General features: G+C 44.8%; 3 protein-coding genes, 3 long non-coding RNA genes and 1 pseudogene across 36 annotated transcripts in view; 3 read left to right on the plus strand and 4 right to left on the minus strand.

The window, feature by feature from the left end:
• The first annotated feature begins 24,888 nt into the window (after positions 1–24,888).
• LOC149914758 (uncharacterized) lies at positions 24,889–42,913 on the plus strand. 27 transcript variants are annotated; one of them, XR_016460145.1, is made up of 6 exons: positions 25,312–28,952; positions 31,900–33,186; positions 33,722–33,881; positions 34,276–34,335; positions 34,527–34,650; positions 41,343–42,425. It is a non-coding gene; the product is annotated as an uncharacterized LOC149914758 (long non-coding RNA). The 27 variants fall into 27 exon arrangements; XR_016460146.1 differs by adding an exon at positions 24,889–25,061 and having other exon boundaries at positions 25,552–28,952; positions 33,722–34,650; XR_016460142.1 differs by adding an exon at positions 24,889–25,032 and having other exon boundaries at positions 25,552–28,952; positions 33,722–34,650.
• On the minus strand, positions 34,645–36,888 carry LOC149914759 (olfactory receptor 4N2-like; annotated as a pseudogene).
• Positions 42,914–50,557: 7,644 nt separating the features above from the next.
• On the plus strand, positions 50,558–57,532 carry LOC149914760 (uncharacterized). Of its 3 annotated transcripts, none has more exons than XR_016460159.1 (3): positions 50,558–52,473; positions 52,768–52,925; positions 55,906–57,532. It is a non-coding gene; the product is annotated as an uncharacterized LOC149914760 (long non-coding RNA). The 3 variants fall into 3 exon arrangements; XR_016460158.1 differs by lacking the exon at positions 55,906–57,532 and adding an exon at positions 53,236–55,755; XR_016460160.1 differs by lacking the exon at positions 55,906–57,532 and adding an exon at positions 55,086–55,755.
• A 4,294-nt stretch (positions 57,533–61,826) lies between these two features.
• LOC149914761 (E3 SUMO-protein ligase RanBP2-like) lies at positions 61,827–84,374 on the minus strand. The gene is given in 20 exon segments (XM_090125527.1): positions 61,827–64,798; positions 66,870–67,021; positions 67,541–67,575; positions 68,877–69,386; positions 70,775–70,889; positions 72,316–72,493; positions 73,350–73,544; positions 74,013–74,435; positions 75,772–77,001; positions 77,509–77,606; positions 77,780–77,918; positions 78,409–78,492; positions 78,579–78,758; positions 79,639–79,831; positions 80,122–80,267; positions 80,647–80,877; positions 81,530–81,682; positions 82,449–82,560; positions 83,044–83,111; positions 84,181–84,374. Coding segments are annotated over 12 exon segments (2,523 nt in total). The 5' UTR covers positions 84,256–84,374; the 3' UTR covers positions 61,827–64,798; positions 66,870–67,021; positions 67,541–67,575; positions 68,877–69,386; positions 70,775–70,889; positions 72,316–72,493; positions 73,350–73,544; positions 74,013–74,435; positions 75,772–75,957.
• A 102-nt stretch (positions 84,375–84,476) lies between these two features.
• Positions 84,477–91,831, minus strand: LOC149914762 (uncharacterized). Of its 3 annotated transcripts, none has more exons than XM_090125567.1 (2): positions 91,710–91,831; positions 84,477–91,117 (listed from the first exon to the last, which is right to left on the minus strand). In XM_090125567.1, exon 2 carries the CDS (start codon positions 89,929–89,931, stop codon positions 89,086–89,088), a length of 846 nt encoding a protein of 281 aa, XP_089981693.1. In that variant the 5' UTR covers positions 89,932–91,117; positions 91,710–91,831; the 3' UTR covers positions 84,477–89,085. The 3 variants fall into 3 exon arrangements, with proteins under 3 accessions (XP_089981693.1, XP_089981692.1, XP_089981694.1); XM_090125566.1 differs by having other exon boundaries at positions 91,705–91,831; XM_090125568.1 differs by lacking the exon at positions 91,710–91,831 and having other exon boundaries at positions 84,477–89,852; positions 90,523–91,381.
• A 20,440-nt stretch (positions 91,832–112,271) lies between these two features.
• On the plus strand, positions 112,272–129,040 carry LOC149914763 (E3 SUMO-protein ligase RanBP2-like). Its single transcript, XM_090125528.1, is given in 16 exon segments — positions 112,272–112,465; positions 113,535–113,602; positions 114,086–114,197; positions 114,964–115,116; positions 115,765–115,995; positions 116,375–116,520; positions 116,811–117,003; positions 117,884–118,063; positions 118,150–118,233; positions 118,724–118,862; positions 119,036–119,133; positions 119,646–120,875; positions 122,212–123,235; positions 124,150–124,327; positions 125,754–125,868; positions 127,256–129,040. Coding segments are annotated over 12 exon segments (2,523 nt in total). The 5' UTR covers positions 112,272–112,390; the 3' UTR covers positions 120,690–120,875; positions 122,212–123,235; positions 124,150–124,327; positions 125,754–125,868; positions 127,256–129,040.
• Positions 129,041–139,109: 10,069 nt separating this feature from the next.
• LOC149914764 (uncharacterized) overlaps positions 139,110–140,482 on the minus strand; it is a 6,975-nt gene continuing 5,602 nt past the window's right edge. The window contains exon 3 of the long non-coding RNA XR_016460161.1: positions 139,110–140,482. This exon is cut by the window's right edge and continues 254 nt beyond it. This is a non-coding gene — a long non-coding RNA (uncharacterized LOC149914764).

The raw sequence follows: 140,482 nt of genomic DNA on the forward strand, positions 1-140,482 counted from the left end.
CTTTGCTTTTTTTTCTCTTGTATTTTTACTAAAACATTTTAACATTTCTTTTATGTTGATTTGGATGTTGTTGGTTTTCTTTGCTTTCTTTTCCCGTTATTTTTCCTTACTGCGTTTTTCTCTTTGCTTTCCACTGTTTTCTTCATTTTGTCATTTTTTTTTCTTTGCATTTCTTTCTTCCCATTATTGTTCTTTTTCTATGAGAATTCCTTTTCATCTTCCTTCTTTTCAACAGATTTTTCTGTGCTATCTTTCACTTTGATAGCTTTTTTCTTTCTGTTCCTTTTTTTTGTTTTTCCATTCCCTTGGTTTCCTCTTTTGTTTTTGATTCCAAATTTGCTCATTGTTTTTTAGTTTTCTTTCTTTGCTTTGCTTTCATTGGCTTTCTTGTTTGCTCCTTCTCTTTTTTTTTCCTTTGCTCTGATTTTTTTTTTTTATATATATATATTTTTAACCTTGATTAAATTTTTTAGATTTCTTCCTTTCCTTCTTTCTCCCCTTCCTTGTCCCCATGCCTGCCTGCTTCCTCTTACATTGCCTTTACTTACCTGACATTAGTCCTCTGGATTCTTCATTTTTATCTTTCTTTCTTCTGTTGGTTGGTGTGGGTTCTTTTTGTTTCTGTTCCTTGTCTCTTTTTCCGCTGGGTCGCATTGGTTTGCTCTCGTTTGTTCACTTGATTTCGTTTTCTTTACTGCTTCTTTGCTTAGGTTTCCAAAGTTTTTTTCATTTTTATTTTTATTGGTTTGCTTTCCATTTTGTTGTTCTTTCTTTTCCTTGGCTTTTTGGTTTTCTTGTTTTGCTTTGCTTTTCCTACTTTCTACTTTGCTTCTTCCCTTTTATTCTCTTTGCTCCCCTTTTTAATGTATTTGGCTTTTTTTTTTTTTTTTTTTTTTTTTTGCGTTCTCATTTAGCTGTTGTTTGCTGGCATTTTTTTTCCCCCGTCTTTGTCTGTATAAATCCTTTCATTCGCCATTGTATATTGTTGTCTTTGCTTTTTTTTTGTTTTTCCCTTTTTGGGTTTGCTTTGAATATTTTTGTTTCTTTTTTAGTTGTTGGATTTTTCTTTTTTATTATTGTTTTTCCTTTTTATCTTTTTTTCTCTTTACTGTGTCATTTTTGCCCATTTCTTTTTGCTTTTCTTTTTTTTATGCTTAGTTCTTTTTTTTCCTGTTTGTTTTTTCTTTTTTCTTTTTTTTTTTTTTTCTTCATTTTGTGTGTGTGTTCTATGGTAATTTTTGTATTGTGTGTTTTATTGTAACTTTTGTATTTGTGGTGTGCATTGTTGGTATTTGTATTCTGTTTTTTTTTTTGTTTGTTTTTGGTTTTTGATTTGTGATTTGTGCTCATTCTGGTTTCTTATTTTCTGTATTTGTGGTTTTTGTTTCGTTCCTTTTTGCTTTTTTGTTTCTATTTTATGCTTGTTTATTTTTTGCTTTTTTCTTTTTTTGTTTTTACATCTTTTTGGTTTTTTGTGCTTGTGTGTTTTTTGTGCTTTTGTTTTTTGCTTTTCTGTTTTTTATGATTATTTTTTGCTTTTCTTTTTAACTTTTTTCTGTTTATTTGCGGTTTTTGTTTTATGCTTGTGTGTTTTTGTTGCAATTTTTGTATGTTTGGTGTTTAGTTTGGGGGTTTTTTAATTTATGTTGGTTTTGCTTTTTATTTTCTTGGGTTTTTTTGTTTTTGTGTGTGTTTTTCTTTTTGTGCTTTTTTGTTGTTGTTGGGTTTTTTTTAATATATCATTGTGTGTGTGTGTGTTTTCATTTTTTGTCCTTTTGTTCTTTTACATGTTTTGCCTGTTTTGTCTCTTTTTGTATTCTGGGTTTTTTTTTTGAACCGTTGTTTGTTCTTTTTTTTTTAGGTTTTCTGTTTTCTTCCCTTTTTCTTTTTTCTTTGCCTTTTTATTTAGTTTTTACTTTTCTGTTTTGGTTTGCTTTCTTTTGTTGTTGCTTAGTTTTCTTACCTGTTGTTTTTTTTCCTTTGCTTTCCACTGTTCTCTTCACTTGGGTTGGATTTTCATGGCAGTTTCTTTCTTTCCATTTCTTTTCTCTTTTTCCTGAATATTCCTTTTCATTTTATTCCTTTTTCCATTGCTTTGCTCTCCTTTGCTCTTGGTTTTCCTTCCACCCTTTCCTTTGCATGGCCTTTCATTCTGCTTGCTTTACTTAGTTCTCTTTTATTCCCTTTCTTTTTCTTTTCTGTTTCTTTTTCCGTTTACTTCCTCTTGCATTAGTTTGCTTATTTTTTTTTGTTTGAATCCTTTGCTTTGCCATGATACAGCATTGTATGTCTTTGCCTTTTCTTTCCATTCCCTTTCGTAGTTTTGCTTTGATTTTTCTTAGTCTTTTTTTTCTCCTGCCTGTTTTTCTTTCGTTTTGTTAGTTATTATTTATTTTCTGCTGGGTATTTTGTTCCCTTGGATGTCATAGGCTTTGTTTGCTTTTTTTTCCACTTAGTTTTCCTACTGCTTTCTACTTTGCTGCTTCTCTTTTATTCCTGTTTGTTTTCTTTTTTCTTTTTCCTTTTTTTTTCCATGTACTCTCCTTAAATTTGTTAGCTTTTTTATTGTCTCAGGTGTTTCCTTGAATTCTTTGCTTTGCCATATTCTTGCAGTCTATGCCTTAGCTTTTTGTTTGTCCTTTTTTCCCTTGGTTTACTTTGCTACTTTTCTTTTCCTTTTCACATTTGTTTACTGCTCCTTTGGCTTTGCTTTCTGCTGTTTCTTTTCCTTTGTTGTTGGTTCTTTTTCTTTCCAGACCATGCCTTTGCATTATTTTTTTCTGTTCTAGAAGTATTGCTTTTCTTTTCTCCTTTTCAATGTAGTTTTTTTTGCATTCCATGAGCTCCTCTTTTTTTTTTTTTTTTTTTTTCTCATTACATTCTTCCTCCTTCCTTGTCCCCATGCCTGCCTGCTTCCTCTTACATTGCCTTTACTTACCTGACATTAGTCCTCTGGATTCTTCATTTTTATCTTTCCTTTGCTGACTTGTTTAACTCAAGCCAGCTCCCTCTGCTTTCCTCCTCTGCTTGGTGCTTCCTCAATGGCTCAGCTGGCTTCCCGCCTCCTGGGTGTCCTTGCCTCATGCCTCGACATGGACTGGAGGCTTTCATCAGATGGCCGGCACATCCGTGCCCGGTAGCTACCCTTACCTCCTCCTCAGCATGACCACGAGTGCTTTCCCTTCCTCCAGAGAGATGGTTTGTCCTCATTAGCAGCCGCGGACTCCTGCACGGGCGCTAGCTGAGAAAGTGCATCTCTGGTGGAGGTCGCAGCATGCCCAGTAGCTACCCTTTCCTCCTCCCAGGCACGGATGGTTTGCTTCTGGCTGCACCACAGTCTCTTGTCATCTTTGCTGAGCCATCCAATTGAGGAGCAGATTTCTTTGCTCTTCTGTTGGTTGGTGTGGGTTCTTTTTGTTTCCGTTTCTTGTCTCTTTTTCCGCTGGGTCGCATTGGTTTGCTCTCGTTTGTTCACTTGATTTCGTTTTCTTTACTGCTTCTTTGCTTAGGTTTCCAAAGTTTATTTCATTTTTATTTTTATTTTTATTTTTATTTTTATTTTTATTTTTATTTTTATTTTTATTTTTTTATTTTTATTTTTATTTTTATTTTTATTTTTTATTTTTATTTTTATTTTTATTTTTATTTTTATTTTTTCCTTTGGTTTGCTTTCCGTTTTCTTGATCTTTCTTTTCCTTGGCTTTTTGGTTTTCTTGTTTTGCTTTGCTTTTCCTACTTTCTACTTTGCTTCTTCCCTTTTGTTCTCTTTGCTCCCCTTTTTAATGTATTTGGCTTTTTTTTTTTTTTTTTTTTTGCGTTCTCATTTAGCTGTTGTTTGCTGGCATTTTTTTTCCCCCGTCTTTGTCTGTATAAATCCTTTCATTCGCCATTGTATATTGTTGTCTTTGCTTTTTTTTTGTTTTTCCCTTTTTGGGTTTGCTTTGAATATTTTTGTTTCTTTTTTAGTTGTTGGATTTTTCTTTTTTATTATTGTTTTTCCTTTTTATCTTTTTTTCTCTTTACTGTGTCATTTTTGCCCATTTCTTTTTGCTTTTCTTTTTTTTATGCTTAGTTCTTTTTTTTCCTGTTTGTTTTTTCTTTTTTTTTTTTTTTTTTCTTCATTTTGTGTGTGTGTTCTATGGTAATTTTTGTATTGTGTGTTTTATTGTAACTTTTGTATTTGTGGTGTGCATTGTTGGTATTTGTATTCTGGTTTTTTTTGTTTGTTTTTGGTTTTTGATTTGTGATTTGTGCTCATTCTGGTTTCTTATTTTATGTATTTGTGGTTTTTGTTTCGTTCCTTTTTGCTTTTTTTGTTTCTATTTTATGCTTGTTTATTTTTTGCTTTTTTCTTTTTTTGTTTTTACATCTTTTTGGTTTTTTGTGCTTGTGTGTTTTTTGTGCTTTTGTTTTTTGCTTTTCTGTTTTTTATGATTAATTTTTGCTTTTCTTTTTAACTTTTTTCTGTTTATTTGCGGTTTTTGTTTTATGCTTGTGTGTTTTTGTTGCAATTTTTGTATGTTTGGTGTTTAGTTTGGGGGTTTTTTAATTTATGTTGGTTTTGCTTTTTATTTTCTTGGGTTTTTTTGTTTTTGTGTGTGTTTTTCTTTTTGTGCTTTTTTGTTGTTGTTGGGTTTTTTTTAATATATCATTGTGTGTGTGTGTGTTTTCATTTTTTGTCCTTTTGTTCTTTTACATGTTTTGCCTGTTTTGTCTCTTTTTGTATTCTGGGTTTTTTTTTTGAACCGTTGTTTGTTCTTTTTTTTTTAGGTTTTCTGTTTTCTTCCCTTTTTCTTTTTTCTTTGCCTTTTTATTTAGTTTTTACTTTTCTGTTTTGGTTTGCTTTCTTTTGTTGTTGCTTAGTTTTCTTACCTGTTGTTTTTTTTCCTTTGCTTTCCACTGTTCTCTTCACTTGGGTTGGATTTTCATGGCAGTTTCTTTCTTTCCATTTCTTTTCTCTTTTTCCTGAATATTCCTTTTCATTTTATTCCTTTTTCCATTGCTTTGCTCTCCTTTGCTCTTGGTTTTCCTTCCACCCTTTCCTTTGCATGGCCTTTCATTCTGCTTGCTTTACTTAGTTCTCTTTTATTCCCTTTCTTTTTCTTTTCTGTTTCTTTTTCCGTTTACTTCCTCTTGCATTAGTTTGCTTATTTTTTTTTGTTTGAATCCTTTGCTTTGCCATGATACAGCATTGTATGTCTTTGCCTTTTCTTTCCATTCCCTTTCGTAGTTTTGCTTTGATTTTTCTTAGTCTTTTTTTTCTCCTGCCTGTTTTTCTTTCGTTTTGTTAGTTATTATTTATTTTCTGCTGGGTATTTTGTTCCCTTGGATGTCATAGGCTTTGTTTGCTTTTTTTTCCACTTAGTTTTCCTACTGCTTTCTACTTTGCTGCTTCTCTTTTATTCCTGTTTGTTTTCTTTTTTCTTTTTCCTTTTTTTTTCCATGTACTCTCCTTAAATTTGTTAGCTTTTTTATTGTCTCAGGTGTTTCCTTGAATTCTTTGCTTTGCCATATTCTTGCAGTCTATGCCTTAGCTTTTTGTTTGTCCTTTTTTCCCTTGGTTTACTTTGCTACTTTTCTTTTCCTTTTCACATTTGTTTACTGCTCCTTTGGCTTTGCTTTCTGCTGTTTCTTTTCCTTTGTTGTTGGTTCTTTTTCTTTCCAGACCATGCCTTTGCATTATTTTTTTCTGTTCTAGAAGTATTGCTTTTCTTTTCTCCTTTTCAATGTAGTTTTTTTTGCATTCCATGAGCTCCTCTTTTTTTTTTTTTTTTTCTCATTACATTCTTCCTCCTTCCTTGTCCCCATGCCTGCCTGCTTCCTCTTACATTGCCTTTACTTACCTGACATTAGTCCTCTGGATTCTTCATTTTTATCTTTCCTTTGCTGACTTGTTTAACTCAAGCCAGCTCCCTCTGCTTTCCTCCTCTGCTTGGTGCTTCCTCAATGGCTCAGCTGCCTTCCCGCCTCCTGGGTGTCCTTGCCTCATGCCTCGACATGGACTGGAGGCTTTCATCAGATGGCCGGCACATCCGTGCCCGGTAGCTACCCTTACCTCCTCCTCGGCATGACCACGAGCGCTTTCCCTTCCTCCAGAGAGATGGTTTGTCCTCATTAGCAGCCGCGGACTCCTGCACGGGCGCTAGCTGAGAAAGTGCATCTCTGGTGGAGGTCGCAGCATGCCCAGTAGCTACCCTTTCCTCCTCCCAGGCACGGATGGTTTGCTTCTGGCTGCACCACAGTCTCTTGCCATCTTTGCTGAGCCATCCAATTGAGGAGCAGATTTCTTTGCTCTTCTGTTGGTTGGTGTGGGTTCTTTTTGTTTCCGTTCCTTGTCTCTTTTTCCGCTGGGTCGCATTGGTTTGCTCTCGTTTGTTCACTTGATTTCGTTTTCTTTACTGCTTCTTTGCTTAGGTTTCCAAAGTTTTTTTCATTTTTATTTTTATTTTTATTTTTATTTTTTTATTTTTATTTTTATTTTTATTTTTATTTTTATTTTTATTTTTATTTTTATTTTTATTTTTATTTTTTCCTTTGGTTTGCTTTCCGTTTTGTTCTTTCTTTTCCTTGGCTTTTTGGTTTTCTTGTTTTGCTTTGCTTTTCCTACTTTCTACTTTGCTTCTTCCCTTTTGTTCTCTTTGCTCCCCTTTTTAATGTATTTGGCTTTTTTTTTTTTTTTTTTTTTTTTTGCGTTCTCATTTAGCTGTTGTTTGCTGGCATTTTTTTTCCCCCGTCTTTGTCTGTATAAATCCTTTCATTCGCCATTGTATATTGTTGTCTTTGCTTTTTTTTTGTTTTTCCCTTTTTGGGTTTGCTTTGAATATTTTTGTTTCTTTTTTAGTTGTTGGATTTTTCTTTTTTATTATTGTTTTTCCTTTTTATCTTTTTTTCTCTTTACTGTGTCATTTTTGCCCATTTCTTTTTGCTTTTCTTTTTTTTATGCTTAGTTCTTTTTTTTCCTGTTTGTTTTTTCTTTTTTTTTTTTTTTTTTTCTTCATTTTGTGTGTGTGTTCTGTGGTAATTTTTGTATTGTGTGTTTTATTGTAACTTTTGTATTTGTGGTGTGCATTGTTGGTATTTGTATTCTGTTTTTTTTTGTTTGTTTTTGGTTTTTGATTTGTGATTTGTGCTCATTCTGGTTTCTTATTTTATGTATTTGTGGTTTTTGTTTCGTTCCTTTTTGCTTTTTTGTTTCTATTTTATGCTTGTTTATTTTTTGCTTTTTTCTTTTTTTGTTTTTACATCTTTTTGGTTTTTTGTGCTTGTGTGTTTTTTGTGCTTTTGTTTTTTGCTTTTCTGTTTTTTATGATTAATTTTTGCTTTTCTTTTTAACTTTTTTCTGTTTATTTGCGGTTTTTGTTTTATGCTTGTGTGTTTTTGTTGCAATTTTTGTATGTTTGGTGTTTAGTTTGGGGGTTTTTTAATTTATGTTGGTTTTGCTTTTTATTTTCTTGGGTTTTTTTGTTTTTGTGTGTGTTTTTCTTTTTGTGCTTTTTTTTTTGTTTTTTTTTTTTGTTTTTGTTTTTTTTTTTTAATATTTCATTGTTTGTGTGTGTGTGTTTTCATTTTTTGTCCTTTTGTTCTTTTACATGTTTTGCCTGTTTTGTCTCTTTTTGTATTCTGGGTTTTTTTTTTGAACCGTTGTTTGTTCTTTTTTTTTTAGGTTTTCTGTTTTCTTCCCTTTTTCTTTTTTCTTTGCCTTTTTATTTAGTTTTTACTTTTCTGTTTTGGTTTGCTTTCTTTTGTTGTTGCTTAGTTTTCTTACCTGTTGTTTTTTTTCCTTTGCTTTCCACTGTTCTCTTCACTTGGGTTGGATTTTCATGGCAGTTTCTTTCTTTCCATTTCTTTTCTCTTTTTCCTGAATATTCCTTTTCATTTTATTCTTTTTTCCATTGCTTTGCTCTCCTTTGCTCTTGGTTTTTCTTCCACCCTTTCCTTTGCATGGCCTTTCATTCTGCTTGCTTTACTTAGTTCTCTTTTATTCCCTTTCTTTTTCTTTTCTGTTTCTTTTTCCGTTTACTTCCTCTTGCATTAGTTAGCTTATTTTTTTTTGTTTGAATCCTTTGCTTTGCCATGATACAGCATTGTATGTCTTTGCCTTTTCTTTCCATTCCCTTTCGTAGTTTTGCTTTGATTTTTCTTAGTCTTTTTTTTCTCCTGCCTGTTTTTCTTTCGTTTTGTTAGTTATTATTTATTTTCTGTTGGGTATTTTGTTCCCTTGGATGTCATAGGCTTTGTTTGCTTTTTTTTCCACTTAGTTTTCCTACTGCTTTCTACTTTGCTGCTTCTCTTTTATTCCTGTTTGTTTTCTTTTTTCTTTTTCCTTTTTTTTTCCATGTACTCTCCTTAAATTTGTTAGCTTTTTTATTGTCTCAGGTGTTTCCTTGAATTCTTTGCTTTGCCATATTCTTGCAGTCTATGCCTTAGCTTTTTGTTTGTCCTTTTTTCCCTTGGTTTACTTTGCTACTTTTCTTTTCCTTTTCACATTTGTTTACTGCTCCTTTGGCTTTGCTTTCTGCTGTTTCTTTTCCTTTGTTGTTGGTTCTTTTTCTTTCCAGACCATGCCTTTGCATTATTTTTTTCTGTTCTAGAAGTATTGCTTTTCTTTTCTCCTTTTCAATGTAGTTTTTTTTGCATTCCATGAGCTCCTCTTTTTTTTTTTTTTTTTTTTCTCATTACATTCTTCCTCCTTCCTTGTCCCCATGCCTGCCTGCTTCCTCTTACATTGCCTTTACTTACCTGACATTAGTCCTCTGGATTCTTCATTTTTATCTTTCCTTTGCTGACTTGTTTAACTCAAGCCAGCTCCCTCTGCTTTCCTCCTCTGCTTGGTGCTTCCTCAATGGCTCAGCTGGCTTCCCGCCTCCTGGGTGTCCTTGCCTCATGCCTCGACATGGACTGGAGGCTTTCATCAGATGGCCGGCACATCCGTGCCCAGTAGCTACCCTTACCTCCTCCTCGGCATGACCACGAGCGCTTTCCCTTCCTCCAGAGAGATGGTTTGTCCTCATTAGCAGCCACGGACTCCTGCACGGGCGCTAGCTGAGAAAGTGCATCTCTGGTGGAGGTCGCAGCATGCCCAGTAGCTACCCTTTCCTCCTCCCAGGCACGGATGGTTTGCTTCTGGCTGCACCACAGTCTCTTGTCATCTTTGCTGAGCCATCCAATTGAGGAGCAGATTTCTTTGCTCTTCTGTTGGTTGGTGTGGGTTCTTTTTGTTTCCGTTTCTTGTCTCTTTTTCCGCTGGGTCGCATTGGTTTGCTCTCGTTTGTTCACTTGATTTCGTTTTCTTTACTGCTTCTTTGCTTAGGTTTCCAAAGTTTATTTCATTTTTATTTTTATTTTTATTTTTATTTTTTTATTTTTATTTTTATTTTTATTTTTATTTTTATTTTTATTTTTATTTTTATTTTTATTTTTATTTTTATTTTTTCCTTTGGTTTGCTTTCCGTTTTGTTCTTTCTTTTCCTTGGCTTTTTGGTTTTCTTGTTTTGCTTTGCTTTTCCTACTTTCTACTTTGCTTCTTCCCTTTTGTTCTCTTTGCTCCCCTTTTTAATGTATTTGGCTTTTTTTTTTTTTTTTTTTTTTTTTTGCGTTCTCATTTAGCTGTTGTTTGCTGGCATTTTTTTTCCCCCGTCTTTGTCTGTATAAATCCTTTCATTCGCCATTGTATATTGTTGTCTTTGCTTTTTTTTTGTTTTTCCCTTTTTGGGTTTGCTTTGAATATTTTTGTTTCTGTTTTAGTTGTTGGATTTTTCTTTTTTATTATTGTTTTTCCTTTTTATCTTTTTTTCTCTTTACTGTGTCATTTTTGCCCATTTCTTTTTGCTTTTCTTTTTTTTATGCTTAGTTCTTTTTTTTCCTGTTTGTTTTTTCTTTTTTTTTTTTTTTTTTTTTTCATTTTGTGTGTGTGTTCTATGGTAATTTTTGTATTGTGTGTTTTATTGTAACTTTTGTATTTGTGGTGTGCATTGTTGGTATTTGTATTCTGTTTTTTTTTTTTTTGTTTTTGGTTTTTGATTTGTGATTTGTGCTCATTCTGGTTTCTTATTTTATGTATTTGTGGTTTTTGTTTCGTTCCTTTTTGCTTTTTTGTTTCTATTTTATGCTTGTTTATTTTTTGCTTTTTTCTTTTTTTGTTTTTACATCTTTTTGGTTTTTTGTGCTTGTGTGTTTTTTGTGCTTTTGTTTTTTGCTTTTCTGTTTTTTATGATTAATTTTTGCTTTTCTTTTTAACTTTTTTTCTGTTTATTTGCGGTTTTTGTTTTATGCTTGTGTGTTTTTGTTGCAATTTTTGTATGTTTGGTGTTTAGTTTGGGGGTTTTTTAATTTATGTTGGTTTTGCTTTTTATTTTCTTGGGTTTTTTTGTTTTTGTGTGTGTTTTTCTTTTTGTGCTTTTTTTTTGTTTTTTTTTTTTTTTTTTTTTTTTAATATTTCATTGTTTGTGTGTGTGTGTTTTCATTTTTTGTCCTTTTGTTCTTTTACATGTTTTGCCTGTTTTGTCTCTTTTTGTATTCTGGGTTTTTTTTTTGAACCGTTGTTTGTTCTTTTTTTTTTAGGTTTTCTGTTTTCTTCCCTTTTTCTTTTTTCTTTGCCTTTTTATTTAGTTTTTACTTTTCTGTTTTGGTTTGCTTTCTTTTGTTGTTGCTTAGTTTTCTTACCTGTTGTTTTTTTTCCTTTGCTTTCCACTGTTCTCTTCACTTGGGTTGGATTTTCATGGCAGTTTCTTTCTTTCCATTTCTTTTCTCTTTTTCCTGAATATTCCTTTTCATTTTATTCCTTTTTCCATTGCTTTGCTCTCCTTTGCTCTTGGTTTTCCTTCCACCCTTTCCTTTGCATGGCCTTTCATTCTGCTTGCTTTACTTAGTTCTCTTTTATTCCCTTTCTTTTTCTTTTCTGTTTCTTTTTCCGTTTACTTCCTCTTGCATTAGTTTGCTTATTTTTTTTTGTTTGAATCCTTTGCTTTGCCATGATACAGCATTGTATGTCTTTGCCTTTTCTTTCCATTCCCTTTCGTAGTTTTGCTTTGATTTTTCTTAGTCTTTTTTTTCTCCTGCCTGTTTTTCTTTCGTTTTGTTAGTTATTATTTATTTTCTGTTGGGTATTTTGTTCCCTTGGATGTCATAGGCTTTGTTTGCTTTTTTTTCCACTTAGTTTTCCTACTGCTTTCTACTTTGCTGCTTCTCTTTTATTCCTGTTTGTTTTCTTTTTTCTTTTTCCTTTTTTTTTCCATGTACTCTCCTTAAATTTGTTAGCTTTTTTATTGTCTCAGGTGTTTCCTTGAATTCTTTGCTTTGCCATATTCTTGCAGTCTATGCCTTAGCTTTTTGTTTGTCCTTTTTTCCCTTGGTTTACTTTGCTACTTTTCTTTTCCTTTTCACATTTGTTTACTGCTCCTTTGGCTTTGCTTTCTGCTGTTTCTTTTCCTTTGTTGTTGGTTCTTTTTCTTTCCAGACCATGCCTTTGCATTATTTTTTTCTGTTCTAGAAGTATTGCTTTTCTTTTCTCCTTTTCAATGTAGTTTTTTTTGCATTCCATGAGCTCCTCTTTTTTTTTTTTTTTTTTTTTTCTCATTACATTCTTCCTCCTTCCTTGTCCCCATGCCTGCCTGCTTCCTCTTACATTGCCTTTACTTACCTGACATTAGTCCTCTGGATTCTTCATTTTTATCTTTCCTTTGCTGACTTGTTTAACTCAAGCCAGCTCCCTCTGCTTTCCTCCTCTGCTTGGTGCTTCCTCAATGGCTCAGCTGGCTTCCCGCCTCCTGGGTGTCCTTGCCTCATGCCTCGACATGGACTGGAGGCTTTCATCAGATGGCCGGCACATCCGTGCCCGGTAGCTACCCTTACCTCCTCCTCGGCATGACCACGAGCGCTTTCCCTTCCTCCAGAGAGATGGTTTGTCCTCATTAGCAGCCGCGGACTCCTGCACGGGCGCTAGCTGAGAAAGTGCATCTCTGGTGGAGGTCGCAGCATGCCCAGTAGCTACCCTTTCCTCCTCCCAGGCACGGATGGTTTGCTTCTGGCTGCACCACAGTCTCTTGTCATCTTTGCTGAGCCATCCAATTGAGGAGCAGATTTCTTTGCTCTTCTGTTGGTTGGTGTGGGTTCTTTTTGTTTCCGTTTCTTGTCTCTTTTTCCGCTGGGTCGCATTGGTTTGCTCTCGTTTGTTCACTTGATTTCGTTTTCTTTACTGCTTCTTTGCTTAGGTTTCCAAAGTTTATTTCATTTTTATTTTTATTTTTATTTTTATTTTTTTTTTATTTTTATTTTTATTTTTATTTTTTTATTTTTATTTTTATTTTTATTTTTATTTTTATTTTTTCCTTTGGTTTGCTTTCCGTTTTGTTCTTTCTTTTCCTTGGCTTTTTGGTTTTCTTGTTTTGCTTTGCTTTTCCTACTTTCTACTTTGATTCTTCCCTTTTATTCTCTTTGCTCCCCTTTTTAATGTATTTGGCTTTTTTTTTTTTTTTTTTTTTTTGCGTTCTCATTTAGCTGTTGTTTGCTGGCATTTTTTTTCCCCCGTCTTTGTCTGTATAAATCCTTTCATTCGCCATTGTATATTGTTGTCTTTGCTTTTTTTTTGTTTTTCCCTTTTTGGGTTTGCTTTGAATATTTTTGTTTCTGTTTTAGTTGTTGGATTTTTCTTTTTTATTATTGTTTTTTCTTTTTATCTTTTTTTCTCTTTACTGTGTCATTTTTGCCCATTTCTTTTTGCTTTTCTTTTTTTTATGCTTAGTTCTTTTTTTTCCTGTTTGTTTTTTCTTTTTTCTTTTTTTTTTTTTTTCTTCATTTTGTGTGTGTGTTCTATGGTAATTTTTGTATTGTGTGTTTTATTGTAACTTTTGTATTTGTGGTGTGCATTGTTGGTATTTGTATTCTGTTTTTTTTTGTTTGTTTTTGGTTTTTGATTTGTGATTTGTGCTCATTCTGGTTTCTTATTTTATGTATTTGTGGTTTTTGTTTCGTTCCTTTTTGCTTTTTTGTTTCTATTTTATGCTTGTTTATTTTTTGCTTTTTTCTTTTTTTGTTTTTACATCTTTTTGGTTTTTTGTGCTTGTGTGTTTTTTGTGCTTTTGTTTTTTGCTTTTCTGTTTTTTATGATTAATTTTTGCTTTTCTTTTTAACTTTTTTTCTGTTTATTTGCGGTTTTTGTTTTATGCTTGTGTGTTTTTGTTGCAATTTTTGTATGTTTGGTGTTTAGTTTGGGGGTTTTTTAATTTATGTTGGTTTTGCTTTTTATTTTCTTGGGTTTTTTTGTTTTTGTGTGTGTTTTTCTTTTTGTGCTTTTTTTTTGTTTTTTTTTTTTTTTTTTTTTAATATTTCATTGTTTGTGTGTGTGTGTTTTCATTTTTTGTCCTTTTGTTCTTTTACATGTTTTGCCTGTTTTGTCTCTTTTTGTATTCTGGGTTTTTTTTTTGAACCGTTGTTTGTTCTTTTTTTTTTAGGTTTTCTGTTTTCTTCCCTTTTTCTTTTTTCTTTGCCTTTTTATTTAGTTTTTACTTTTCTGTTTTGGTTTGCTTTCTTTTGTTGTTGCTTAGTTTTCTTACCTGTTGTTTTTTTTCCTTTGCTTTCCACTGTTCTCTTCACTTGGGTTGGATTTTCATGGCAGTTTCTTTCTTTCCATTTCTTTTCTCTTTTTCCTGAATATTCCTTTTCATTTTATTCCTTTTTCCATTGCTTTGCTCTCCTTTGCTCTTGGTTTTCCTTCCACCCTTTCCTTTGCATGGCCTTTCATTCTGCTTGCTTTACTTAGTTCTCTTTTATTCCCTTTCTTTTTCTTTTCTGTTTCTTTTTCCGTTTACTTCCTCTTGCATTAGTTTGCTTATTTTTTTTTGTTTGAATCCTTTGCTTTGCCATGATACAGCATTGTATGTCTTTGCCTTTTCTTTCCATTCCCTTTCGTAGTTTTGCTTTGATTTTTCTTAGTCTTTTTTTTCTCCTGCCTGTTTTTCTTTCGTTTTGTTAGTTATTATTTATTTTCTGTTGGGTATTTTGTTCCCTTGGATGTCATAGGCTTTGTTTGCTTTTTTTTCCACTTAGTTTTCCTACTGCTTTCTACTTTGCTGCTTCTCTTTTATTCCTGTTTGTTTTCTTTTTTCTTTTTCCTTTTTTTTTCCATGTACTCTCCTTAAATTTGTTAGCTTTTTTATTGTCTCAGGTGTTTCCTTGAATTCTTTGCTTTGCCATATTCTTGCAGTCTATGCCTTAGCTTTTTGTTTGTCCTTTTTTCCCTTGGTTTACTTTGCTACTTTTCTTTTCCTTTTCACATTTGTTTACTGCTCCTTTGGCTTTGCTTTCTGCTGTTTCTTTTCCTTTGTTGTTGGTTCTTTTTCTTTCCAGACCATGCCTTTGCATTATTTTTTTCTGTTCTAGAAGTATTGCTTTTCTTTTCTCCTTTTCAATGTAGTTTTTTTTGCATTCCATGAGCTCCTCTTTTTTTTTTTTTTTTTTTTTTCTCATTACATTCTTCCTCCTTCCTTGTCCCCATGCCTGCCTGCTTCCTCTTACATTGCCTTTACTTACCTGACATTAGTCCTCTGGATTCTTCATTTTTATCTTTCCTTTGCTGACTTGTTTAACTCAAGCCAGCTCCCTCTGCTTTCCTCCTCTGCTTGGTGCTTCCTCAATGGCTCAGCTGGCTTCCCGCCTCCTGGGTGTCCTTGCCTCATGCCTCGACATGGACTGGAGGCTTTCATCAGATGGCCGGCACATCCGTGCCCGGTAGCTACCCTTACCTCCTCCTCGGCATGACCACGAGCGCTTTCCCTTCCTCCAGAGAGATGGTTTGTCCTCATTAGCAGCCGCGGACTCCTGCACGGGCGCTAGCTGAGAAAGTGCATCTCTGGTGGAGGTCGCAGCATGCCCAGTAGCTACCCTTTCCTCCTCCCAGGCACGGATGGTTTGCTTCTGGCTGCACCACAGTCTCTTGTCATCTTTGCTGAGCCATCCAATTGAGGAGCAGATTTCTTTGCTCTTCTGTTGGTTGGTGTGGGTTCTTTTTGTTTCCGTTTCTTGTCTCTTTTTCCGCTGGGTCGCATTGGTTTGCTCTCGTTTGTTCACTTGATTTCGTTTTCTTTACTGCTTCTTTGCTTAGGTTTCCAAAGTTTATTTCATTTTTATTTTTATTTTTATTTTTATTTTTTTTTTATTTTTATTTTTATTTTTATTTTTTTATTTTTATTTTTATTTTTATTTTTATTTTTATTTTTTCCTTTGGTTTGCTTTCCGTTTTGTTCTTTCTTTTCCTTGGCTTTTTGGTTTTCTTGTTTTGCTTTGCTTTTCCTACTTTCTACTTTGATTCTTCCCTTTTATTCTCTTTGCTCCCCTTTTTAATGTATTTGGCTTTTTTTTTTTTTTTTTTTTTTTTTGCGTTCTCATTTAGCTGTTGTTTGCTGGCATTTTTTTTCCCCCGTCTTTGTCTGTATAAATCCTTTCATTCGCCATTGTATATTGTTGTCTTTGCTTTTTTTTTGTTTTTCCCTTTTTGGGTTTGCTTTGAATATTTTTGTTTCTGTTTTAGTTGTTGGATTTTTCTTTTTTATTATTGTTTTTTCTTTTTATCTTTTTTTCTCTTTACTGTGTCATTTTTGCCCATTTCTTTTTGCTTTTCTTTTTTTTATGCTTAGTTCTTTTTTTTCCTGTTTGTTTTTTCTTTTTTCTTTTTTTTTTTTTTCTTCATTTTGTGTGTGTGTTCTATGGTAATTTTTGTATTGTGTGTTTTATTGTAACTTTTGTATTTGTGGTGTGCATTGTTGGTATTTGTATTCTGTTTTTTTTTGTTTGTTTTTGGTTTTTGATTTGTGATTTGTGCTCATTCTGGTTTCTTATTTTATGTATTTGTGGTTTTTGTTTCGTTCCTTTTTGCTTTTTTGTTTCTATTTTATGCTTGTTTATTTTTTGCTTTTTTCTTTTTTTGTTTTTACATCTTTTTGGTTTTTTGTGCTTGTGTGTTTTTTGTGCTTTTGTTTTTTGCTTTTCTGTTTTTTATGATTAATTTTTGCTTTTCTTTTTAACTTTTTTCTGTTTATTTGCGGTTTTTGTTTTATGCTTGTGTGTTTTTGTTGCAATTTTTGTATGTTTGGTGTTTAGTTTGGGGGTTTTTTAATTTATGTTGGTTTTGCTTTTTATTTTCTTGGGTTTTTTTGTTTTTGTGTGTGTTTTTCTTTTTGTGCTTTTTTTTTTTTTTGTTTTGTTTTTTTTTTAATATTTCATTGTTTGTGTGTGTGTGTTTTCATTTTTTGTCCTTTTGTTCTTTTACATGTTTTGCCTGTTTTGTCTCTTTTTGTATTCTGGGTTTTTTTTTTGAACCATTGTTTGTTCTTTTTTTTTTAGGTTTTCTGTTTTCTTCCCTTTTTCTTTTTTCTTTGCCTTTTTATTTAGTTTTTACTTTTCTGTTTTGGTTTGCTTTCTTTTGTTGTTGCTTAGTTTTCTTACCTGTTGTTTTTTTTCCTTTGCTTTCCACTGTTCTCTTCACTTGGGTTGGATTTTCATGGCAGTTTCTTTCTTTCCATTTCTTTTCTCTTTTTCCTGAATATTCCTTTTCATTTTATTCCTTTTTCCATTGCTTTGCTCTCCTTTGCTCTTGGTTTTCCTTCCACCCTTTCCTTTGCATGGCCTTTCATTCTGCTTGCTTTACTTAGTTCTCTTTTATTCCCTTTCTTTTTCTTTTCTGTTTCTTTTTCCGTTTACTTCCTCTTGCATTAGTTAGCTTATTTTTTTTTGTTTGAATCCTTTGCTTTGCCATGATACAGCATTGTATGTCTTTGCCTTTTCTTTCCATTCCCTTTCGTAGTTTTGCTTTGATTTTTCTTAGTCTTTTTTTTCTCCTGCCTGTTTTTCTTTCGTTTTGTTAGTTATTATTTATTTTCTGTTGGGTATTTTGTTCCCTTGGATGTCATAGGCTTTGTTTGCTTTTTTTTCCACTTAGTTTTCCTACTGCTTTCTACTTTGCTGCTTCTCTTTTATTCCTGTTTGTTTTCTTTTTTCTTTTTCCTTTTTTTTTCCATGTACTCTCCTTAAATTTGTTAGCTTTTTTATTGTCTCAGGTGTTTCCTTGAATTCTTTGCTTTGCCATATTCTTGCAGTCTATGCCTTAGCTTTTTGTTTGTCCTTTTTTCCCTTGGTTTACTTTGCTACTTTTCTTTTCCTTTTCACATTTGTTTACTGCTCCTTTGGCTTTGCTTTCTGCTGTTTCTTTTCCTTTGTTGTTGGTTCTTTTTCTTTCCAGACCATGCCTTTGCATTATTTTTTTCTGTTCTAGAAGTATTGCTTTTCTTTTCTCCTTTTCAATGTAGTTTTTTTTGCATTCCATGAGCTCCTCTTTTTTTTTTTTTTTTTTTTTTCTCATTACATTCTTCCTCCTTCCTTGTCCCCATGCCTGCCTGCTTCCTCTTACATTGCCTTTACTTACCTGACATTAGTCCTCTGGATTCTTCATTTTTATCTTTCCTTTGCTGACTTGTTTAACTCAAGCCAGCTCCCTCTGCTTTCCTCCTCTGCTTGGTGCTTCCTCAGTGGCTCAGCTGGCTTCCCGCCTCCTGGGTGTCCTTGCCTCATGCCTCGACATGGACTGGAGGCTTTCATCAGATGGCCGGCACATCCGTGCCCGGTAGCTACCCTTACCTCCTCCTCGGCATGACCACGAGCGCTTTCCCTTCCTCCAGAGAGATGGTTTGTCCTCATTAGCAGCCACGGACTCCTGCACGGGCGCTAGCTGAGAAAGTGCATCTCTGGTGGAGGTCGCAGCATGCCCAGTAGCTACCCTTTCCTCCTCCCAGGCACGGATGGTTTGCTTCTGGCTGCACCACAGTCTCTTGTCATCTTTGCTGAGCCATCCAATTGAGGAGCAGATTTCTTTGCTCTTCTGTTGGTTGGTGTGGGTTCTTTTTGTTTCCGTTTCTTGTCTCTTTTTCCGCTGGGTCGCATTGGTTTGCTCTCGTTTGTTCACTTGATTTCGTTTTCTTTACTGCTTCTTTGCTTAGGTTTCCAAAGTTTATTTCATTTTTATTTTTATTTTTATTTTTATTTTTTTATTTTTATTTTTATTTTTATTTTTATTTTTATTTTTATTTTTATTTTTATTTTTATTTTTTCCTTTGGTTTGCTTTCCGTTTTGTTGTTCTTTCTTTTCCTTGGCTTTTTGGTTTTCTTGTTTTGCTTTGCTTTTCCTACTTTCTACTTTGCTTCTTCCCTTTTGTTCTCTTTGCTCCCCTTTTTAATGTATTTGGCTTTTTTTTTTTTTTTTTTTTTTTTTGCGTTCTCATTTAGCTGTTGTTTGCTGGCATTTTTTTTCCCCCGTCTTTGTCTGTATAAATCCTTTCATTCGCCATTGTATATTGTTGTCTTTGCTTTTTTTTTGTTTTTCCCTTTTTGGGTTTGCTTTGAATATTTTTGTTTCTGTTTTAGTTGTTGGATTTTTCTTTTTTATTATTGTTTTTCCTTTTTATCTTTTTTTCTCTTTACTGTGTCATTTTTGCCCATTTCTTTTTGCTTTTCTTTTTTTTATGCTTAGTTCTTTTTTTTCCTGTTTGTTTTTTCTTTTTTTTTTTTTTTTTTTTTTTTCATTTTGTGTGTGTGTTCTATGGTAATTTTTGTATTGTGTGTTTTATTGTAACTTTTGTATTTGTGGTGTGCATTGTTGTTATTTGTATTCTGTTTTTTTTTTTTTGTTTTTGGTTTTTGATTTGTGATTTGTGCTCATTCTGGTTTCTTATTTTATGTATTTGTGGTTTTTGTTTCGTTCCTTTTTGCTTTTTTGTTTCTATTTTATGCTTGTTTATTTTTTGCTTTTTTCTTTTTTTGTTTTTACATCTTTTTGGTTTTTTGTGCTTGTGTGTTTTTTGTGCTTTTGTTTTTTGCTTTTCTGTTTTTTATGATTAATTTTTGCTTTTCTTTTTAACTTTTTTCTGTTTATTTGCGGTTTTTGTTTTATGCTTGTGTGTTTTTGTTGCAATTTTTGTATGTTTGGTGTTTAGTTTGGGGGTTTTTTAATTTATGTTGGTTTTGCTTTTTATTTTCTTGGGTTTTTTTGTTTTTGTGTGTGTTTTTCTTTTTGTGCTTTTTTTTGTTTTTTTTTTTTTGTTTTTTGTTTTTTTTAATATTTCATTGTTTGTGTGTGTGTGTTTTCATTTTTTGTCCTTTTGTTCTTTTACATGTTTTGCCTGTTTTGTCTCTTTTTGTATTCTGGGTTTTTTTTTTGAACCGTTGTTTGTTCTTTTTTTTTTAGGTTTTCTGTTTTCTTCCCTTTTTCTTTTTTCTTTGCCTTCTTATTTAGTTTTTACTTTTCTGTTTTGGTTTGCTTTCTTTTGTTGTTGCTTAGTTTTCTTACCTGTTGTTTTTTTTCCTTTGCTTTCCACTGTTCTCTTCACTTGGGTTGGATTTTCATGGCAGTTTCTTTCTTTCCATTTCTTTTCTCTTTTTCCTGAATATTCCTTTTCATTTTATTCCTTTTTCCATTGCTTTGCTCTCCTTTGCTCTTGGTTTTCCTTCCACCCTTTCCTTTGCATGGCCTTTCATTCTGCTTGCTTTACTTAGTTCTCTTTTATTCCCTTTCTTTTTCTTTTCTGTTTCTTTTTCCGTTTACTTCCTCTTGCATTAGTTTGCTTATTTTTTTTTTTGTTTGAATCCTTTGCTTTGCCATGATACAGCATTGTATGTCTTTGCCTTTTCTTTCCATTCCCTTTCTTAGTTTTGCTTTGATTTTTCTTAGTCTTTTTTTTCTCCTGCCTGTTTTTCTTTCGTTTTGTTAGTTATTATTTATTTTCTGTTGGGTATTTTGTTCCCTTGGATGTCATAGGTTTTGTTTGCTTTTTTTTCCCTCAGTTTTTCCTACTGCTTTCCAATGTTTTCTCTACTTTTGTTGATTTATTCCTTGCAGTTTCTTTCTTTCCATCGGTTTTTTTCCTATGAATATTCCTACGAATTTCTGTGGATCTGGTAACTCTTATACATGCCAGAAATGTGTCACCCTTAACACTTATCACTAACACAAAATGGCAAGCACTAGCCATATCCAAAAAAGGTAGATCTTGCGCCTAATGCAAAAGGGTATCCCTGAATCCTAAACCCCAATCCAAACCTCGAAGGGCAACCATTAAACCAAACCAAAAATGGGTACCCATCACTCTTACCGCTTCTCCAACACGGTAACCCTTTACCCTTCCGTAACGGCACAACCCCTAACCCAAACTGATAACAAGCCTAACCCCAGAGAGAAACCGGTAACACAAACCCCAAATCGTTTGCCTTAACGCTTCGCCCTCAGCCAAAAGGGTGACCTTTAAACCTGACCCAAATGCAGAACGCTTGACACGTAACCCTGAAGCAGAACCCCATCTGGGAAGCCCTAAGCCGAAAGCCGAACCCAAGAGGGTAACTCAGCACTCACCAATCACACAAACGGTAACACTTCGCCACAACCCAGAGCGGGATGAGGCTGAGCTTCTCTGCTGCCGGGGCTGCTCTGAGGCACAGGGCACGGCGAGCGGCTGCGGGCAGCGCAGCTCACAGAGGAGGTGCCTGCACCCAGCTGCCTTGGGCAGGGCCCTCCGTCGTCATGGAAACGCACTGTGACAGCATAAAGGCTCCAGGGGCCCGGCTGATGTCATCTGTGCTGTGACGTGCTCTGTGCTGGTGCTCTGCCTGGCCTGGAGCCAACGCCTCCAGCTTGTAGTTTCATGGTGTCTTAGTGTTTTTTGTGTTATTTTCTGTTTGCTTTTTGTTTTTTCTTTTTCTTTTTTTTTTTTGTCAGTTGTCATCTCTACTCTGCCATGACATTAAATCCTGTTTCTTTGCTGTTCTGTTGGTTGTGTTTCTTTATATTTTGGGATATGGATATGGGATCAATTTGGGATAGGATACGGGGGTATGGACTTGGGATTAGATGTGCACATGGAATGAATATGGTCTGGGATATGGATAGAGGATGAGATACGGGATGGGAAAAGGGGAGATGGTTATGGGATGGGCTGTAGATATGGGATGGATTTGGGATATGGGTATGGGATGGAGATGAGGGTCTGTATATGTGTTATACATATGTATATGTATAAAACATATATATATGTATATTGCCCCCACCCCATGGGAACAGTGTGGTCTGTGGTGGGGGACACACAGAAGGGGCCTCCCAGCTTTGGAATGTGACACCATGGGGGGATGTGGGGGCGCCCCCAGCTGTGGGACTGTCCCCAACTTTGGGGTGTGACACTGTCAAGGTGACATAAAAGTGTCCCCAACTTTGGGGTTCAACACTGTGGCAGTGTCCCCAGTGCTGGGGTATGACACCATTGGAGTGACAGAGAGGTGTCCCCAACTACATGGTGTGACACTGTGGGGGTGTCCTCAACTTTGGGGTGTGACACCATTGGGGTGACACAGATTTGTTCGCAGCTTTGGGGTGTGACACTGTGGGGATGACATAGGGGAGTCCCCAACTTCAGGGCGTCACACTCTGGAGGCATCCCCAACTTTGGGGATGTGACACCATGATGCGGTGTCCCCACTTCCCCTGGAAAGTCTTCAAGCTGCTCACGGTGTCCCCAACTTCAACAGAATGTCCCCAGGGGGGTCCTTTTGTCCCCTCTTCATGAGGATGACACCCAATGACAATGACACCCCGTCAGAGCTGTTCCACACTGATGTCACCCCTGGTCCCCTCTGGTGGTGGCACAGAGTTCACCACTGTGTGCATCCCTGTCCTCATGACAGACGATGGTGACAGCACCAGAGGGCGCCGGTGTCACTGGGTCCGGCTGTAGGCAGGCCTGGAGGGGTGACAAAGGACAGTGTGAGGCTCAGTGACAGCACGGTGACTGTGTGGGGCCGCCTGTGCCTGCCCCCATGTGGTGGTCAGAGCACAGGGAATGCTGTCACCCGAGAGATGGTGACACACAAGTGATGGTGATACAAAAGTGATGGTGACAAAAGTGACAGCCAGTGATGGGGACACTGTGCCACAGCTGTTCCACACTGAGGTCACATGCAGTCAACTTTTTAACAGTGTCACCAGAGTGATGGTAACACCCAATGACAGAGACAACAGTGACACCCAATGATGGTGACACCCCAAGGACAGTGACACTCAGTGGTACCCAGCGATGGTGACAACAGAGACACCCAAAAGCAGTGACACCCAATGACAGCGACACCTGAAGACAGTCACAATGGTGACACCCAGTGATGGTGACAGCTGTTGACGGTGAGACCCAATGACACCTGGAGGCACCCAATGACGGTGACATTCAAAGATGGTGATAACGGTGACACCCAAGTGATGCCCACACCCAATGACACCCAATGACGGTGACAGCAGTCACCCTGTGCCCCTCTGGGTCATCTCCAGACCCCTCCAGTTGACAACAGGTCCCTTGGAACCCACCTAAGGACCCCCCAGACCCTACAAGTCCTCTCAGGGACATCCTCAGACCCTTCTGAATCCCTCTGAGGATGTCCTGGACACACCTGGGACTCCCTGGACCCCACAGGATCCTTCTGGGACATCTCCAGACCCTTCTGGATGAATCCACAGACCCCATGGATCAACATGAGGACCCCCCAGACCCGCCAAGTCCTCTCTGGAACATCCCCAAACCATTCTGGATGACTCCAGGACCATTCAGACCCTCATGAGGACTCCCTGCACCGTACCAGACTCTACTGGGACATCTTCAGATCAGACCAGTGTCTCACTCCGATTTATAGGAGGGAGAGGAGGTTCTTTTAATATCTGTATACCCGGCGTGAAATTAAGAAACAACGGTTCAAATGTTGGTCCGACCAGTTTATTACAGATCTTAATTAGGGAGATGGGGAAGGGGAGGACGGATGCTATTATGAATTAGGGTAATGGGGAAGGAAAGGAGGGCGATAGAAAAGGTAGGAAAGAAGAAGCAAGGAGTCTTTATCGGAAGAAAGAGGGACATAGTCACCACCATGGATCCAGCGTGGTTCATAGTTCAGCCTTTGATCTTCAGTAGTGGTGGGTGATAGGGCATTGTTGTTGATGGCGACGACGACAACGGTGACCATGGTGATGATGGCCCTTTTTCAATGCTTTCAAAGTGGTCGAGTCAGCTGTCTTTGGAGTGACAGCTCAAATCCAAAGTGGTTGAGTGCCACTCCTTGGAGTGGCAGTTTCTGGCTCTGGGATCTTAGCAGAAATTCCTTTGTTCCCACCTTCCGGGCCTTGACAGCAGATAAGAGGGAGCAGGGATGCCCATCTGCATCCTGTTTTTCACAGGACACGATGGTATCGTTCCCCAATTTTCCCATACAAGGCTGGAGCTATTTAGTCACAGGCCAGATCTTCCGCCAGTAAGCACTTCTGAGCACTCTCTTCCAGAGGTAAGCAACTCTGGAGGAAGGGGCTTTCAAATGTTCCCAGAGGGATGTCAATTGTCACACGGTAGCACCCATCTCTTGCCTCCTCAACAAATCAATCAGAGTCTTATCACAAGAAATACCTCAGGAAGCAAGCTTTGAGCCAAAAAACAAAGAAAGATTCTCACAACCAGAGACTTCTCAGTGCTCCTGGACTCCTAGTGGGAGCTTACAGATCTTTCCAGGGGCCCATGGGATCAACCTGGGGACTCTCTGGATGCCCCAGTACCACTCTGGGATAACTCCAGACTCTTCTGGATGAGTCTGGAACCCCCTGGATGCCCCCAGACCTCTCTAGGACTTCTCCTGCAGATCCTTTTGCATGATTCCAACGGGGGATAAGGGGGGTTCGGCAGGGGGTGGGAGGGGGAGAAATGAGCTAGTGAGGATTCTGTGGGGTGGAAAGGGGGTCTGGGGATGGAGGGAGGGGTGGAGGGGGGAAACTGGAGAGTTGTGTGGAGCTTCTGTGGGGTGTAAAGGGGGTCTGGGAGGAGAGAGTGCTAGTTGGGGGGGGAGGGGTAAAGAGGAGAGGCAGACCACGTGAGTGGAAAGGGGGTCTGGGGGTGGAGGGAGGGGTGGGAGGGGAGAACTGGAGATCGTGGGGGGGTTCTATGGGACGTAAAGGGGGTCCAGTTGGGGGAAATTGGGGGTCAACATAGGGGAACGGACTCCAGAGGGCAGGGAGGAGGGTATGGGGGTACAGGGGACTGTAGGGGACAGAAAATGGGGTCAGAAGCAGGGGGAGGAAGGGAAGACAAGGGACCCTGGGGGTGCAAATAGAGGGGACTGGGGAATGGTAGGAGATTCTATGATGTGAATGGGGGAATTGGAGCGGGGGAACTTGAGGGGACAGAGAATTCTGGGGGTCAGATAGAAGGGACGGGGGAGGGGGATGAATCTAGGGGAGAAAATGGGAAGACTTGGGGGGGTCGGGGGAGAGAATGGGGACACAACGGATCAGTGAGAGACAGACGCGGAAGCCTGGGGGTCAGAATGGGGAACAGGGGCAGACAGTGACGGAGGAACTGAGGGGACGGGTGGAAGAGGACTCCAGCGATGAGAATGGGGGAAGTGGAGGCGGGGAACGGGGGGGGAGAGCGTAAGCCCAGCGGTCAGACTGAGGGACTCGGGAGGTTGTGGGTGACCCGCGGCGGGGGGGATGGGTGTGGGGGGAAGGCAGTGAAACACTGTGGGTGGGGGGGAAGGGCGGGGGGCACAGGGCACCTCCCGCCGCCGAGCAGAGGCCCTGAGCAGCAGAGGACCCACGCGGCCAAGACAGGACGGCCCCAGCCCCGATGCCCCCGGTGCCCCCGCCGCCCCCGAACACCCACTCGTAGAAGCTGAGGCGGCGCTCGGAGTCCCGGGGCTGCGCCGCGGCGCTGGAGCAGCGCGGGGCCCCGCTCCGCTTCCGCATGGCCGCGTCCTCGGGTCGCCGCGTGATGACGTCACTCCGCGGGGAGCGGGGACGGCACGTCGCTCGAGCAACGGACGCGCCGGGGCGTTGTCGCTATGGAGACGCCGCCGCGCATGCGCTGTCGCCGCGGGGACGGCTTCCCGAGCCGCAAGGACGGCTTCCCGCGCCGCAAGGAGGGAGGGCGCGCTGTCGCCGTGGCAGCGCGGCCTGCACGCACGGCCTGAAGCCCGAGTGGGGTTCGAGGGGCAGCGGGGGGCGAAGAAGGGTGGGGGGGAACGGAGAGCCCTCAGGGATCTCCTGGGGAGGTGGGGGAGCGACTGGGGGAGGGCAGAGCTCCGGGGATGGCGGCTGTGAGTGGGGCTGTGGGGTGGGACATCCGCAGGGAGATGCAGCCAAACAGGGGGATGTGGGCAGAGCATGGAGGTGTGGGAAAAGGAAGACGGGCATCTGGACAACAGTGTGAGAGCCAGGCTGATAGGGAGGGAGGGAGGAATGGGAAGGGAGGGAGGAAGGGAGGAAGGGAGGGAGGGAGAGGGGGGAGGGAAATGGAAAAAGGGGAAAAAAGGGGACAAGGGAAAAGAAGGAAAGGAAAGGAAGAAGGAGAGAGGGGAAGAGGGGCAGAAAGGAAGAAGAAAAGGGAAAAAGTCCAGAGCTTGGCCTGGGTGGTGTTGCAATGTAGAAGGGCTTCAGGTATCTTGTTAGGTGCACAAGAAGGAGTTCATGCAGCAATAAATGATATTGTTGTGTTCATGTAGGTCAGAGTGGTAGAATTGAAGCAGATGGAGATAAGATATGGCACCAAAGTGAAATACTGCACAACATAAGACGATGTGAGCTGAAACCAGCGTGACTTCCTGGCTTCCCAAATTGCACTGGTTAAAGAAGTTATTTGTGGGGATGGTGTGTGTAATCGCTGTATGTATGCATCCTTCCTTGTAGTGTGATTGGACTGTGGAGATGTATCTAAGTATGAAAGGTCAAAGGTGGTGAGGATTAGGATGTGAACATCGTAATCCTCAAAGGAAAAGGGGGGATTGATGTGGGTTGCTCTGTTCAGCAGTAGGGATTAGCACATCAGTTTAAGAACCAGCGCATGAGTTTAGCAAAAGGAATCCATGAGTGATCGTTCTGAAACTTTCAGCTTTAGTGGGAGAACAGCCTCGTTCCTCCTCAATAACTTTGCATGGGGACACAAATGAATACTTCTACCTTCTGCCTCCATGACTGTGCCTCATGAGAAGCACCAGAGTCCCAGTAGAATACTTGTATCTTTTGCCTCAACACGCGCGAGGACATTTTCCTCAGGTCCCACATACACTGCTAGGAAAAAGTGGCTCACTATGGCCTTATCAGCCGCTCCGCTCGGCAGCCAGTAACGTCTGAGTGCGAAAACACAATGCGCTGATGGAACTGCATGTTATGCTCTGCAAATTGCCACAGCGCTGCGTTCCTGCCAGGGCTGCTGTCTGTGTGCAGGGATAGGATTAGGAAAGCCAAGGCACAGGTGGAGCTGAACTTGGTGTGGGATGTGAAAAATAACAAGAAGGGGTTCTACAGGTACGCAGGCAGAAGACAGGCCAAGGAGAGCGTTCCCCCTCTGATAAATGAGGACAGAGAACTGGCTTCCTCAGACATGGAAAAAGCTGAGCTGAGGTGCTCAATAAGTGTCTTGCCTCGGTCTTCATTGGTGGTCAGGCTCCTCCCCATGCCTGCCAGGACCTGAAGAGAGGAAAGTGGGACTAAAGAAGGCTTCTCTGAGAGCTGCCGCTGCACGTGCAGAGGTGAGTCCTTGGTGAACACAGACATGGCTCTTGTTCTTCTCAGCGCCTCCGTCTGTCAGAAGTGAAAGAGATTGCAGAGTCCCAAGGGAAATGGTGTCCTGTTACTACACTCACTTTGTTTCTTTCCAGTCCTCACACCTTCTACTGTCCTCTTCTGCAGTTCCTTCTTCACTGTCCTCTCTCCTCTTTCTTCATGTGCTCTCCTTTTACTGTTCTCTTCATAGCACGATCTGCTCTTCTTTACTGCTCTTTTCGTTTTCTGCTCTTCTGTACTCACTTCTCTTCTGCTCTTCTCATTTGCCACTTTCCTCTCTTACCGTCTCTTGTACTTCTGCCAGACTTCCTTTCTCGCTTTTCCTCTTCAGCTTCTCTCCACTTCTGCTTTTGTCTTCTCTGTATACGCTCTGTATACGCTAATACCTCTTTTGCTTTTCTCCTTGTCTGCTTGTTTTTCTTACCTACATCCTTTTTCTTCTTCTCTGCTCTTCTTTCTTTCTTGTCTGTTCTCCTTCTGCTCTTATCCTTCTCAGCGTCTCTTACCTTTATTCTCTCCGCTACTGCTCATCTCTTTTGCTGTCTTGCCTGTATCCTATTGTGCTTTTCATCTTCTGCGCTTCTTCCTTACCGGTATCCTTAATTTTATCCTCTCTTCTGTTCTTTTTCTCTTCTTCTCCGTGTCCAATGTCTGCATCACAACTCTGTCAGAATTAGTTTTGGGGTGGAAAAAGGTACCCAGGTACATAGGTTTGTACAGTAGAACCTCCTACACTTTGCCTGAAAGGTGATCCAAAGGAGCCCTCAGGAACCAAGACCACAAAGGAGCTGCTTTTGAATGGAGAATTTTCCAGAGTTCCTTCCAGTCGTTGCTCAGAGGAACTGAGGTTTTTATCCTTGTATCTCTGCAGAAAAGCAGGGTGGAGGGAACACATATGGTGAGGTGCTCAGGTGAAATTGCCCTCCTTGCACAAACAGCCTGTTTGTGTCCATGTGATGCACGGTGAAGAGAAGCCTGCTGTTCTGTGAGTAAGCCTGCCAAAAGGGAGTTCTGGCCTTTTTGGCAAGTCTCTGAGGTGAGGTCTTTAGACAGGCTGGTTGTTTTGCAGGGGAAATGCCATTTCAGCTGTTTGTTGCCACGCTTGGTTGGTGCTTGTATGAAAAACATTCATCATCTAGACAAGCAGTGCTCTAGCACCAGGGAAGGGAAAAACCTCATGTACATCCAGTCTTCTCCATGAGCCTTATGTTGCCTTTCCACAGAGTCTCTAAATGCCTGTGGAAATCACGGGGGGGTGGGGGGGGCAAGGGGATGGGGAAGAGATGAGGGGCAATTTGTGCGCATCCTGTGCCCACGGAGCAGGTATTACCTACAAAGAGCTAGGAACCCTTCACGGCATCCTGGACTTGTTTACTTTCCTTGTTTGAGCGTGATGGTTTTGTAGGTACTTTGTGCATTTTAAGTAACTGTCAACTCTGCTGAGACAACAGGCGTCCTAGAGAGAGCCTTGCTGTACCCTTTTTGTTCGGGCTGTTTTATTCCCTCCTGAGATTAAAAGGGACTGTGGTCTTGCTTAGCAAAGGGAAGCGTGTGCATGCTTCCAAAGCAAAGGCAGGTAGGTGCGTGCTTGCTTAGCAAAGGCAGGTAGAGGCATGTGATGCGAAGGCAGATAGTTGCTTGTGAAGCCATGTCAGGTGGTGTGTGCGCTTCAGTGCTGGTGGGTCAGAGTTGAAGATGCACGAGCTGTGTGACAGCTCTGAGAGTGGGATGGCCAAGGAAGAAGCCTATGGTCCTAGCCCCCTGGGGAGAGAGTGAGATCACTAAAGGGAGGGAGGATTCTTAGACTCTGAGGGGTCTAGAAAGGGAGCTGAAAGGTTTGGGGCTCCCTTGCTGTGCTCTGCGCAGGCTGTGGCAGTGCTGGGGTTTATTTTGGAGTCAGTCTGAAAACAAAATGAGACAAGGGGGTTTTCTGTGCAGTTTGAAGCCTGTTTGAAACCTGCTTTGAACTCTGCTGCCAGGGCTGCAGCCCAGGGTAGGCACCTTGTCCCCACAACTGCTGACCACGTTCTTTCCTTCTCTGCAGTGACCACGTCCAGCCCTACGAAGACACTTTACATCATGTCGGACACCAAAGTGTCTGCGCTGACCACGTCTGTGATGGGTGAGGCTACCTCAGTCCCTCTCAAACTGCCAGGCATCCAACCTTCCTCCTCCGCCAGCTCTCCTCCTAGCCCTGTCACCTTTGCCACCTCCCCATGTTGTGTCGTGTCATGGAGATCTGTGGTGCTGGGGCAGGCCTGAACTCCCCTCCCTGACAGCAGACGCGTTTCTGAAATCTCTGCTCATTTCCTCATCCTGCTGGCTCATTCTGTATTTACAGGTTTGTGTCCTTTACTTTTCTTGGGTAATTTAGGACTGGTTTAAAGCAGCTGTATTTGCTATTGCCTTTGTCTGCAGTTACCCTTGTGGGTGATGGTGATGGGATATACCCTTTTGGGTTAGGTTTTTATGGAAGGGGAAATGGTGGAATCACCATCCCCAGAGGTGTTCAAGGAGTGTTTAGGTATTGTACCGAGGGATGTGATTTAGTGGGAAATGTTGGACTAGATGATCTTAGATGTTGTTTCCAACCGTGGTGATCCTATGATCCTAAGGTTTACACTTGTGGATTGTGATGAAGTGTTAGTGTTTAGTGCTAGAGCTAAGTGCTGAGGGTAACCCTTTGGGGTTAGGGTTTCATGTTACTGTTTTCTGTTAGGTTTAAAGGTTAAGGCTTAACACTTGATGTTAGTGATGGTGGGGGTGTGCCCACCTGGTTGGGGGTTTATGGCTTGTCCTTTTTGTTAGGGACTACAGCAGCACTTTTGAGATGGGAATGAGGGTTAAGCGTTAGCATTTTGGATTAGGGCTGAGGAGTATCTTTTGGGGTGAGTGTTAAGGATTAGCCTTTTAGGTTAAGGTAAAGGGTTAAGGGTTGTCCTGTGGAGTTAATGCTAAGGGATGCTGTAGTGTAAATGCTGAGACATGGCTTGAAACCTGATTTTTCACCTGGTAGAAAGGCAGGGCCAACCCAGAGCATTCCATGTTCCAGAATGACAGAAGGGGTGGAGCCAGGATCCACCCCTTCCCAGCCCTCATTGAAGGGTTGGCAGTGTAGGCAAAGGAGATCCCTGCCTACCTGAATCCTTCTGAAGATAAGCAGCTTCTTGCCTGTGCCCACGGCTGTTGCCTTTGAGCAAATTCTCCCTTGCTGCAGCCTTGGACCTTGCTCCTCTGCTGTCATGGCATGAGGCCTGGCCTCATGGGGTGCAACCCTGCTGACTGATAGATGTGTTGGTTTGGTTGGGGGTGGATGCCGTAGCTAATGGCAGAACCATTTCCTTAGTGCAACTAAGGAGGTAAGTGAGAAAACAAGAGAGTCTTGAGAGGAAAGAGTGACTGATGGCAGCGCTGTACTGGAAGCAATAGAGAGGCTGACAGTGGCTGTCGGTGGCAGTAGAGCGATCCGAGTCTGTGTCTAAATGGTTCTTAGAGCTGTGTCTGTTCCTTGGAGAGGCCAAACAGTGTGGAGGTACTTGTACTCACAGTTGTTTGACTTAGGAATGAAGTGTTTCTCAGCTCATGCACCTGACAGCGTTGTGTTTGCTTGTGCAGCTTTGCTTTGTGCATTGTAGAGCTGTCAGACAGATGTGGATTCATTTGCCACTCACTCAGCAGGAATGAGACTAGTAATACTTTCTGTAAATGCATTTCAGTTGAAAAAATGAGTTTGTTTTGGCTGTAGAAATGGTGTATTGGAGGGATTTTGGTGGATGTGGGCTAATAGGACAAGGATTCTATTGGCAACTGCTTTCTGTGACATGGAAAGGCTGTACTTTATTTTAGGGATGGAGCATGGGATTCTATTGACTCTTATTGAGAAAGGGGGAAATGGAAAGCCTCTGTGGGTAAGAATGTTTTGTGAGCTGTAGTTTGGGTACTTTCATCTAAATAGGACTTTGTGAAAGGGTGTGTGTGATGGAGGAGAGAGAAAAGTGCCTCGTGTTGACTGTAAGGAAGGCATAATGTTAGAGCAGTGGAAAGGCAAATTTAAGAAACTGTGCTTGAAAACTTGAAGTTAGTGGCTGGCTGTGCTAAAATCTTCTTCCAAAGAGTTGCTCTTCAAGTATTTCCTGCTTTCTCTCTGCGAGAAACTGACGCCAGTGGCCTTCCACTGCAGCATGGCCGTGCGGAAAGGCTGGGGAAGAAGACAGAGCTGGAGAAAGCACCAAAGAGAGGTACAGATACATAACAGGCATCTGGACTTGATGCACTGTCTTTCTGCCCAGGCTTTCTGTTTGTTCATTGCTGGGACAGTTCTCTGCAGTTTGCATCCCAGCTTTCTCCCAAGTCCTGGCTGCACAAAAATGCAAGCATTCAGAGGAAAAGGAAAAAGCAGAGGAGTGGGCTTCTGAGAAAAGAGTTGAGGGGGAGCGTGAGGAGCTTGAGGCAGAGTTTCAGAAAAGTGGTGATTTCACTTAGGATTGCTCTGAGATTTCCTTGCCCTGGGTTATGATTGAGTGTAGCTATTGGTTTCTTGGTTCCTGTGTATGCATTGTTGGTAGACAGATTAGTGTGTGGAAAACACAGCTGAGAATCCGGGACATGGTAATGTACCAAATGGACTGAACTACTGGAAGGATTGTGGGAATGAGAAGAGAACCTGGATTTCTCTTGCACAACAAGCCTGTATCAGTTGTGTCTCCTTTCACTGAGCTGAACGCACGGTGTGTGTGAAGCCTTCTGATGGGAAACCCACGGTCCCACAAAGTGGGCGTGGAAACGAAATGTAGCTGAGGTGCATCTGTGTGCTGAGTCATACTGCTGAGGACAGAGAGGAGCCCCAGCTGAAAAAGCAGCTTTGGTAAGAATAGTGGTGAAAGTAGGAGTGGGTATGGAAGGTTTAGACTGCTCTTGGAGGAAAGGTGAAAGTTTCAAATGTTCTGCAGATTCAGTATGCCTTGGTGTGCCACATCTGCCTGCCCTGTCAGCACTATGTCAGGCTTTTTTTCCTTTCCTTTTTAAGGTAGGAAAAACAGTTTCTGGCTAGGAGAAGAAGAAATGCAAGTCTTCCCTGCATTGCTCCTTGGGCAGTGGGTGCTGATGAGCAGTCCTTGTATGAGAATAACGTATTGTCATTTGATCTCTTTCCATTCCTTCAGCAACTGGGGTGTTGATGCAGCTGCACGTATCTCCTGTTTTGTCCTTCTGCTTTGTGTAAAAGAATAGTATAGTATGCAATCTCTGTGTGAAATTTTCTTAAAGTATTTTACTTTATTTGCCCCTAGGAAGCAATGGCTTGGAAATGATGGCAGTGTCACCCAGCAGCCCACACAGTGACCTGATGTCTCATTGCTTGCGTCTGTTAAAAACCACCACGATGAGAAAAGAACGTTTGCATGGATTCTGTGCTGACTGTGTCAGTACAGCCCTTAGGAGTGGTGTGGACATGGCATGGCAGGGAGAAGGGAATTCCCTTCTGATGGGAAAGTGCCCGAGGAGTGTTGACATCCCGTGTGTTGGTGCCCCATGCCCACCCCATGCCCCACACACTTCTGAATGAGCAGCACAGCTTTTGTGTCATTCAGCCACCTGTGGCAGAGCAGATCAGGCTTTCTGCAGGCGTCAGCAATCATCCCATCGCTTTCTGCCTTATAAGGAGTTGAAAACCTTTTCATTTTGGAATCCTACTTCCAAGCTTAACCACCTCCAGTGAAGCAGATGTCATTTTTCTTGTATCCTTCAATTCTGAGTCCATATTCTCCCAAAAGCAAAAGAGTTTGGAGGTAACCACCAATAGTTAAGTGAGCAATTTCAGTATGTATTTCTGATCGTGACAATTACTTCAGTTTAGAGGTCACAGTTAATGTACTGTGCCTGTTTTAATTCTGACCAAGGTTGTAGTTGTAGCTGACTTCCCAAGGCTGCAATACGTGGTGGTGACACAGCCGTGGGCTTCTGCATTTGCATTAATCCCACATTTCCTTGCAGGTCAACTTGTGCTGGAAGTGGACAGTATCAGAGTGTGAGTGAAGGTCAGTGCAGGAGCAGCTGTTGATGGGAGTCCAGGCTAATGAACTCTGGAGCATCTCCCAGTATGGTACCGGAGGAGGCAGGAATGATGTTAAGGAGCTCCTCAGCAGGAAGGTGGCTCATCCAAATGCTTGCTGACAGTTTGAAAGCCCAGACCCTTCCAGCCTCCACCTCAGAGGCAACATCTCCTTTGTCCGATCATGCAGCACCTGAGCAAGAGGGTGACCTGAGCTGGCTACACAAGAGTCATCTTAACTTCTTTGTTATTTTACTTCAGATAACTCCATTGGGTGACCCTGCTGTTGGTTTCTTAAAATTTGGATTACGTCTGATGGAGGCCCAGAAGTGATGTGGGCACTCACAGAGGTCACAACTGTTGCTGGGGTGGGAGCGTTTGTCCCACAGCTGGTGAGCAGAGCTGGTGCTGCACGCAGAGACTGGGTTCTGGGCCTTCCTTGAGAGAGATCGCCCTGTGAGAACCCGTCAGAAGCACTGCTGCAGCACGTGCATGAGCTGGGCACAGCTCAGGCTGAGCAGGCCGAGTGGGTGAACTGGGTTTGGTGCTGAGTGTGTCTCAGAAGAAAAGCTGGGCTGGGGTGGGCCCGCTATGTCAGCCCTTGTCCCAGCTGGTGGTGAGAGCAGGGTGGAGGCTGATGGGTGCTGCCCACTGTCACTGCTGCTCTTACCATGTGGCACAGCAGTGCTCTGGTGTGTGAGCTGGGAGGGAGGAGGACAGCCACTGTGCCTGGCTAAGGCAGAGCTGAGGTCTGTTGAACACGTGGATCGTACCAGTGCAGCTATTGCGGCTGCAGTAGGGGTGGAAGACAAAGGGAGTTTTCTTCATGACAGCAACACCAGCCACTTGCTTCAAGGTGTATAAATGTTGAGGAGATGGAGAACACTTGCTGTCAGAAATCATGGCAGCTGTACAGAATCTAGTTGTATTTTGGGGATGGTTCTTGTAACCAGTTGATTTTAAGACACTGTCCTACTCAAGAGTACTTTAGAGTGCATGATAGAAGAAAGCTGGGAAAATGCTTCTCCTTACTATTTTTCACTTGCAGATTCTTTCTTTAGGGATTCTTTCCAAAAGGAGATTTTGGGGATTGAGGCAGTTGAAGAAAGAGTGAAGCCAGGGGGCAGTCCCTGTGGAGAGGACCCCAGGAACTGAGCTTCCCCACCACTGTCTCAATGAGAAGACAGACGCAGTTCCCATTCCTGCTCTGCATATGGAAAAGTATGGCTGGATTTATTTGTTTGGGTTTTCTTCCTTTCTCTCATTTTGAAGGGGAAAAGCTGGAGCAGGGGGAGCACTACTGGTCCTTTGTTACCTCCATAACCGGTTGGATTCTGCATGTGCTGCAACAGGACAGCATTGCCAGGCTCCTTAACCTGCTGGGGCAGGGTGGGAGCAAAGAGCGTGAACTGCCCTCCTGCCAGCTGCACCTAGTTATGGTTTGCCAGGTCCCTGCTGCCCTGAATTTCACCTGAAAGGTTTGTTCTAGCTGCTTGCAGTAGTAAAATTTAGGGAAGAAATGGAAGTCAAGAGCTAAGGCTCTGCACAATAACTTTGCGTGGATTGAACTGTGGCACCTGAAGACTGTTTCCTGAATAATGCTGGCATTTTGCAGGTGTGTTGGTTTAACCCACTGAACTGATGTCTGTGAGCGCCAGTCTTCTCCACCTGAACAGTAAGAAAGCTGGGGTATGCCCAGAAATTGCAGCAGTTGCTGTGAATACTCTCCCAAATGTTTGTTTCCTTTAGTGGTAGCTAATGACTCAGCACTGTGATATCCTGTCTCTGGCACGATCTGGAACGCTGCATCTCTTTGCAGATGTTGGGTGCCCATTTCCATGGACCCTCCTTTCTTTCTCTCCTCAGAAGCAGCACAGTGCGGTTCCCTGCGTTAGGGAGCAGCAGCCAGCAGGCTGCCAGAATGCCAGCTGGGCCTTGCAGCGCGCAAAGGGACGTGTTGGGGATGGACCATCCTTAGCACTACGCAAAAGTGAGTCTCTTCAGTCCTCTGTCATGAAGTATGGAAGAATGCATTTTAAGTATTACTTCTGAGCGGGTGCAGGACTGTAGGGATGTCAGGTAACCATGGTGGAAGCACTGGGGAGGCCGACAGCGGCAGCTGATGGCAGCAGTGTGACAGAAGGCCGTGTATAAGTGGTGGTGCTCAGAGCTGAGTGCATTCCTGAGAAAGGCACTCTTGACTTTATGGCGTTTTCTTTCACCTAGTGATATGTAGAAAGTTAGTGAAGAAAGGAACAACAAGAACAAAAATACCCTACTGCAAGGGCAACTGCATTTGGATATTTACAGCATGCTAGAGCGTTATGTGAGAACCAAGAACTCCATGACCTGTAGGATGCAATGTCTTCTGAGAGATTATTGGAGGACTTTGTGGACGGAGACGTGTTTAGCTCACTCTGCATCATCTACACTGCCTAAGGAAGTTACACTGCAGTAAGAAAACCATGCTCTCTGAAAGCACAGTTTCCCATTGAGAAGAATTATTTGGCTGACCACCTTGAGGTCAAACTATAAAGCGGATTACAGGGCAAGTACAAGGGGCGAGACAAAAACGCCTAAGGCATGGTTTATTACTTCTCAAAGTAGAAATTAAGAAAGGGTTAGCTGAACTTCTCCCTAGAAATGCCTGTTAGTTTTGCTGGAATCCTTAGTGACTAATTCAGACAGACATCTGTGCTGCAAATGTCTGTAACTGTATGGATAAAGTTTATGATCTGCACGTCCTGTAAAGCTATAGCTACATTGTCTTTGATTTTTACTTAACAGATTGCAGTGTCTTGCCTATGCTATATGAATTGCAAAGCTTGCCTGCAAGCTGGATCATCCAGCAGCTTTCACACTCTCCCTTTGTGGAAATGTAATCAACTCATTCAATGGTGGGATCATGAATGAGTCCAACGAGAAGGCAGCATCAACAGTGAAAGTTTGACTATAAACTGAAATAATGAATTACCATGGTTGAAGCTGAACCAGTAGTCCAGTAATAGTTCTATGAAGTCTCAACACCTACCAGATACTTTCTAATGAATTTAAAAGATTCTTAATGATAACTTCATAGTGCATGAGTTGGTTCCTTTACACAGGTTGGTTCTTCCTTAACTTATTCCATACAGGTTTTAGTATCACTCTAGGGATTTTTTTGATAGAAAAGGACTTCTTGAAGGTTATCACTTGTACATTATGCTTTTACATAACGTACAGTGTGGATTTGTTCCTAAGAAAATTGCATGAACAAAACGAGGAACAAATAAACTTTCATTTATTTCTTTCAAATTTTTTTTTAATATGTATTTGCTGACCAACTTCCACACGGAGCTTTTGATCTCCTTGTTACAGCATGTAGATCATGGGATTAGTCAAGGGAAGACAACCGTATGGAAAAGAAAGGTTTCCCAATGGAAACCTTTTCCACTGGGACAGCCTCAGAGGGTAGGACATATATGTAGACAGCTGGGCCAAGCATGACAAAAACAACGATGATGTGGGAAACGCAGGTGGAGGTTATTTTGTTCTTTGTTTTGGTGTGTCTGGAGCTTCAGCAAGAGGATTATGTAGGAGATGAGGAGAAGTGCAAAGCACATGACAATGACAACTCCATTGTTGAGGAACATCAGAAGTTCCGCCGTGTAAGGTCAGCACAGGCCAAGTTCGCCAACTGACGCACATCACAGACAAAGTCGTCCAGGACGTTGGGGCCACAGAAGGGGAGCTTGATGGTGAGAGCAAATAGAATGATGCCATGAATGAAGCCACCGCCCCACGAAGCTCCAGCCAGGGCACAGCATACAGTCCTGTTCACAAGCATGGTGTAGTGGAGAGGCTTGCAAATAGCAACGTAACAGTCACAGGCTATGGCCAACAGCAGGAAAGCTGCTGCTGCTCCCAGGAAGTGAAGAAACAAAGGCTGGGTCAATCAGGCCTTGTAGGAGTTGATCTTAGGATTTGAGAAAAAGTCAGCCAGCATTTTGGGTGGGGTCACAGAACAGTAGCAGATATCCAAGAATGCCAGATTAGCCAGGAAAAAATGCATGGGTGATCCCAGCTGGGAATCCCCCTGAATTGTGAGAATGATAAGGATGTTGCTTGGGAGAATTATGATGTAGAACAGGAGGAAGAAGAAGAAGGGAATTGTCTGGACTTTGTGGGATTGAGACAATCCTAGCAGAATAAACTCTCTAACTACAGTTTTCATGCTCCATTTTGACTCTTGCAAGCCCTGAAAAAGACAGCAATAAACACACAATGCCAATATGTTGCAATATTTAGCAACTTAGGCTACGCTTAGGCTACTGAAAATGCACATCCTGTGACCGTTACCTGGTTTTATGGAGGACCACATCCCTGTATGTAAAGGAATATCAGATTTATTGGGCCATACCATACGGCAGGCCACCATTAACCATTCTATTATTGAATGGTTTTCATCATTATATTGATTACCTGCATATAATCTCTGTCTAAGAGCAGGATGGACGGTCATTGTGGCCAATTTGGCTATTTCCAGGCCATTCACCAGAACACTTTCTGCCCCAGAATCCCATAGTCTTAATAACCAAGCCGGCACACTTTCTCTAGGTTTCTGCCTGAATCGTTGGACTAAGTCCATCAGTTCTGTTGCCGTGTACGGTTGGGCTGTTACGTGCAAGTGGGTTTGAGTGGGGGGCCACTGATCAGGCGGCACCCCTGCTGGTCTGTCCTGTACCTTTTTTGTTTTTTGAGATATAACAGGACGGACTTCTAGTGCGTCCGTCAAAATTGGGGATTCAAGATTCGATTTAGATGGTTTATTTTCCTGATCAACACAGTCCGTTGATTCAGGAGCCTGGTCATTGTTTATTGAAATACTACGAACTTGACCTATTGGAAGACATAGAATTGGTTTTTTTTTTCCTGTTAATAGGCCAAGTTCCTGCTCTAACTTTTCAATACGATCTTTTAAAAGTTCATTTTCATTCACTGAAGTATTATTCCTTATTTCGGCATTGTTTAAAGCATTTAATAGTGGCCATGCCACTGTAGAAGCAGCTAATTGTCTTTCTCTAGTGACTAATATATCTTTGCCTAGTCCCTGAAAGTAATCCGCTAGGCGATATGGGGAAACGTTTCCCACAACACGTAGGGGACCCATTTTTCAATGATAGTTGCCAATTCATAATAAGGGGATCCCGCAAATCCTGGGATCTGCCCTGGAATTGTTTTATCTAGGGGGGTAGTGTTCTCCCCCTTGAACCATTTACAGAAATTCCAAAGAAAGGACATAGTGTAAGTTTCAGTATATTCAGCTTGCCTGCCTGGCTCACCAAGTGTATAATTAATGAAAATTATATAAAGGAATATTATATAGTTTAATAATATTAAGATGTTATAGTAATGAAATAAGCAAGAGAGTTAGGCACAGCGAGACAAAGAGAATAAATAGAAGGCTCACCCGTGTCGTGGGCTCGCTCAGGAAAGACCAGTGGAGTGGATCTTCCGAAGAGAGAGAGAGAGATCCTTCCCCCCTGGTAGTCAGCTCTTAAATGGGTCTAGGAGAGGTGCAGCCAGGCTCCACCCCTTCCTGCAGCACAGGTGAATTGCTTTCACCTGTGCTCCCAGGGCTGCCTCATTGCTCGCCTCAGGTGACTAATCAGAGGTTCAGGCCGTGACTCAGCAGTTCCCATACACTGAAGTAATCTACCTGGACTTGTGCAAGGCTTTGATATGGTCTCACTCCATATCCTTATCTCTAATTTGGAGATACGTGGATTTGAAAAGTGGATTAGTAGCTGGCTGTATGATTGCAGCCTGAGGGTTGTGGTCAGCAGCTCTGTGTCCAGGTGGAGGCTAACAATAAGTGGTTATATTAAGGAATCCCTCAGGGTTCCATCTTGGGACTGCTGTTTTTAATATCTTTGTTGGTGATCAAATAAATTCTTCACTGTGGGGGCTGTCAGGCACAGGAAGAGGTCCCCCAGAAAGGTTTTGGATTGCCCCATCCTATGAGGCATTCAGGGCCAGGGTGGATGTGGCTCTGGGCAACCTGATCTACTGCATGACAACCCTTCCCATGGCAGAGGGGTTGGAACTGTATGATCTTTAATATCGCTCCAATCTAAACCAGTCTATGATTCTCTGAATCTAACTCGGTTCAGTTGGTCAATCTGGGACCCAAATAAATATCTGTATAAACATGCCAAGGCACCCTAACAGCCTAACACAAGTGCACGTGGCTGGCACAGGATGGATCCCCTTCCACCCCAGTGCAAGGAGAAAGGATGAGGAAAAGCAGACAGGTTCTCAACGCCTTTTTTACATCTGTCTTTAATAGTCAGGCCCGTTATTCTCAGGGTACTCAGCCCCCTGAACTGGAAGACAGGGTGGGGAGCAGAATAAACCCTCCACAATTCAGAATAAAACAGCACGTGACCTGCTGCTCCACCCGGGCTGTCACACATCCATGGGATTGGACTGGATCCACCTGAGGGTACTGAGGCAGTTGGTGGACGTGGCATCCTAGCAGCCCTAATCAATCAGGGAGTTCCCAGGTGACTGAATACTTGCTAATGTGGTGCCCATCTACGAGAAGGATCATCCTGATGTCCTCCTATGACTACATACCCACCTGGTGGATGAGATGCTGTGGGTGGAAGCTACCTGGACTGGAGCAAAGCCTCTGACACCGCCTCCTGTAGCATTCTCCTGGAGAAGCTGGCAGTCCATGGCTGGGATGGGTACACTCTTTGCTGAGTAAAAAACTGCTAGGAGGGCCAGGCCCAGAGAGATCCAGATGGAGTCCAGTTCTGAGAGGCGTTCCTCAGGGGTCGGCGCTGCAGCCTGTCCTGTTCAGTGTATTCACTGACGAGTCGGATGAGGGAATTGGGTGCACCCTCAGTAAGTTTGCAGATGACACCAAGTTAGGAGGAAGCGTCCCACAGACGGACTGAGATAGGCTGAATCACTGGGCTGACTGCAACTGCATGAGTTTTAAGAACGTCAAGAGCTGAGTGCTGCTTTTCGGCTACAGAAACCCCAGGCACCGTCACTACGGGCTTGGGGCAGAGCAGCTGTAAGGCTGCACGGACGAAAAGGGTCTGGGGTGCTGGTGACAGCCGGCAGTGCCCTCCAGTGGCCAAGGAGCCCAATGGCAGCCTGAAATGGGGCAGTCAGGAGCGGGGATGCGATCGTCGCTGTGATTTGCCAGTGGCCCCAGGGGATCTAAATTGCTAGCGGTTGTCCTTGTCCCATCAACTGCAGCCCAGCCCAGCCCAGCCGCTCCCTACAAGAAGACATGGCGGCCCTGGAGTGTATCCACAGAGGGGCACCAAAGCTGGGAGGGGTCTGGAGCGCAAGACTTAACGGGGAGTGGGAGAGGGAGCTGGGATGGTTCCGTGTGGAGAAGAGGAGGCTCAGGGCAGACCTTATCGCTCCGTCCAGCTACCTGGAGGGAGGTTACAGTGAGATGGGACCTCTTCTCCCAGGTAAATAGCAATAGGACTACGGGGAATGGCCTCACATTGCACCATGGGAGGTTCAGATTGGATATTAAGAAAAGTTTCTCCCAGAAGGGGTGGCGAGGCATTGGCACAGGCTGCCCAGGGAAGCGGTGGAGTCTCTGGAGGTGCATAAGGAAAGGGTAGCTGTGGTACTTCAGGACAGGGTTTGTTGGGCAGTGTTGGTGGCAGGTGGATGGTTAGACTGGATGAGCTTTCCAACCTTAATGATTCTGTGATTCTCCTCTCAGTACCTTACGTTCGCAGAAGTAGCACTAAATATACCGTGGATCTTTCTAAAGTGCAGAAGGTTACAGTGAGCTGTGTCTGTTCCATAATGTTCTTCCATTGGCTCTGGAGCATCGTTCTCCAATTGATGTGGATCCAGGGTGGATCCAGGGTGTCCCTTAAGGAGACCTGCATAGGCAGGAAGAGCAGTTGCTTAATCTGACACTGCATGGACAACGTGACTGCCCATCTCCCCAGCCCTGTCTGCTTAATGCCACCTGGCACTTGCCTTGCTTTTCCTTACATCAGACTTCTCTTCTAAAGTCTGCACTGAATGTTTCAGATCCTTTGTAGCAGCTGCCACCTGCTCTCCTCAGAGGACACGGGTGCAGAAGGGTTTCTCTTACCTTTAAACAAAGAACAGTAAGCGTAACAAAGCGTAACACAGGTTACCAAGAAATAGAACGTACTCCTCAGCTGTATGCCTCCACTGAAGTTCTCCTTCCCAAAAGATAACTGTACAAGAAATATGTCACGTACATAGATAGGAAATGATAAATATTAATATGAAAGGCATATTAATTAAACAGTTAGCTGGCTAAGGACACAGTGAGACAAACTGCTAAGGAGGGACAAACATTAGCTCCCTGAAACTCAAAGAACTGCACTCATTAAAAGGGCTATAAATGATCAGAGATTAAGGGGAGAGGAAATTGGGATAACAATAGAAACTGCAAAGGTTGAGACAGGCAGCTGGAAAGGTGGCTTCCAACGTGGTCAGCCTAATCAGGGCAGGTGGAAATACCTGTAAAATGAGGGCAGTTACATGCACAGAATGAGAGAGTTGTCAGTGCAAGAACAGCGGAAGATTGGTATTTCTTTCCATACAGTGAATATCCATCCTGAAAGGTCACGTTTTCTCATGATAGAAATTCCACTTATTGTGTGCGTGTTTCACTGACAGGATTGAACCAGGGCAGCTCATGAGGAGGTGCTGAGTGTTTGAAAAACACTGAAGATGACTTCAGGTTTTCAAGCAGAGCTCCACCGTGTGACCACAAGCAGCCGGTGCCATCTCGAGAGGCCCTGGTGTTCCTGAGGTACCTGCCTGGGACTAACAGTTGTCAGAGAGAACCTGCAGGAGACCAGAACCCTTTGGGACTACAGATGGAGCCTGGAAGGAGAGCCCCAAGGGATCTGATTGCTAGCAGTTGTCTTTGTCCCTGTACTGCAGCCCAGCCCGGCACACTAAATTCTCCCCCCCACAATAAGACAGTGGATCGTTGGGGATGATCCACAGTTGAAGTGGCCACTGGAATCCAAGAAACTCTTCCTGATTCTTAGTAGATATCCAGATATCCACGAAACGTCCTGGATTATCTGTGGCAAACTCAGACTGAAAGAGTCGAGTGCAGGTCACGCCAAGTAACTGTGGTAGAATCCATTATTTGGGGAGAACATCTCCTTCCAGCTAGGGAAGTTAAGTGGAACAGTGTGAAAAGATCCATCCGGCCAGTCCTCTGAGTAAGGGAAAATCAAATGTATTGTGCTATAGTGGCAGAAGGCAAACATTATTGGGCTGTGCCTCAATTTACTAAAAGCTGTCTAATCCACTTAACCTATGAGCAAAAACAAATGGTCTAAGCGGAGTGAAGGACACTGATTTGTGACGTAACATGAGGAAGACAGTAGATTGCTGATGTAAGAACTGTCATGCTTGTGCCCTGACCAGTGCTGATTATGCTGGAGTAAAAGCCTCAGGCCAGCACCAGTGTACCGAAGGCCCAGGGGAATGACTGCAGATTGACTTTGCAGGACTCCAGCCCACGACAGCTCAGAGCAACAAATGCATCTTGGTATTAGTAGTTCCTTTTTGCAACGGGGCAGTAGCAATTTATCCCTTGACAAATGCCAGTGCTGAGAAACCAAAGGCTCTACAATATCGTTCGTATAACTCTATGTGTAGAGAAAATGGCTTTGATCCAAAAAGCTAATAGTATAGACAGATAACAGAGAAGGCAGAATACCAGAAGGCATGCCACAACAGCAAAACAACACATCAGTGACAATGAGCTTGTCTTTCTCTGTTTATTTCAAATGTGTTTTTTTCTCTCTTCTGCATTGATTGCCATATTGTAGAAAGGATTGAAGGGAATAAAAAGCTAAATATATTAGAATATATAGAATATATAGATAGATAGATAATATATAGATATAGATAGATAATATAGATTATATAGATAATATAGATAGATAATATAGATAATATATAGAATATATATATTAGTCGGGAAGAAAATGAATGTAAGCAACCTCAAAAACACTTCTTTATTTTTCGCATAAGCTTGACTTAGTAAAAGGTGCTCCTTTTCTGTAGGTATGAAACAACGGATACACCAGGAAATTTTGGCTGACCTCCCCAGATCACAGCCTTTAAAGGGATCATTAATTGCAATGGAGAAAGATTTTGGTGGGCTACATCAAGGGGAAAATGAAAAAGCTTTGTTAGGATTATAAAGCACCAGGACTACAGCACCCTCTTATGGCTTCAATTCAAATGGACTGGGTGCCCTGCCACTAGCTGGGAGGGCGGGTAGAAGGCAAGGCCAAGTGAGGAGGAATTGAAGGAAGAATGGAGGGAGGGATGGAGGGAAGAAGAGATGGAGGGAGAGGGAAGCAGAGGGCAGGGGCTGCAGCTGCCCCACAGGGAGAGTGCAGGAGGGACAGAATGCATCCAAACGGCACAAAAAGGAGTCAGAAATTGTGCTGAGGGCTCCAGAGGACACTGGGTGCTACCTCTGGTGGGCTGTCCCCCCCAGCGTCACTCAGTGCCATCTCCTCGACTTCAGTAATGTGTTCAACCCACTGGATATCACAGAATCGTGGAATAATGGAGTTACTGCAGGGATAATGGGTACACATGGACAAAAGGACAAAGGGACTGATGGATGCAAGAATAGAGGCACACACAGACGCAGGACCTTTGCTGGGGGTGTTTATTGGTGTTTCTTTATGGGAAAACGGACTGTGTTCTTTCAAAGATCTGGTGGCGATATGCAGGGATGATCAAGTCCTTATGGAACATGGTGGGGACAGCACCAGTGTTTCATCCTGAAAGTCAAAGTGCAGGCGGTGACCTTATGGTCACTTTATTTGGTCTGTATGGCACCAGAACCCTTTGTGTTCTTTGGGTGACCTTATGGGGTCCTTATGGTACCACGACGATCACCTGCACCTTACAGGGATGGCACTGTTCTTCTTGGATCCTTTTTGATCTCCTCCACACCTCCCAGTCCAGAGGGATTTGGGGTCCCCCCACAGCCCAGGACCCTGCAGGATACAGGGGTCCCCCAGTGTCACTCACCTTGATAGGAAGATTCACAACCACGGGATCTGGGAGCGCCAGCAGAGGGGGAAGGGAATGGGAGTTCCGCTTTCCTCGTAGCAACTTAAGCTGCAGTGGGAGAAATGAGGAGATCCCAGTGGGCACCAGAACCTCCTCAAAAACCACTGAGGACCTGGGGCTCCCCAAATGGGAGGCACCTCCTGAGGGCACCGTAGTACTCACTCCTAAATCAAAAGCTCCGCTTGCTCCCACCTCGAAGTCATCCAGGAGCTGAGGAAGGAGGATGAGGGACAGTTTGGGTTGGAGTTAATAGCAAAGCATATGGCAGCGGGTGATGCCTTCGCAACAACCCCATATGGCCTCCCCTTGGTCTTAAAGCGAAAATCCCTACTGGTTCCCACAGACCCAATTGCTTCCACATGTCATCTGGAGTCCCTGGAATGTGGGGATCGGCTGGGGGTGGAGACCAGAAGGTGGAGATCCAAAGAAGGAAACAAGGGGACCCAAGAAGGGGGGCCGAGAGGATCCAAGGAGAGGGGACAGAGGGGACCTAAAGAGGAAACCCAAAGAGAAGAAACCAAGAAGACCCAAAGAAAGGGAATCAATAGGACTCACAAAGAGGAAACCAAGTGAACCCAGGGACCCAAAGAGAAGGAACCAAAGGAACCCAAAGCGAGGAAACCAAGGGGACAGAGGGGACCCAAAGAGCAGGAAGCAAGGGAACCCAAGGAGAAAGTGGTTGCGAGCCAGCCCGTTACCAAGAACCCGTCTGCACACCCTAGCCTGTGCCTGGAGGCACATGGAGGCGAGGAGCAGGAGCACGATGACAGCAACTGCTTTCATCTTCCACTGTACGCTGGGAGCTGGGTGAGGCTGCAAGAAGCCAGGACTGCATTTATTCTCTTGGGACCCCCCTCACGTTCCCAAATGCCCCTGGGCTTGGCAGAGTCCCCTGGCACAGGCTGAGCCTGGCATGCAGCCAGCCCCTACCTTGGCTCCAGGGCATGGGAAGGAGCCAGGGATCAGGGGAAGGGCACTAAGTGCTGGGAACCCAATGGCACCGAGCCCCAAAGGGGGGAATCCTAATATCATGCCCGAATCCCAGAGTCCTATTGTCCTAGAATCCCAGAAGAACTGAAGTTGGAGAAGACCTCTAAGAACATCAAGCCCAACCAAGGATGTGCCATGCCATTGTCCCTGCACCTACTCCCCAGCACCACAAGCCCGGGGCCCAGCAGGGTGACATGATGCAGATATGGTGACATGTCACAGGTTGTGGGTTTAGCGGTGGAATTGGCAGCACTGAGTTAATGGTTGGATGACCTGAGAGGTCTTTTCCAAGTTAAAAGAAGCCATGATTCCATGCTCAGCTGCTGGCTGAGCAGCCTGAGAACCTTGGACCCCATCACACTTTACGTTTCAGCATTGTACAGTCACAAAGAACTTAGGATTCCTTTTTAGATATCATCAAACCAGCAAAGAGGGTTTTCCTGAGTGGAACCTTTAATGTGAAGTTACTACCAAGTATCACCCACCTGCTTTGCCTTGTTGCCTATCGTAGGCGTGGCGACCTGGTTCGGGAACGGCACGGCGACCAATCCCAGGTCGCTCGGTCCATCGGCTCGCTGACACCAATGTGGTGGACGGCAAATGGTGTTTATTGGCAGGAAAAACAGCCTTATATAACCTGGGCACTGAACGCTATTGGTTATCGGGAGGGGGACCCTGTCTTCCCGTACAACGCGATATCTTCCGGGCGCCAGACCCTCACTACCACATGCCTTTATCTTAAAAACAGTCTTCACCTCACCTAAGTGTGATGTCAGTCTGTATTTAAATACAGCAAAACACACAGCACTGATAAGCTCCCTGACAAACGCTGCAGAGCAGAAGCAGCCCAAAGAAAACTCTTCCAGCTGACTGCTCTCTGGGCAATTTCCAAAGCAGACATTCAAGTGATCTTTTCAGAGCACAGCAGCTCTCTTATCGATGGGAAACGTCCCACAAGGCCGTGACCAGCTATCCATTCTGCCAGACATAACACTCAAAATTAGCACACCGCTTTTCCTTGAGGAACCGTTGAGCCATTTACAGTTCTGAGCCATTTATCAGTGTTTTATTATTTCTTTTCATCTGGATAAAACAAGAGTCACTTTCTTTGAAGCCATGACAGGAGGCTGGACCATCACGGGAACAAAACCAGTAGGACACCTTTTGTTCTGCTGAAACTCAGGCACACAGCCCAGTGACTCCAAACCCCAACACAAATTTTTGATTGCCTGACTGCGTGTCCTAAGGACAAATTGTCCTCATGGACAGAGGCAGCACTACTGCCGTTTCAGATTCACGATGCAGATTTCTGGATGTAACGTGGTGACTCCTGATGTTGGTTATGAGCAGAAAATACATGACGTGTCTCCTGATGAGACTGTAGGGGTCTTGTCACACCCAAGTGACTCCTTGACTTTATAGTTCTACGATACTGTGATTCTGTGATTCTGTGGTTCCATTATTTGTTCATTCTATGAGTCTAAGACCCCACGATTCTGAGATTTCAAAGATCTAAAAGTCATGGTCTTTGGGTTTTGCAGCAGTAAATGACAAGGAAACCCAGCTGCCACTGCCAGATTTTTATTCACTCCTGATCTCCTGCTTGGCAACAAGGGCGCTGAGTGGACACTGCCAGGGATGCGTGTCTTTGTTGCCCTGTATTCTGATGTCCCTGTCACCCACCTGCTTCTATGTGTCCCCCTGTCCTCATGTCACCACGATGTCCCCGTATCACCATGATGTCCCCACTGTCCATGTCCCCATTGGCCTCTCACTTCTCAGTGTCCCCAGATGTCATGTTCCTAGGGCCCCAAGGGATCGGTCTCTCACCTTGGTGCCTCACAGGACTTAAGAGGACTCTGGCATACCTACTTGGACAAATCCTTGATATAGGGACCATCTCCAGGTGGTCCTGGAAGACAGAAGGCAAGTACCAGATGCTTGATTTGGTGGCTTGGGGCTCGGTGCCATTGGGTTCCCAGCACTCAGTGCCTGTCTCCTGATCCACGGCTCCTTCCCATGCCCTGGGGCCGAAGTATGAGCTGGCTGCAAACCAGGCTCAGACTGTGCCAGGGGACTCTGCCAAGCCTAGGGGCATTTGGGAAGTTATTCAAGAGTTAATTAACTACGGCTGAAAAAAGGACCTGGGCTCATGGTGGTTAGCCTTGCTGCCAACTCCTCTTCTCGAGTCCCCTCATCTCGCCTCACCTCCTGTCTTGTCTTGCCTTTTGTTTCGCCCCTTCTGGCGCCCCCTTCTGCCCTCCCCTCATCACATCTCACCTTTCATCTTGCCCTATCTGGTGTCCCCTTCTGGAATCCCTATCTGGTGTCATCTCATCTCACTTCTTATTGACCCCCTTCTGGTGTCCCATTCTGGCACCCCCTTCTCCTATCCCCTTCTCATCCCCCTTTGTCTCCCCTAGCCTTTTGTCTCACCTCTTTTGGATTCTCCTTCTGGCATCCCCTCATCTCACCTCACCTCTTTTGCCATCCTCTTCTGGCCTCCCCTTACCTCGTCTCGCTTCTTGTCTTGCCCCTTCTGGCTTTTTTTGTATTCCAGCAATACCAGAAGACATTCATTTTGTATTTTTTGTCACTGATGACACACTCCCTGGTGGTTCTCTCAGTCAGCAGGCAGCATCCAGAGATGCTGGAGGAATACGCTCTGAGGCACGTGATTTGATGTCCAGGAGCTGACCTCGATGCCCCTTGTCTCGTCTGAAGCTTCTCTCCTCCTACCCTGTGGGTTCTGTGATCCAGCAGGGACCATGCAGGGACACACACACAGCAGCAGTGGGAACCCAGAGTCCTTTCAGAGGAGATCCAATTCTGTCATGGCCTACTAATGGGGCAAAAAAGGTGACTCTCACATCCAGCGTGTTCTGATGGTAATAATGAAACTTAATGGTGCACGATTCCATGACTTGCACAAGGGGCAACGGGAAGGGAAGGGAAGGGAAGGGAAGGGAAGGGAAGGGAAGGGAAGGGAAGGGAAGGGAAGGGAAGGGAAGGGAAGGGAAGGGAAGGGAAGGGAAGGGAAAGAAACTGGTGGGAGATGCCACAAGGTAATGGAAGAGAAAGGAGACCAGGAGGAGACACCCCATGGGAAGGGAAGGGAAAGGATGGAAATGGGAGAGATGACATAAGGGAAGGGAAGGCATGGGAAGGCAACTGTGGGGAAATGCCATATAGGAAGGGAGGGGGACAGGGGAAATCGTGTAAGGGAAGAGAAGGGAATGGGATTGGGACTGGGAGAATTTGCCACATGGGAAGGGAAGAGAAGGAAACCAGGGTGAGACATTACAAGGGAAGGGGACCAGGGGGAAACGCTGGAACGAAAGGGAAGGGGACCGGTATGAGATGCCGCAAGGGAAGAGAAGGGAAGGAAACCGGGGTGATGATGCAAGGGAAGGGAAGGAGACCAGAGGGAGATGCGGGAAGGGAAGGGGACTGGGGGGAAACGCCGCAAGGGAGGGGAAGGGAAGGAAACTGGTGGGAGATGCTGCAAGGTAACGGCAGGGGACGGGAACGGGGCAGGGGAGAGACGCCGCAAGGGAGCTGAAGGGAAGGGGAGCGAGAAGAGAGCCGGCGGCGCCGGCGCTGACCAATGAGAGGGAGGCCAGTGGCGGGGCGGTGCCAGCGCTGACCAATGAGAGGCCGGGTCTTCGCCGTCGCCCCGTGCCGATGGCGGCCGGCTCAGCCTGCGTGCCGCCGTTCCCCACGGCTGAAGCGGCGGCCGGGTGAGGCTCAGAGCTGGCGGGCCTCTGCCAGGAGGGACCGCGTGCAGCATGGCAGGTTCGGCTGCTCAGTGTGCAAGGCCGGGAAAGCTCGCGGGCTGCGGCTCCAGGGTGGGCAGAGGAAGTCACAGCGCCGGTGCTGCTGGAACCCGCGTGCTGTCACGCTGCGTTTCCACGAGGACGGTGGGCCCTCCCCGAGGAGCCGAGGGCGGCTTTGCTGCTGTGTTCGTTACCCGATGAAGCCCGACGCAGAGGGGCTGGGCAGACAGTCTTGCTAAAGAGGCCTGTGCTACAGCAGGATTGACAGCACGACTCCTTTCGTTCCCCTTGAGCCCTGGCCAGGCTGCGGGGAGAAAGCCACGAGGAGAAAGAGGGCAGCGGCTGTCCCCCCGCACCGCTCCGTACGTTGGTTTATTCCGTGCGAGAAAGACTGGAGCTGCTTGCAGCGGCTCTGGACGCCTCACCGTGGGATGGATGCATTGCTGTGCAACTTGCCCATGGCTGGGAGAGGTTCTCCAGATCCTCATTGCAAACGGGGCTCCGCAGTGACTGCGGGTCTGGGTGATGGTAAAGTGCTGGGGCAGTTGGTGATGCACCTGAGCTCACGTGGCAATGAGGGATCGGGAGGGGGAGGGGGCAGACAGGTGGACCCCGGGGGTCAGAACGGGGGAGGCACAGACAGGAGGGGTGGAAGAGGACTACAGTGATCAGAATGGAGGAACTGAAAGGGGGAAAAAGGGGAGGGGAGGCGCAACCCCGGGGGTCACACAGAGAGACGGGGGAGGTTGTGGGCGACCAGTGGCAGGGGGAGGGGAGGAGAGCAGTGAAATACACGGGGTGGGGGAGGCGGGGAGACACAGGGCAGCTGCCCCCGCCGAGCGGAAGCCCCGAGCGCCACAGAGACCCCACGGGGCCAACGCAGAGCGGCACGTGGCCCCCAGCCCCCTTAACCCCGTGGCCCCCCCCGGAACACCCACCTGTAGAAGCTGAGGCGGCGCTCGGAGCCCCGGGGTGCCCCGCCCCACTTCCGCCTCCTCCTCAGTCGCGGGGCTGATGACGTCACCCAGCGGGGACGGCGCGGCGCCACAGCGACGGAGCGACGGAGCGGCGCAGGCGCGCTGAGGCGCCTTCGCCATGGCGACGCCATCACGCATGCGCTGTCGTCACGAGGATGGCTTCACGCGCTGCAATGAGGGAGGGCGCACCGTCGCCACGGCATCAGATGGAAAACGGCGCTTGGAGACTGCAGCTGCGGGGCAGCAGCTCAGCACAGCGCTGCCGATGACTGGAGCCGAGCGAGAAGCGAAGGCGCTGGCCAGACTCCGTGCCGGGCTCGAACGCGCCTCGATCCGCGCGATCGCTCCCTCTCTTCCGGGGCTGCCCGGCTCAGCCAGGAGCCGCTCCCGGACACCGGACGGGTCCCGCCTCTCGCGGTCAGCCGCCGCTTCTCGCAGCCCGGCAGCGCCTCGCCACAACGACCGAGGACGGCTCGGTTCCCCCTCCGAGAACAGCCGGATTCTGACGGGGGACGGACGGGGCCGGCGGCGGTGCCCCCGCGCCGCCTTCCCCCGACCGCGCGGCGTCCCCGAGGGCGGCGGCGGGGCGGCGGAGCGCCGCGGCTCCTCCATCCCGCCGGCGCCATCGGCATCACCATGGCGGCGGCCCCGCGTCCGCAGCCGCCATTGGCGGAGAGCCCGCGTTCGGCCCCGCCTCCTCCGCTCTGCCATTGGTCGGTGCGCCGAACGGGGCGGGCGCTCCGCGCGGGGTCCTTTCTGTCCGCGGGCGCGCCGTCATTGCGACATCACCGCGCGCGTCCCCGTGGCCCCGGCCCCGCTGCCCTCGGCGATGCCTGCCGTCGTGCGCCCGCTCCGCTTCCGGGGCCTCGGCTGCGGCTGCGGGAGGAGGGCGGGGACGTGGGGGGCCTCAGCGAGGCCGGGCCCGCCCCGCCCCGCCCCGCCCCGCCCCGCCCCGCTCCGCGCGGGCCTTGCTGGAGAGCGGCGAGCGCGGGCTGGCGGCCGCCGGCAGGTGGGGGAGCGGGGCGTCCGGGCGGGCGGCGCGGCCCTGCGGTGGCGTGGGGAACCCGCTGGAGACGAGCGGCTCCGGGGCACCTTGGCGTCCCGCTGCAGGCGGCGGTCGCGGTGCCGGCCCGAGGCCGGCGCTGTGCGGGGCGGGGCTGAGCGCGGGGCGATCAGCGGCTGCTGCTGCTCGGCCGGCTTCTCGGCCGCCTGCACAAGGCGCGCTGCTGGCTCGCGTTCAGCCGAGCGTCGGCCCGCAGCTCCGGATCCTTTTCCTCCACGCGGCCTTCCGGCCGCTCTGCCCCAAGCCCGCAGCGATGCCTGGGGTCGTTGTGACCAACGTGCGGGACCCGGAGTGTGGTGGTGTTGAACCTCGTGCCGTTGGCATCAGCCGTCGATCGGCCTGACCGGAGCCCTCTGCAGGGTCTTGGAATCCTTAGGCAGATTATAGGAGGGTGCCGTAGCTGAGGGGCGATGGGAGGCAGGGAGGGGAGCATCCTGCCGTGCCACCGGCAGCCCGGGGACCACGTGCTGTGGGTGCCGGCACGAAGCTCCTCCATCCGTCAGCACGGGAGCTGCGGTTCTGGCTGCAGCGGCAGGAACTCAGCGCAGCCCTGCAGAGAGCGGTCCGGCAGCACGAGAAGAAGATGACGGCCGTGGAGTGCGAGAGCCTCAGCAGCGTCTGCAGCCCGCGAGGAGCTGAGCGGGGCTGGGAAGAGGAAGCTGTGGGAGTCCTGGGGAGGGACGCAGAATAGCAGCGTGAGTGGCACTCGTTCATCACTCTTCTTCCCCCTTACAAGCTCCTCTCTTCCCTTTTTCCTTTGTTCTGCTCAATTTTTTCTCTCCTTCTCTTCTCTCCTCTCCTCTTTGTTGGCAAGAGGGCTTCGAGCTCCCTTGCTGGTGCGGAGAGAGAGGCTCAGACTCCCTTGCTGGTGCAGAAGGAAGGATGAAGGACCTTTACTGAAGATGCTTACAACCTTTTATACCCGTGAAACAGCAACTTACATGTAGGAAGCAGGAGCCTCGTGTGTGTTTACATCTGGCTCAAGTTACTGCTAAGCTTTTTTACTCATTAGTGTAGGGTAATAGGTGGGGTTGAGGGTGGAACAAGGGGTGGTACAAGGAGAGTGGGGATTGGTTCATGGGTTTCCTGGGTGGGTTCGTGGGTTTCCTGGGCGGTCGCATGTCACGGTATATAAGTGCTTGTTACGCAGCAATAAATTGGCTTTCGGCATAGGAACGCTGGTCGTTCGGTCCGTCCGACTGTCCCCTCGCCAGAGGTCGATGTTGAGCAGCAACAATTATCAAGATAATGACTTTATCCCACATCTCCCCCTTCTCTATTAAGAGAAAAAGAAGCACGGTTCTAAAACAATCCTAAAAGTAGCTAAACTAAAATTAATACACTGAGCAAGGATGGGTTCTGTAGAGTACAAACAGCAGTCCATATTAACCAGTCCCAACGATTCCAATTCTTATGATTCCTTGGTGACACAGTTGACAAAGTGCGTCTTGTTGCTGTGAGTCCAAACCACTGATGAAAGTGCTGTGATCATGTTACAGCAGATGATGAGATGGATGGCCAGACCCCCCAGATTCGCATGAGCACCCACTGGACACCCCAGGACTCCTCTGGGACATCCCCAGACCCTTCTGGATGACTCCAGGACCACTCAGACCCACATGAGAACTCCCTGGGCCCTACCAAAACCCTACTTGGACATTTCCAGATCAGCCCAGGGACTCCTCAGAGCTCTTGGGCCCATAGTGGGAACTTCCAGATCCTTCCATGGTGCCACAGGACCAACCTGGGGACTCCCTGGACACCCCAAGGTCCCTCTGGGATATCTCCAGACTCTTCTGGTTGAGTCCAGAAGAGCCCCCTGGAGCCCCCAAACCTTTCTAGGATGTCTCATGCAGATCCTTCTGCATGATTCCAAGGGGGGGGTAAGAGGGGATAAAGGAGGGTGTGGGTGGGGTGAGAAAGGGGTCAGTGGGACTTTTTTGGGCTGGAAAGGGGGGTTGTGTGGAATCTAGGGGGGGAAGGTGTGAGTGAGTGGGACTGCTGTGGGGTGGAAAGAGGATCTGGTGATGGAGAGAGGGGTGGAATGGGGAAACTAGGGAGTTGTGGGGAGCTTCTATAGTAAAGGAAGTCTAGGGGCAGAGAGTGGGGGATGGGGGGGAAAGCAGAGGTTCTGACACAGTGCCTGTTCAACAGCTCCCCTTTGTGTCCCTTCCCAGGGAGAAACCACACTGCCTGAATGACACTGGGCACACAGCTTCCTTCTTAGCTTGATATCAAGACACCTTGCTGACACAGATCTTCTGTAAGAGACGCAAAGTTAGTTTGGAAATCCATGAGCTTCTCTAAGGCCATGCGTTACATCGAAGATCTAAAGGTAATCAAAGAATCATAGAATAGCCTGGGTTGAAAAGGACCACAGTGACCATCTAGTTTCAACCCCCTGCTATGTGCAGGGACACCGTCCACCAGACCAGGCTGCCCTGAGCCACATCCAGCCTGGCCTCGAATGCCCCAAAGGATGGGGCATCCACGTCCTCTATGGGCTACCTTTTAAAATGCCTCACCACCGTCTGAATGCAAAACTTCCCCCTGATATCTAAACTAAATCTCCCCTGTCTCAATTTAAAACCATTCCCCATTATCCTGTCATTATCCACCCTCGTAAACATCTGTTCCCCCTCCAGTTTAAACGTTTCCTTCAAGGCCTGGGAGGTCTCCCGGAGCCTTCTCTTCTCCAAGCTGAACAAGCCCCGGTCCCTCGTTGCACCAAGAATGCCTCGGCGGCTGCATTTCCCTCGTCCCCCACCAGGGGGCGCTGCTCCCCATCCAGCTCAGCACGCACCCTGCGCTCACTTCCAGGGGGCGTTCTCAGCAGCGTGCGCCCTTTGCACCGGGCAGCCCGGGCTGCGCTTTACTGACGTGCTGCTCGGCCGCGTTCACAACGTGTGCTCCAGTCAGCCCGCAGGCTGTCGGCTTTTCAGCGTCTATTACACAGCCCAGTGCCGGAGCTGGTGTGCGCTAAAGGCACCTGCAGCTGCCGGGACAGCCTGAAGAAAAGCCTCGGGAGGGGTTTGCACGACCCCAGGTGAGCCGTCAGCCCGGCGCTAAGCGCACAGAAGGGAACGCTGGAAGGGCCGCTAGAGGCAGATGTTGCCTGCTGGGTCCCCGAAGGGAAACTGCGGGCTGCCGGGGAGAGAGAGGGGAGTGGAAATTCCCCCGTTGGAGGCTTCCCATTCAGACACTCCAAAGGAGGAGTTGAAAGCTGCCATCAATCCATGCGTGCAGAGCTGTGGAGCGGGATCATCTCGTGTCTGCCGTGGCCCAGAGGGAGAAACGCACTCCCGGCTGGGCTGCGTTACACAGAGCCAACCGGGCAGCAGAGCACGCTGAGCTCCTCTGCTCACTTCCTCACTGTCCCAGCTCCAACCCCTTCCTGTGCCTCTCGGAGCCCAAGCCGGGCTGCAACACGCCTGGGAACCGCTGCTCCCCTCGTTGCAGCCCGTCTGGCCCAGCAAACCTGCCGTGCTGGGCAGGAGCTGGAGCCGGGACCGGGCTCCCGCCTGGGCTACAGCAGCGCCGGTTCCGCCCCGCCCGGTGCCGCTCCCCGCTGCCCTCCCGCCGCTGCTGGCAGGGGGCAGGAAGCGTGCGCTCCTCTGCACGAGGCACGAAGGGCTCCTACCTTGGGTGCGGAGCAGGCTGCTCCCACCTCTGGTGCAGGCAACCGGGCTCCTGGGAGTCGCTCCTGGGAGAGCAGGGGATGCCGAGTGCCCGCAGCCCGGAGCTGGCCGCAGGACGGCCTTGCTGCACCTCCTGCCGCCGCGGTGCTGCCCGGATGGCTTCCAGCCAGGCTCTGGCCGCTTCGGCACAGCCTCAGGTGCCGGGCAGCAATTCCCACAGCGAGCACGCCCCGAGCCGGCTGCCAGGCCGTGGGCAGTTTCACAGCTCGTTCTCGTGGCACATCTGCAGCCGTGGGAGAGAGGGGAGGATGGGGGCTGTGTTTTGTCACGCTAATGAAGCGTCGCTCTCTGCTCCGTCCCTTTGCTGCCTTTGCTGGGGACATTCGCACATCCTTGGGGTCGCACATCCCCACGTTGCTGTCCTGGCGCTCCTTTAACTCCTCTCACCCGTGAGCAGGTCCCAGCTGGAGGCAATCTCCGGCTGCCCTGCTCTCGAGGGCAGCATCTCCCTGCAGCTGGCTCACTTCCTCACTGAGCGCTGCCCATGGCACTCATGGCACGTTTCTCCTCACTGAGCGAGTGACTTCTACTGCTAACAACTTCCTATCCTGCTTTCTCAATTCGGTCTTCTCTGCAAGGCATGAGCATGGTTAAGCTCTCTGTGTACGAGGGCCAGCTCTGCTGTTCACTTATGTAGATCTACTGACTTTAAGGTCACCCAGAAGGAACCGCCCTCGGGGTAACCGGGGGTTTGTGTCCGGAGAAGACTGCTTCCTTTTCTATTGCATTTTCTGTGGGGCAAAAGTGGGCTCCAAGTTTCACTTGGCAATGTTTAAACTCTACACATCTTTCTGCAGGGGATGTTCCTCTGAACTTTGCCGTGATCACAGCCGCATCTCATCTCTTTCCTTTGTGCTGGTAACCCAGCTGCACGCATGAGCAAAATTATTTCCTCCGCTCACATCAAAGTCTTCTAGAAAGCAATGGTTTTGTAACAAAAGGGCTAGTATCACTATGGCAGAGGAGGTTAACACATCCTCTTCTGACTCTGCTCTTGAGAAGAAAAACAAAAATAATAAACAAACAAACAAACAAACAAACAAACAAAAAAATAAGGAAGCTAACAAAGAAGCCCACCCTAGTCTAGTCTGGGACATGGTTCACCAGATTCTTCCAAGTGTTCTCACTTCTGTCTCACTCAAGGCTAAACAGAACTTCCATATGTGTGGAAGAACACAGATCATGGCCTGAACAGGATGACTTGTGGAAAATCAAACTCCATAACCACAAAGTGGTTATAAAGCAGGTATATTTTGAGTTACAGCACTGCACACACCCGCTGGGTACTGAGGGAGTAACCTCTCCTAACATGCACACCGTAAAAGGACAGTTTAAGGATATTTACAGAGACAAGTTACACATATGCAAGAATAGGAGAGGATATTACGATTGATTCTAAGGAAGGAGGCGTAGATTATTCTGATATTACCCTTAGTATAGGAGGAGATATTCACTGGTTCCAAGAAGTTATAATATTCTCCACCCCAACTGCTGAGTTACTGTGGCTTGCAGCTCTTATTCCTTGCTGTAGTGGCACAGCAAGGAACCAGTAAGTGAGCACGAGTGCCTGGAGCGGTGCGAGAGATGCGTTCCTCGGCTCACCTCTCCCTTCTCCAGGCTGCTGCTAGGAAGGGTGAGTCAACCCCCGTCTGACGTCCCCCCCGAAGCGTCTGCGTGTGGGAATGTAAGAAAAAACTGCACGGAGCAGCAGCTGCGGAGCAAGATAAGCGGCATGAGAACCAAGGACACCAGAAGAAAGAACATCTCACAGCTCTGATTGGCTAAGCACCTGTGTGAACGGTTGAGGAGTGTTTTGCAGAATGCTCTGTTAACATGTATAAATAGAGTAGTGCTTAACAATAAAGCAGACTAATAGCCTTTAACCACATTGGTGTGCTGTTATGTCTCTAGCGCGTCCTGAGAGTCCTGAGACTTCCCCACATTTGGCGCCCGAACAGGGACCCTTCGTGGGACGATTCGGGGAAGTGGACAACGGCAGGACGGTCGCAACAGAGGTTGGCACCGTGTTGCGGTAGCTGGGTTAGGCGCCAACGTAAGTGCTGCGGTTAGCTGGAAGCGGGGTCGCGACCCACCCTCTGTATCCACGATGGAGTGGGAAGCTGCGGAGAAACTGCCGTTAAATATTCTCTCTAAGAGAGGGGAGCAGTCATCTCCTAAAGGCATGGCCGAGACCCTGGTGCACTGGGCTCGGAAGAAGGGACATTTGTCAGAAGTGGCACTGATATTCAGCGTCGACAAATGGTGTGATATTGGGGACTGCATGTGGGAATCAGTCATTAATGGTGGAAAGGAAGAAAAACTATTGCGGCCCCTTGACCCCTTGTGGAGGTCTGTTATTAACTCTTTGAAAGCTATGCGAGCCGCGCAACAGGCAGCCGCTGCAGCTATGCAGGCACTGGCCGGTACAACAACTAATTTGGCTTCAGAGTTTGACGTGCCTGTTCGGGGTATCACACACCCTGTGTGTTCCTCGGCGGGTCAAGTAAAAGCATTGTTAGGGGCTGCAGCTCCTGATCTTTCAAATGACACTGCTACTGAGTCATCTGCAGTAGTGCAGCAGGAAAAAAGGACTGTATCTGACATCACCCCTGATGGACACTGCCAGGAGCAGCCTCCTGCAGAATCAGAGAGCGTCGGTGAGGGTGAGGGATTAGAAAAACTGGATTGCAAGGTTAAAATATTAACAGAGCGATTATGTAATCTGGAAATCTGTATGTGGCAAAAAAAAGATACGGGGCCTGACCGAGGCTCTCAACTAGTGCCTTCTACGGGTCCTGACCTACCGACAGTGCCTTTTGCTCCACCGACTCATCCGGCAGCGCCGCCCGACTGAACTACGGAGAGCTCGTTTCGCGCGCGCCCGCACCGTTCTGCGGGACAGGGGCTGAGCGGTCGGGATCTGTGCGGAGTTCATCACTGGTGAGGGAGCAGCCGGTAAATCTTGCAGCGTTACAGTTAGTTGACGTTTCAGAATCAGCCTGTAGTTACCTTAGCATTGGTTACTTTTCTCAAATGGTAAAGCAAAAATGTTCCTGAATTTCCGAAAACTGGATTCTCTTTCTATGGAGAGTTTTGGGGCAGGGTTGGCGCAAAGCTCCGGGAGGTTTTTGTTACTATGACAGCACGGCTGCTAAACTTTTATCTGTTTGGAACCAAATAATGGAAGGGCTTAAACAAATTCGACAAGGAAGAATTTCTTCCGATTATTCCCCATCGCCCTCCCTCCCACCCCCGTCGCTACCCCTCGGTGCAGAAAGCAGCCCTGGTCCGCATTCCGCATTCGGTCCGCAGCTCCGACCCCACCCCTGACCGCGGGGAAAAGAAATCGCGACTCCCTCCCTTCCCTCACCCCCCCACCCCCCATCGCTGCTGCCCTCGGCTCCGTCCCTGGCGCTCATCTCGCTCCCACCCTCCGCCCCACCCCCGTTGCTCGGGGTGACGCTGCTTTCCTCTACCCCGCCTACGTTCCCTCACGCTGCGTCTCTGCAGCCTGCGTGTAACTTAGAGCCAATAACGGACCTGCTTATATTTCTAAAGGCATTCGAACTTCCCTCCAAGAATAGGGTGTTAGATATATTACAGGCATTCCTCATTCTCCCACTGGACAAGCTATCATTCATCATACTCATCTAACATTGAAATCCATTCTTAATAAACAAAAAAGGGGAATATGGGAGACACACCACAAGAAAGACTGTAAGTGTTTTGCTTTCTCTGTGCCATCTGTCAATAAAGTGGAGCCAGCCTCTCGGTATCAATGGGTTGTACTGCCTCAAGGCATGAAGAATTCTCCAATTATGTGTCAGATATTCGTAGCCACACCTTGCAACCTATTTGTAAAGCAAACCCTCATATGATTATTTATTATTACATGGATGGCATACTGTGCTGTTCAGGAACAGCCTTTTGATAATAGCTGGGAAATGCAATTAATCTCCCATCTCTCTCAATTTGGCCTTACAGTGGCACCGGAGAAAGTGAAACGCACCTTTCCTATGTTAAATTTGGGTTGGAAATTATCAGATGCTATGATATGCCCTCAGACTGTAGAATTGAAAATTGACATTTCCACACTCACTGACTTACAAACTCTTTTAGGTCGCTTACAATGGCTACGGCCAACGGTTGGCATTTCCAATGTTCAATTAGAACTGTTGTTGTCAAGAGGGAGATGTGCTAATGATGCTATCCTATTGACGCCTGAGGCTAAGCAGGCTCTAATTCAGATTACCCCCCAAATTCAATCAGCAGCTAGCTATTGTCAGTCCTTACATCACAACATCTCCCTTGTCTTGTATGTCCAGGAGAAGCATGCTGTCGCAGTCATTTGTCAATGAAAACAAAAACAAACAAACAAACAAACAAACAAACCCACACTTCTCCTCAAAACAGGCCTACTAAGCAATCTTCTACTTCTCCTTCTGTGTTTTTGTTTTTTTTTGCTGAAATGGCTGTTTCCCCCTGCTCAGCCTCGGTCGTCCTTGATGACTCGTATCAATATAGTAGCTGAACTGAGGCAGAGAGAGAGTTCTCTGCATAGCGGGGCAAGAACCTGACGATATTAGTTTACCTTTTACCTTGCTGTGGGCAGAGTGGGCGTACTGTCACTCCCTCTCCTTACAGTTTGCTTCAGAAGGGTACCCTGGTCATTTTCATTTAGAACGCCCTGATCAGCGAGTAGCGTTGTTTCTGGAAAAAAACTGACTGGATTGGAATACCTCGGTATTCGAAATGATCGGTGGATGGTCGCACAGTATATACTGACACTGGATGCTGGAGCCACAAAGCTGTCTGGGTGTGGTGGGACAATAGCTGGAAGCATCAGTTTGTGCCAATGGAGCTGCAAGACAGTTTACAAACTATGGAACTAAAAGCAGTTTTATGGGCCTTTACTGCATGGCCAAATGAACCTCTAAATGTTGTAACTGATTCCCTCTACGCGGCTGGCATATGTCAAAGAATTGAGGATGCCCACATTAGAGACAACAAGAATGTGTGCCTTATCTCTCTGTTTTTACGTCTTAAACACACATTACGGCGAAGAAAGGAACCATATTGTGTCATCCACATTCGCAGTCACCTAAACACTGTTGGTTTAGGGCAGGGTAATGCTGTTTGCTGATAAATTGGTTGTTGTAACTCCTGTTAATCTGTTCGATGCTGCTCGTATCTCTCATGAGATGTTTCATCAAAATGCCCGTGGTTTACATAGACAGTTTAATATTGGTGTGAATGATGCAAGGTTGATAGTTCAAACATGTCCACAGTGCAGTTACCATAACAGTGGCCTTGGGCTGGGGACTAATCCCCGAGGATTGAAAGCATTGGAACTGTGGCAAACGGATGTCACCCATATTGCAGAGTTTTGGTTGATTGCGATGTGTTCATGTTGCTATCGACACTTACTGGATTTATATGGGTTTCTCCCTTAGCGGGTGAATCTGCTAGATACGTCATTAAACACTGGATTGCATGTCTTGCTATCTTGGGAGTTCCAAAACAAATTAAAATGGATAATGGGCCAACCTAAAAGTTGCAGTCAGTACAGTCCTTTTTGCAAAAGTGGGGAGTTCAACATAAGTTCGGGATCCCACATGCTCCTCCAGGTCAGGCTATTATAGAGCGCACACATGCTACACTAAAAACACAACTAAACCGAATGAGCGATACACGTGATGTGCCAGATCGCCTCATGAGCGTTCTTTTCTCCCTTAACTTCCCTTTTGTAGGAGGAGGCTCATATAGCTCATACATGCTATAACTGTGCATCATTCAGGCACTAGTATGAGAATGCTATCTGAGACTGCAAAAGTATCTTACAAAGATCCACTGACTGGAGATTGGAAGGGCCCAAGTACTACCATACTTGTAGAAAGAGGTTATTTTTGCCTTTTCACAGATGATGGCCCTATTTGGATTCCTGCTCGCAGTGTTTGCCCTTGGTGCAGAAGCACTACCTGAACCGCACCAAATCAACTCGTGGCAAAATATGTGGGTCACCTGGACTAAATCAACAGGCTGGACCAACTTCTGTTTAATACTTGCTTCTGCCACTGATCCCTTCCAAACTTGTTTTATAGGGATGTTGTTTCTCAATGATTCTGACTTTTCTGCTTACTCCACAGGTAGTTGCAATGTACTGGATACTCCAGATGATTGTTCTTTTTTAAACTTCTTAGGAGTCTCAATACCACAATACCCTGGGACTCACAGGAGTTAAATCTTCTTGGAACTCAAAAGGTCGGTAACACATCTAAGGGATGAAAGAAAACATGTTTTATGTTTGGAAATACCAGGAAATGTTTTTGGGGGTCCATGTTACATTGGTAAATTCACTATATTTTCTCTCACTTTCCAGGACATGCGTGATATCCACTCTAAACATAGCGCACGGGTAGCATTTAGCTGTCCTTATACCAGGAGCTGTTGCTAGGAATAGGCATTATAACCATAAGTATAGTTATCTGTATTGTAAAATGCTTACTTAACAAACTGTCCACTACTGTCTTGCTTGCGCAAAAGGAAGAAGGGGGAATGGTTGTGCGTACTGCCATTGCAGCTCACGGAACCCACAAAAAGAACGGTGTCAGGATGCGAAATGATGAGAAAGACTGAAACCAGGCTTGAAACGACCATGAACTCATAGTGATTGGGATTGTGTGCTTCTTATTATTTGGTTTTGCTTTGTAACTTGTTGTATTGCAATAGATTGAATGTGAATTAACAGGATTTAATGTTACTAATGCTGAAATCTATGGAGATAGCTATTTTAATGTATTAGTAGCGCTAAGACAAAACCTGGAAAGGAATCCCAAGCAAAGGGATGACCTTATATTATAGAATGATTAACTCTCTTTCATCCCACTATTCAGGAATTTAAAATATGATCATGCAGCACCTGAGACAAAGGCACACGCTAAGAGAGTTAACCTTGATAGTTTATTCTGCAAGCAGATGTTCCATTTGGCCTCTGTATCACGCACTGGCCATGCGGATGCAGTGTACAAATGGAAAATACTCTTTGGACCCTGAGAAGAACAAAAGAAAGAGAGAATCTGTGGTGGGTGAGAGAGGAAAAGTGCACCTTGAAGCAGGGGACGCCCTGCTGGCACTGCCTATCGCATTCACCACCCTTTTTCTGCAGGTTGTTGTTTCTTGAGGGTCAGTAAGTAATAATGCCCCTAGTTCTATCTGGCATGCAAAGTTCCTCAACTATTAATTTTCTATTAGCCCAAAGGCACAATCATGAGCACTCTAAAAGCATCTGTTGTACAAATCTTAGTGATTTTTCAAAATCAATACATCAGAATATATAAAAGTTGAAGACTTCTTTCAAAGCAGTTAGAGATTAGCACAGAATGGGGCCCTTGGGGATTTATTTCCAGGTTGCAGAAAGTTGGGCTGCAGACCAAACACGTGTTTGTTCTTTTTAGTAGGTTAACAGTATTTCTTGTCATGATGTTATGTTTGCCTTGTTTCCTTTCTCACACTTATAGTATTGTCAATGGAGGCCTTGATTGAGTTATAATGATTGTATTATTAATATAATTAGTGTTATTATTTTATAGTATGGTAGAAGTTTGCTAATAAACAAAAAAGGGGGAAATGTGGGAACGTAAGAAAAAACTGCATGGAGCAGCAGCTGCGGAGCAAGATAAGTGGCGTGAGAACCAAGGACACCTTCAGAAGAAGAAAGAACATCTCACGGCTCTGACTGGCTAAGCACCTGTGTGAACGGTTGAGGAGTGTTTTGCAGAATGCTTTGTTAACATGTATAAATAGAGTAGTGCTTAACAATAAAGCAGACTAATAGCCTTTAACCACATTGGTGTGCTGTTATGTCTCTAGCGCGTCCTGAGAGTCCAGAGACTTCCCCACATCTGCGTCACTTTTTCTGCTCTACACCTCCTTACCTAGTACATAATTCCGAAACAATTCTAAAGAAATAGTCCCACATCAATTCCCCCCTTTTCTACAATCTAGCAATTGTCACGTCGCTAGATGACACCATTCTCACCTCAGGATTTATGAAAAACGCCCCGCTTTCCATCTTCTAGTGTATCTTATGCTGTTTCCATTAAACATACTCAAGAAACAATGTAACAACACATACGAATATTCCAAGAAAGAGTAAGACTACACAAGCCTTGAAGAGTTGCTTTAGCCAGGCAAAGCTCCGTAACCAACTGGTTAATCTGCTCCACAGTTCTGTAAATCCAAATGAGGTGTTATCCAAAATAACTTGGTGGATCACCTGAATTTATTCCCATAGTTTAGTGTGCACATCTGTTTCTTTTCTTTGAGTTTCATCAGTTTTGATTGATTATAGCGTACACCCCTCCTTCTTTGGCCGTCAGGAGATCAAGAGCCATTCCTTTCTGCAATACTACTTGACTAAGAGAGGATACCTCTGTCTGCAATCCAAGTATAGCATCCATAGTTGAGTTCTTGATTTCCCTAATGTAGCTGCTATACTGATAATTGCCTTTTCTGATTCACTTACTCCTAGTCTAGGAATAAACCATCCAATAAAACTACGGAACCCAGAGGGCCTGTCTATATGGGGGTTATTACCTGCTTCACCCTTTTCCAAGAGGTTCTCAGTATCCCTGGAGGAGGCGCTGTTCCACTGAAGCACTAAGTATCCTCCTCATAATGTCCTTTCTAGTTCTCAGGAAGGGTCTCACATTGAGGCCTGTCTATAGTTGTATACTGAATTTAGGTCCTTTTTCCTATTGTCGTGATTTTATTTGCACACCTACGCCTACTTCCTGCTCCACCCATAGTGTCCAATTGGTGGAGGGAATCCCACACTGAGGGATTTCCATTCGTCCATCTCTTGGTAAGGCTGTACGTATCCAACAATCAGTGAGCTTTAGGCTAACCGCTAGTGATATTTGAATAGGTGATTTCACACCAGGCTAAAGCAAGTGCAATCTATAAACACATTCTAAACTTACTGTCTCTTAATCCTTAGCTCCAATGGTCCAGTCTTCTTAATATTCCACTGGGGTTGAGATGTCTTCTTAACTCACGTGTAGCTCCACAAGCTTGCTCTTTCACCTTGATCGCTGTATATGATATGATATGATATGTTCTGGAACCCCAAATCCTGGAATTATCTCTTGTAACAGTACTTTAGTTACTCCCTGCACCCTGTTGGTCCTGCAAGGGAAAAGCCTATGGCCAACCTGAAGAGGTGTCTGTTAATACCAGCATATACTTATACCCCCCTTTTCTTGGGAGTTCAGGGAAATCAATTCACCATTGTTGCCCAGGATAAATTCCCTTCCCTGTTTGTCCCAGGGCACCCTGGGGCCTGTTCTAGGATTACTCTGTAAACAGATCTCACATTGCTGTGTTACCTGCTTAGTGGTGGTGTATAAATTCCAAGCCACAACCCGTTGGCTCAAGTATTTATACAGGGTCTCGGTTCCCCAGTGAGTTTTCCTGTGCTCAGCCATGATTATGGCCCATAATAGGGAGGTGGGAACTATTATCTTGTTTTGAAGCCTGCACCTCTGTGTCCTCTGTTTCTGAATGCTCTCCAAGCCCCCTCGATTAGTTTATCCAGGTCCTGTATTTTGCTTCCTTTACTCTGTGCATCGCCGGGAGAAAAGAAGGACATTCTTGCTCTGATTAGCAAAAGACCTTGGGAGATGTAAACAAGTTCAGCAGAATGAAGGGAGAAAGCCGAAAGATTGTAACTATCTGTGCCAGACCGAGCCTCTCGACGTGATCACGAGGCGTCCAGCTTGTGCACCTGGCACGGGAGTGAGCAGATGCTATCAAGGTCAAGCTGACCAGTGGCAAACCTGAGGTGGCTGACAGAGGTGAGTGGCCTGTGTGCCACGGGATGGCACAAGAGGGACGAGCCCAGCTCTAGTGCCATCTCCTTCAGGGCAGGATGGAAGATCCAGCACTGCCGCATGCAGCAGGAGGGTCACAATTCATAAGACACTTGACCAAGAGCATATTGTTCAAGTTCACTGTACACAATAAAAGTTTTTGTTCTGCACAAACAACAGAGTCTGTGTCTAATTGCCACAGGTAAACCTTAGTCTGCTTTGCCCTCCTCAACCTGAATGAGGACCTCTGGATAGGATTTAAAAAGGGCATAGAGAGTTTTTACCAGTATTCCATAGTTGTATATCCATACGCAACACCACCTTGTCATCCCTAGGAAAGTCCGGAGCGCCTTTGCTGCTTGAGGTTCCACAGTCTGGCAAATCGCTTCCTTCCTTGTTGTTCTCTAGGGTTTGGAATCCAGCAGCAATTTCGTAACCCAAGGTTACTTGTGGCCACGCCATCTGGGCTTTCTGTGGAGAAACTCAATAGCCATCAAGTCCGAGAAAGTTTAGCAGACTAATTGTCCTTGCTATGCATACCTCCTTTGTTGTGGTAGCTATCAGAAGGCCATCCATGTGCTGTGACAGGGTTCCTTGTCCTGGGGCCGTACCCATTGCTCCAGTCTTTGGCAAGTTGGTTCCTGAAAAGAGTGGGACTTTTGTTTGTTTGTTTGTTTTAACCTCTGGAAAAGTGCTGTGCATGTAAGTTGTGTTGCTCTTCCTGAATCAGGATTCTCCCACTCAAAGGTAAACATGAGCTGATTCTCTGGACTCAATGGTGGACAAAAATGGCATCTTCTAGGTCCAGAACAGCAAACCATGCCAATTCACCTGATAATTTTGAAAGCAGCGTGTATGGGTATGCTACCAATGGGTATAAATCCTACACTATTCTATTGATGGCCCTTAAATCTTGTGCTCACACTCCAGTAACAACCCGAATTTCTGAAAACTGTCAATTATTGGCTGGATTCCTTTCCCATCTCCGAATTTGAGGGGGTACAGTTTAATCCAAACCAGCCGAGCTCCCTGCTTTATTCCGATTGCTAGTGGTGCTGCATTCTTAGCTCTTCCTGGGGTCTCTACTACCCACACCCCAGGATAGACTTGATCACTTCCTTTGTCTGGGATCCTGGTCCCAGCAGGGGTAGTGATCAATGCTAAACTAAGCACCTCCATTAACTGTTCTTCTTGTACCTTACATTCCAATTTTCCTTTCAACTTGATTTCAAGATTCCAGTTGTTCTAATAAATCTCGCCCTAGTAAAGGCTTTGGTGAATTTGGCACCTACAAACATTTGTGTATCCCTACCTGTTCACCTACACTAAGTTAAGGGTTAAGAAAGTAAACTTCCTCACTTTTGCCAGTGTCTTCCCTTACGGTTACAAATTCACCACTCACTGGAGTATTTAACACCCAATTAGATGCTCCAGTTACTACAAATTCCACACTTTGCTGCAATTCCTTCCTCAGCTTAATCTTCTCTACCCTTGACTGTTACTGCATCTGTTACCAAATCCAGCACCTCTTTTTGCACTAACTGCTTTCCCGTTCAACGGGGGCAGAACCCTCCTGGGCTCTTCCAGCTCTCCCCCTTCAGCTCTTCCTGAAGAGATCTCTGGGTCCTAGAGCCCTGCTCTCAGCTCCTCCCTTCCTAAGGCTTCCTGTGCTAACACTGGGATATCAAGTTTCCCAGGTCTCTGCAGATGAAGGCTATTTGTTCCCAGCATCTCATCTCCTGACTTCGCAAAAACAATATTAACTGCTAAATGGTCATCGCCTTCCAACCACCACTGATTACAATTTTTAATTAAAGTTTTCTTGCTCACGGGGCCCCCAGGCTCTCCAGCAATATCTCAGGTGGAATTTGCCTGGGAACTTCCTTTCCCTGTGTTCCTCCATACTTAATTTCATTGATTCTTTATTGTTCCCCAAAGTCCACACCTTATAGCTCGTAAGTTACTGTGACCAAATACATACTCCTCTTTAAACCCCAGTCCACAACGCCAACCAAAATGCCAGTTTCCTCTATTCCACTGTAATTCCTGGGCAGTACTACAGGTCAAGGCTCTGATAACAAATACAGGGTTAAACAAATATCCAACTAAACTCGATTCCCACGTTCACACCACTCACACCTTGGATCCAAAGGTTAGCATTCACACTAGATAGCAGCCGCTTATAAAGTCTCGTTGCTGGGTAATGGAGTCTGCCTACTTCCCCAGGGCACAGGAACACCAAATTCCCTGGGCACGAGCTATAACCAATGTCTCCCAGCAACAAGAGCACTTGTGTTGTAAATGGAATTCCACAAGCAATAATTTTATAACAGAAACACTTATCAATCACAAAGATAACAACAATGAAAAACCAGTTTGGACATTTACTCGTTACATGATCCTACCAGGCCCCTTCCTGGCAGCTAACTGCAAATGCCCCCCAGCGCATTTTTGTTGCGATGATTTCTCCAAAGTATTACAAAGCTTACATTCCCGAGCGCATTATAGCCTCAATCTCAGGGTGCCTTGCAAGATTTCACCTCAGAGATAACTCCCCAAGTGGGACCCTGCTCTCAAGGGTTGTGCTCCCACACCGATCTGCATCACACAGCCTATAGCTGTGGATCCACCCTCTGGGGGAGCACCCTCGCTCCTTCACCCAAATGGAGGACATCTCCTTAAGACATACGGGTCCCTGTACCTGTAATGTACCTGGTCCATACCAGGGCTCTTTCTCTGCCCCACAGTGGATGATGTGTGGGCCTCTCTCCTCCTCAAAATTAAGACACTTGCACTTATGCCTTTGCAGGACAGATCTTTCCAGGTACAATCCCTTCCTGGTTTTGTGCAATTATCACCAGCCTCTGTTTTCAAAAGACAGGTGCCTGTGACAGATAGGTGAATATCTCCAGGAACCAAACTGAAACAATAGAAGCTAGGCACTTAATAAAAAATAATCCCTCACAAAGCCCACCTAAATTGTTCAGTATCTAAATATTTTTACAAATCTGGGTCATGGATCCCTAAGTTCATTTGGGGAGATGCCTATGTGGTCATCCTCACAGCGGTATGAGTCCCTTTTTAAAGCCGGTGGGGCAGGAAGCCTCCTCTGCATCTCCCAGCATCCCTGGCCTTTGGTTACTACTAAAAGGTTTCTCTTTAGCTCCTGTTTCATCTTCCATCATCACAAAACAGCTGCTGTAAGGTCTTCTTCCCATTTGGCCTCTGACTAATCACATCTATCCTGATGTCTGATAGAGAGAATGCCTCTTTGCGGTCTAATGGGAGCAGTGAGGGATTCAACAAAGGACCTTCCTTCCACTTTTAGAAAGAACTTTCATCAAAACGTAACTAAGCTAAGAAAACAGCTGAGAACTGCTTACCATCTCCTTCAATCACATGACTGCAGGGGAAACAGCTGAAGAGGAAGGAGAAACAACAAAGTTTTCAAGCAATGATTTTATTGACGGTAATTTCTCAAATGTATCTCAATAGCTTTCCTGTTTTATTTAAACTGAAATAAAAGGAGAAGGATGGCAAGTCTGATTTGGGTTTCCAATTGAATCTTGCGTCATCTAATTACAAATGTCTTCATGATATTAAAAATGAAAATATTTCTTTACATCTGCTCCACCCTCTACAAATATGGTTTTGTTTTGCTGCTTCCCTAATCCTGAACATCTGAGCATTTGAAATCCAGCAATGAAGAGTCACATACACATTTTTAGTAAACATCCAGCTGAACATCTGTACATCCACTCAACACACAACTCTTGCCTGGTGTATGTTCTTGCTCTATCCTGACTGCAATACTGTTGCTAATCATGTCATGGCATTTATTGTCTGCAGGGATGCCAGCATATTTCAATCACCTGCCCTTCATCGCTGACAAATTTAGGATCCACCTGCAAATTTGCAGAACTCCCAAATGTAATCCTCCTTTATTTATCCAAGCAGAGATGTGTACACAACACCTTGCACCTGGCTTCCAAAGAATAAAGGTCTATCCATTATGGTGCTCGACTGCACAGTCAAGGGAGTCTGGAGGGAAACGGTACAACTACATATACCTCTTCTTTAAATGCTAGGTGCTGTCCTCTGACAAATTTAGTCTTTGTTAGTCTTCAGCAACCGGATGAAAGAGCTGCTTGATGCAGCTCATCTTAACACACGGTCATCTTAGAATTGCAGCTGTAAGGAAGACCACGCCATTCAAAAGCTTTGTGTTAAACCACTACTCCTGAGTGGCAAGTCATCTTTATGTTCTTCGGGAAAACTGGGTGTCATTAGCTGCTCTCATTTAAACATCTGTAAAAGCTTGAAACAGCTCAACATAAGCAACACTAAGCTTGAAGAGCAACTAGATTCTGATTAGCCCAGCTATCCTGAAAATAAGAATTACAACTATTGTTTTGTACTTTTAGATCACTAAAATAACATTCCTTTTACTGTCTTTAACATTTCAACCCAAAAGTTACAAAAAAAATGCACTGAAGTGATTCTGATACGTTATTAATGACAAAGATTACATTTTCAGCACCACTGCATCTTGTGAAGAAAGTACATGCTACAGGATATTAAAGTACATGCTACAGGATATTTTCACAACAAAAGGCCTAGACTGCTTATCTTCATAACTTAAATGGAAGATAAAGAAGTAAATCTTGTACAGAGACTTGAAATATGAACTGTCACCTAAACTGCTTTAGAGATACTTACGTGGCAAGTAACTGGAAGCCATAGAAACGTTATAATGCCCACTAGCACTACGTTTGTCACAGAACTTTACTGCCTTTCCATATATCCTGCTTCTCACTTGGTGACATTTTCTTCTGCAAGGACCTCGCAATGCTTCCTGGGACATCTCCTGATTTTAGCTCCGCAGGCAGAGGTCTTTTCTCAGTGGAAGATCAGGCACATCAAGGTTGAAAATGGGATTAGGAGATGCATTTGCTGATCACTGCTGCACACTTTTCTAACCCTTTCATGGAAGCTGATCAGCGATATTCCAGGTAAGTACGTTAACCTTTACACTTGTGAAAGACAACGTGTCAGCTGATGCTTACCCCCACGTGCCACTGTTTGCCCATAGCGTTCACCACACGTCCTTCAACTGGTCTTCTACGTGCTCCACAGATGGGGACGCCCATTTTGTCACGGCAGGTAAACCATATAATTATTCTCCTTTCGGTTCGTGAGCATCAGCAGTGAATTCCTTCCTGTTCAAAACTTCATTAATTGAGAGCATGAATAGAACAATTTCAACTTCAGAGCTTCCGTAGAGATCATTTAATTTTTAGCACTTGTTTCAGTAACAGGATTTATACTATAATAATGTCTTTAGCAGCATCAAATATGACAGTTCAATATGATTATTTTTTTTTAAACAAGCTTGATTGATTCTGAGAAAAGCCTGCTAAGTAGGATGCATCAAATCTCTATGAAAATAGCTACGGAGCTTGTCTCAAACAGGTTAGAAAGCTGTAGTCATGCCTGGCTTACATTCTGGCTCTCTTAGCACAGGTTTCTTTTAGATTTACTTAAATGTAATTGAAGGAAAGAAAAATGCACTCCTCTGCATTTTCCCCGTGATATCAAACATCAGAGAAAGAAAAATATAAGCTGACAATACCGCTGACAACACTACAGGTTGTTCTTCAAATCAGCCTCTGCCATGATAATGAAATGATAGCTTCCTTTGTACTAAAAAGCAAACAACTAGTAACGTGTGTTATATCCTACAATGCCCCCTCATCCATGCATCACTGGGGGATGTAAAAACATGCAGCTATGTATTCTGCAGCTGCAGAAGCTGATGAAACGAGATGAAGGAAATCTGAAAAGAAAAACACACTTTGTGCAACTCAACTAAAAGCAAAGAACATAGGCAAGATAATGACTGAAGCAGCCAAAGACAACCAATTTTCTGCCCTTTGTATTAGAAAAATAATGTCATTTTGCTGCTATAAGCAAGTTTGCACCCAGATTTCCTATTTCCTATGGTACCACCCTGTGCTGCAAATTGCAGTCTTTCATCCCGCCCCACTCCCATGCTTTACCCTCAGACTCTTCAGAAATTTAGATTGGAAGCTGGATGGCAAAACGGGCCCTAACTCTCTACATAACCACATGTACTGCATTAAAAGCATGAAATCAATGGCTACACAGTTTACTTAAAAAAAAAAAAAAACAAAACCGTGAAGGATCCCACTGAAATGAGCGCATTTATTAGTGAAAAAGGTGATAAACTGGACTCAAATTGGGGAACCCCTGTTGGGAAAATAAAAATCTATTTAAAAATGACAAAACTTCTGCATCTGATTTGTTTTTAAGTGTCTACCACAGTGTATCCTACTCATCCTGAAACATCACCAGGTACAAAACACACTTGACAGGAAATCTGGTGTCGAAGTAGACAAGTAGTTAATATTTTATGCACACATTTTAAGATATCCACTCTCAGTTTTGTGATGCATTCTTAGACCTTTTTCTCATAAAAGACACTTTGGTTACTCCATCTCAGCAGGAAAGCCTTAGGAACCATAACCTCTACATCCCTCCCAACTGTCATTCCATTTTCATCATTATCAGTGATAGAAGGAAGGGTGAAGACCCACCTGCCGTTATTCTTGACAAATCCAACTCCTGCCAATACTTGTTGGCAGATATCACAGCAGAAGCACTTCCAGTGGTTGTTCATAGCTTTAGTAACGCAACCAATAACAAACTCACCTGTAGGAAACATAGTAACAGGATGTAAAATGCCATGCTACACAAAGTTAAAAGAAGCCTGCAACTGAATTGCTAGAATTACATCACCTTGCTTCTCTTCTAGAAAAGGACACTTTTCAACTGTTGTTCACACAGTGTTGGCTTCTACTCCACTAGGCCTAGAATCAAGGCTTGAAAGAGCTCCATACTCAAAGCACAACAGAACTGAGTTTGGATGGCCCTGACCCTCCTGCGAGAAAACTCCTGCAGTCAAAGTACAGTAGAATACAAAGACACACAGAGATACAGCAGGAGAATGCACTTGCTAAACAGCAAATCCAACACGCACACCAATTTCTGATCTACCACAGAGTCCTGTGCTGGGAGGCACTGAGGAAGTGAGAAAACTACCATTTCATATTCTCTGCTGCACAGCCATGCCAAACACTCACGCTGTTCTCTGCACGCACGCTGCAGCCAAGGCCCTGAGCAGCGCAAACACTGCCTGCAATACGTCGGGAGCTCCGCCTCCTGCTGCTGCCAAAGGCTGACACCCGGCTCTGAAGAGCCTACAGATCCAACAGCTGCCAAAGAGAAGTGATCAGGCAGATAACAGGTATGAACGAAACGAAGTCTAACATGCAAGTCTGTGGCATTCCCCTGAAGTCATAGCTTTCCAAGAATAAAATGCGATGGTCTCTAGAAGTGTCGGGAAAGCTTGAGGCATCGCTGCTGACTGCAGCCCTGCTGATTTCGGCTACTCTCACCACATTCAAGAACTGGAAAAGCCCACTTTCAGGCAGGATTCATGGAGTGCTGCAGCCCAGATGGGTTTTTTCTCTCAGTGAAAAGCCTTCACATTAAGCTTACCTGACATCGAAGTCACTAACTATTCTGTGAAATGTGGTATTCTTGAACCCACAAGCCTTTCTCCCCTGTGCACAGGGCCCTGAAATTTTCAGCTGTTTGAGGGACAATATTTGAAAGCAGCTCCGTGGTTGTGTGTCCTACAGGTTCGTCACTGGCAGAAACAAAATACACAACAACAGGGTTGGTGTCCTTTGACAGCTCCGCTGCCAGAGAGAGGTGGCCCTTCTGCAGCTCTGACAAGCTTTCCTGGCATTCTCCAAATCTCCTCTCAAAAGAATTGGCCAGTTCTTGAACTTTAGCTCTGACCCCAAATTGCTCTACTTTCACTTCACCATCTGAAAACAAATCCGAGATTTCCTTAGCTCTAGTCACTGCAGCCAGAGATCAGCAGCTTTTGTTCTGTATAATCTCCAGGGTAAAACAAAGCCAAACAAACTACAGAAGATACTGAAAAGAACTGTAAAAACCACTCAACCGACTAACCAGCATCACCTGTAGCTGTCCAAATTAAAACACTGTTTGATGTTTCAGAGGGCACTAAGTTCATTTCTTTAGCGATGACATGCTTTGCACACACCTCAAGAACTTGGTCCCTTCTCATAAGGATCCTGTAACACTTCTTCTGTGTATGGAAGAGGACCCTGAGCTCTCCAACACCGCGCTCCTTCCACTGAGCAGCATCTCTGGCCCAACTGTAAAATTTCGCCCTCTCTTTGAAGGGAATTCCTTCATCTTCTTCTCCAGACTACCTCCACCTAAAACACAGCACAGTAATGCATGATTTCCCCCAGAAATTGTCACCAACAACACTGTTACAATTCTGACATCATAATCCAAAATTATTCGATGTTTTCCTTTCTTCAGTGGCTTTGTACCCACAGCTCTATACTCATCATGCACTGAAGTGACCGAACAGCCCTGCCTTCTCAAAAGGAGAGAGCCCAACAGATTTCAGCCTTTGAAATTCATTTTTAAGCTATCAAGTGTGCCGGCATATTTCCCAGTGAAATTTCAGGTCTGCTGAATGATGTGCTGAGTGATAACCCAGCACTGTTAGCATTCCAGGTGTTCCCCTTATGAAGGCTGCTAAGTAACTTAATAATGGCATTTGATCAGAATAAGAATCAACTGAAAATAATAAATGGAGGCCTCACAGCTGCGTATCCTCCTCACTTTATATGTGCACATTACTGCCTTTTAACATCCTTCAATTAACACATCTTCCACAGTTAAAGAAAAGCTTGAAAGAACTGGAGAAACATGTGACAGACAAGCATTTCTGAAGGAGAAAAAGAGCAGGCAAGGCAAGAAAGAAAACAACAGACGTCATAATATGATTAACGGATGAGGAAAGGCAGACAAGATATTGCAGAAAGAGGAAGACAACATTTTGCAGACTTCATCAGATTAACTGTTCCAATTAAAGGACACTACATACTGTTTTTTGGTGCTCTATCAGTCTTGCTTAGTCATTATACTAACCTGCAATTAAGTTCTATTCTTTACAGGAAGCCAAACTAGAAGACTACAGTCATTGTAAGCTTCTCCTCTTATTAGGCATACTAAGGTTAAACACGAAATCCAGACATGAACAACTGAGTTAAGCCTTACAAAGCTACATCAGGCTTCTTCAAGCACGTTGTTCTACTTCCTAAAAAGCTGTATCACCACCTCCTGGTAAATTCTCTGACACGCGAGCAGTTTCTGTGGATTCTGCTTCTCCGCTGCTGGCAGCTGACTGCACAAATACTGTTGCTGTTGCTTCACTGGTTGATGGAGTATGTAATTCTTCCTTACTTGTAGAGACTGAGTCAGTACGATTAATAAAACAGTAAGCAAATAAGCCATAAGAGCCTAAAGATACAAACTTCAAACTCCATTAAGTCTGGACACTAAGAATAACGACTCCCTCCAAAAAAGCCACATTTTCTCTCTCCCCTCCCCCTCCCTTCCAGAAATTGTAATTAAATGAAGAAATTTATCAACAGCAGTACAGTAAAAACAAGATAGTAAGTTCTCAGTCTCCAACTTTCCTATAGTGCTACTAATGTTTCAGAACAGCTAACTACCAGGGATTAAGGGAAGTGAACAACTGGGGAAAAACAAAAAGCAAACAAGAATTGTTGTTGGAAGCTTTCAGACATTCTTCATCACTCTTAAAACACACACAGCTTTGACTCAACAAGAGACTGAAGTACCTTTGAAGCAGTACGATTCCAAAACAAGCACCATTTCCCTTGGAAACTGCTCTGAAATCACTTAACTCTTACATACCTGCTAGGAGGAATTCTACTAGCCAAAGCTGTTTCTACTTTAGGAGGCAAAGCTGTTTCCTTTCTCTCCCAGAGAAACTTAAGTTCTTAGTAGTACCATAGTTCCAGTGCCAGAACAGACTTGAGACACAGTCAAAGAAGTCAAGTAGTTTCTAATCTGCCAGACGCTTTATTTCTCACTAAGTGAAAATAGTCTAAGAATAATACTGCAAATTTATTGCCTAAACTTTCGTAAAGACTTGACTCGTACTTTTTCTTTGAGTTTTTACTTCTTTCTGAGAGCCTTCTGGACTGGCATCCTCCGCACTGCTACTAAAGCCACAGACAGACGTAGAAGGGACCTGTGGAGTTTCTCCTTTAGCCTTCTGCTCAGAAGATTTAGTTTCCCAAGCAGTAACACATTCACGTTTGACTGGGGGGCCTGCTGCAAAGCACAAAGATTAGTGGAAAACAGCTGATAAGACAGCTAAATACCGTGATCATTTTTGGCACATACATTATAAAGTAACCTAACGATATTCAGAACATCTTAAATGTAGAGCTTTTGAAATAACATCATTATGTAAAAAGACACTCATTCAGGATAACCAAGGAACTGTAAATCCGTCATACTTGGGTTTTCTGCTGCTATCAAAGAACCTCCATGCAATAATGAAGACTTCAATCTTGCAACTGCCACTACAGATACTAGCTTCCTTTGACATTTACTTATATTTCCGGTAGCTCAATACGTGCCACCTTTTATTAGTACACAGACACTCACAGCCTCAGAAAGAGTGACTGGCCAAATGGAAGATGACAGTTTTTCTCAATTTAAATATTGTAAACTTATTGTAAATAATTGTCTGTTGGTTCTAGTAGCACTATACACTTTCCTTTTGAAATTCACGTCTCAGACCAAGAACAGGTCAACATTTTCATATTGTTACAAGAATTATTGACGGCCATATGCCAAACAAAATACAACTACACAGAAGAGCCATATGGGTATCATCTACAGAGGAAAAGCAAAACCAAGGACTGAAAAAGAAAGTAAGAAACAGAAAGCAGTCAGCAGCAGCGTGTGCTACCGATGAACTTTGAGCATTTGGAACTCCAGATGATATTAACCAGAGACTGAATAGAGCTTATTTCACAATACTTCTGGGAAGTACAAGAAGAAAAACCACGACAAACAAAGGCTCCAGCTAAAGATGTGAAGTTACTGGAAAGGAATGGAAGCAGACAAGAAGGATGCCTCCTAGTTGAAGGGATAATTCGAGTTGAAGCTTAAGCACAACTGCTGTTTTCGGAGTTTACCAGTCAGAGCGAGGCCTGAGCACAAACACTGCCAGTTCAACACAAAAAATGCACTGTCAGCACTTCACCCTGACATTTTAAACAACGCCTCGTTGTTTAAACAATATTAGCATCTCCTGGTTCTAGCAGTACCAAACTCCTTCCCTACAAAAAAAGCAACACTAAGATCAACTCTGACGCCTCGGACAGATTCCAAAATCCTACCCGCAACTCCCTTTCTCACTACAGAGTTGCACTGAGTCCCGCATAAGGCACGCTTCTGTTCTTACGTGCAAAGAACTACAACTTCATATTTACTCAAGTTGAAAGTCTAGGATTTGAAGATTCACAGACGTGCATTAGAACTGAAAGAAACAACATACTATTAAGACAGAAGAAGTAATACACAATGACCAGCGTTAACAAGTGACTGACTAATGAGCTGCACACTTGAATAAATTACTGGTTCAATTAACACTCACCTTTCTCCAGGATTTTAAACGAGAAGTTGGAGGGCCCACCCTGTGCCGAAGGAGCCGGCTGGGATGCCTCGCTCTCCCAAGGTTTCTGAGCAGCACTACAGCTTTTGGGTGGTTCAGCTACTCCCGCTTTTTCCTGCTCTGCTTTCCGAGATGCTGAAGTTCCTTCATCGCTCTTTCTTGGACGATTCAAGCTGAATCCAAAGAGGGAACCGGGGGCTGAAGTATTCCCAAACGGGAATGTCTCTTTGTTACTGAAAACGCTCCTGACAATTCAGATCTAAATACAAACTTTGGAGCAGAAACCTCCGTTTTTGCTGGCGTTTCAGAGGTGCTTGATACCTCTAAAGCTTCTACGGTGGCATCACAAGCATCACCACCATGGCCGAGGTCGCTTCTCTCCCTGGTAGCTTCCTCCAGCACAGCTACAGCGTTGTTACCACAAGGAGATGCTTTGGCTGCATTAGTACGAGAAACATGAGATGTTACCAACGTGCCTTTCTCACGGGTGTGCTCACTCTTGTCCCTGTCTGCTGTTTCTTCAGACTGGAGTGTAACTCCACTACTCGAAGGCAGTTTGTTTTTGTCTTTTTCATCCATGTTTGTCAAGTCAGTTGTACACTCTTTGGATGGATCATCTTTCTTAGCGGTATTTTTACTGGACTCCTGTATACCAAATTTAAATCCACCGAGAGGCATCCACATTGAAAAATTACATCCTTCCTCTGCAGGCTTTGCTTCACCATCTGCAAGATTCTGAGAGGTACATGCTGGTGTTTTCCCTTCAAGTTTCAAGGAAAATTCTTGAAGAGATACTTCTGAATTAGTTTTGCTTGTATTCTGGCAAGCAACACATTTTGGGGCAGTGGGTTCATTTCTTACTAAACAGATGTCACAGTTCCACTGGCCTTCCTTTTTAGCAAAGGCAGATCCCAATTTGTCCTGTGCGGCACTAACACTGGATTCTAGAGGTTTTAAAACCACACGTTTTGTGAAATAGCCTGGTTCAGGCAGTGGTGGATTTGTGCTTGCCTGTGGAAGGCTGTAGTTGTAGCGATCACCACAAGGCAAAATGATTCCAGCAGATGGAGCATCAAAATGCCAAGGTGCGCCATACGTGTCTTGAGGAAACATGGCAGCGCAAGTGTTTCGCAGAGGTGGCGTGCGGATTGCTTGTTGATGAGCATATCTACGCTGCTGAGGTGCAAGTCCATCCATGCCACAGACAGGTGCCTAAAGAAAAAGCACCGTTACTTCCTTGTGGAAAAGGAGGAAAAGGGATTAGGGTGCTAAAGCCCATGCAACATGTACTCTTAATAGCAAGGCGTACCATAAAATGAGATTTCAACTCTAATCAGTTTTAACTAAAATCATACGTTCAAAACTTGAGTGGTATCTGAAAACACAGACTGGGGAGAAGCGTAAGCTGAATAGACTCATTTTTCTTTAGTATTTAAAAAAAAAAAAAATCAAGCCCCCATACTATTTTGGGGAAAAGAACAATGCAGACAACGAGCAGAGGACATATGTTAGCAGGTTAAAAACATGCTTTGCTGGCTGTTTCTCCCAAACCCAATATCCCAAAGCTTAGCTGATTACGGAACTTTCTGCCTGTCTCCAGCAGACCTCAAGTTTAGTAAACGCTCTCTAGGGAACCGCAGTTATATCCTGCTACACACAGAAACAAAACCAGTTCACCACATCAGTAGAAATGGCTTGAGCGGATTCGTATGTCCTCACCTTTGTTGGTGTTACACTGGTTGCAGCAGTTCTTTGAAGATACTGCGAGTTACAAGCAGGTGACTGGCTACAGTGAACAGATGGGCCAGAGGTAGCAACTGAAAAGGAACACCAAGAAAGGAGCTTATATCCAGTTTTTGTGATTACTGACTTGAGTGAACTTTCCCAGGGGACCAGTTTTACTCATTCATCTCAGAACACTGCAGAAACATTTTAAGAAGTCTTACTCCGTTTAGCTAAGTGTTCAATTAAAAATTCAGCATCAACTTACCCCTTAAAGGAGCTTCATGAAGATTTTGTGCTCTCCGATAACCATCTGACACTGTATCTGTTTCATAGCTTCCAGCAGGCCAGCAGTGAGATGATACATTTACACTGGAACTATTACGTTTCATTTCCCGTATTTCATTCTATTAAAGACAGTGTTTCAATTAAGAGCATGTAAACGTATTACATTGGTATTTGGAGAAAACCTAAGGAACGATCCCTACGCTCCTCTGCTATTTAAAAGCATGTTCAAGGTCTGAGACACACACACAAAAAAGATGAGTTAAGTGCTGCAATAACCTATGATCTTCCCATGCTTTACGAAACTGAGACTGTTCCCTGAAGCTAGAAATAAACCCAGAACAAAGATGACAGTAGCTAAGCTGAAGAAAGCACAACTTTCTGCACGCACAATCCTCAGGATTGCTTCCCATATCTGAGTACCAAATCAGAGTTTGTAGGCAACAAAGTTTTACTCTTGAACTCACTTTAAGCAGATGTTTATAGCAGTTCTCTTCACTGAGTTTTAAGAGGTAGCCTGGTAAGGGAAGTTCAATGCTTGGGTCACAAAGTACTTACCAGAACAAAAAGATCAACCATTCTGCATCGAATATAGTGACTAAAGTTGCTTACCGTTAAAGCTTCCACGTGCTGACACAGCTTTTGAAGTAAGGACTTGTGATCTTCTGCCCACTGAGAGAGAGTCTTAGGAGAAAACTGGAAAGAAAAGAAAAAAACTAATTGAACTTGGATTTTTTTATACAAACGTAACACTTCCCTAGAAGAGTAACCGGCTAATATACCTGGTAGGTATTTGTTGGCGAGAAAGAGAACTTCTTAGGTGATGGAATTGAATATTTTACTTCCACGTGTGCAGCTGGTGAGATATTTCCGGAGGCAAGACTTCCCTCTTCACCATTCTCTCCAAGCTCCTGGATCACTGCATTCAGCATTTCCGTTACAGCTTTAACAGATACCGGCAGCTAGAAATGTATTTGAAACGCAAGTCATGATCGCAATTCTTCCTCAGAGCAAGAGGCTGTGCTCTGATCTACGGCTGCACAGTTTGCAAGGCTTTCTGCACAGAAATTCTGGGTGTTTTTTGTTGTTTTTGTTCCCCCAGGAAAGCCCTATATCTGTTAACATTAACGTAAGACGACAACTCACACAAGCATTAATTCTTTTACTTAGTCAGCTACTGACGGGTCAGAGGAGCTTTCGTCAATGATCTTCATCAGGTAATGCTTTCTTTTAACAAGATAGGCTTTGCGTTCTTCTGGTAACGTATCACCACTCTCAACCTCTTCTGCCTTTCTTTGATAAAGCTAAGTAACAGCATATGGATTAGGAATAATCAGTCAGAATGTAAGTAATAGAAAAGCATTTTGAGGTAATGCAATTTACAAACTTACAATGGCAAGCTTCCAGTACGAAACCACTTTCTTAATAGCTTCAAACGCTAGTAAAGCATCATCTGCTGATTTTATTCCATAAAGCAAAGAATTAAGCTTGATCAAGCTCTGCTGCTTATGGAATTAGTATATGAGAGCTACTCAGGTCATTCCCCTCCCCCCCATACCAATAACCTTAATACTAGTTATTTTAGCTGCATTACAGAGAAGGGAATAGCCTATAGGAAACACACTCATTAGCCCTTAGTCACTTTACTTCTGACAAGTGAAACAGATGAGATTTTCTTCACACTACTTGAAATCTTTTAAACAAGTATGGAAGGGTAAGATTTGGCCAGGAGACAGCCTTAAAAACAGTAGTTAGTTTTTGGAATGCAGGCGTTCAGTGCGCATACAGTGAGAGCATTCAAGAACTGCAACAATTACAGGCACAAACTGAAGAGTGACTTACGTGGAAACTTTTCAGGTAACACAATGCTGCGAGTTCACATGCATCTCTCCATTGTGTCTCGTTGTTCTGGGCCGTTTTCAGCAGGAAAGTTCCAGCGTGCATGTAGAAGTGTCCTTTCATTTCAAGGAAGGTACGAGACAGCTCATCAGGTCCATCCGCACACGGCTTCACTGAGTGAAGCACACAATCAAAACTGGAACATAGAAAAGATTCATTTTCAACCAAGTCCTGGTCTCCCAGGATTTATACTAGACCCCTATCACTGAGTCTTCTCTGAGGCCTTTAGCTCAGACACAGCTTGCGGATCAAGCCTAGCAACATTTGCTCTTTGCAGTTAGTACAGAGGAACTCCTCTTCCATCCATAAAACAGCTACTCACTGAAAATGATGCCTGCTAGAAGTTCGGTGACCCAGAAAAAATATTCAATTTTTTTCTTTTTTTTTTTTTCTTTTTTTAAATAAGCAGAACAGTTAAAAGAGTACCTTTCAAGGGCCCCTCTGCTTTGTCAAACATCTCTAGAAGCAAGCGTCATTTTAGCCAAGCTAGAATAGGCCAGCAGATGATCCTTCTTGACAGCTCTCCAATTATTTTTATCAGCCTCCAAGTCTCGTACTGATTCAAGATATTCCTAAAGAATAAAGTTCATCACAGAATGAGGAACCGCCATCCTTCTATGAAGGCAAGAGTTTCTCCAGAACTTCTTGCTACATAATCCAGTTTCCCAGGTGAGATGTTAACGTATTCTTCAGCAGCAATGTTCCAGGAACTATTTGCCTCAGCAATTCCCTCCCTGATGGAGCTGCTGTATCTAACTTAATACCTCAGCTAGAAACTAAACAACGCTTTAAGGCTTAAGAAAATCCTAAATAAATCACTGTTTCCACAGACATTACATTTAAAGGAGTTAAGCCACTTGAGAATTAGCTGCCATTGTAACGATACTAAGAGAATAACACCGGTTTCAAGGACATGGGAGATTATGACAGGATCAAAACATGATTAAATACCTCAAATGTCTTTATGACGCACAAACACCACTCCAAGCTGGAGTCTACAGGTATTTTCTTCTCCGCCTCCTGACAATGAAGCACAGCATCTCTTAATCTATTATTTGAACGGTAGAGAGCAACCAGTCTGATGTTAAGGTAGGGATCGTCTGGTCTCGCATAGAGCTCGGTTTGAGTCATATCAAAGAGCTGACTCCAGCCATCTTCGCCTTTACGCTCCAGTAACTGCTCCTATCACATACAAAGGCAACACGTTAAAATTTCATTCTCTACGAGAGCCTCTTCAGCAACTATGTTACCTGACTGTTTTCTCATCGCCATTACAGGCTACATTACTCAAACTGCTCTGGAAAGCTGGTAGGTGCTACTGAGAGTTTGACAAACATTTTAGAAGTGAGGGAAAAAAAAAAAAAAAACAAAAACACAAAACCCAAAGCTTTAGAGTTTGCATCCTGTAGATGCTAAGTTAGATGCTAAGTTAAGACTGTCAAACCACCTGGTTCAAAGATGACACACGTCAATACAGAACAGCTTGTCTAAAAAAATAAAATAACGTAACCACACAAAAAATCCCAAAGCACAAGCCTCTCAAGACTTTGATTTCATTGCAGTTGTGCTCCAGAAAACTAACACCTGTACAAAAGTGAGATTGTATGACTGAAAGCATTTACACAGTATTAGGGAATAACAGCATCTCATACACTTGACAGTTTTCAACTCAAATTAAAAAAAACTAGAAAGCAGTGTAGTCATGTAATAGAGACAATACTTAACCTATCTAATCTTGACCTCTTGGATAATATTACTACCATGGTTTTCCCATCGCTTGACGCAACTAAAGTTTCTTCTAGGCACAGAACAGAGATCAGAAGCAGGAATTTACCTTCAGTCTGTAAGCAGCAGGATTCCCAGGGAAGAGCCTGGCAGCTTTCTCAACCCAGTACTCTGCTCTTCCATCAGTGATGTCGTTACTGCATAGTAACTCTGCAATCTTCAGTACAAGATCTTTCTGCATTGGATTCAGCTCCACAGAACGCTGGTTTTCCCCATGCATGCACATAAGAAAAAAGGTTACTAGTAACTTGATCTTGCAGTCCACGTAGAACAAGAAAGAAAACATGTCAAACATGTCCCCCATTAAACAGACCCAGCAAGTCAAATTAGAACTATCAATAAATACTTTCTCACTACGTTAAGAAAAGCCTTTTTCCCTTTCAAGAAGGCCACCATTGGTTTGTAACACCCAGACAACTGCTGGAATTCAGAACACCATAAGAGAAACAATGTCAAAACCAGCTCCTCTACCACCCGCTGCTGCTCTACTCAGACAGCCAGACCAGGGGTATCTCTAGCCTAACCTAATACGGAGGCTTCCGGAAAACAGAATTAAGTCACAAAGACTGATGGCACTCAGTCACTGTGCTGGCAACAAGACTTTTGTGTGTATCCTCTCCCTCCCCGGTGCCCGAATAATGAAACACAGACTGTGAAGTTCACATTTATATGCTTACCTAATCGGAACTGTATTTGCCCCATTCCCTCTACTTCTGAGGAAACAAACAAACAAAAAGCCCACCGCTAACAAGAAAACAAACAATGCAACTGAAAAACACTCTCAGTCCAGTCTTTCAGTAGCAGCCAGATTACTGCTGTCACCATAATCCCTACTGCAGAATTCTACAGGGCTCACATATTCTTAGTCCAAAGGGCAGCGGGAAGAAGACTATCAGAGCAGGAAGCACAAAGATCAAGTCCATTTACAAAGGAATAAAGCAGGACAGGGAGGTGAGTGAGGTGCTTACCTTGTAACACCCAAAAGCTTCTTCCGTGTTATCCTGAGCCTCGTAGATCTGTCCCAGAAACCTGTGCGCTTTGGGATCTCTCTCTCGGACACTGAGATAAATAGATGTATATCTACAGAGTAAATAAATAAAGAAAGAAAAACCAGAAGGATCAGTATTCCTCAGTATTACAAGTCCCCCCACACCTTGCAGCTAACGTGGGACTTTAATCTGTCATACAGGACAGTTAGCTGTATTTAGTTCAAGGGGCTTGATCTAGATCTTCAAGTAAGGCACAACATTATTGCTACACGTACAGATGTTGCATATTTGCCTGCAAGCACTGGCCTTCATTAAATAAAGCAGTAGCTCACAGGAACTGTAAGAAGGACGTAACACGATGGCATAAAAGACATTTCTACCGGATGGGTTTTTACAGCACCACGTAACTACCCATGCTTTAAGTTGCCGTTTTAGGAAGATTTAAATGGCACCATATTTCCCATTTGCCGCTACCTTAAAACAGCATGACAACGGTCTTCATTTCTCCACTCTACTTCATTTAGCTTTCCCATCACACTTTAAAGAACAGAACAACATACGTAACGTTTATTACCTCTTAGCAAGTTCATATTCTTTTATCTCAAAGTACAGCTTAGCAAAAAAGAATCCTTTTAACGATCTCTGAAGAAAAAAAAACAAAGGGTACATTTTAAATATACAGTACTTTTGAAGTAATTGAGTAGGGAGACCCTTCTTTCCAGGGGTGCATAATACTTCCTAAAGTGTCTTCACAGTTATCAGCTCCAGTTCACTCCTTGTACTCTGGGCTTTGTTTTTGAAAGACACAGGAGTAAGAACATAACATTTCTTCCCAGTAACTGGCAAAGGCTACCAAAGCGAAACTGAGGTTAGTAGCAAAGCAAGTCCTCACACTTGTTACTTTTCACAAGCACACTTCCGACTAAAGAGAGGAGAATGGGGTCAGCTACATACAAGCCGTTTCTCTTGCAACCTATCTACGTTGCAGAAGAAAACAAATGCCACAAATCAAGCTCCTCCTGTCCATGCTTCTGTCACCTTCCTCTCTCGCCTGCCCCGCCTCCTCGTAAACGGGGCTGGAAAGGAATTTCAAAAGAAACGCCGGCAGCCTCGCACAACCCTCCTCTCCAAAATCAACGCAACAGGAAGACCAGCAGCTACTTCCATCACCGACCGCGCTCCACAGCCAGTCGTTCCAGAGAGCAGGGGATCACCCGGCTGCCCAGCCACCAACGCAGGCAGCAGAGCTATTTCCCCCCGCCTCTCCCTCTCTTCCTGCCGGCGTTTCACAACGCCGTCGCACCCACGGCAACAGCAGCCGCACAGCGGCCAAACGAGCCCAAAGCCGAACGGCACGCGTTCCCTATTCCGGCTCCTCGAGAGAGGGAAGGCCGGAAGCCCGGGGACCGTGCCCACGGAACGGGAGGGAGCCGAACTCCGCCCCGCCGCCGGGCTCCTTCCGAAGCCGCCGAGGGCTCAGCGGCTTTCCGAGGCGCGCAGCTGCGGCGAACCGCGTTTCCGAGGAGGCGACTCCGCGCCCGCCCGCCGGCAGCCTCCCTCGGCTTCGACTCCCCGCCGGAGGAGCCCGCCCTCGGGCCCGGCACCCGCGGGAGGGGCGGAGGGACGGGGCGGGCGGGGAGCGGCCCCCACCGCGGCCCGGGGAAGGCCGAGGGAGCGCCGCCGGCGGCGCCGGCCGGGCCGCAGCACTCACCGCTCTGGGAGAGGAGGCGGCGGCCTGCACGGAGGCGACGTACCGCTCCACCTCGGGCTTCGTGCGCCGTGCCATGGCCAGGAGAAGGAGCGAGGGAGAGGGAGCGGCGGAAGGCCGGCACTCGCGCGCCGCTAAGGGAGCTCCCCGCCGCACGCGGCGGAACGCCCTCCCTGCCGACCGCGGCGACGCGCGACGTCACAGCGCGGGGCGGGGCGGCGCATGCGCGGCGCCGAGCGGCCGGTTCGCGCTTCGCGCGGCGGCGCTTTGAGCCGCGGGACGTCGGGCCGCTCGGCGCGGGCTGCCGGGCGCCGCGAGGGGCTGCGCGCGCCGCCGGTCCCGTCCTCGGCCGGCCTGCCCTCGCGCGTCTTACGGAGCTCGGCGCGGTGAGGCGTACCGAGCCGCTCTGCTCACCCGTAGCGACGCGCCGCGGAGAGCGGAAGCGTCGTTTCTGCGTCGGGTATTGGAAAGGGCGGTTGATCTGAAGAAGCGCGCTGTGGCGCATCCTTAGAAACAGCTGATGTGAAAAGTGGAAGTTCCGTGCGCACATTAGTAGCGTGTTTTAGAAACGCAGTTACCGAGTTACGTGAGAAATCCTTTCTCACAAAGCTGCGGTAGGCTCTAGATGTCCTAAGCGATGTGGGTGTAGTGTTCTGAGCTGGGAAACCCGCTGTGAGGTGGTTCGTTAGGCCAGCAGAAGTGAAACACATTGAACACGCTTTCAAGGAGCCAGGGCCTTTGCACGAAGCAGAGCTGTCCCGCTCTGTGGGAACCTCAGGGTGCCGCAGGCGGGCTCCAAGACACTCCCCTCTGTCCTCCTTCCCAGCTTATCTCTGTGCGAGGACAGAGGGATGACCAGAACAGTGACCAGTGTAAAGGGCACAAATGCTAGGGGTAATTAAACAACTAAGAGCTTATGTTTCTGTGCTATCTTGGCGCCTGCCTGTCACATCCCAACTTCTCACGGAGTGAGACAGTCCGGCCTTGTGTAGAGGCCCTGGCTTCTCTGATGTTTGCTACATCTGTTTTTCTCTTGCTGGCAGTTTCTTATCTAACAGAACAACTCTATAGTATGTTTTCTAATCCCTAACACACTATACTCGCATTGTTTGGACCATTTAACAACTATTCAGTTTTGCAAGAAAGAATTAATCACATAATTCAGTAATAATGTTTTAAAACATACCGCTAACATATACGGTATTTTACTTCTTAGATCAACTATTTCTAAGGATAAGTTACAGAATACAAATGCATGATGTTCTACTTCTTCAAACCAGCTGCTCTTGTTAATGTCAAATGCAGAAACAACATTCCATTTCCACAATTCCCCCCTCTTTTTCTTTCAAAGTGTTGATTTCTGCAATTCCTTTTTTTCTTTTTTCTTTTTTTAAAGGTACGATTCTAAAAACTTCTTCATTTTCTTCATTCTCCATTTCGTCTAATATCATCATTTTATCCGAGTGCGGTGGTGGTTCCACTGCTGTTTGCTTAGGCAGCGCAGTTTCTGTTAATCGCTGCACCAATCCCCCCACGCAGGGGATAATACAGCAACCGACGGCCGTCAGGACTCCTGCTGCCACAGTCAAAGAAGTAAATAAGGACACAATCATCCCTTTCCATTTGCCAAACCAGGACTCCAAACACCCAGTGAGGGAATTACCTATTCCTGAGTTTTCTGCTAATTCACTGGCAAGAGTAGTAAGCCCCCGTAATGCTCTAGTTATTGTGCTAGCTGGGGCTGTGTTATTTGCGATAAAGGTACAGCATTGGGTGCCCAACATCACACACACACACCCTTTTTCAGCTAATATCATGTCTAGGGCGATCCTATTCTCCCAGGCCATCCTGCTTGTAGCATCCAATTGTTCTGCAATTCCCTTTATTGCCTCCTTTGTATAGTTTATAAATCTCTGCTGATTGTAATAGATGTAGTTTATACAATCTACATTTTTGTTAATTGTCACCCACCAGAATAGAGATTCAAATCCTGCAGCAATTGATTTCTAGCCTTAAATTCATCAGGGACACCTCTGGGCACCCCAATTGAGTCTTTATATATTGTATCATCATCAAATGGGATTCCTAAACCTCTTCTGTTCCTTTTGCGAATGTGTGATAGATCCTTCTCAAATGCCAGAGTGAACGGTATAGCCAGTTGAACAAGTGCACAGGTACCTCCCCAATGAGATGGGAGAGTGGACCGTAAGATCTTCCGACCGCAATGCCACCAGAGATCCGCTCTGGGGATTCCCAGCCTTGAATAGTTCCCCGCCAAATCCTTCGTAACATCCAAGGTTCCACTGCACAGTGAGAAATTCCCTATAGGCCTGATAGCCCTCACACCCTGCCTTGAGAGACAAGCTGTACGGTTACCGATGGCCATGGAGAATGCAGGAGGGATTTTGGCATCTATCTCTGATATCCGGGGAAACAACAGGGAGAGTGATTTTCAGGCTTCATTTTCCCAGGCTGTTTTCTCCTGGTACAGGGCAACCATACATTGCATCCCTTGGGAATCCTTGGTCCACCCCGGAGGAAGGGGTACTACCTGAGCTACATGCCATCCCAATGCACAAGCATTGTCGGAGCTCGGCAGGAGACAAACACACGACCACAGAATTGATCAGAAAGTCTCAACTTTAATCAGAAGGTTGCGTGCATTTATGTTGGCGCTAATGAAGCTCATACACATTGCAAAGCCCGAGCTCCTGATAGGCTCTTCAGCTACTTGTTGCCCCAGCCCTTCTTTGTACTTTTTGTGATTAGACCATGCCATTCATCTTTCTTATTTCTACATTCTCCTACCTTCCTACACATCCTGTTAGTTTGCTCAAGGACTCTCTCCTCGTTAGCCTTGTTTACATCCTGTTACATTGCTCAAGGACTCTCGTCTCACTAGCCGAATACTGTCTGTGTGGCCTTTCTCAGCCAGCCAGGTCTCAATCACGCTCTCCACACTTCCCCTGTTTTCTTTTTGGTCACCTAGGCTAGCTCCTACTAGCTTATCAATTGCTCGGTGTATTAAGCGCTGTAGACAAGAGAACACACATGGCACCACCAACAGTAACACAATTAACACCCCCAGTATCATAAGCATGAATCGTATGATGTCTCGAAACCAGGGACCAATTCCTAGCCCACGGAGCCAGTCCTCTAACCCCAAACCCTCTTCTTCCTGCAAATGGCTGGTGAGGGGCTGTAGCTTAGCTATTTGTTGGTGTATTGATGACGAGTGTTCCGTGAGGTTCATGCAGCACATTCCATCAAAGTCCTCACATCCGTGCCCATGAGCCAGCAGTAAAAAGTCTATAGCGGCGTGATTTTGCAGCGTGGCATGTCTGACTGAATCTGTATCTACCAACAATTCCTCTAATACCCTTGAAGTGGCATTTGTCTGCTTAGCCAATCAGAGCCGTGAGATGTTCTTTCTTCTTCTGAAGGTGTCCTTGGTTCTCACGCCACTTATCTTGCTCCGCAGCTGCTGCTCCATGCAGTTTTTTCTTACGTTCCCACATTTCCCCCTTTTTTGTTTATTAGCAAACTTCTACCATACTATAAAATAATAACACTAATTATATTAATAATACAATCATTATAACTCAATCAAGGCCTCGATTGACAATACTATAAGTGTGAGAAAGGAAACAAGGCAAACATAACATCATGACAAGAAATACTGTTAACCTACTAAAAAGAACAAACGTGTTTGGTCTGCAGCCCAACTTTCTGCAACCTGGAAATAAATCCCCAAGGGCCCCATTCTGTGCTAATCTCTAACTGCTTTGAAAGAAGTCTTCAACTTTTATATATTCTGATATATTGATTTTGTACAAATCTTAGTGATTTTTCAACAGATGCTTTTAGAGTGCTCATGATTGTGCCTTTGGGCTAATAGAAAATTAATAGTTGAGGAACTTTGCATGCCAGATAGAACTAGGGGCATTATTACTTACTGAGCCTCGAGAAACAACAACCTGCAGAAAAAGGGTGATGAATGCAATAGGCAGTGCCAGCAGGGCGTCCCCTGCTTCAAGGTGCACTTTTCCTCTCTCACCCACCACAGATTCTCTCTTTCTTTTGTTCTTCTCAGGGTCCAAAGAGTATTTTCCATTTGTACACTGCATTCGCATGGCCAGTGCGTGATACAGAGGCCAAATGGAACATCTGCTTGCAGAATAAACTATCAAGGTTAACTCTCTTAGCGTGTGCCTTTGTCTCAGGTGCTTCATGATCATATTTTAAATTCCCGAATAGTGGGATGAAAGAGAGTTAATCATTCTATAATATAAGGTCATCCCTTTGCTTGGGATTCCTTTCCAGGTTTTGTCTTAGCACTACCAATACATTAAAATAGCTATCTCCATAGATTTCAGCATTAGTAACATTAAATCCTGTTAATTCACATTCAATCTATTACTAAAAAAAAATTAAAAATAAATAAAAACCACACAACAACGGTTACTACTCTGCTGTTTGAAATACAACAAGTTACAAAGCAAAACCAAATAATAAGAAGCACACAATCCCAATCACTATGAGTTCATGGTCGTTTCAAGCCTGGTTTCAGTCTTTCTCATCGTTTCGCATCCTGACACCGTTCTTTTTGTGGGTTCCGTGAGCTGCAATGGGAGTACGCACAACCATTCCCCGCAATATAGACCGCAATGATTCTATAAGTTCATTTGGAATGCTGACTATGGGCTGTAGCCACTGCAGGGCTCCTAGTAATTTTTGGGTGTCGTTTTAAGTCCTTATGTCTGTCTTCAATTGAAGCTTTTGCGGCATGACGATTTTATCATTTAATATCAGTCTGAGATATTTCCAGGGGGACGTATGCTGGATCTTTTCTGGTGCTATCACTAGTCCTTTGCTGCCAGTGTTTCATGCAGGAGTGTCATCTGTTGCTCAGCGTGTGTGGACTTCTGACGCTCGCAAAGGTGCAAGAGCTGCCATTACCTGCGACTGACTAGCTTGTGCCTGGGCTTTTAATCCCTCACCCAGATCTGCCATTGCCTTCACTAATAATGCTTGTGGACCACTAGGTATATTTGATATTCGCTCTAGTGCTTCTTCTATTGTCCATCCACTACTCAATGTGTTTAAAACTCCCCGAGTTGTAGAATTGCAATTTTGTAATGCACATTGTTTTAACATAGCTCCCTTCATGTATTCAGGTACCCCTGCAGCCTCTATAGCTGTCGCTATCCTATCAATAAAGCTCCCGATATCCTCACTCCTTCCTTGCTGGATTCCCATGCATGAGGGGAGTCCACCTGGTGCCCTAATTCTGGACATGGCCTGCCTAGCCAATTGCATAGATTCTCTCAATTTGTCCGGACCTAAGAGGGCTTGAGTCTCCGTCCTCACGTATGGTCCCAGCCCTAGTAGTTCATCAAGTGTTACCCCATGCAGCGGATCTCCTGGCTGCCTCTGAATCATCACACTCTGCTGGCACAGATCTTGCCAGTGAGCAATAAACAGCAATAACTGATGCTGAGTAAATATCAACTTTGCTACTCCCCTTATGTCTGCTTGTAGCAATATTTGTGAACCCCAGATAAAATCCAACATTTGCTTCACTGGCTCACCCGTGACTCCACACTGGCTAACTGGAGCCCTCAGCTGTGACAATAATTTCCAGTCTAATGCTGATATGGTTGCCTGCATTCCTCCTGCAGCCAAAGGAGTATAGGTCACAGGGCACGCCAATTCCTGCACCGCCGCCGCCCCTTCACCATCCCGCTGCTCCATGCATGCTTTCGCTATGCTCGCCCATGCCTCTCTGCGCTCTCTTGCGATTGCCTCCGCCAGGGCACTTTCTGCCCCAGGGACCGGCTCATCGCCTTGCTTTTCTAGGGCAGTTGCTGAAGGGGTTAATGGTTCCACAAGGCGCGGTTGGAACAGTCATTGGCTCCCAGCCGGCGGCTGGAGCATTTACTGGCTCTGAGCCCACAGCCCGTTCGGCTGGGATAACGATTGTGCTTACGGCAGGAGGAACTGCTGGCGGCCAATTCCCGTAACCCTCATTTCGCTGGTGTGCCCCCACAACTTGTTGAGCTGCCCTTTTCTCACCCTGACTCTGAAGCAATTCATTATGAACTGCCTTCCATAACTTCCCCAGTTTCCTTGCCACTTTATTGTCCTCTATCGTAGCCTCCCACAACACATCTCCAAACTTCCACCACTCACTCAGCTCATGGACTGAATGAGGGTTAACAAGCAAACCCCGGCTCTGACCATAGGCCAATAATCCAGGGAGCCCTTTTTTAAGATCTATTCCTTTTATCCCACGCTCTTCTAAAAAGCGAGTAAATAATTGATAAGCTGCTTCCCTTTCCATACCTAAGTTTCAGCGCTGTTGCAGCCTTGCAAAGTCCGGCAGCCCGTATCGGTCAGGTCTCACAGAGTGTCCTGAGGCGCGGCACCTCTTCTTTCTCGGAGTGCTTTCGCCGTCCCCGCTGCTTAGGGACCCGAACTTCCTACGCCGCTCGTCTGGTTCTATCCAACGGGTATCACGTCGGGGTCACCATTAGTCGAAGCTCGGCGGGAGACAAACACACGACCACAGAATTGATCAGAAAGTCTCAACTTTAATCAGAAGGTTGCGTGCATTTATGTTGGCGCTAATGAAGCTCATACACATTGCAAAGCCCGAGCTCCTGATAGGCTCTTCAGCTACTTGTTGCCCCAGCCCTTCTTTGTACTTTTTGTGATTAGACCATGCCATTCATCTTTCTTATTTCTACATTCTCCTACCTTCCTACACATCCTGTTAGTTTGCTCAAGGACTCTCTCCTCGTTAGCCTTGTTTACATCCTGTTACATTGCTCAAGGACTCTCGTCTCACTAGCCGAATACTGTCTGTGTGGCCTTTCTCAGCCAGCCAGGTCTCAATCACGCTCTCCACACCCACATTGTTCAGAACATTGAAAATCTACTGCAGTTTTGTGAGAAAGAATTTGTTAGGTAATTCAGTAATTATGTTTCTAAAACATGCCGCTAACATATACAGTATTTTACTTCTTAGATCAACAAGGATAAGTTACAGAATACAAATGCATTATGTTCTACTTCTTCAAACCAATTGCTACTTTTTAATATCAAATGCAGAACCAACATTCCCTTCCCTTCCTTTCCCTTCCCTTCTCCCCTTTTTTTCCCTTCTTCCCTTTTTTTCCTGTTTTTCCATTTCCCTCCCCCCTCTCCCTCCCTCCCTCCCTCCCTCCCTCCCTCCCTCCCTCCCTCCCTTTCTTCCCATTCCTCCCTCGCTCCCTCCCTCCCTATCAGCCTGGCTCTCACGCTGTTGTCCAGATGCCCGTCTTCCTTTTCCCACACCTCCATGCTCTGCCCACATCCCCCTGTTTGGCTGCATCTCCCTGCGGATGTCCCACCCCACAGCCCCACTCACAGCCGCCATCCCCGGAGCTCTGCCCGCCCCCAGTCGCTCCCCCACCTCCCCAGGAGATCCCTGAGGGCTCTCCGTTCCCCCCCCCACCCTTCTTCGCCCCCCGCTGCCCCTCGAACCCCACTCGGGCTTCCGGCCGTGCGTGCAGGCCGCGCTGCCACGGCGACAGCGCGCCCTCCCTCCTTGCGGCTCGGGAAGCCGTCCCCGCGGCGACAGCGCATGCGCGGCGGCGTCTCCATAGCGACAGCGCCCCGGCGCGGCCGTTGCTCGAGCGACGTGCCGTCCCCGCTCCCCGCGGAGTGACGTCATCACGCGGCGACCCGAGGACGCGGCCATGCGGAAGCGGAGCGGGGCCCCGCGCTGCTCCAGCGCCGCGGCGCAGCCCCGGACTCCGAGCGCCGCCTCAGCTTCTACGAGTGGGTGTTCGGGGGCGGCGGGGGCACCGGGGGCATCGGGGCTGGGGCCGTCCTGTCTTGGCCGCATGGGTCCTCTGCTGCTCAGGGCCTCTGCTCGGCGGCGGGAGGTGCCCTGTGCCCCCCGCCCTTCCCCCCCACCCACGGTGTTTCACTGCCTTCCCCCCACACCCATCCCCCCCGCCGCGGGTCGCCCACAACCTCCCGAGTCCCTCAGTCTGACCGCTGGGCTTACGCTCTCCCCCCCCGTACCCCGCCTCCACTTCCCCCATTCTCATCGCTGGAGTCTTCTTCTACCCGTCCCCTCAGTTCCTCCATCACTGTCTGCCCCTGTTCCCCATTCTGACCCCCAGGGTTCCGTGTCTGTCTGTCTCCCACTCTGATCCCTTGTGTCCCCAATCTCGCCCCCCCACGAGTCTTCCCGTTTTCTCCCCTAGATTTTGTCTGCTCCCCGTCCCTTCTATCTGACCCCCAGAATTCCCTGTCCCCTCAAGTTCCCCTGCTCCAATTCCCCCATTCTGATCCATAGAGTCTCCTACCATTCCCCAGTCCCCTCAATTTACCCCGCAGGGTCCCCTGTCTTCCCTTCCTCCCCCCGCTCCTCACCCCATTTCTGACCCCTACAGTCCCCTGTACCCCCATGCCCTCCTCCCTGCCCTCTGGAGTCCCTTTCCCCTATGTTGGCCCCCAATTTCCCCCAACTGGACCCCCTTCATGTCCCAAAGAAGCCCCCCCCACAACCTCCAATTCTCCCCTCCCACCCCTCCCTCCACCCCAGACCCCCTTTCCACTCACGTGGTCAGCCTTGTTCTCCTCTTTTCATTCCCCTCACTCTCTTCCCCCAGACTCCCTTTCCACCCCACAGAAGCTCCACACAACTCTCCAGTTTCCCTCTTCCACCTCTCCCTCCATCCCCAGCCTCACTAGCTCATTTCTCCCCCTCCCACCCCCCGCTGAACCCTCCTTATCCTCCCTTGGAATCATGCAGAAGGATCTGCAGGAGAAGTCCTAGAGAGGTTTGGGTGCATCCAGGGGGTTCAGGACTCAACCAGAAGAGTCTGGAGATGTCCCAGGTGGGTTTTGGGTGTCCAGGGCGTCCCCAGGTTGATCCCGTGGGCCCCTGGAAGGATCTGTGAGCTCCCACTATGTGTCCAGGAGCACTGAGAAGTCCCTGGGCTGATCTGAAGATGATCCCAGTTGAGTCTGGTACGGTCCAGAGAGTCCTCATAAGGGTCTGAGTGATCCTGGAGTCATCCAGAAGGTCTGGGGATGTCCCAGAGAGGATTTGGCGGGTCTGGGGAGTTCTCATGTTGATCCATGGGGTCCGTGGGTTCATCCAGAAGGGTCTGGAGATGTCCCAGAAGGATCCTGTAGGGTCCAGGGGGTCCCACGTGTGCCCAGGACATCCTCGGAGGCATTCAGAAGCAGCTCGAGGACTTCCCAGGGGAAGTGAGGACACCGCATCGTGGTGTCACATCCCCAAACTTGGGGACACTCCCAGAGCGTGAAGTTGGGGACAGCCCTATGTCATCCCCACAGTGGCACACCTGAAAGCTGCGAACAAACCTGTGTCATCCCAATGGTGTCCCACCCCGAAGTTGAGGACACCCCTACAGTGTCACGCCATGAAGCTGGGGACACCTCTCTGTCACTCGAATGGTGTCACACCCCAGCGTTGGGGCACCCCCACAGAGTCAAACCCCAGGGCCCCATCCAATCTAACCTTGAGCACCTCCAGGGATGCACGGGGCATCCGCAAGCTCTCTGGGCAGCTGTTCCAGCACCTCACTACTCTCATAGGAAAGAACTTCCCCCGGACATCCAACCTAAATCTTCCCTACCTCAACTTCAAACCATTTCCCCTTGTCCTGCTGTTATCTCCCCTTTCAAAGAGTGGACTCCTCCTGTTTGTAGGCTCCCTTTAGGTACTGAAAGGCTGCAATGAGCTCACCTCGCAGCCTTCTTTTCTCCAGGCTGAACAAGCCCAGCTCCCTCAGCCTGTCTTTGCAGCCCCCTGATCATCTTTGTGGCTCTCCTCTGGACCCTCTCCAACAGCTCCCTGTCTTTCTTGTACTGGGGGCTCCAGGCCTGCACACAGTACTGCAGTTGGGGCCTCGCAAGAGCAGAGTAGAGAGGGACAATCACCTCCCTGTCCCTGCTGGCCACCCCTCTTCTGATGGAGCCCAGGATCCCATTTGCTTTCCGAGCTGCAGGAGCAAGCAGCACTTGATGTGGGATTTGGATGTGGGATTGGGATTGAGATTAAGAATGGCACTGGGTTACAGACGTGGGATTGGGAGGTGGGACTGGGATATGGGATCGGGATTGGGATGTGGCTCGGGGTTGAGATTAAGATGTGGGATTGGGATGTGGGATATAGGATTAGTGATACGGGATTGGGATTGGAGATTGAGATTACGATGTGGGATGTAAAGAAATGTGCTCTGTTCACAGATGGATTGTGTCCTGTTGTGGGGAAGCGTTGCAGACGGAAAGCTGCTGTGTGGAGCCCCACACGACGAGCTGCAGAGGCGCTGAAGGAAAAGGAGAATCAAGGCAATGTGCAGAGGTAAAGGCTGTCCAGCTGGCCTCAGATGCTGCTGAACGGGAGAGGTGGCCAGTGCTCTATCTTTACACGACTCATGGATGGTGGCAAGCGCCTTATGGGGGTGGTTCCAGCAGTGGGAAGAAAACAACTGGCGGCCCAAATAGGGCTAAATCTATTTGGGTTGCTGAGCTGTGGAAAGACATTGCTGCCCAAACAAAGAATACGGGTGTAAAGGTGTGCCATGGCGATGCTCATGTGCTCAGCAGTCGGGCCAATGAAGGACAACAAAACAACCGTCAGGAAGATCAAGCTGCCAAAATTGAGGCTTCGTTTATTTTCCCTTGCTTTGCTTTGGTTTGCTCTTTTGTTCTTCCTTTTCACCTCTGCTTCACATTGCTTTGCATTGCTTTCTAGTTTTCTTTCTTTGCTTTGCTTTACTTTCTACTCTGCTTGTTCCCGCTTCTTCCCTTTGCTTTTGTTTTATCTTTTTTTTTAGTTTTTTAAATTTACTTTATGTTCTGTTGAGTCCTTTTTCCTTTTCTGACTCGTTTAACTCAAGCCTGTTCCCGTGCTTTCCTTCTGTGCTTGGCGCTGTTGCAGTTCTGTCTCAATGTCACGAGTACCTTTGCATTCCTTTGCACTGCTTTTTAGTTTTCTTTCTTTGCTTTGTTTTCCTTTCAGCTTTGCTGGTTCTCTTTCCTTTGCTTTTTTATTTTTTCTCACTGTTTTTTCGTTTACTCTTTTTAGCTTTAGTTAGGTTTTTTTTTTTTTTTTTTTCCCTTTCTCTGTTTGAATGCTTTACTTTGCCATGATATTGCATTCTATGGTTTTGATTTTTCTTTGCATGTCTTTTTTTTTTTTTTTCTGTGCTTTTCTTCTGCTCTTTTTTTATTGCTTTATTTTTCTTTGTTTTTTAACCAAACATTTGTTTTGTTTGTTTCTTTTGTATTGTTTTGCTTTGGATGTTGTTGCTTTGCTTTGCTTTTTTTTCTCTTGTATTTTTACTAAAACATTTTAACATTTCTTTTATGTTGATTTGGATGTTGTTGGTTTTCTTTGCTTTCTTTTCCCGTTATTTTTCCTTACTGCGTTTTTCTCTTTGCTTTCCACTGTTTTCTTCATTTTGTCATTTTTTTTTCTTTGCATTTCTTTCTTCCCATTATTGTTCTTTTTCTATGAGAATTCCTTTTCATCTTCCTTCTTTTCAACAGATTTTTCTGTGCTATCTTTCACTTTGATTGCTTTTTTCTTTCTGTTCCTTTTTTTTGTTTTTCCATTCCCTTGGTTTCCTCTTTTGTTTTTGATTCCAAATTTGCTCATTGTTTTTTAGTTTTCTTTCTTTGCTTTGCTTTCATTGGCTTTCTTGTTTGCTCCTTCTCTTTTTTTTTCCTTTGCTCTGATTTTTTTTTTTTTATATATATATTTTTAACCTTGATTAAATTTTTTAGATTTCTTCCTTTCCTTCTTTCTCCCCTTCCTTGTCCCCATGCCTGCCTGCTTCCTCTTACATTGCCTTTACTTACCTGACATTAGTCCTCTGGATTCTTCATTTTTATCTTTCTTTCTTCTGTTGGTTGGTGTGGGTTCTTTTTGTTTCCGTTTCTTGTCTCTTTTTCCGCTGGGTCGCATTGGTTTGCTCTCGTTTGTTCACTTGATTTCGTTTTCTTTACTGCTTCTTTGCTTAGGTTTCCAAAGTTTTTTTCATTTTTATTTTTATTGGTTTGCTTTCCATTTTGTTGTTCTTTCTTTTCCTTGGCTTTTTGGTTTTCTTGTTTTGCTTTGCTTTTCCTACTTTCTACTTTGCTTCTTCCCTTTTATTCTCTTTGCTCCCCTTTTTAATGTATTTGGCTTTTTTTTTTTTTTTTTTTTTTTTGCGTTCTCATTTAGCTGTTGTTTGCTGGCATTTTTTTTCCCCCGTCTTTGTCTGTATAAATCCTTTCATTCGCCATTGTATATTGTTGTCTTTGCTTTTTTTTTTGTTTTTCCCTTTTTGGGTTTGCTTTGGATATTTTTGTTTCTTTTTTAGTTGTTGGATTTTTCTTTTTTATTATTGTTTTTCCTTTTTATCTTTTTTTCTCTTTACTGTGTCATTTTTGCCCATTTCTTTTTGCTTTTCTTTTTTTTATGCGTAGTTCTTTTTTTTCCTGTTTGTTTTTTCTTTTCTTTTTTTTTTTTCCTTCATTTTGTGTGTGTGTTCTATGGTAATTTTTGTATTGTGTGTTTTATTGTAACTTTTGTATTTGTGGTGTGCATTGTTGGTATTTGTATTCTGGTTTTTTTTGTTTGTTTTTGGTTTTTGATTTGTGATTTGTGCTCATTCTGGTTTCTTATTTTCTGTATTTGTGGTTTTTGTTTCGTTCCTTTTTGCTTTTTTGTTTCTATTTTATGCTTGTTTATTTTTTTGCTTTTTCTTTTTTCGTTTTTACATCTTTTTGGTTTTTTGTGCTTGTGTGTTTTTTGTGCTTTTGTTTTTTGCTTTTCTGTTTTTTATGATTATATTTTGCTTTTCTTTTTAACTTTTTTCTGTTTATTTGTGGTTTTAGTTTTATGCTTGTGTGTTTTTGTTGCAATTTTTGTATGTTTGGTGTTTAGTTTGGGGGTTTTTTAATTTATGTTGGTTTTGCTTTTTATTTTCTTGGGTTTTGTTTTTGTGTGTGTTTTTCTTTTTGTGCTTTTTTGTTGTTGTTGTTGTTTTTTTTAATATATCATTGTGTGTGTGTGTGTTTTCATTTTTTGTCCTTTTGTTCTTTTACATGTTTTGCCTGTTTTGTCTCTTTTTGTATTCTGGGTTTTTTTTTTGAACCGTTGTTTGTTCTTTTTTTTTTAGGTTTTCTGTTTTCTTCCCTTTTTCTTTTTTCTTTGCCTTTTTATTTAGTTTTTACTTTTCTGTTTTGGTTTGCTTTCTTTTGTTGTTGCTTAGTTTTCTTACCTGTTGTTTCTTTTCCTTTGCTTTCCACTGTTCTCTTCACTTGGGTTGGATTTTCATGGCAGTTTCTTTCTTTCCATTTCTTTTCTCTTTTTCCTGAATATTCCTTTTCATTTTATTCTTTTTTCCATTGCTTTGCTCTCCTTTGCTCTTGGTTTTCCTTCCACCCTTTCCTTTGCATGGCCTTTCATTCTGCTTGCTTTACTTAGTTCTCTTTTATTCCCTTTCTTTTTCTTTTCTGTTTCTTTTTCCGTTTACTTCCTCTTGCATTAGTTTGCTTATTTTTTTTTGTTTGAATCCTTTGCTTTGCCATGATACAGCATTGTATGTCTTTGCCTTTTCTTTCCATTCCCTTTCGTAGTTTTGCTTTGATTTTTCTTAGTCTTTTTTTTCTCCTGCCTGTTTTTCTTTCGTTTTGTTAGTTATTATTTATTTTCTGCTGGGTATTTTGTTCCCTTGGATGTCATAGGCTTTGTTTGCTTTTTTTTCCACTTAGTTTTCCTACTGCTTTCTACTTTGCTGCTTCTCTTTTATTCCTGTTTGTTTTCTTTTTTCTTTTTCCTTTTTTTTTTCCATGTACTCTCCTTAAATTTGTTAGGTTTTTTATTGTCTCAGGTGTTTCCTTGAATTCTTTGCTTTGCCATATTCTTGCAGTCTATGCCTTAGCTTTTTGTTTGTCCTTTTTTCCCTTGGTTTACTTTGCTACTTTTCTTTTCCTTTTCACATTTGTTTACTGCTCCTTTGGCTTTGCTTTCTGCTGTTTCTTTTCCTTTGTTGTTGGTTCTTTTTCTTTCCAGACCATGCCTTTGCATTATTTTTTTCTGTTCTAGAAGTATTTTCTTTTCTCCTCTTTTCAATGTAGTTTTTTTTGCATTCCATGAGCTCCTCTTTTTTTTTTTTTTTTTTTTTTCTCATTACATTCTTCCTCCTTCCTTGTCCTCATAGCTGCCTGCTTCCTCTTACATTGCCTTTACTTACCTGACATTAGTCCTCTGGATTCTTCATTTTTATCTTTCCTTTGCTGACTTGTTTAACTCAAGCCAGCTCCCTCTGCTTTCCTCCTCTGCTTGGTGCTTCCTCAGTGGCTCAGCTGCCTTCCCGCCTCCTGGGTGTCCTTGCCTCATGCCTCGACATGGACTGGAGGCTTTCATCAGATGGCCGGCACATCCGTGCCCGGTAGCTACCCTTACCTCCTCCTCGGCATGACCACGAGCGCTTTCCCTTCCTCCAGAGAGATGGTTTGTCCTCATTAGCAGCCGCGGACTCCTGCACGGGCGCTAGCTGAGAAAGTGCATCTCTGGTGGAGGTCGCAGCATGCCCAGTAGCTACCCTTTCCTCCTCCCAGGCACGGATGGTTTGCTTCTGGCTGCACCACAGTCTCTTGTCATCTTTGCTGAGCCATCCAATTGAGGAGCAGATTTCTTTGCTCTTCTGTTGGTTGGTGTGGGTTCTTTTTGTTTCTGTTCCTTGTCTCTTTTTCCGCTGGGTCGCATTGGTTTGCTCTCGTTTGTTCACTTGATTTCGTTTTCTCTACTGCTTCTTTGCTTAGGTTTCCAAAGTTTATTTCATTTTTATTTTTATTTTTATTTTTATTTTTATTTTTATTTTTATTTTTATTTTTATTTTTTCCTTTGGTTTGCTTTCCGTTTTCTTGTTCTTTCTTTTCCTTGGCTTTTTGGTTTTCTTGTTTTGCTTTGCTTTTCCTACTTTCTACTTTGATTCTTCCCTTTTATTCTCTTTGCTCCCCTTTTTAATGTATTTGGCTTTTTTTTTTTTTTTTTTTTTTTCGTTCTCATTTAGCTGTTGTTTGCTGGCATTTTTTTTCCCCCGTCTTTGTCTGTATAAATCCTTTCATTCGCCATTGTATATTGTTGTCTTTGCTTTTTTTTTGTTTTTCCCTTTTTGGGTTTGCTTTGGATATTTTTGTTTCTTTTTTAGTTGTTGGATTTTTCTTTTTTATTATTGTTTTTCCTTTTTATCTTTTTTTCTCTTTACTGTGTCATTTTTGCCCATTTCTTTTTGCTTTTCTTTTTTTTATGCGTAGTTCTTTTTTTTCCTGTTTGTTTTTTTTTTTTTTTTTTTCCTTCATTTTGTGTGTGTGTTCTATGGTAATTTTTGTATTGTGTGTTTTATTGTAACTTTTGTATTTGTGGTGTGCATTGTTGGTATTTGTATTCTGTTTTTTTTTGTTTGTTTTTGGTTTTTGATTTGTGATTTGTGCTCGTTTGGTTTCTTATTTTCTGTATTTGTGGTTTTTGTTTCGTTCCTTTTTGCTTTTTTGTTTCTATTTTATGCTTGTTTATTTTTTGCTTTTTTCTTTTTTCGTTTTTACATCTTTTTGTCTTTTTGTGCTTGTGTGGTTTTTGTGCTTTTGTTTTTTGCTTTTCTGTTTTTTATGATTAATTTTTGCTTTTCTTTTTAATTTTTTTCTGTTTATTTGTGGTTTTTGTTTTATGCTTGTGTGTTTTTGTTGCAATTTTTGTATGTTTGGTGTTTAGTTTGGGGGTTTTTAAATTTATGTTGGTTTTGCTTTTTATTTTCTTGGTTTTTTTTGTTTTTGTGTGTGTTTTTCTTTTTGTGCTTTTGTTGTTGTTGTTGTTGTTGTTTTTTTTAATATTTCATTGTGTGTGTGTGTGTGTTTTCATTTTTTGTCCTTTTGTTCTTTTACATGTTTTGCCTGTTTTGTCTCTTTTTGTATTCTGGGTTTTTTTTTGAACCGTTGATTGTTCTTTTTTTTTAGGTTTTCTGTTTTCTTCCCTTTTTCTTTTTTCTTTGCCTTTTTATTTAGTTTTTACTTTTCTGTTTTGGTTTGCTTTCTTTTGTTGTTGCTTAGTTTTCTTACCTGTTGTTTTTTTTCCTTTGCTTTCCACTGTTCTCTTCACTTGGGTTGGATTTTCATGGCAGTTTCTTTCTTTCCATTTCTTTTCTCTTTTTCCTGAATATTCCTTTTCATTTTATTCTTTTTTCCATTGCTTTGCTCTCCTTTGCTCTTGGTTTTCCTTCCACCCTTTCCTTTGCATGGCCTTTCATTCTGCTTGCTTTACTTAGTTCTCTTTTATTCCCTTTCTTTTTCTTTTCTGTTTCTTTTTCCGTTTACTTCCTCTTGCATTAGTTTGCTTATTTTTTTTTGTTTGAATCCTTTGCTTTGCCATGATACAGCATTGTATGTCTTTGCCTTTTCTTTCCATTCCCTTTCGTAGTTTTGCTTTGATTTTTCTTAGTCTTTTTTTTCTCCTGCCTGTTTTTCTTTCGTTTTGTTAGTTATTATTTATTTTCTGCTGGGTATTTTGTTCCCTTGGATGTCATAGGCTTTGTTTGCTTTTTTTTCCACTTAGTTTTCCTACTGCTTTCTACTTTGCTGCTTCTCTTTTATTCCTGTTTGTTTTCTTTTTTCTTTTTCCTTTTTTTTTCCATGTACTCTCCTTAAATTTGTTAGGTTTTTTATTGTCTCAGGTGTTTCCTTGAATTCTTTGCTTTGCCATATTCTTGCAGTCTATGCCTTAGCTTTTTGTTTGTCCTTTTTTCCCTTGGTTTACTTTGCTACTTTTCTTTTCCTTTTCACATTTGTTTACTGCTCCTTTGGCTTTGCTTTCTGCTGTTTCTTTTCCTTTGTTGTTGGTTCTTTTTCTTTCCAGACCATGCCTTTGCATTATTTTTTTCTGTTCTAGAAGTATTTTCTTTTCTCCTCTTTTCAATGTAGTTTTTTTTGCATTCCATGAGCTCCTCTTTTTTTTTTTTTTTTTTTTCTCATTACACTCTTCCTCCTTCCTTGTCCTCATGCCTGCCTGCTTCCTCTTACATTGCCTTTACTTACCTGACATTAGTCCTCTGGATTCTTCATTTTTATCTTTCCTTTGCTGACTTGTTTAACTCAAGCCAGCTCCCTCTGCTTTCCTCCTCTGCTTGGTGCTTCCTCAGTGGCTCAGCTGCCTTCCCGCCTCCTGGGTGTCCTTGCCTCATGCCTCGACATGGACTGGAGGCTTTCATCAGATGGCCGGCACATCCGTGCCCGGTAGCTACCCTTACCTCCTCCTCGGCATGACCACGAGCGCTTTCCCTTCCTCCAGAGAGATGGTTTGTCCTCATTAGCAGCCGCGGACTCCTGCACGGGCGCTAGCTGAGAAAGTGCATCTCTGGTGGAGGTCGCAGCATGCCCAGTAGCTACCCTTTCCTCCTCCCAGGCACGGATGGTTTGCTTCTGGCTGCACCACAGTCTCTTGTCATCTTTGCTGAGCCATCCAATTGAGGAGCAGATTTCTTTGCTCTTCTGTTGGTTGGTGTGGGTTCTTTTTGTTTCCGTTTCTTGTCTCTTTTTCCGCTGGGTCGCATTGGTTTGCTCTCGTTTGTTCACTTGATTTCGTTTTCTCTACTGCTTCTTTGCTTAGGTTTCCAAAGTTTATTTCATTTTTATTTTTATTTTTATTTTTATTTTTATTTTTATTTTTATTTTTATTTTTATTTTTATTTTTATTTTTATTTTTTTTATTTTTATTTTTATTTTTTTCCTTTGGTTTGCTTTCCATTTTCTTGTTCTTTCTTTTCCTTGGCTTTTTGGTTTTCTTGTTTTGCTTTGCTTTTCCTACTTTCTACTTTGATTCTTCCCTTTTATTCTCTTTGCTCCCCTTTTTAATGTATTTGGCTTTTTTTTTTTTTTTTTTTTTGCGTTCTCATTTAGCTGTTGTTTGCTGGCATTTTTTTTCCCCCGTCTTTGTCTGTATAAATCCTTTCATTCGCCATTGTATATTGTTGTCTTTGCTTTTTTTTTGTTTTTCCCTTTTTGGGTTTGCTTTGGATATTTTTGTTTCTTTTTTAGTTGTTGGATTTTTCTTTTTTATTATTGTTTTTCCTTTTTATCTTTTTTTCTCTTTACTGTGTCATTTTTGCCCATTTCTTTTTGCTTTTCTTTTTTTTATGCGTAGTTCTTTTTTTTCCTGTTTTTTTTTTTTTTTTTTTTTTTTTTTTTTTTTCCTTCATTTTGTGTGTGTGTTCTATGGTAATTTTTGTATTGTGTGTTTTATTGTAACTTTTGTATTTGTGGTGTGCATTGTTGGTATTTGTATTCTGTTTTTTTTTTGTTTTTGGTTTTTGATTTGTGATTTGTGCTCGTTTGGTTTCTTATTTTCTGTATTTGTGGTTTTTGTTTCGTTCCTTTTTGCTTTTTTGTTTCTATTTTATGCTTGTTTATTTTTTGCTTTTTTCTTTTTTCGTTTTTACATCTTTTTGTTTTTTTGTGCTTGTGTGGTTTTTGTGCTTCTGTTTTTTGCTTTTCTGTTTTTTATGATTAATTTTTGCTTTTCTTTTTAATTTTTTTTCTGTTTATTTGTGGTTTTTGTTTTATGCTTGTGTGTTTTTGTTGCAATTTTTGTATGTTTGGTGTTTAGTTTGGGGGTTTTTAAATTTATGTTGGTTTTGCTTTTTATTTTCTTGGTTTTTTTTGTTTTTGTGTGTGTTTTTCTTTTTGTGCTTTTGTTGTTGTTGTTGTTGTTGTTGTTTTTAATATATCATTGTGTGTGTGTGTGTTTTCATTTTTTGTCCTTTTGTTCTTTTACACGTTTTGCCTGTTTTGTCTCTTTTTGTATTCTGGGTTTTTTTTTGAACCGTTGTTTGTTCTTTTTTTTTTTAGGTTTTCTGTTTTCTTCCCTTTTTCTTTTTTCTTTGCCTTTTTATTTAGTTTTTACTTTTCTGTTTTGGTTTGCTTTCTTTTGTTGTTGCTTAGTTTTCTTACCTGTTGTTTCTTTTCCTTTGCTTTCCACTGTTCTCTTCACTTGGGTTGGATTTTCATGGCAGTTTCTTTCTTTCCATTTCTTTTCTCTTTTTCCTGAATATTCCTTTTCATTTTATTCTTTTTTCCATTGCTTTGCTCTCCTTTGCTCTTGGTTTTCCTTCCTACCTTTCCTTTGCATGGCCTTTCATTCTGCTTGCTTTACTTAGTTCTCTTTTATTCCCTTTCTTTTTCTTTTCTGTTTCTTTTTCCGTTTACTTCCTCTTGCATTAGTTTGCTTATTTTTTTTTTTTTGTTTGAATCCTTTGCTTTGCCACGATACAGCATTGTATGTCTTTGCCTTTTCTTTCCATTCCCTTTCGTAATTTTGCTTTGATTTTTCTTAGTCTTTTTTTTCTCCTGCCTGTTTTTCTTTCGTTTTGTTAGTTATTATTTATTTTCTGTTGGGTATTTTGTTCCCTTGGATGTCATAGGTTTTGTTTGCTTTTTTTTCCCTCAGTTTTTCCTACTGCTTTCCAATGTTTTCTCTACTTTTGTTGATTTCTTCCTTGCAGTTTCTTTCTTTCCATCGTTTTTTTTCCTATGAATATTGCTACGAATTGCTGTGGATGTGGTAACTCTTATACATGCCAGAAATGTGTCACCTTTAACACTTATCACTAACACAAAATGGCAAGCACTAGCCATATCCAAAAAAGGTAGATCTTGCGCCTAATGCAAAAGGGTATCCCTGAATCCTAAACCCCAATCCAAACCTCGAAGGGCAACCATTAAACCAAACCAAAAATGGGTACCCATCACTCTTACCGCTTCTCCAACACGGTAACCCTTTACCCTTCCGTAACGGCACAACCCCTAACCCAAACTGATAACAAGCCTAACCCCAGAGAGAAACCGGTAACACAAACCCCAAACCGTTTGCCTTAACGCTTCGCCCTCAGCCAAAAGGGTGACCTTTAAACCTGACCCAAATGCAGAACGCTTGACACGTAACCCTGAAGCAGAACCCCATCTGGGAAGCCCTAAGCCGAAAGCCGAACCCAAGAGGGTAACTCAGCACTCACCAATCACACAAACGGTAACACTTCGCCACAACCCAGAGCGGGATGAGGCTGAGCTTCTCTGCTGCCGGGGCTGCTCTGAGGCACAGGGCACGGCGAGCGGCTGCGGGCAGCGCAGCTCACAGAGGAGGTGCCTGCACCCAGCTGCCTTGGGCAGGGCCCTCCGTCGTCATGGAAACGCACTGTGACAGCATAAAGGCTCCAGGGGCCCGGCTGATGTCATCTGTGCTGTGACGTGCTCTGTGCTGGTGCTCTGCCTGGCCTGGAGCCAATGCCTCCAGCTTGTAGTTTCATGGTGTCTTAGTGTTTTTTGTGTTATTTTCTGTTTGCTTTTTGTTTTTTCTTTTTCTTTTTTTTTTTTGTCAGTTGTCATCTCTACTCTGCCATGACATTAAATCCTGTTTCTTTGCTGTTCTGTTGGTTGTGTTTCTTTATATTTTGGGATATGGATATGGGATCAATTTGGGATAGGATACGGGGGTATGGACTTGGGATTAGATGTGCACATGGAATGAATATGGTCTGGGATATGGATAGAGGATGAGATACGGGATGGGAAAAGGGGAGATGGTTATGGGATGGGCTGTAGATATGGGATGGATTTGGGATATGGGTATGGGATGGAGATGAGGGTCTGTATATGTGTTATACGTATGTATATGTATAAAACATATATATATATATATTGCCCCCACCCCATGGGAACAGTGTGGTCTGTGGTGGGGGACACACAGAAGGGGCCCCCCAGCTTTGGAATGTGACACCATGGGGGGATGTGGGGGCGCCCCCAGCTGTGGGACTGTCCCCAACTTTGGGGTGTGACACTGTCAAGGTGACATAAAAGTGTCCCCAACTTTGGGGTTCAACACTGTGGCAGTGTCCCCAGTGCTGGGGTATGACACCATTGGAGTGACAGAGAGGTGTCCCCAACTACATGGTGTGACACTGTGGGGGTGTCCTCAACTTTGGGGTGTGACACCATTGGGGTGACACAGATTTGTTCACAGCTTTGGGGTGTGACACTGTGGGGATGACATAGGGGAGTCCCCAACTTCAGGGCGTCACACTCTGGAGGCATCCCCAACTTTGGGGATGTGACACCATGATGCGGTGTCCCCACTTCCCCTGGAAAGTCTTCAAGCTGCTCACGGTGTCCCCAACTTTGACAGAATGTCCCCAGGGGGGTCCTTTTGTCCCCTCTTCATGAGGATGACACCCAATGACAATGACACCCCGTCAGAGCTGTTCCACACTGATGTCACCCCTGGTCCCCTCTGGTGGTGGCACAGAGTTCACCACTGTGTGCATCCCTGTCCTCATGACAGACGATGGTGACAGCACCAGAGGGCGCCGGTGTCACTGGGTCCGGCTGTAGGCAGGCCTGGAGGGGTGACAAAGGACAGTGTGAGGCTCAGTGACAGCACGGTGACTGTGTGGGGCCGCCTGTGCCTGCCCCCATGTGGTGGTCAGAGCACAGGGAATGCTGTCACCCGAGAGATGGTGACACACAAGTGATGGTGATACAAAAGTGATGGTGACAAAAGTGACAGCCAGTGATGGGGACACTGTGCCACAGCTGTTCCACACTGAGGTCACATGCAGTCACCTTTTTAACAGTGTCACCAGAGTGATGGTAACACCCAATGACAGAGACAACAGTGACACCCAATGATGGTGACACCCCAAGGACAGTGACACTCAGTGGTACCCAGCAATGGTGACAACAGAGACACCCAAAAGCAGTGACACCCAATGACAGCGACACCTGAAGACAGTCACAATGGTGACACCCAGTGATGGTGACAGCTGTTGACGGTGAGACCCAATGACACCTGGAGGCACCCAATGACGGTGACATTCAAAGATGGTGATAACGGTGACATCCAAGTGATGCCCACACCCAATGACACCCAATGACGGTGACAGCAGTCACCCTGTGCCCCTCTGGGTCATCTCCAGACCCTTCCAGTTGACAACAGGTCCCTTGGAACCCAACTAAGGACCCCCCAGACCCTACAAGTCCTCTCAGGGACATCCTCAGACCCTTCTGAATCCCTCTGAGGATGTCCTGGACACACCTGGGACTCCCTGGACCCCACAGGATCCTTCTGGGACATCTCCAGACCCTTCTGGATGAATCCACAGACCCCATGGATCAACATGAGGACCCCCCAGACCCGCCAAGTCCTCTCTGGAACATCCCCAAACCATTCTGGATGACTCCAGGACCATTCAGACACTCATGAGGACTCCCTGCACCGTACCAGACTCTACTGGGACATCTTCAGATCAGACCAGTGTCTCACTCCGATTTATAGGAGAGAGAGGAGGTTCTTTTAATATCTGTATACCCGGCGTGAGATTAAGAAACAACGGTTCAAATGTTGGTCCGACCAGTTTATTACAGATCTTAATTAGGGAGATGGGGAAGGGGAGGACGGACGCTATTATGAATTAGGGTAATGGGGAAGGAAAGGAGGGCGATAGAAAAGGTAGGAAAGAAGAAGCAAGGAGTCTTTATTGGAAGAAAGAGGGACATAGTCACCACCATGGATCCAGCGTGGTTCATAGTTCAGCCTTTGATCTTCAGTAGTGGTGGGTGATAGGGCATTGTTGTTGATGGCGACGACGACAACGGTGACCATGGTGATGATGGCCCTTTTTCAATGCTTTCAAAGTGGTCGAGTCAGCTGTCTTTGGAGTGACAGCTCAAATCCAAAGTGGTTGAGTCAGCTCTCCTTGGAGTGGCAGTTTCTGGCTCTGGGATCTTAGCAGAAATTCCTTTGTTCCCACCTTCCGGGCCTTGACAGCAGATAAGAGGGAGCAGGGATGCCCATCTGCATCCTGTTTTTCACAGGACACGATGGTATCGTTCCCCAATTTTCCCATACAAGGCTGGAGCTATTTAGTCACAGGCCAGATCTTCCGCCAGTAAGCACTTCTGAGCACTCTCTTCCAGAGGTAAGCAACTCTGGAGGAAGGGGCTTTCAAATGTTCCCAGAGGGATGTCAATTGTCACACGGTAGCACCCATCTCTTGCCTCCTCAACAAATCAATCAGAGTCTTATCACAAGAAATACCTCAGGAAGCAAGCTTTGAGCCAAAAAACAAAGAAAGATTCTCACAACCAGAGACTTCTCAGTGCTCCTGGACTCCTAGTGGGAGCTTACAGATCTTTCCAGGGGCCCATGGGATCAACCTGGGGACTCTCTGGATGCCCCAGTACCACTCTGGGATAACTCCAGACTCTTCTGGATGAGTCTGGAACCCCCTGGATGCCCCCAGACCTCTCTAGGACTTCTCCTGCAGATCCTTTTGCATGATTCCAACGGGGGATAAGGGGGGTTCGGCAGGGGGTGGGAGGGGGAGAAATGAGCTAGTGAGGATTCTGTGGGGTGGAAAGGGGGTCTGGGGATGGAGGGAGGGGTGGAGGGGGGAAACTGGAGAGTTGTGTGGAGCTTCTGTGGGGTGTAAAGGGGGTCTGGGAGGAGAGAGTGCTAGTTGGGGGGGGAGGGGTAAAGAGGAGAGGCAGACCACGTGAGTGGAAAGGGGGTCTGGGGGTGGAGGGAGGGGTGGGAGGGGAGAACTGGAGATCGTGGGGGGGTTCTATGGGACGTAAAGGGGGTCCAGTTGGGGGAAATTGGGGGTCAACATAGGGGAACGGACTCCAGAGGGCAGGGAGGAGGGTATGGGGGTACAGGGGACTGTAGGGGACAGAAAATGGGGTCAGAAGCAGGGGGAGGAAGGGAAGACAAGGGACCCTGGGGGTGCAAATAGAGGGGACTGGGGAATGGTAGGAGATTCTATGATGTGAATGGGGGAATTGGAGCGGGGGAACTTGAGGGGACAGAGAATTCTGGGGGTCAGATAGAAGGGACGGGGGAGGGGGATGAATCTAGGGGAGAAAATGGGAAGACTTGGGGGGGTCGGGGGAGAGAATGGGGACACAACGGATCAGTGAGAGACAGACGCGGAAGCCTGGGGGTCAGAATGGGGAACAGGGGCAGACAGTGACGGAGGAACTGAGGGGACGGGTGGAAGAGGACTCCAGCGATGAGAATGGGGGAAGTGGAGGCGGGGAACGGGGGGGGAGAGCGTAAGCCCAGCGGTCAGACTGAGGGACTCGGGAGGTTGTGGGTGACCCGCGGCGGGGGGGATGGGTGTGGGGGGAAGGCAGTGAAACACTGTGGGTGGGGGGGAAGGGCGGGGGGCACAGGGCACCTCCCGCCGCCGAGCAGAGGCCCTGAGCAGCAGAGGACCCACGCGGCCAAGACAGGACGGCCCCAGCCCCGATGCCCCCGGTGCCCCCGCCGCCCCCGAACACCCACTCGTAGAAGCTGAGGCGGCGCTCGGAGTCCCGGGGCTGCGCCGCGGCGCTGGAGCAGCGCGGGGCCCCGCTCCGCTTCCGCATGGCCGCGTCCTCGGGTCGCCGCGTGATGACGTCACTCCGCGGGGAGCGGGGACGGCACGTCGCTCGAGCAACGGACGCGCCGGGGCGCTGTCGCTATGGAGACGCCGCCGCGCATGCGCTGTCGCCGCGGGGACGGCTTCCCGCGCCGCAAGGAGGGAGGGCGCGCTGTCGCCGTGGCAGCGCGGCCTGCACGCACGGCCTGAAGCCCGAGTGGGGTTCGAGGGGCAGCGGGGGGCGAAGAAGGGTGGGGGGGGAACGGAGAGCCCTCAGGGATCTCCTGGGGAGGTGGGGGAGCGACTGGGGGCGGGCAGAGCTCCGGGGATGGCGGCTGTGAGTGGGGCTGTGGGGTGGGACATCCGCAGGGAGATGCAGCCAAACAGGGGGATGTGGGCAGAGCATGGCGGTGTGGGAAAAGGAAGACGGGCATCTGGACAACAGCGTGAGAGCCAGGCTGATAGGGAGGGAGGGAGCGAGGGAGGAATGGGAAGAAAGGGAGGGAGGGAGGGAGGGAGAGGGGGGAAGGAGAGGGGGGAGGGAGAGGGGGGAGGGAAATGGAAAAACAGGAAAAAAAGGGAAGAAGGGAAAAAAAGGGGAGAAGGGAAGGGAAAGGAAGGGAAGGGAATGTTGGTTCTGCATTTGATATTAAAAAGTAGCAATTGGTTTGAAGAAGTAGAACATAATGCATTTGTATTCTGTAACTTATCCTTGTTGATCTAAGAAGTAAAATACTGTATATGTTAGCGGCATGTTTTAGAAACATAATTACTGAATTACCTAACAAATTCTTTCTCACAAAACTGCAGTAGATTTTCAATGTTCTGAACAATGTGGGTGTGGAGAGCGTGATTGAGACCTGGCTGGCTGAGAAAGGCCACACAGACAGTATTCGGCTAGTGAGACGAGAGTCCTTGAGCAATGTAACAGGATGTAAACAAGGCTAACGAGGAGAGAGTCCTTGAGCAAACTAACAGGATGTGTAGGAAGGTAGGAGAATGTAGAAATAAGAAAGATGAATGGCATGGTCTAATCACAAAAAGTACAAAGAAGGGCTGGGGCAACAAGTAGCTGAAGAGCCTATCAGGAGCTCGGGCTTTGCAATGTGTATGAGCTTCATTAGCGCCAACATAAATGCACGCAACCTTCTGATTAAAGTTGAGACTTTCTGATCAATTCTGTGGTCGTGTGTTTGTCTCCCGCCGAGCTCCGACAATGCTTGTGCATTGGGATGGCATGTAGCTCAGGTAGTACCCCTTCCTCCGGGGTGGACCAAGGATTCCCAAGGGATGCAATGTATGGTTGCCCTGTACCAGGAGAAAACAGCCTGGGAAAATGAAGCCTGAAAATCACTCTCCCTGTTGTTTCCCCGGATATCAGAGATAGATGCCAAAATCCCTCCTGCATTCTCCATGGCCATCGGTAACCGTACAGCTTGTCTCTCAAGGCAGGGTGTGAGGGCTATCAGGCCTATAGGGAATTTCTCACTGTGCAGTGGAACCTTGGATGTTACGAAGGATTTGGCGGGGAACTATTCAAGGCTGGGAATCCCCAGAGCGGATCTCTGGTGGCATTGCGGTGGGAAGATCTTACGGTCCACTCTCCCATCTCATTGGGGAGGTACCTGTGCACTTGTTCAACTGGCTATACCGTTCACTCTGGCATTTGAGAAGGATCTATCACACATTCGCAAAAGGAACAGAAGAGGTTTAGGAATCCCATTTGATGATGATACAATATATAAAGACTCAATTGGGGTGCCCAGAGGTGTCCCTGATGAATTTAAGGCTAGAAATCAATTGCTGCAGGATTTGAATCTCTATTCTGGTGGGTGACAATTAACAAAAATGTAGATTGTATAAACTACATCTATTACAATCAGCAGAGATTTATAAACTATACAAAGGAGGCAATAAAGGGAATTGCAGAACAATTGGATGCTACAAGCAGGATGGCCTGGGAGAATAGGATCGCCCTAGACATGATATTAGCTGAAAAAGGGTGTGTGTGTGTGATGTTGGGCACCCAATGCTGTACCTTTATCGCAAATAACACAGCCCCAGCTAGCACAATAACTAGAGCATTACGGGGGCTTACTACTCTTGCCAGTGAATTAGCAGAAAACTCAGGAATAGGTAATTCCCTCACTGGGTGTTTGGAGTCCTGGTTTGGCAAATGGAAAGGGATGATTGTGTCCTTATTTACTTCTTTGACTGTGGCAGCAGGAGTCCTGACGGCCGTCGGTTGCTGTATTATCCCCTGCGTGGGGGGATTGGTGCAGCGATTAACAGAAACTGCGCTGCCTCAGCAAACAGCAGTGGAACCACCACCGCACTCGGATAAAATGATGATATTAGACGAAATGGAGAATGAAGAAAATGAAGAAGTTTTTAGAATCGTACCTTTAAAAAAAGAAAAAAAGAAAAAAGAAAAAAAGGGAATTGCAGAAATCAACACTTTGAAAGAAAAAGAGGGGGGAATTGTGGAAATGGAATGTTGTTTCTGCATTTGACATTAACAAGAGCAGCTGGTTTGAAGAAGTAGAACATCATGCATTTGTATTCTGTAACTTATCCTTAGAAATAGTTGATCTAAGAAGTAAAATACCGTATATGTTAGCGGTATGTTTTAAAACATTATTACTGAATTATGTGATTAATTCTTTCTTGCAAAACTGGAATAGTTGTTAAATGGTCCAAACAATGTGAGTATAGTGTGTTAGGGATTAGAAAACATACTGTAGAGTTGTTCTGTTAGATAAGAAACTGCCAGCAAGAGAAAAACAGATGTAGCAAACATCAGAGAAGCCAGGGCCTCTACACAAGGCCGGACTGTCTCACTCCGTGAGAAGTTGGGATGTGACAGGCAGGCGCCAAGATAGCACAGAAACATAAGCTCTTAGTTGTTTAATTACCCCTAGCATTTGTGCCCTTTACACTGGTCACTGTTCTGGTCATCCCTCTGTCCTCGCACAGAGATAAGCTGGGAAGGAGGACAGAGGGGAGTGTCTTGGAGCCCGCCTGCGGCACCCTGAGGTTCCCACAGAGCGGGACAGCTCTGCTTCGTGCAAAGGCCCTGGCTCCTTGAAAGCGTGTTCAATGTGTTTCACTTCTGCTGGCCTAACGAACCACCTCACAGCGGGTTTCCCAGCTCAGAACACTACACCCACATCGCTTAGGACATCTAGAGCCTACCGCAGCTTTGTGAGAAAGGATTTCTCACGTAACTCGGTAACTGCGTTTCTAAAACACGCTACTAATGTGCGCACGGAACTTCCACTTTTCACATCAGCTGTTTCTAAGGATGCGCCACAGCGCGCTTCTTCAGATCAACCGCCCTTTCCAATACCCGACGCAGAAACGACGCTTCCGCTCTCCGCGGCGCGTCGCTACGGGTGAGCAGAGCGGCTCGGTACGCCTCACCGCGCCGAGCTCCGTAAGACGCGCGAGGGCAGGCCGGCCGAGGACGGGACCGGCGGCGCGCGCAGCCCCTCGCGGCGCCCGGCAGCCCGCGCCGAGCGGCCCGACGTCCCGCGGCTCAAAGCGCCGCCGCGCGAAGCGCGAACCGGCCGCTCGGCGCCGCGCATGCGCCGCCCCGCCCCGCGCTGTGACGTCGCGCGTCGCCGCGGTCGGCAGGGAGGGCGTTCCGCCGCGTGCGGCGGGGAGCTCCCTTAGCGGCGCGCGAGTGCCGGCCTTCCGCCGCTCCCTCTCCCTCGCTCCTTCTCCTGGCCATGGCACGGCGCACGAAGCCCGAGGTGGAGCGGTACGTCGCCTCCGTGCAGGCCGCCGCCTCCTCTCCCAGAGCGGTGAGTGCTGCGGCCCGGCCGGCGCCGCCGGCGGCGCTCCCTCGGCCTTCCCCGGGCCGCGGTGGGGGCCGCTCCCCGCCCGCCCCGTCCCTCCGCCCCTCCCGCGGGTGCCGGGCCCGAGGGCGGGCTCCTCCGGCGGGGAGTCGAAGCCGAGGGAGGCTGCCGGCGGGCGGGCGCGGAGTCGCCTCCTCGGAAACGCGGTTCGCCGCAGCTGCGCGCCTCGGAAAGCCGCTGAGCCCTCGGCGGCTTCGGAAGGAGCCCGGCGGCGGGGCGGAGTTCGGCTCCCTCCCGTTCCGTGGGCACGGTCCCCGGGCTTCCGGCCTTCCCTCTCTCGAGGAGCCGGAATAGGGAACGCGTGCCGTTCGGCTTTGGGCTCGTTTGGCCGCTGTGCGGCTGCTGTTGCCGTGGGTGCGACGGCGTTGTGAAACGCCGGCAGGAAGAGAGGGAGAGGCGGGGGGAAATAGCTCTGCTGCCTGCGTTGGTGGCTGGGCAGCCGGGTGATCCCCTGCTCTCTGGAACGACTGGCTGTGGAGCGCGGTCGGTGATGGAAGTAGCTGCTGGTCTTCCTGTTGCGTTGATTTTGGAGAGGAGGGTTGTGCGAGGCTGCCGGCGTTTCTTTTGAAATTCCTTTCCAGCCCCGTTTACGAGGAGGCGGGGCAGGCGAGAGAGGAAGGTGACAGAAGCATGGACAGGAGGAGCTTGATTTGTGGCATTTGTTTTCTTCTGCAACGTAGATAGGTTGCAAGAGAAACGGCTTGTATGTAGCTGACCCCATTCTCCTCTCTTTAGTCGGAAGTGTGCTTGTGAAAAGTAACAAGTGTGAGGACTTGCTTTGCTACTAACCTCAGTTTCGCTTTGGTAGCCTTTGCCAGTTACTGGGAAGAAATGTTATGTTCTTACTCCTGTGTCTTTCAAAAACAAAGCCCAGAGTACAAGGAGTGAACTGGAGCTGATAACTGTGAAGACACTTTAGGAAGTATTATGCACCCCTGGAAAGAAGGGTCTCCCTACTCAATTACTTCAAAAGTACTGTATATTTAAAATGTACCCTTTGTTTTTTTTTCTTCAGAGATCGTTAAAAGGATTCTTTTTTGCTAAGCTGTACTTTGAGATAAAAGAATATGAACTTGCTAAGAGGTAATAAACGTTACGTATGTTGTTCTGTTCTTTAAAGTGTGATGGGAAAGCTAAATGAAGTAGAGTGGAGAAATGAAGACCGTTGTCATGCTGTTTTAAGGTAGCGGCAAATGGGAAATATGGTGCCATTTAAATCTTCCTAAAACGGCAACTTAAAGCATGGGTAGTTACGTGGTGCTGTAAAAACCCATCCGGTAGAAATGTCTTTTATGCCATCGTGTTACGTCCTTCTTACAGTTCCTGTGAGCTACTGCTTTATTTAATGAAGGCCAGTGCTTGCAGGCAAATATGCAACATCTGTACGTGTAGCAATAATGTTGTGCCTTACTTGAAGATCTAGATCAAGCCCCTTGAACTAAATACAGCTAACTGTCCTGTATGACAGATTAAAGTCCCACGTTAGCTGCAAGGTGTGGGGGGACTTGTAATACTGAGGAATACTGATCCTTCTGGTTTTTCTTTCTTTATTTATTTACTCTGTAGATATACATCTATTTATCTCAGTGTCCGAGAGAGAGATCCCAAAGCGCACAGGTTTCTGGGACAGATCTACGAGGCTCAGGATAACACGGAAGAAGCTTTTGGGTGTTACAAGGTAAGCACCTCACTCACCTCCCTGTCCTGCTTTATTCCTTTGTAAATGGACTTGATCTTTGTGCTTCCTGCTCTGATAGTCTTCTTCCCGCTGCCCTTTGGACTAAGAATATGTGAGCCCTGTAGAATTCTGCAGTAGGGATTATGGTGACAGCAGTAATCTGGCTGCTACTGAAAGACTGGACTGAGAGTGTTTTTCAGTTGCATTGTTTGTTTTCTTGTTAGCGGTGGGCTTTTTGTTTGTTTGTTTCCTCAGAAGTAGAGGGAATGGGGCAAATACAGTTCCGATTAGGTAAGCATATAAATGTGAACTTCACAGTCTGTGTTTCATTATTCGGGCACCGGGGAGGGAGAGGATACACACAAAAGTCTTGTTGCCAGCACAGTGACTGAGTGCCATCAGTCTTTGTGACTTAATTCTGTTTTCCGGAAGCCTCCGTATTAGGTTAGGCTAGAGATACCCCTGGTCTGGCTGTCTGAGTAGAGCAGCAGCGGGTGGTAGAGGAGCTGGTTTTGACATTGTTTCTCTTATGGTGTTCTGAATTCCAGCAGTTGTCTGGGTGTTACAAACCAATGGTGGCCTTCTTGAAAGGGAAAAAGGCTTTTCTTAAAGTAGTGAGAAAGTATTTATTGATAGTTCTAATTTGACTTGCTGGGTCTGTTTAATGGGGGACATGTTTGACATGTTTTCTTTCTTGTTCTACGTGGACTGCAAGATCAAGTTACTAGTAACCTTTTTTCTTATGTGCATGCATGGGGAAAACCAGCGTTCTGTGGAGCTGAATCCAATGCAGAAAGATCTTGTACTGAAGATTGCAGAGTTACTATGCAGTAACGACATCACTGATGGAAGAGCAGAGTACTGGGTTGAGAAAGCTGCCAGTCTCTTCCCTGGGAATCCTGCTGCTTACAGATTGAAGGTAAATTCCTGCTTCTGATCTCTGTTCTGTGCCTAGAAGAAACTTTAGTTGCGTCAAGCGATGGGAAAACCATGGTAGTAATATTATCCAAGAGGTCAAGATTAGATAGGTTAAGTATTGTCTCTATTACATGACTACACTGCTTTCTAGTTTTTTTTAATTTGAGTTGAAAACTGTCAAGTGTATGAGATGCTGTTATTCCCTAATACTGTGTAAATGCTTTCAGTCATACAATCTCACTTTTGTACAGGTGTTAGTTTTCTGGAGCACAACTGCAATGAAATCAAAGTCTTGAGAGGCTTGTGCTTTGGGATTTTTTGTGTGGTTATGTTATTTTATTTTTTTTAGACAAGCTGTTCTGTATTGACGTGTGTCATCTTTGAACCAGGTGGTTTGACAGTCTTAACTTAGCATCTAACTTAGCATCTACAGGATGCAAACTCTAAAGCTTTGGGTTTTGTGTTTTTTTTTTTTTTTTTCCCTCACTTCTAAAATGTTTGTCAAACTCTCAGTAGCACCTACCAGCTTTCCAGAGCAGTTTGAGTAATGTAGCCTGTAATGGCGATGAGAAAACAGTCAGGTAACATAGTTGCTGAAGAGGCTCTCGTAGAGAATGAAATTTTAACGTGTTGCCTTTGTATGTGATAGGAGCAGTTACTGGAGCGTAAAGGCGAAGATGGCTGGAATCAGCTCTTTGATATGACTCAAACCGAGCTCTATGCGAGACCAGACGATCCCTACCTTAACATCAGACTGGTTGCTCTCTACCGTTCAAATAATAGATTAAGAGATGCTGTGCTTCATTGTCAGGAGGCGGAGAAGAAAATACCTGTAGACTCCAGCTTGGAGTGGTGTTTGTGCGTCATAAAGACATTTGAGGTATTTAATCATGTTTTGATCCTGTCATAATCTCCCATGTCCTTGAAACCGGTGTTATTCTCTTAGTATCGTTACAATGGCAGCTAATTCTCAAGTGGCTTAACTCCTTTAAATGTAATGTCTGTGGAAACAGTGATTTATTTAGGATTTTCTTAAGCCTTAAAGCGTTGTTTAGTTTCTAGCTGAGGTATTAAGTTAGATACAGCAGCTCCATCAGGGAGGGAATTGCTGAGGCAAATAGTTCCTGGAACATTGCTGCTGAAGAATACGTTAACATCTCACCTGGGAAACTGGATTATGTAGCAAGAAGTTCTGGAGAAACTCTTGCCTTCATAGAAGGATGGCGGTTCCTCATTCTGTGATGAACTTTATTCTTTAGGAATATCTTGAATCAGTACGAGACTTGGAGGCTGATAAAAATAATTGGAGAGCTGTCAAGAAGGATCATCTGCTGGCCTATTCTAGCTTGGCTAAAATGACGCTTGCTTCTAGAGATGTTTGACAAAGCAGAGGGGCCCTTGAAAGGTACTCTTTTAACTGTTCTGCTTATTTAAAAAAAGAAAAAAAAAAAAAGAAAAAAATTGAATATTTTTTCTGGGTCACCGAACTTCTAGCAGGCATCATTTTCAGTGAGTAGCTGTTTTATGGATGGAAGAGGAGTTCCTCTGTACTAACTGCAAAGAGCAAATGTTGCTAGGCTTGATCCGCAAGCTGTGTCTGAGCTAAAGGCCTCAGAGAAGACTCAGTGATAGGGGTCTAGTATAAATCCTGGGAGACCAGGACTTGGTTGAAAATGAATCTTTTCTATGTTCCAGTTTTGATTGTGTGCTTCACTCAGTGAAGCCGTGTGCGGATGGACCTGATGAGCTGTCTCGTACCTTCCTTGAAATGAAAGGACACTTCTACATGCACACTGGAACTTTCCTGCTGAAAACGGCCCAGAACAACGAGACACAATGGAGAGATGCATGTGAACTCGCAGCATTGTGTTACCTGAAAAGTTTCCACGTAAGTCACTCTTCAGTTTGTGCCTGTAATTGTTGCAGTTCTTGAATGCTCTCACTGTATGCGCACTGAACGCCTGCATTCCAAAAACTAACTACTGTTTTTAAGGCTGTCTCCTGGCCAAATCTTACCCTTCCATACTTGTTTAAAAGATTTCAAGTAGTGTGAAGAAAATCTCATCTGTTTCACTTGTCAGAAGTAAAGTGACTAAGGGCTAATGAGTGTGTTTCCTATAGGCTATTCCCTTCTCTGTAATGCAGCTAAAATAACTAGTATTAAGGTTATTGGTATGGGGGGGAGGGGAATGACCTGAGTAGCTCTCATATACTAATTCCATAAGCAGCAGAGCTTGATCAAGCTTAATTCTTTGCTTTATGGAATAAAATCAGCAGATGATGCTTTACTAGCGTTTGAAGCTATTAAGAAAGTGGTTTCGTACTGGAAGCTTGCCATTGTAAGTTTGTAAATTGCATTACCTCAAAATGCTTTTCTATTACTTACATTCTGACTGATTATTCCTAATCCATATGCTGTTACTTAGCTTTATCAAAGAAAGGCAGAAGAGGTTGAGAGTGGTGATACGTTACCAGAAGAACGCAAAGCCTATCTTGTTAAAAGAAAGCATTACCTGATGAAGATCATTGACGAAAGCTCCTCTGACCCGTCAGTAGCTGACTAAGTAAAAGAATTAATGCTTGTGTGAGTTGTCGTCTTACGTTAATGTTAACAGATATAGGGCTTTCCTGGGGGAACAAAAACAACAAAAAACACCCAGAATTTCTGTGCAGAAAGCCTTGCAAACTGTGCAGCCGTAGATCAGAGCACAGCCTCTTGCTCTGAGGAAGAATTGCGATCATGACTTGCGTTTCAAATACATTTCTAGCTGCCGGTATCTGTTAAAGCTGTAACGGAAATGCTGAATGCAGTGATCCAGGAGCTTGGAGAGAATGGTGAAGAGGGAAGTCTTGCCTCCGGAAATATCTCACCAGCTGCACACGTGGAAGTAAAATATTCAATTCCATCACCTAAGAAGTTCTCTTTCTCGCCAACAAATACCTACCAGGTATATTAGCCGGTTACTCTTCTAGGGAAGTGTTACGTTTGTATAAAAAAATCCAAGTTCAATTAGTTTTTTTCTTTTCTTTCCAGTTTTCTCCTAAGACTCTCTCTCAGTGGGCAGAAGATCACAAGTCCTTACTTCAAAAGCTGTGTCAGCACGTGGAAGCTTTAACGGTAAGCAACTTTAGTCACTATATTCGATGCAGAATGGTTGATCTTTTTGTTCTGGTAAGTACTTTGTGACCCAAGCATTGAACTTCCCTTACCAGGCTACCTCTTAAAACTCAGTGAAGAGAACTGCTATAAACATCTGCTTAAAGTGAGTTCAAGAGTAAAACTTTGTTGCCTACAAACTCTGATTTGGTACTCAGATATGGGAAGCAATCCTGAGGATTGTGCGTGCAGAAAGTTGTGCTTTCTTCAGCTTAGCTACTGTCATCTTTGTTCTGGGTTTATTTCTAGCTTCAGGGAACAGTCTCAGTTTCGTAAAGCATGGGAAGATCATAGGTTATTGCAGCACTTAACTCATCTTTTTTGTGTGTGTGTCTCAGACCTTGAACATGCTTTTAAATAGCAGAGGAGCGTAGGGATCATTCCTTAGGTTTTCTCCAAATACCAATGTAACATGTTTACATGCTCTTAATTGAAACACTGTCTTTAATAGAATGAAATACGGGAAATGAAACGTAATGGTTCCAGTGTAAATGTATCATCTCACTGCTGGCCTGCTGGAAGCTATGAAACAGATACAGTGTCAGATGGTTATCGGAGAGCACAAAATCTTCATGAAGCTCCTTTAAGGGGTAAGTTGATGCTGAATTTTTAATTGAACACTTAGCTAAACGGAGTAAGACTTCTTAAAATGTTTCTGCAGTGTTCTGAGATGAATGAGTAAAACTGGTCCCCTGGGAAAGTTCACTCAAGTCAGTAATCACAAAAACTGGATATAAGCTCCTTTCTTGGTGTTCCTTTTCAGTTGCTACCTCTGGCCCATCTGTTCACTGTAGCCAGTCACCTGCTTGTAACTCGCAGTATCTTCAAAGAACTGCTGCAACCAGTGTAACACCAACAAAGGTGAGGACATACGAATCCGCTCAAGCCATTTCTACTGATGTGGTGAACTGGTTTTGTTTCTGTGTGTAGCAGGATATAACTGCGGTTCCCTAGAGAGCGTTTACTAAACTTGAGGTCTGCTGGAGACAGGCAGAAAGTTCCGTAATCAGCTAAGCTTTGGGATATTGGGTTTGGGAGAAACAGCCAGCAAAGCATGTTTTTAACCTGCTAACATATGTCCTCTGCTCGTTGTCTGCATTGTTCTTTTCCCCAAAATAGTATGGGGGCTTGATTTTTTTTTTTTTTTTTTTAAATACTAAAGAAAAATGAGTCTATTCAGCTTACGCTTCTCCCCAGTCTGTGTTTTCAGATACCACTCAAGTTTTGAACGTATGATTTTAGTTAAAACTGATTAGAGTTGAAATCTCATTTTATGGTACGCCTTGCTATTAAGAGTACATGTTGCATGGGCTTTAGCACCCTAATCCCTTTTCCTCCTTTTCCACAAGGAAGTAACGGTGCTTTTTCTTTAGGCACCTGTCTGTGGCATGGATGGACTTGCACCTCAGCAGCGTAGATATGCTCATCAACAAGCAATCCGCACGCCACCTCTGCGAAACACTTGCGCTGCCATGTTTCCTCAAGACACGTATGGCGCACCTTGGCATTTTGATGCTCCATCTGCTGGAATCATTTTGCCTTGTGGTGATCGCTACAACTACAGCCTTCCACAGGCAAGCACAAATCCACCACTGCCTGAACCAGGCTATTTCACAAAACGTGTGGTTTTAAAACCTCTAGAATCCAGTGTTAGTGCCGCACAGGACAAATTGGGATCTGCCTTTGCTAAAAAGGAAGGCCAGTGGAACTGTGACATCTGTTTAGTAAGAAATGAACCCACTGCCCCAAAATGTGTTACTTGCCAGAATACAAGCAAAACTAATTCAGAAGTATCTCTTCAAGAATTTTCCTTGAAACTTGAAGGGAAAACACCAGCATGTACCTCTCAGAATCTTGCAGATGGTGAAGCAAAGCCTGCAGAGGAAGGATGTAATTTTTCAATGTGGATGCCTCTCGGTGGATTTAAATTTGGTATACAGGAGTCCAGTAAAAATACCGCTAAGAAAGATGATCCATCCAAAGAGTGTACAACTGACTTGACAAACATGGATGAAAAAGACAAAAACGAACTGCCTTCGAGTAGTGGAGTTGCACTCCAGTCTGAAGAAACAGCAGACAGGGACAAGAGTGAGCACACCCGTGAGAAAGGCACGTTGGTAACATCTCATGTTTCTCGTACGAATGCAGCCAAAGCATCTCCTTGTGGTAACAACGCTGTAGCTGTGCTGGAGGAAGCTACCAGGGAGAGAAGCGACCTCGGCCATGGTGGTGATGCTTGTGATGCCACCGTAGAAGCTTTAGAGGTATCAAGCACCTCTGAAACGCCAGCAAAAACGGAGGTTTCTGCTCCAAAGTTTGTATTTAGATCTGAATTGTCAGGAGCGTTTTCAGTAACAAAGAGACATTCCCGTTTGGGAATACTTCAGCCCCCGGCTCCCTCTTTGGATTCAGCTTGAATCGTCCAAGAAAGAGCGATGAAGGAACTTCAGCATCTCGGAAAGCAGAGCAGGAAAAAGCGGGAGTAGCTGAACCACCCAAAAGCTGTAGTGCTGCTCAGAAACCTTGGGAGAGCGAGGCATCCCAGCCGGCTCCTTCGGCACAGGGTGGGCCCTCCAACTTCTCGTTTAAAATCCTGGAGAAAGGTGAGTGTTAATTGAACCAGTAATTTATTCAAGTGTGCAGCTCATTAGTCAGTCACTTGTTAACGCTGGTCATTGTGTATTACTTCTTCTGTCTTAATAGTATGTTGTTTCTTTCAGTTCTAATGCACGTCTGTGAATCTTCAAATCCTAGACTTTCAACTTGAGTAAATATGAAGTTGTAGTTCTTTGCACGTAAGAACAGAAGCGTGCCTTATGCGGGACTCAGTGCAACTCTGTAGTGAGAAAGGGAGTTGCGGGTAGGATTTTGGAATCTGTCCGAGGCGTCAGAGTTGATCTTAGTGTTGCTTTTTTTGTAGGGAAGGAGTTTGGTACTGCTAGAACCAGGAGATGCTAATATTGTTTAAACAACGAGGCGTTGTTTAAAATGTCAGGGTGAAGTGCTGACAGTGCATTTTTTGTGTTGAACTGGCAGTGTTTGTGCTCAGGCCTCGCTCTGACTGGTAAACTCCGAAAACAGCAGTTGTGCTTAAGCTTCAACTCGAATTATCCCTTCAACTAGGAGGCATCCTTCTTGTCTGCTTCCATTCCTTTCCAGTAACTTCACATCTTTAGCTGGAGCCTTTGTTTGTCGTGGTTTTTCTTCTTGTACTTCCCAGAAGTATTGTGAAATAAGCTCTATTCAGTCTCTGGTTAATATCATCTGGAGTTCCAAATGCTCAAAGTTCATCGGTAGCACACGCTGCTGCTGACTGCTTTCTGTTTCTTACTTTCTTTTTCAGTCCTTGGTTTTGCTTTTCCTCTGTAGATGATACCCATATGGCTCTTCTCTGTGGTTGTATTTTGTTTGGCGTATGGCCATCAATAATTCTTGTAACAACATGAAAATGCTGACCTGTTCTTGGTCTGAGACGTGAATTTCAAAAGGAAAGTGTATAGTGCTACTAGAACCAACAGACAATTATTTACAATAAGTTTACAATATTTAAATTGAGAAAAACTGTCATCTTCCATTTGGCCAGTCACTCTTTCTGAGGCTGTGAGTGTCTGTGTACTAATAAAAGGTGGCACGTATTGAGCTACCGGAAATATAAGTAAATGTCAAAGGAAGCTAGTATCTGTAGTGGCAGTTGCAAGATTGAAGTCTTCATTATTGCATGGAGGTTCTTTGATAGCAGCAGAAAACCCAAGTATGACGGATTTACAGTTCCTTGGTTATCCTGAATGAGTGTCTTTTTACATAATGATGTTATTTCAAAAGCTCTACATTTAAGATGTTCTGAATATCGTTAGGTTACTTTATAATGTATGTGCCAAAAATGATCACGGTATTTAGCTGTCTTATCAGCTGTTTTCCACTAATCTTTGTGCTTTGCAGCAGGCCCCCCAGTCAAACGTGAATGTGTTACTGCTTGGGAAACTAAATCTTCTGAGCAGAAGGCTAAAGGAGAAACTCCACAGGTCCCTTCTACGTCTGTCTGTGGCTTTAGTAGCAGTGCGGAGGATGCCAGTCCAGAAGGCTCTCAGAAAGAAGTAAAAACTCAAAGAAAAAGTACGAGTCAAGTCTTTACGAAAGTTTAGGCAATAAATTTGCAGTATTATTCTTAGACTATTTTCACTTAGTGAGAAATAAAGCGTCTGGCAGATTAGAAACTACTTGACTTCTTTGACTGTGTCTCAAGTCTGTTCTGGCACTGGAACTATGGTACTACTAAGAACTTAAGTTTCTCTGGGAGAGAAAGGAAACAGCTTTGCCTCCTAAAGTAGAAACAGCTTTGGCTAGTAGAATTCCTCCTAGCAGGTATGTAAGAGTTAAGTGATTTCAGAGCAGTTTCCAAGGGAAATGGTGCTTGTTTTGGAATCGTACTGCTTCAAAGGTACTTCAGTCTCTTGTTGAGTCAAAGCTGTGTGTGTTTTAAGAGTGATGAAGAATGTCTGAAAGCTTCCAACAACAATTCTTGTTTGCTTTTTGTTTTTCCCCAGTTGTTCACTTCCCTTAATCCCTGGTAGTTAGCTGTTCTGAAACATTAGTAGCACTATAGGAAAGTTGGAGACTGAGAACTTACTATCTTGTTTTTACTGTACTGCTGTTGTAATTAAATGAAGAAATTTATCAATTTGTGGAAGGGAGGGAGGGGAGAGAGAAAATGTGGTTTTTTTGGAGGGAGTCGTTATTCTTAGTGTCCAGACTTAATGGAGTTTGAAGTTTGTATCTTTAGGCTCTTATGGCTTATTTGCTTACTGTTTTATTAATCGTACTGACTCAGTCTCTACAAGTAAGGAATAATTACATACTCCATCAACCAGTGAAGCAACAGCAACAGTATTTGTGCAGTCAGCTGCCAGCAGCGGAGAAGCAGAATCCACAGAAACTGCTCGCGTGTCAGAGAATTTACCAGGAGGTGATGATACAGCTTTTTAGGAAGTAGAACAACGTGCTTGAAGAAGCCTGATGTAGCTTTGTAAGGCTTAACTCAGTTGTTCATGTCTGGATTTCGTGTTTAACCTTAGTATGCCTAATAAGAGGAGAAGCTTACAATGACTGTAGTCTTCTAGTTTGGCTTCCTGTAAAGAATAGAACTTAATTGCAGGTTAGTATAATGACTAAGCAAGACTGATAGAGCACCAAAAAACAGTATGTAGTGTCCTTTAATTGGAACAGTTAATCTGATGAAGTCTGCAAAATGTTGTCTTCCTCTTTCTGCAATATCTTGTCTGCCTTTCCTCATCCGTTAATCATATTATGACGTCTGTTGTTTTCTTTCTTGCCTTGCCTGCTCTTTTTCTCCTTCAGAAATGCTTGTCTGTCACGTTTCTCCAGTTCTTTCAAGCTTTTCTTTAACTGTGGAAGATGTGTTAATTGAAGGATGTTAAAAGGCAGTAATGTGCACATATAAAGTGAGGAGGATACGCAGCTGTGAGGCCTCCATTTATTATTTTCAGTTGATTCTTATTCTGATCAAATGCCAGTATTAAGTTACTTAGCAGCCTTCATAAGGGGAACACCTGGAATGCTAACAGTGCTGGGTTATCACTCAGCACATCATTCAGCAGGCCTGAAATTTCACTGGGAAATATGCCGGCACACTTGATAGCTTAAAAATGAATTTCAAAGGCTGAAATCTGTTGGGCTCTCTCCTTTTGAGAAGGCAGGGCTGTTCGGTCACTTCAGTGCATGATGAGTATAGAGCTGTGGGTACAAAGCCACTGAAGAAAGGAAAACATCGAATAATTTTGGATTATGATGTCAGAATTGTAACAGTGTTGTTGGTGACAATTTCTGGGGGAAATCATGCATTACTGTGCTGTGTTTTAGGTGGAGGTAGTCTGGAGAAGAAGATGAAGGAATTCCCTTCAAAGAGAGGGCGAAATTTTACAGTTGGGCCAGAGATGCTGCTCAGTGGAAGGAGCGCGGTGTTGGAGAGCTCAGGGTCCTCTTCCATACACAGAAGAAGTGTTACAGGATCCTTATGAGAAGGGACCAAGTTCTTGAGGTGTGTGCAAAGCATGTCATCGCTAAAGAAATGAACTTAGTGCCCTCTGAAACATCAAACAGTGTTTTAATTTGGACAGCTACAGGTGATGCTGGTTAGTCGGTTGAGTGGTTTTTACAGTTCTTTTCAGTATCTTCTGTAGTTTGTTTGGCTTTGTTTTACCCTGGAGATTATACAGAACAAAAGCTGCTGATCTCTGGCTGCAGTGACTAGAGCTAAGGAAATCTCGGATTTGTTTTCAGATGGTGAAGTGAAAGTAGAGCAATTTGGGGTCAGAGCTAAAGTTCAAGAACTGGCCAATTCTTTTGAGAGGAGATTTGGAGAATGCCAGGAAAGCTTGTCAGAGCTGCAGAAGGGCCACCTCTCTCTGGCAGCGGAGCTGTCAAAGGACACCAACCCTGTTGTTGTGTATTTTGTTTCTGCCAGTGACGAACCTGTAGGACACACAACCACGGAGCTGCTTTCAAATATTGTCCCTCAAACAGCTGAAAATTTCAGGGCCCTGTGCACAGGGGAGAAAGGCTTGTGGGTTCAAGAATACCACATTTCACAGAATAGTTAGTGACTTCGATGTCAGGTAAGCTTAATGTGAAGGCTTTTCACTGAGAGAAAAAACCCATCTGGGCTGCAGCACTCCATGAATCCTGCCTGAAAGTGAGCTTTTCCAGTTCTTGAATGTGGTGAGAGTAGCCGAAATCAGCAGGGCTGCAGTCAGCAGCGATGCCTCAAGCTTTCCCGACACTTCTAGAGACCATCGCATTTTATTCTTGGAAAGCTATGACTTCAGGGGAATGCCACAGACTTGCATGTTAGACTTCGTTTCGTTCATACCTGTTATCTGCCTGATCACTTCTCTTTGGCAGCTGTTGGATCTGTAGGCTCTTCAGAGCCGGGTGTCAGCCTTTGGCAGCAGCAGGAGGCGGAGCTCCCGACGTATTGCAGGCAGTGTTTGCGCTGCTCAGGGCCTTGGCTGCAGCGTGCGTGCAGAGAACAGCGTGAGTGTTTGGCATGGCTGTGCAGCAGAGAATATGAAATGGTAGTTTTCTCACTTCCTCAGTGCCTCCCAGCACAGGACTCTGTGGTAGATCAGAAATTGGTGTGCGTGTTGGATTTGCTGTTTAGCAAGTGCATTCTCCTGCTGTATCTCTGTGTGTCTTTGTATTCTACTGTACTTTGACTGCAGGAGTTTTCTCGCAGGAGGGTCAGGGCCATCCAAACTCAGTTCTGTTGTGCTTTGAGTATGGAGCTCTTTCAAGCCTTGATTCTAGGCCTAGTGGAGTAGAAGCCAACACTGTGTGAACAACAGTTGAAAAGTGTCCTTTTCTAGAAGAGGAGCAAGGTGATGTAATTCTAGCAATTCAGTTGCAGGCTTCTTTTAACTTTGTGTAGCATGGCATTTTACATCCTGTTACTATGTTTCCTACAGGTGAGTTTGTTATTGGTTGCGTTACTAAAGCTATGAACAACCACTGGAAGTGCTTCTGCTGTGATATCTGCCAACAAGTATTGGCAGGAGTTGGATTTGTCAAGAATAACGGCAGGTGGGTCTTCACCCTTCCTTCTATCACTGATAATGATGAAAATGGAATGACAGTTGGGAGGGATGTAGAGGTTATGGTTCCTAAGGCTTTCCTGCTGAGATGGAGTAACCAAAGTGTCTTTTATGAGAAAAAGGTCTAAGAATGCATCACAAAACTGAGAGTGGATATCTTAAAATGTGTGCATAAAATATTAACTACTTGTCTACTTCGACACCAGATTTCCTGTCAAGTGTGTTTTGTACCTGGTGATGTTTCAGGATGAGTAGGATACACTGTGGTAGACACTTAAAAACAAATCAGATGCAGAAGTTTTGTCATTTTTAAATAGATTTTTATTTTCCCAACAGGGGTTCCCCAATTTGAGTCCAGTTTATCACCTTTTTCACTAATAAATGCGCTCATTTCAGTGGGATCCTTCACGGTTTTGTTTTTTTTTTTTTTAAGTAAACTGTGTAGCCATTGATTTCATGCTTTTAATGCAGTACATGTGGTTATGTAGAGAGTTAGGGCCCGTTTTGCCATCCAGCTTCCAATCTAAATTTCTGAAGAGTCTGAGGGTAAAGCATGGGAGTGGGGCGGGATGAAAGACTGCAATTTGCAGCACAGGGTGGTACCATAGGAAATAGGAAATCTGGGTGCAAACTTGCTTATAGCAGCAAAATGACATTATTTTTCTAATACAAAGGGCAGAAAATTGGTTGTCTTTGGCTGCTTCAGTCATTATCTTGCCTATGTTCTTTGCTTTTAGTTGAGTTTCACAAAGTGTGTTTTTCTGTTCAGATTTCCTTCATCTCGTTTCATCAGCTTCTGCAGCTGCAGAATACATAGCTGCATGTTTTTACATCCCCCAGTGATGCATGGATGAGGGGGCATTGTAGGATATAACACACGTTACTAGTTGTTTGCTTTTTAGTACAAAGGAAGCTATCATTTCATTATCATGGCAGAGGCTGATTTGAAGAACAACCTGTAGTGTTGTCAGCGGTATTGTCAGCTTATATTTTTCTTTCTCTGATGTTTGATATCACGGGGAAAATGCAGAGGAGTGCATTTTTCTTTCCTTCAATTACATTTAAGTAAATCTAAAAGAAACCTGTGCTAAGAGAGCCAGAATGTAAGCCAGGCATGACTACAGCTTTCTAACCTGTTTGAGACAAGCTCCGTAGCTATTTTCATAGAGATTTGATGCATCCTACTTAGCAGGCTTTTCTCAGAATCAATCAAGCTTGTTTAAAAAAAAATAATCATATTGAACTGTCATATTTGATGCTGCTAAAGACATTATTATAGTATAAATCCTGTTACTGAAACAAGTGCTAAAAATTAAATGATCTCTACGGAAGCTCTGAAGTTGAAATTGTTCTATTCATGCTCTCAATTAATGAAGTTTTGAACAGGAAGGAATTCACTGCTGATGCTCACGAACCGAAAGGAGAATAATTATATGGTTTACCTGCCGTGACAAAATGGGCGTCCCCATCTGTGGAGCACGTAGAAGACCAGTTGAAGGACGTGTGGTGAACGCTATGGGCAAACAGTGGCACGTGGGGGTAAGCATCAGCTGACACGTTGTCTTTCACAAGTGTAAAGGTTAACGTACTTACCTGGAATATCGCTGATCAGCTTCCATGAAAGGGTTAGAAAAGTGTGCAGCAGTGATCAGCAAATGCATCTCCTAATCCCATTTTCAACCTTGATGTGCCTGATCTTCCACTGAGAAAAGACCTCTGCCTGCGGAGCTAAAATCAGGAGATGTCCCAGGAAGCATTGCGAGGTCCTTGCAGAAGAAAATGTCACCAAGTGAGAAGCAGGATATATGGAAAGGCAGTAAAGTTCTGTGACAAACGTAGTGCTAGTGGGCATTATAACGTTTCTATGGCTTCCAGTTACTTGCCACGTAAGTATCTCTAAAGCAGTTTAGGTGACAGTTCATATTTCAAGTCTCTGTACAAGATTTACTTCTTTATCTTCCATTTAAGTTATGAAGATAAGCAGTCTAGGCCTTTTGTTGTGAAAATATCCTGTAGCATGTACTTTAATATCCTGTAGCATGTACTTTCTTCACAAGATGCAGTGGTGCTGAAAATGTAATCTTTGTCATTAATAACGTATCAGAATCACTTCAGTGCATTTTTTTTGTAACTTTTGGGTTGAAATGTTAAAGACAGTAAAAGGAATGTTATTTTAGTGATCTAAAAGTACAAAACAATAGTTGTAATTCTTATTTTCAGGATAGCTGGGCTAATCAGAATCTAGTTGCTCTTCAAGCTTAGTGTTGCTTATGTTGAGCTGTTTCAAGCTTTTACAGATGTTTAAATGAGAGCAGCTAATGACACCCAGTTTTCCCGAAGAACATAAAGACGACTTGCCACTCAGGAGTAGTGGTTTAACACAAAGCTTTTGAATGGCGTGGTCTTCCTTACAGCTGCAATTCTAAGATGACCGTGTGTTAAGATGAGCTGCATCAAGCAGCTCTTTCATCCGGTTGCTGAAGACTAACAAAGACTAAATTTGTCAGAGGACAGCACCTAGCATTTAAAGAAGAGGTATATGTAGTTGTACCGTTTCCCTCCAGACTCCCTTGACTGTGCAGTCGAGCACCATAATGGATAGACCTTTATTCTTTGGAAGCCAGGTGCAAGGTGTTGTGTACACATCTCTGCTTGGATAAATAAAGGAGGATTACATTTGGGAGTTCTGCAAATTTGCAGGTGGATCCTAAATTTGTCAGCGATGAAGGGCAGGTGATTGAAATATGCTGGCATCCCTGCAGACAATAAATGCCATGACATGATTAGCAACAGTATTGCAGTCAGGATAGAGCAAGAACATACACCAGGCAAGAGTTGTGTGTTGAGTGGATGTACAGATGTTCAGCTGGATGTTTACTAAAAATGTGTATGTGACTCTTCATTGCTGGATTTCAAATGCTCAGATGTTCAGGATTAGGGAAGCAGCAAAACAAAACCATATTTGTAGAGGGTGGAGCAGATGTAAAGAAATATTTTCATTTTTAATATCATGAAGACATTTGTAATTAGATGACGCAAGATTCAATTGGAAACCCAAATCAGACTTGCCATCCTTCTCCTTTTATTTCAGTTTAAATAAAACAGGAAAGCTATTGAGATACATTTGAGAAATTACCGTCAATAAAATCATTGCTTGAAAACTTTGTTGTTTCTCCTTCCTCTTCAGCTGTTTCCCCTGCAGTCATGTGATTGAAGGAGATGGTAAGCAGTTCTCAGCTGTTTTCTTAGCTTAGTTACGTTTTGATGAAAGTTCTTTCTAAAAGTGGAAGGAAGGTCCTTTGTTGAATCCCTCACTGCTCCCATTAGACCGCAAAGAGGCATTCTCTCTATCAGACATCAGGATAGATGTGATTAGTCAGAGGCCAAATGGGAAGAAGACCTTACAGCAGCTGTTTTGTGATGATGGAAGATGAAACAGGAGCTAAAGAGAAACCTTTTAGTAGTAACCAAAGGCCAGGGATGCTGGGAGATGCAGAGGAGGCTTCCTGCCCCACCGGCTTTAAAAAGGGACTCATACCGCTGTGAGGATGACCACATAGGCATCTCCCCAAATGAACTTAGGGATCCATGACCCAGATTTGTAAAAATATTTAGATACTGAACAATTTAGGTGGGCTTTGTGAGGGATTATTTTTTATTAAGTGCCTAGCTTCTATTGTTTCAGTTTGGTTCCTGGAGATATTCACCTATCTGTCACCGGCACCTGTCTTTTGAAAACAGAGGCTGGTGATAATTGCACAAAACCAGGAAGGGATTGTACCTGGAAAGATCTGTCCTGCAAAGGCATAAGTGCAAGTGTCTTAATTTTGAGGAGGAGAGAGGCCCACACATCATCCACTGTGGGGCAGAGAAAGAGCCCTGGTATGGACCAGGTACATTACAGGTACAGGGACCCGTATGTCTTAAGGAGATGTCCTCCATTTGGGTGAAGGAGCGAGGGTGCTCCCCCAGAGGGTGGATCCACAGCTATAGGCTGTGTGATGCAGATCGGTGTGGGAGCACAACCCTTGAGAGCAGGGTCCCACTTGGGGAGTTATCTCTGAGGTGAAATCTTGCAAGGCACCCTGAGATTGAGGCTATAATGCGCTCGGGAATGTAAGCTTTGTAATACTTTGGAGAAATCATCGCAACAAAAATGCGCTGGGGGGCATTTGCAGTTAGCTGCCAGGAAGGGGCCTGGTAGGATCATGTAACGAGTAAATGTCCAAACTGGTTTTTCATTGTTGTTATCTTTGTGATTGATAAGTGTTTCTGTTATAAAATTATTGCTTGTGGAATTCCATTTACAACACAAGTGCTCTTGTTGCTGGGAGACATTGGTTATAGCTCGTGCCCAGGGAATTTGGTGTTCCTGTGCCCTGGGGAAGTAGGCAGACTCCATTACCCAGCAACGAGACTTTATAAGCGGCTGCTATCTAGTGTGAATGCTAACCTTTGGATCCAAGGTGTGAGTGGTGTGAACGTGGGAATCGAGTTTAGTTGGATATTTGTTTAACCCTGTATTTGTTATCAGAGCCTTGACCTGTAGTACTGCCCAGGAATTACAGTGGAATAGAGGAAACTGGCATTTTGGTTGGCGTTGTGGACTGGGGTTTAAAGAGGAGTATGTATTTGGTCACAGTAACTTACGAGCTATAAGGTGTGGACTTTGGGGAACAATAAAGAATCAATGAAATTAAGTATGGAGGAACACAGGGAAAGGAAGTTCCCAGGCAAATTCCACCTGAGATATTGCTGGAGAGCCTGGGGGCCCCGTGAGCAAGAAAACTTTAATTAAAAATTGTAATCAGTGGTGGTTGGAAGGCGATGACCATTTAGCAGTTAATATTGTTTTTGCGAAGTCAGGAGATGAGATGCTGGGAACAAATAGCCTTCATCTGCAGAGACCTGGGAAACTTGATATCCCAGTGTTAGCACAGGAAGCCTTAGGAAGGGAGGAGCTGAGAGCAGGGCTCTAGGACCCAGAGATCTCTTCAGGAAGAGCTGAAGGGGGAGAGCTGGAAGAGCCCAGGAGGGTTCTGCCCCTGTTGAACGGGAAAGCAGTTAGTGCAAAAAGAGGTGCTGGATTTGGTAACAGATGCAGTAACAGTCAAGGGTAGAGAAGATTAAGCTGAGGAAGGAATTGCAGCAAAGTGTGGAATTTGTAGTAACTGGAGCATCTAATTGGGTGTTAAATACTCCAGTGAGTGGTGAATTTGTAACCGTAAGGGAAGACACTGGCAAAAGTGAGGAAGTTTACTTTCTTAACCCTTAACTTAGTGTAGGTGAACAGGTAGGGATACACAAATGTTTGTAGGTGCCAAATTCACCAAAGCCTTTACTAGGGCGAGATTTATTAGAACAACTGGAATCTTGAAATCAAGTTGAAAGGAAAATTGGAATGTAAGGTACAAGAAGAACAGTTAATGGAGGTGCTTAGTTTAGCATTGATCACTACCCCTGCTGGGACCAGGATCCCAGACAAAGGAAGTGATCAAGTCTATCCTGGGGTGTGGGTAGTAGAGACCCCAGGAAGAGCTAAGAATGCAGCACCACTAGCAATCGGAATAAAGCAGGGAGCTCGGCTGGTTTGGATTAAACTGTACCCCCTCAAATTCGGAGATGGGAAAGGAATCCAGCCAATAATTGACAGTTTTCAGAAATTCGGGTTGTTACTGGAGTGTGAGCACAAGATTTAAGGGCCATCAATAGAATAGTGTAGGATTTATACCCATTGGTAGCATACCCATACACGCTGCTTTCAAAATTATCAGGTGAATTGGCATGGTTTGCTGTTCTGGACCTAGAAGATGCCATTTTTGTCCACCATTGAGTCCAGAGAATCAGCTCATGTTTACCTTTGAGTGGGAGAATCCTGATTCAGGAAGAGCAACACAACTTACATGCACAGCACTTTTCCAGAGGTTAAAACAAACAAACAAACAAAAGTCCCACTCTTTTCAGGAACCAACTTGCCAAAGACTGGAGCAATGGGTACGGCCCCAGGACAAGGAACCCTGTCACAGCACATGGATGGCCTTCTGATAGCTACCACAACAAAGGAGGTATGCATAGCAAGGACAATTAGTCTGCTAAACTTTCTCGGACTTGATGGCTATTGAGTTTCTCCACAGAAAGCCCAGATGGCGTGGCCACAAGTAACCTTGGGTTACGAAATTGCTGCTGGATTCCAAACCCTAGAGAACAACAAGGAAGGAAGCGATTTGCCAGACTGTGGAACCTCAAGCAGCAAAGGCGCTCCGGACTTTCCTAGGGATGACAAGGTGGTGTTGCGTATGGATATACAACTATGGAATACTGGTAAAAACTCTCTATGCCCTTTTTAAATCCTATCCAGAGGTCCTCATTCAGGTTGAGGAGGGCAAAGCAGACTAAGGTTTACCTGTGGCAATTAGACACAGACTCTGTTGTTCGTGCAGAACAAAAACTTTTATTGTGTACAGTGAACTTGAACAATATGCTCTTGGTCAAGTGTCTTATGAATTGTGACCCTCCTGCTGCATGCGGCAGTGCTGGATCTTCCATCCTGCCCTGAAGGAGATGGCACTAGAGCTGGGCTCGTCCCTCTTGTGCCATCCCGTGGCACACAGGCCACTCACCTCTGTCAGCCACCTCAGGTTTGCCACTGGTCAGCTTGACCTTGATAGCATCTGCTCACTCCCGTGCCAGGTGCACAAGCTGGACGCCTCGTGATCACGTCGAGAGGCTCGGTCTGGCACAGATAGTTACAATCTTTCGGCTTTCTCCCTTCATTCTGCTGAACTTGTTTACATCTCCCAAGGTCTTTTGCTAATCAGAGCAAGAATGTCCTTCTTTTCTCCCGGCGATGCACAGAGTAAAGGAAGCAAAATACAGGACCTGGATAAACTAATCGAGGGGGCTTGGAGAGCATTCAGAAACAGAGGACACAGAGGTGCAGGCTTCAAAACAAGATAATAGTTCCCACCTCCCTATTATGGGCCATAATCATGGCTGAGCACAGGAAAACTCACTGGGGAACCGAGACCCTGTATAAATACTTGAGCCAACGGGTTGTGGCTTGGAATTTATACACCACCACTAAGCAGGTAACACAGCAATGTGAGATCTGTTTACAGAGTAATCCTAGAACAGGCCCCAGGGTGCCCTGGGACAAACAGGGAAGGGAATTTATCCTGGGCAACAATGGTGAATTGATTTCCCTGAACTCCCAAGAAAAGGGGGGTATAAGTATATGCTGGTATTAACAGACACCTCTTCAGGTTGGCCATAGGCTTTTCCCTTGCAGGACCAACAGGGTGCAGGGAGTAACTAAAGTACTGTTACAAGAGATAATTCCAGGATTTGGGGTTCCAGAACATATCATATCATATCATATACAGCGATCAAGGTGAAAGAGCAAGCTTGTGGAGCTACACGTGAGTTAAGAAGACATCTCAACCCCAGTGGAATATTAAGAAGACTGGACCATTGGAGCTAAGGATTAAGAGACAGTAAGTTTAGAATGTGTTTATAGATTGCACTTGCTTTAGCCTGGTGTGAAATCACCTATTCAAATATCACTAGCGGTTAGCCTAAAGCTCACTGATTGTTGGATACGTACAGCCTTACCAAGAGATGGACGAATGGAAATCCCTCAGTGTGGGATTCCCTCCACCAATTGGACACTATGGGTGGAGCAGGAAGTAGGCGTAGGTGTGCAAATAAAATCACGACAATAGGAAAAAGGACCTAAATTCAGTATACAACTATAGACAGGCCTCAATGTGAGACCCTTCCTGAGAACTAGAAAGGACATTATGAGGAGGATACTTAGTGCTTCAGTGGAACAGCGCCTCCTCCAGGGATACTGAGAACCTCTTGGAAAAGGGTGAAGCAGGTAATAACCCCCATATAGACAGGCCCTCTGGGTTCCGTAGTTTTATTGGATGGTTTATTCCTAGACTAGGAGTAAGTGAATCAGAAAAGGCAATTATCAGTATAGCAGCTACATTAGGGAAATCAAGAACTCAACTATGGATGCTATACTTGGATTGCAGACAGAGGTATCCTCTCTTAGTCAAGTAGTATTGCAGAAAGGAATGGCTCTTGATCTCCTGACGGCCAAAGAAGGAGGGGTGTACGCTATAATCAATCAAAACTGATGAAACTCAAAGAAAAGAAACAGATGTGCACACTAAACTATGGGAATAAATTCAGGTGATCCACCAAGTTATTTTGGATAACACCTCATTTGGATTTACAGAACTGTGGAGCAGATTAACCAGTTGGTTACGGAGCTTTGCCTGGCTAAAGCAACTCTTCAAGGCTTGTGTAGTCTTACTCTTTCTTGGAATATTCGTATGTGTTGTTACATTGTTTCTTGAGTATGTTTAATGGAAACAGCATAAGATACACTAGAAGATGGAAAGCGGGGCGTTTTTCATAAATCCTGAGGTGAGAATGGTGTCATCTAGCGACGTGACAATTGCTAGATTGTAGAAAAGGGGGGAATTGATGTGGGACTATTTCTTTAGAATTGTTTCGGAATTATGTACTAGGTAAGGAGGTGTAGAGCAGAAAAAGTGACGCAGATGTGGGGAAGTCTCTGGACTCTCAGGACGCGCTAGAGACATAACAGCACACCAATGTGGTTAAAGGCTATTAGTCTGCTTTATTGTTAAGCACTACTCTATTTATACATGTTAACAAAGCATTCTGCAAAACACTCCTCAACCGTTCACACAGGTGCTTAGCCAGTCAGAGCCGTGAGATGTTCTTTCTTCTTCTGAAGGTGTCCTTGGTTCTCACGCCACTTATCTTGCTCCGCAGCTGCTGCTCCATGCAGTTTTTTCTTACGTTCCCACATTTCCCCCTTTTTTGTTTATTAGCAAACTTCTACCATACTATAAAATAATAACACTAATTATATTAATAATACAATCATTATAACTCAATCAAGGCCTCCATTGACAATACTATAAGTGTGAGAAAGGAAACAAGGCAAACATAACATCATGACAAGAAATACTGTTAACCTACTAAAAAGAACAAACACGTGTTTGGTCTGCAGCCCAACTTTCTGCAACCTGGAAATAAATCCCCAAGGGCCCCATTCTGTGCTAATCTCTAACTGCTTTGAAAGAAGTCTTCAACTTTTATATATTCTGATGTATTGATTTTGAAAAATCACTAAGATTTGTACAACAGATGCTTTTAGAGTGCTCATGATTGTGCCTTTGGGCTAATAGAAAATTAATAGTTGAGGAACTTTGCATGCCAGATAGAACTAGGGGCATTATTACTTACTGACCCTCAAGAAACAACAACCTGCAGAAAAAGGGTGGTGAATGCGATAGGCAGTGCCAGCAGGGCGTCCCCTGCTTCAAGGTGCACTTTTCCTCTCTCACCCACCACAGATTCTCTCTTTCTTTTGTTCTTCTCAGGGTCCAAAGAGTATTTTCCATTTGTACACTGCATCCGCATGGCCAGTGCGTGATACAGAGGCCAAATGGAACATCTGCTTGCAGAATAAACTATCAAGGTTAACTCTCTTAGCGTGTGCCTTTGTCTCAGGTGCTGCATGATCATATTTTAAATTCCTGAATAGTGGGATGAAAGAGAGTTAATCATTCTATAATATAAGGTCATCCCTTTGCTTGGGATTCCTTTCCAGGTTTTGTCTTAGCGCTACTAATACATTAAAATAGCTATCTCCATAGATTTCAGCATTAGTAACATTAAATCCTGTTAATTCACATTCAATCTATTGCAATACAACAAGTTACAAAGCAAAACCAAATAATAAGAAGCACACAATCCCAATCACTATGAGTTCATGGTCGTTTCAAGCCTGGTTTCAGTCTTTCTCATCATTTCGCATCCTGACACCGTTCTTTTTGTGGGTTCCGTGAGCTGCAATGGCAGTACGCACAACCATTCCCCCTTCTTCCTTTTGCGCAAGCAAGACAGTAGTGGACAGTTTGTTAAGTAAGCATTTTACAATACAGATAACTATACTTATGGTTATAATGCCTATTCCTAGCAACAGCTCCTGGTATAAGGACAGCTAAATGCTACCCGTGCGCTATGTTTAGAGTGGATATCACGCATGTCCTGGAAAGTGAGAGAAAATATAGTGAATTTACCAATGTAACATGGACCCCCAAAAACATTTCCTGGTATTTCCAAACATAAAACATGTTTTCTTTCATCCCTTAGATGTGTTACCGACCTTTTGAGTTCCAAGAAGATTTAACTCCTGTGAGTCCCAGGGTATTGTGGTATTGAGACTCCTAAGAAGTTTAAAAAAGAACAATCATCTGGAGTATCCAGTACATTGCAACTACCTGTGGAGTAAGCAGAAAAGTCAGAATCATTGAGAAACAACATCCCTATAAAACAAGTTTGGAAGGGATCAGTGGCAGAAGCAAGTATTAAACAGAAGTTGGTCCAGCCTGTTGATTTAGTCCAGGTGACCCACATATTTTGCCACGAGTTGATTTGGTGCGGTTCAGGTAGTGCTTCTGCACCAAGGGCAAACACTGCGAGCAGGAATCCAAATAGGGCCATCATCTGTGAAAAGGCAAAAATAACCTCTTTCTACAAGTATGGTAGTACTTGGGCCCTTCCAATCTCCAGTCAGTGGATCTTTGTAAGATACTTTTGCAGTCTCAGATAGCATTCTCATACTAGTGCCTGAATGATGCACAGTTATAGCATGTATGAGCTATATGAGCCTCCTCCTACAAAAGGGAAGTTAAGGGAGAAAAGAACGCTCATGAGGCGATCTGGCACATCACGTGTATCGCTCATTCGGTTTAGTTGTGTTTTTAGTGTAGCATGTGTGCGCTCTATAATAGCCTGACCTGGAGGAGCATGTGGGATCCCGAACTTATGTTGAACTCCCCACTTTTGCAAAAAGGACTGTACTGACTGCAACTTTTAGGTTGGCCCATTATCCATTTTAATTTGTTTTGGAACTCCCAAGATAGCAAGACATGCAATCCAGTGTTTAATGACGTATCTAGCAGATTCACCCGCTAAGGGAGAAACCCATATAAATCCAGTAAGTGTCGATAGCAACATGAACACATCGCAATCAACCAAAACTCTGCAATATGGGTGACATCCGTTTGCCACAGTTCCAATGCTTTCAATCCTCGGGGGTTAGTCCCCAGCCCAAGGCCACTGTTATGGTAACTGCACTGTGGACATGTTTGAACTATCAACCTTGCATCATTCACACCAATATTAAACTGTCTATGTAAACCACGGGCATTTTGATGAAACATCTCATGAGAGATACGAGCAGCATCGAACAGATTAACAGGAGTTACAACAACCAATTTATCAGCAAACAGCATTACCCTGCCCTAAACCAACAGTGTTTAGGTGACTGCGAATGTGGATGACACAATATGGTTCCTTTCTTCGCCGTAATGTGTGTTTAAGACGTAAAAACAGAGAGATAAGGCACACATTCTTGTTGTCTCTAATGTGGGCATCCTCAATTCTTTGACATATGCCAGCCGCGTAGAGGGAATCAGTTACAACATTTAGAGGTTCATTTGGCCATGCAGTAAAGGCCCATAAAACTGCTTTTAGTTCCATAGTTTGTAAACTGTCTTGCAGCTCCATTGGCACAAACTGATGCTTCCAGCTATTGTCCCACCACACCCAGACAGCTTTGTGGCTCCAGCATCCAGTGTCAGTATATACTGTGCGACCATCCACCGATCATTTCGAATACCGAGGTATTCCAATCCAGTCAGTTTTTTTCCAGAAACAACGCTACTCGCTGATCAGGGCGTTCTAAATGAAAATGACCAGGGTACCCTTCTGAAGCAAACTGTAAGGAGAGGGAGTGACAGTACGCCCACTCTGCCCACAGCAAGGTAAAAGGTAAACTAATATCGTCAGGTTCTTGCCCCGCTATGCAGAGAACTCTCTCTCTGCCTCAGTTCAGCTACTATATTGATACGAGTCATCAAGGACGACCGAGGCTGAGCAGGGGGAAACAGCCATTTCAGCAAAAAAAAACAAAAACACAGAAGGAGAAGTAGAAGATTGCTTAGTAGGCCTGTTTTGAGGAGAAGTGTGGGTTTGTTTGTTTGTTTGTTTGTTTGTTTTTGTTTTCATTGACAAATGACTGCGACAGCATGCTTCTCCTGGACATACAAGACAAGGGAGATGTTGTGATGTAAGGACTGACAATAGCTAGCTGCTGATTGAATTTGGGGGGTAATCTGAATTAGAGCCTGCTTAGCCTCAGGCGTCAATAGGATAGCATCATTAGCACATCTCCCTCTTGACAACAACAGTTCTAATTGAACATTGGAAATGCCAACCGTTGGCCGTAGCCATTGTAAGCGACCTAAAAGAGTTTGTAAGTCAGTGAGTGTGGAAATGTCAATTTTCAATTCTACAGTCTGAGGGCATATCATAGCATCTGATAATTTCCAACCCAAATTTAACATAGGAAAGGTGCGTTTCACTTTCTCCGGTGCCACTGTAAGGCCAAATTGAGAGAGATGGGAGATTAATTGCATTTCCCAGCTATTATCAAAAGGCTGTTCCTGAACAGCACAGTATGCCATCCATGTAATAATAAATAATCATATGAGGGTTTGCTTTACAAATAGGTTGCAAGGTGTGGCTACGAATATCTGACACATAATTGGAGAATTCTTCATGCCTTGAGGCAGTACAACCCATTGATACCGAGAGGCTGGCTCCACTTTATTGACAGATGGCACAGAGAAAGCAAAACACTTACAGTCTTTCTTGTGGTGTGTCTCCCATATTCCCCTTTTTTGTTTATTAAGAATGGATTTCAATGTTAGATGAGTATGATGAATGATAGCTTGTCCAGTGGGAGAATGAGGAATGCCTGTAATATATCTAACACCCTATTCTTGGAGGGAAGTTCGAATGCCTTTAGAAATATAAGCAGGTCCGTTATTGGCTCTAAGTTACACGCAGGCTGCAGAGACGCAGCGTGAGGGAACGTAGGCGGGGTAGAGGAAAGCAGCGTCACCCCGAGCAACGGGGGTGGGGCGGAGGGTGGGAGCGAGATGAGCGCCAGGGACGGAGCCGAGGGCAGCAGCGATGGGGGGTGGGGGGGTGAGGGAAGGGAGGGAGTCGCGATTTCTTTTCCCCGCGGTCAGGGGTGGGGTCGGAGCTGCGGACCGAATGCGGAATGCGGACCAGGGCTGCTTTCTGCACCGAGGGGTAGCGACGGGGGTGGGAGGGAGGGCGATGGGGAATAATCGGAAGAAATTCTTCCTTGTCGAATTTGTTTAAGCCCTTCCATTATTTGGTTCCAAACAGATAAAAGTTTAGCAGCCGTGCTGTCATAGTAACAAAAACCTCCCGGAGCTTTGCGCCAACCCTGCCCCAAAACTCTCCATAGAAAGAGAATCCAGTTTTCGGAAATTCAGGAACATTTTTGCTTTACCATTTGAGAAAAGTAACCAATGCTAAGGTAACTACAGGCTGATTCTGAAACGTCAACTAACTGTAACGCTGCAAGATTTACCGGCTGCTCCCTCACCAGTGATGAACTCCGCACAGATCCCGACCGCTCAGCCCCTGTCCCGCAGAACGGTGCGGGCGCGCGCGAAACGAGCTCTCCGTAGTTCAGTCGGGCGGCGCTGCCGGATGAGTCGGTGGAGCAAAAGGCACTGTCGGTAGGTCAGGACCCGTAGAAGGCACTAGTTGAGAGCCTCGGTCAGGCCCCGTATCTTTTTTTTGCCACATACAGATTTCCAGATTACATAATCGCTCTGTTAATATTTTAACCTTGCAATCCAGTTTTTCTAATCCCTCACCCTCACCGACGCTCTCTGATTCTGCAGGAGGCTGCTCCTGGCAGTGTCCATCAGGGGTGATGTCAGATACAGTCCTTTTTTCCTGCTGCACTACTGCAGATGACTCAGTAGCAGTGTCATTTGAAAGATCAGGAGCTGCAGCCCCTAACAATGCTTTTACTTGACCCGCCGAGGAACACACAGGGTGTGTGATACCCCGAACAGGCACGTCAAACTCTGAAGCCAAATTAGTTGTTGTACCGGCCAGTGCCTGCATAGCTGCAGCGGCTGCCTGTTGCGCGGCTCGCATAGCTTTCAAAGAGTTAATAACAGACCTCCACAAGGGGTCAAGGGGCCGCAATAGTTTTTCTTCCTTTCCACCATTAATGACTGATTCCCACATGCAGTCCCCAATATCACACCATTTGTCGACGCTGAATATCAGTGCCACTTCTGACAAATGTCCCTTCTTCCGAGCCCAGTGCACCAGGGTCTCGGCCATGCCTTTAGGAGATGACTGCTCCCCTCTCTTAGAGAGAATATTTAACGGCAGTTTCTCCGCAGCTTCCCACTCCATCGTGGATACAGAGGGTGGGTCGCGACCCCGCTTCCAGCTAACCGCAGCACTTACGTTGGCGCCTAACCCAGCTACCGCAACACGGTGCCAACCTCTGTTGCGACCGTCCTGCCGTTGTCCACTTCCCCGAATCGTCCCACGAAGGGTCCCTGTTCGGGCGCCAAATGTGGGGAAGTCTCAGGACTCTCAGGACGCGCTAGAGACATAACAGCACACCAATGTGGTTAAAGGCTATT

The sequence above is a fragment of the Phasianus colchicus genome, chromosome 27 (assembly GCF_987193195.1).
Source record: "Phasianus colchicus chromosome 27, bPhaCol1.hap1.1, whole genome shotgun sequence".
Taxonomy (NCBI): Eukaryota; Metazoa; Chordata; class Aves; order Galliformes; family Phasianidae; genus Phasianus; species Phasianus colchicus.

Coding starts and splice junctions, on each gene's coding strand:
- LOC149914762 (XM_090125567.1), bottom strand. CDS start 89,931: ATGGAGCAGCGGGATGGTGAAGGGGCGGCGGCGGTGCAGGAATTGGCG.